Source organism: Typha latifolia, chromosome 3, assembly GCF_019914945.1.
Source record: "Typha latifolia isolate L0001 chromosome 3, TyphaL0001v2, whole genome shotgun sequence".
Lineage (NCBI taxonomy): Eukaryota > Viridiplantae > Streptophyta > Magnoliopsida > Poales > Typhaceae > Typha > Typha latifolia.
Window position 1 is genome coordinate 12,909,183 of NC_133088.1, and position 143,703 is coordinate 13,052,885.

Here is a 143,703-nt window from a genome sequence, read left to right on the forward strand (position 1 = left end):
ATTGATATTTAGTTCATTAAAATATTATAGAATTATTTATTATGTAAGTTGACTTAGTTGTCTAATGTATATATTAAGAAGATCTAATTTCTTTGTCAAGTTAGTCTATAATAAGCCGATGAGCTTATTATCTATATAAAAAAAATATTTTTATTACTATATTGCAAGTGAATTTAATTAAATTTTAACAGTGTCAGAGACCAAATATCTTCTTAGTTTTTGATATAAATAGAATCACTTTGGAGTTTGGATAGACTTTTTGGCTCCCATTCCTTCCATTAATTGCATTAATTCCATTCTGCAGAAGGTTATTCTCTGGTTTTGCTCATCGTAAATAAAGAGGTAAAAAGCCAGCTAATGATGTTGGAAAATATAGCAAAAGACTTCATATAAAATATAGAGGTTTCATTTGATTCCTTATTAGAAATAAAGAAACATTTATTTGACCTTCTAATTCTTAGTATCATTTTATCTTATAAAATTTTATAAATCATACTTTGTTTTTTAGGATTTTGTAATCCGATCTCTTATATATTTTAATATAAACTCTCTAATAATTTAGACTTTTTTGGCTCTCTGGTTTTGTTCATCGTAAAGACGTTGGAAAATGTAGCAAAAGACTTCATATAAAATATCTAAATTACTCATATTTTCTTCATTATCCTAATCTCCTCAGCATCCGTCCATATGCTCAACTCACTTTATCTTAGTAATTTAATTAATATTATTTAGTTAAAATAATATTAAAATATTAAATGAAATTATAGAAAAAAAAGAGAGATTAAATTATAAAATTCTCAAAAACGAGATGCAAATCATAAAATATATAAAATATAGGGTATGATTTATAAAATTATTTTTATTATTTGTATAGTAACTAATACACCTAAAATTAATCACACAATTATTTTAATAGAAAAATTAAAACGGATAACTACCTACTTGAAGGTTCTACGTAGTTCATAGATTTATAGATGCATTAATTGTCTCATAGAAGATATTTTAAGCAGCTATAGGCTATAGCAGTGGCCAGTGGGTGATCCTCGTGGGTTTCTAGAACTTTATCTATCTCAATGAACGTTACGCAATCCTTCGTCCTTTTTCAACTCTTCTCCAATTACCTTTTGCGATTCCAACCAACAAAATCAAAACCAGTGGATGAGTTAGTCGGCTGTGGGGTTAGAAGTCGGCGACGAATGGGCCAAACCGATGCTGAAGTCGCTGTCCAGCACTGGCGGGTTTTTGTCGCGGTGTCCTTCGCGGAACCACATGATTGATAGCTTTTCGGGCAACTAGTCGTTGCGGACATCGTGATGCGTGGAAGGGAATGCCGACCCCACGTGCACCGCACGTTCCATCTCCATATGGTAATTATGTACCATGCTCCCTGGGGCCCCAACTCGAGATGAGGTCAACATGCCTTCAAAAATACCTGCACCTCTCTGTCTCAGTGGGCCATTAAATTAATGAAGGATTAATTACAGCTTAGAAAAAAATAATTAGAACACGAATACATATGGGAAGTGTACATATAAGCAACACTAATCAAAAGAAATGGTTCTTAGTCCTACGATGATGTGCAGTATCCATTAAGTTGGGAATTCTAGAAAATGTTTGCATGGAAAAGTTTTTTTTTTTTCTTAAAAGAAAAAAACTAACTGGTTTAAGATAGTTTAACTCCCATGGTTACTATAAATCTCACTATATTAGAGGCCGGAAACTAAAGAAATAAAGAGGAAAAATTCTCCAATCCAAGTTCACTAATAATCCTGATTTCTACTAAGGTTAGCTAGCCAATCAGCAAGTTTATTGGCTTCACAGTAGTCATCTAGACTAAGTTTGCTTTTATAAGGTACATGAATGGGCAAAAGGGTCTTCGTATATATAAATTAAACTTGATCATTTATTTAGTGTCACCTTTCTGGAAGTCACACATCCTTAGTTAGATGCACTAATAAACTACATCCTTAGAAAGGCACTTGATTCAAATAATTGAGATGGTGGACATGACCTTCTTTGGAATGATGCTCCATTATGCAGTTAAAGAGATAGTCCTTTTGATGCTTGAGAGTTTCTTAGACTTATAATTAACTACAATGCCACTATCCAAAGCAGCATGCATATATACTTGAGATGTCACTGGATGCTAAAGCCTCTCAAGATCATTGCATGGACTAACTTGATGGTCCTCAGGTTGATGTCATCCACTTTTGCTCTCCCACGATGTTCACCAGCTTAATCATCACCGTAGAGTGAGGAGAAAAAAGATAAGAGAAAGAGAGAGGGAGGGAGGAGAGAGAGAGAGAGAGAGAGAGAGAGAGAGAGAGAGAGAGAGAGAGAGAGAGAGAGAGAGAGAGAGAGAGAGGTGAGAGAAAAGCTCACTACTATATAATCATCAGTTCCATTAGCCCATGTACCCATATCCCTTTGTGCAACTTCCCTCAAAGAGAGGGATCCTTTGTAAAGCTCCCTTTCTAAAGCCTGAGCCAATAAACTTTTATGTTGACTTGCTCTATAAAGCCTGCCAAGCTCTCAAAGGCCAAGGGAAAAAGAGGAGAACTTTGTGGGCTCCTCCCTTTTGGCAAATGGTTCTCCACCAAAGCAGTCATGAGCTCCCTCTATGATCTCCTTCCTTTCACTTACCTCTCTCACACAAACACACAAACACATAAATGCCAGGCAGGATATTGAGCATATTGTGCTCTCAAAAGGAGGGTGAAAGGGAGCGCTGTCCTTGGTGCCTTATCTATGTTCCCTTGTGGAGAGGAGAATATCACTTTCCCACCAAAAAAAAGTGGGTCTTTTCCTTTTAAAAGGAAGTCTTTTTTTTATATTTTTAATCTCTCTCTTTTGTGGAGATAAATTCTTATGGAGTGGGCATAGTAGACTCCACTCTGGTGTCAGGATATGTGCTTCCTATTGGTTGCTCACTGGAGATGTTGGAGATAGAGAGAGACCCAACATCCCTAGCCAAGGAAAAGAGGAGACAGTCAGGAAGAAAATATATGTTTTTTTTAATAGATTATGAATTTTTTTCAGCTAATTATAAGTTAGACCGATATATAGATCAAATAACTTGAACCTGCATGCACAATAAAAAAATAGAATATTCACTATTAGGTCAGATTTCAAGTTATGATCTTTGTTCTTGGTAAGGTTCCTCTACTTGTGTGAGAATATGACTGATCTATATTGATATGAAATTAAAGTGTAGCAATATTCCATGATGTAAGGAAGGTCTTCTCTTATTTGGTTGTCTGTTTTTAGAAAGCAGTCCTGCCTGGTTACATCTCAGGCTCAAGTAGGTCAAGATCAGCCAACAAGAGCATGAGAGCTTTCTTGGCTGTTAGTCACTAGTAAATATTCCATAGTTCTTGTCTATAGATACGCTCAGATTGAGAAACTTTTGAGCATGACATAGACATAGTGCATCAAGTTATCTATACAATGTTTCTTTTTTTTCCCCCCCCAACATTGATATATTTATTTATTTAGCATTTGGTCGAGTCAGCCCTTTTAATTCCTTAGGCTTTTCAAACACACTATGTTGAGATTCGATGTGAGCCAACCTTCTGTAAGTCAGTCTAGATGAACTGTTGGATATATTCAAATGACTGTGTTGCGGAAACATTTAGGCTTAGATTGGAAAAAAAGAACAAAAAAAAAAAAAAATCCAAGCTACATTGGTGGCCGTAGGCTTGTGAAAAGTTACCATGTTAATAACAAATATTCCCCTTTCTCAAATTTGGCCTTAGTAAAGTAGAATTCTGGTCCTCTATCACTATGTAAATCCATTGGATGAATCTTTTAAAGACTGTTCAGGTCCTCAACCAAATACCAGTAATTGTGATTCAGAATGTGGGAAGTCAACCACATAGGCCCGTAAAAGAATGCCACAGAATACTTCTTTCCTAACTCCATGAGGCCCATCAGTAATTAAGCATTTACCTTTTAATCTCTTTGGCCATATTTTATTCTAGAATAACTGCTAAACATTATTAATATATTTAAAAACATAAATACTATTTATTAAAATTACATCTTATATCACCTACTAAACTCAACTATTTATTTACCTTAATGTCTATTCCATGATATCAAATCAAAAACTATTTATTCTAATTTCATCAAAAACAATTTTTTTTAAAACTATATCTTTTACTTTATATCACATTAAAAGTAATTATTACACTCTTATTTTAAAATACTTATAAAAATAATTATTTAAAAATAAATATTTCATTTTGATAATAACGAATGAGAATTGTTATTCCTATTTTAACTCTATTCTTAATAATTTCATTGAAACAGCCGCTCCGGAATATGGCTTCATAGATCTTGACATCAGCATGGCGAGAAAAAACTCGTTTTTACGAGGAATTTTCATTAACAACCCTGACAAAGAAGTCACTTAAAAAGGAGTCATTGATTCTGGATGTCCTGCTACTGATCATGAGATATCTGTGTTACCCAGGATAGATTTTTTTTTTGCCTGTGTTTTAATGTACACAATAAGATCAAAGAAAGAAGGAAAGAAAAATCACAAAACCGTGTTGCTCGGTCGTGCAAGTTCTTCCACTGGATAAATAGCAAGCTTGAGCACATCGACCATTGTTAAATAATAATTTACTTGGCATTTCTACTGGCTTCTTTCTGACCGAGTAGCTAGGCGAAGTGGCGAACCAACGGTGAGCCGCAAACAAAGAAAACATTCCTCAAGCTACGTACTAACTGATGGTTGAAATGGCAAGTGCATCTCTTATGTTGTCAATCTACAATGGCTCTCACAACCAGGACAATTGTGTAGGCTCTCATGAATGTAGATATCACAGTCAAGACAGAAGTGTTGGTTGCATTTTGGGCAGGAAACATGGAGATTGGATTTGCTCCCTGCAAGGATTACAGTTAGAAAAAACTTAAAAAGCATGCAATTTATTTAATATTTTTTGTTATAAGGCAGTATCATAAGCGCAGTTGAAAGAGGAAATTTGAATAAATAATAAAAAATGTTAGATTTTGCTGCATGGAACATCATATCTTGACACAATCAGAACTACCCAGAAATTTGTTTTACCAGGTGAGCAAAGGGATACTGTTGGAAAACATCAAGCCTACATAAAACTGAGGAAAGACGTTACGTTGCAAAAGTTCACATTATTGAGATCATCAATCAAACTATTTGAGGTCGAAATATTCAATATTCAGTGCATAATAGAGAGCTAGTTTAGTAGATTGTACAAGCTTCTAACATTGAGAGCTAATATTGATCTTGTCACATCATTTGATGTACACTAGAAATCTTGGTCTTGATCCCTACTCTGTAGCAAGTTTGCTAAAGAGTTTAAAAATTGTAGAATGCCACAGAATTCATGGGATGTGGCAGGCAGATGCTCATTTGGGCCATGAATTTGGGTAGGGTCGGCCTTATACAGTTCTGCCCACATATAGTCTCCAGTCAATCAAAGAAAAGGAAAAAAAAAAGATATCCTTTTTACTTATCACATTGACTAGCTAGAAAGACTCTTGCATAGGCATTACATTAGCATAATATGTGCTGACCGAAGCTAATTGAAAAGATAGATGCAGATAATCCACATTCACATTACAATATTCGTTCTATTACACAAAACCGATAACATTTTTTGCACTTCCTTCAGGAAGATCCAGTAATCAACTTATCATTTTATGCACATGAAAACATAGACTGTTCATCTTACACCCACAATGCTCTAAATAAGAATATATGTAACTACACAAAAATCAATTAATGTTAACTACACAACATGCCCAAATATAGTCTCTCTATGGGAGCAATCTACACTTTTACAGAGGGTCGAAGAATCTAAGCTTCAAGCATCGATCAGAGAAAGGTCAATGGCAGCCACAATGGCCAACTCAGTGACAGTTCTAGACCCTCATTTGCCAATCTGACAAGAAATGTGATTTAGTCATCTTGAATGATGTCCAAGTTTATGGCAGGTGCCACCTCAAACAAGTCAACTGTTACTCAAGTAGGTGAGACTAAGGGCACCTGCTTTCTACATGATACCTAAGGTCTATGAATCTTATTCTATAGGTTGGTGTTGCTTCCCTTATTTTCTGTACATGATATTATTTTTCTAAATGACGTTCTTCCTTAAATTGTTAACATCCGTTTTCTTATGGTATTCCTTATTCCTTAAATTCTTGTATAGCCACCACAATAATATGGTTGCCTGGTTGGGATATTTGGTGTTTAATTAAATTTTGTCTAATGAGTTGTTAGTTATGAAATTTCCACAAAAGATTATGTGTAATTAATCAAAAAAAGTTTTCCAACTTTTAAAGGACTTCCTAGGCTCAAGTAACTGCTATGGCGGTCGCCTTCCACTAAGTGTCTTAAACCTTTTTGGCAAGATTCTTATTATTGGGATCGGGATCAGCCACCTAAAATAATAATACGTATCATAAAAGTAAATAATAAATATATAAATATAAGTTCCTCATATATAAAGTCTAAAAACTAAGAAAACTATCATTTTCTCAATCTCTATCTCTCTCCCTGTCTCCCACCCACTCTCCCCCCCTATCACACAAATAAAAAATCATTCTTACCATCGTCTTTCTCCGTCGCACTCTCCTTCTACTCCCTCTCTCTCTCTCACAGTGCCTCTCTCCCTTTCTCTCCCTCTCCCACTCCCTCTCTCCCACGCCCCAAGCAAACCGATGCTTCTCTGGCATAAATCTAGCCTCTATTAATGTTTGGCGAACTCCTCCATCACAAATCTAGCTTCGTCAACCTTTGGCATCATCGGCTATGACATTTCTCCCCACTCCGCGATGAGTTCCCACTATCTCTCTCAGCCCCCCCTCTCTGTCTCTCAGTCTCTCTTCTCATTCTCCCTTTCTCTCTCTCCTGATTTCAGTTAATTTCAGACAAAACTAGCCCGATCCAGATTGCGTATCGATTGATTTGGCTAATATTGCACTAAAATTAGTCAATATGGGATTATGATTGGTCGAAACTAGAAACCTTACTTTCTGGTCCCATGTATCCGCCAAATGCTTTTAGAAAACATTAGGTTCAACTGAACCATATGTTGTAAGTTAGCATTTTAGGCCAAGCCAAGCAAGCATACGCAAACAATGTATGCCTATGCTAAAAGTAGTTCTTCAATCTATAGTCTAAACATTTAGGTCAAATAGGTCCTTTTGATAGACCAATTGCTGTGTGTTCAATTTACATACTAGAAGCATCTACTTTAGTTATTTGATAATTAGGAATAGATAAAGTGCTTGTTAAATTTATTTACTCAAATAGTTTGTTAACAATGGCTTGAAGTCATTCATTTCTTATTTTAGATATAGCGATCTTGTGCATTTAAAGATTCTTAAATAACTTTTGAAGCCATTATGCATTTTGATATAACTAACTAATGCTTGTTTGTAAGTAGAGCTCACCTTCATAATTTTCTAATCTTATACATATGTCATGAATTGACAGAACACACATGTGCTTTGTGACTATTAGATTTCTCATCAAGAATTAGACAACAGACATCACAAAATGCATCTTCTCTTATTGGAACAAACATATATCTACGGATGTAAAACAAGAAGGTAACATATGAACTATGTAGATATGTGCTTACCATGGATAACAAGGCTCTGCTGGCAACCATAGCAAGTTTGCGGTATTTTCTGATTCAATTTACTTGGAAAAATGGATACCTCATCAAATGGTGCTACGGGAAAAAGATGGTGATAAGACCTTGCTAGATGAGGAGAAGAAACTAGTGTTAATCCACAAATCTGACACTCAGTCGGCAGTTCACATACACGTGCTTTGCATCTTGGACAAGTATAGCCTCCACCAACCTTTACTTCTTTGTGACACGAACAAATAGAGACTACACCCTCTGCTCCTCTCTGAGGAAAACCCATCTTGATCAGATTAGCAACTGCATATTCAGCTATTGCAGGGGGTGGAGGAGCGTGCTCCAGCAACAATTCCTTGAAATGAGACTGCCAAAAGAGCAATACAGTGATACACCATTTCATTTATATACATCAAGATCATACTTATTGTAATTACCTCATCCAACGCCACAGTATAGGAGCCACCAGTCTCCTCACATAAATGCTTACAAATGAAAATTTCTGCTGATAGGCCAATAACAGAGCACCTAATTTTGGCTTTCTTGCATTTCTGAATTGTCTCCATTATATCCCCAGGATCACAGGTATTGAGAGCAGAGTACAGGATTAGGACCTCCCGGTGGCCATAAGAAGGGATTTGGCTCAGATACTCGTGGACCAGTTCTAGCGCATTCTGCATGGAAGCATCACCTGAACATTCAAGCTTTCCCATTAATGCCTTAATCTGCGCCTCTGGACTACCTCCTATATCAGTTAGTCGCTGAGCAACACCATCTTTTATGGTTACCAGACCAACATGACTCAATGGATTCTGATCAAAGAACTCCCTAATAAATGCCTCAGCACATTTTGCAACTACAACCATTCGACTAGGGCGATAATCTGTTTCTGAGGCTGCCTACATGATTATATCAAAGTGCATTAAAATTCTGAGCTGAATAACAGCACATCAAAGTCTTGAGAAGAATATAGCTACCCATAAATAAACACTATACATTTCCATGATTATATCAATGATGCCATGCATGAATTATATGGTTCTAAGTTCTAACAACTTGGGATCCTTTGCAAACACATGGACAGTTGCCAAAATGTTTCTCATGAAATTTTAGTTGATTTTCAGTGACTAAAATCAACATAAATGGAAGGAAAAAAATGACAACAAGACTTACATTGTCTAAAATGGACCAAAGCTCAAACATATTCTTCCACTCTTCTCTCCTCTCTTCTCACTCTACCCATGAAATTCTCTAGAATGATAACTGAAACCACCCTCTCATTATCCTCAGAAAAAAGGAGGAATAATAGTGAGTGGAAAGGCATAAAAACCTTTTCCAGAAACAAGCACCTAGCCAGTCAGGCCTGCTTGTCTACTTCCATAACTATGTACATTCCTACAAAAAATTTCCTAAGAGATGGGGGAAAACATTAGCTTTCTCAAACAACCTTCAAACTAAAACGAGAATGGAACACATCGCATTGATCAGGAAGAAGTACTTCATGGTAAGAAACCCACCAAAAATCCTGTATTTCTTCTTCCAAAAAACTCAATATTTTTTCCCTTTCAGCATTCAAAATCGTTCCTTCCAACGCTTCCCAACACGGGAGCTCCGAAAAAAAAAGAAAAAAAAGGAAAAAAAAAAATCCTTACAGCAATCTTAAAACCCAAGAAGTGTCCATGGTCCAAACCAAAATTTCCACCCTTTCCTTCGCTGCTACCTCAATTAACAACAAGCATAACACAGCAAACACTACAATCACGCTAGGAAGTGCAAAGAAGACAATAAAACGAACCCGAGAGAGGTCGATCACGACATAGAGGTAGCGTATCAATCCCTTCTGGATCCTAGCGGATGCAAGAGACGAGGTCGAGGACCTTTGCAGGAGTCGCCTCCGGTACTGGGCGTGGACTAGTGTTTTAGTATCGATTGGCCGAAGGAGACCTGACTCGTCCTCTTGGAGCGCTTCCCACGACCTCTCGTCGGCGTAAGCCCTCTCCCACGCTTCCATGACATTGCCATCGTTGTCCTCTTCCTCGTCATCGTCATCGTCTTCGCCTCGCTTCCTCCTCTCGCTTTCTCGCATCGTGATGTCGAGGCCGCTGTGGGTTGCCACGCTACCGCTCGTGAGGAGAGAGAGAGGGGGGAGAGGGGGGAGAAGGGGGTAGCTTCTCTCTTTTATGGGGTTTTGCCGTTTTGGTCGAATGGATGCTGAACCGGTCCGGTTGTCGAACCGGATTGGTGGCGAGTTTTGGACCGGGTAAGTCTTCAAATAAACACCTCGAGTTTGACCGCTTCGAATTACCTAAATCCTTCTCGATACGTTTATACGCTCTTCTTCGGATTTCAAATTGCCAAAATTCTAGTCTTCCCTTGTTTCCCGCTTCCATTTCTCCTTCTCGCATCATCAATTACATCAAGCGCCCCCATCTATGGAGGGAAGCGAGAGCGAGGCAGCATTCGACGCCTTGGGCCTCAATCCCCAACTCTTCTTAAACGAAGTCCTCAACACCGTCGACGACATGGTCGACGGCGCCTTCGGCTTCTGCCTTCAGTTTTACTCCCGACCCACCTCCTCCCCTTTTCCTCGATTTCTTGCTCGTTTACGTCTTAACTTTTCATCACGCTCCTCATGGTTTTGTTTAGGCAAGCGCCGGAGATAGCCGGTGGCGGCTGCAGTGATAAGGCCGAGGAATTGGCTAAGGTAAAAGATTTTTTTTCCTTAAGATCGTCTTATTTCTCTCTTTTTTACTGCTTCCTAGTCAAGATACTTAGATTTGAAGTTATATATCTCGTGCTGACATTTTCACAAATATAAGTGGTGCATTCTCTTGTTGGTAGTTCCAAATGGTATAAATTTGAAGGGATCTAATCAATTGTCCCTATTTATGAAACAAAAAGCTCAAATTAGAGAGCTTGAGGATAAAGTGGTGATCTTGCCTTTGTATCGGTAAATTGATGCAGTGATGACATCCTTACACTTGGATATTTGCGGCATTGTGACATTCATGCTCCCCTGCAATTTAAAAATTAACTGCGATAAAAGAATTCGTTGTCATAGTTTTGACAGCCATTCTTAATGTCGCCCATCCAATACTAGTAATAAGCTAGACTTTATAACTTTCGAATCTTACTTGGCCTGTCTGTTACACTACAATTAGTTTGATGAATCACTAGCTAATCACTGGGTTTCATTTAGATTATTCCCCTTTATTGAGTATTTTTATTTGTTCTTGCACAACATGATGATGATTGTTTGCTGAGATGTTGAGATTCATTTGTTCTGTTTCAGTCTTTCATAATGTTTATATAGTATGCAGAAGTGTGATGGCATATAACTCTTGTGGATAACTTTTATGCTAGTCTTTTCTCGTTTTCCTTTTATCTTTTCTTTTTCCTCTCTGTAGGGTGTTCATTCCCTTCGTCACCTGGTAAAAGCTGTTCTGGATAGGCGAATGGACAGCTGGGAGAAATATTGCCTTCGCCATTGTTTTACTGTTCCTGAGGGGTTTGTTTTACCTAAAGCTGTAGGTATTTTTTCAAGAAGGAACTAGTTGATTAGGTTATTTTGTTTTGAGCTTTTATATCTGTATAGACAATTCACAGTTATAACATAGTTATGGTTTGACTATACTTGCGTAACTAAACTTCATTTAACATGAGGTTCAGAACTCTCGCACTCTTCTAGACTCTAGAGTTAGGTAGCTTTTAAGTTTCAAAATCAAAGTCTGGTGCTATAATTTTTTAAGGTCTTTAGTGCCACATATATTCTTATGGTTTTTTAACTTTCAACTTGTTCACTTATTCCCTCAAGACAAATAGGACATTTTCTTTGCTATTCAGAGGCTAAAATAGTTTGCTGGATCTTGTCTTCAGGATGATTCTTCTGCTGAAAATTTATTGGTTGAAGGAGGGCTCTCTGATGGGGAGCTTGATTCTCAATTAGACTCCTTGAGGGATAAGCTTGCAGCTGTGAGCAGCATGATGCCTATCTAAATGTTTTGATTCAATATTCCTTCAAATCTGTCTCTAACTGATGACTCCACTTATCTCCTCAGCTTGGAAAGGAATCTGCAGAACTTCAGAGAGAGATCACTTTATTAGAAAAACAATCTAAATTTAGCAGCAGCTATGACACATCTGTGGCTGAGACCCTACAGCTCTTTGATGAGAACTCTGTGCAAGAGATGTTTCAAGGTAATGGCTATTTTGGAGTTTGTTATAGGAATCCTGCTGATTACTGAATTTGATTATTGACCTCACCTATCTCAGATTATTTGTCAACAATGGAAAGCCCAGTTACTTTCTTCCTATAGAATATATATTTTCTGTTCCTTTGATTGTGTGATTAGAGGGTGTAGCTGGATACCAGAAAGATGGAATACACCAAATATATGTGAATTGGCATATCCAGTTGAATTCATCTGCCTACACTATCTTACCTTTTTACCAACTAATGCCCATCTCTATCAGTCTTGCTGCCTTGTTTCTTAGACAGGGAATACAATTTAATTACAGAACAACCAACTTTCTTAGACTATTTTTTGTTAAGTGTATCAATTTGGAGTTTTCTGATGATACTCTACCTGATGTACAAGAAAGAAAGTTGATGCCATTAATATATGTTGCTTTCAGTTCCCATACAAGTCCTTGACCCCTATCAGAAAATTAAAGAAAAGAAAAGAAAAGAAAATGTATGCTTTCTGATTGATATGAGACAAATGCCAAAAAATATCAAGTTGGCCCATCAGTCTTTTTTTATGTTCATCCTTATAGGCCTTGAGTAAACAATGATGTTTTTTCTTATTTCTCATTAGATAAAGTACTTAAGCAACCGTCATGTTACTTACATAATGTTGAATTGAGGATGATTCCGTCATGATTCCGATATTATAAGTGTTTCAAGAGAAGGCATTTGTTCAGTAACCACATAATCCATCATCTTTCACTTCTATTATTATCTCAAGTACAATACTTAACAATCATCCTTAATATTTACAAGATCATTCTTGCCAGTAAATATATTGTAAATTTGCATCGATCTGTTACATTCTTCTTGTTAGTTCTTGTTTTATATAGACTAAGATAATTCCTGGCATACTTTCTGGCAGATATAGGCAAGACAATGTCTAAGCTGCATCAGAAAATGTCAGAGATGGAGAACAAGAGGAGGCAAAACATGGATCATCACAGGGTGCAAAACATATATGATTCAAGTAAAGAACGACATGACAAGGGTAATAACACCAACTGCCTACTCTACCTGCTGGACAATCAGAGATAAATAGTTAGGGGTTTTGTTATGCCACATGCTCATCACTTTTAGACATAAATTTGCAGGCTTTTCTTCAAAGCTGGAAGACGTTGAAGACATCTTAAACATTATGAGAAAGATGTAACCATAGCCATTTGCAATACCAAAATGTACTAGTATGAAGCTATCTTTTTGTGTTTAATTTGGTTAGAACAATCTCAGCAATTCAACCAGTTTGTACTTTAAGCAAGTGTGTGTGTTCTTCTCACTCAGATCCGCAATTCAGCAAATTACCCACTGATGCGTTTGATTTAGCTCTTGGACTGCCGACCAGGCAACCAGAGCTTACTGTGTGTACTTCATGGTGATTTAGTGTTTGTCTTTAGTTATACTTTGTGGTGGTTTACCTCTACCTATGAACTGATAGTAGAAGTTGCAAAACTTGTAACTTTATGTTTCCTGCCCTAAACCAGTGACCTTGATTTCTGGAAGCTTTTTCCAGACCTTTTTTAATTTAATATTTCAATAGAATTTTTTTTAATAATGAATTTAAAGTATTTATAAATTTAGGTTTCTATCTTACTGTGTTAGAGATCATAACCAATGTGGTCCTTGTATGACAGTCTTGATTAAAAAAGTTGAAAGTTTTATTTAGCATTTTTTAGTTCATTTTCATCAAAGTAAGTATAAATTTCAGCATTTTTATGTAGGTACATGCACAAAAGAAAACATTGAAACTTTTTCAACATTTTTAGTTAGGGCTATCTCTTATGTGAGACAGAAATTTAAATTTCTAATAGCTTAAACCTGCTATTATATATATATATATAACATTAATCCAAAAAAAAATAAAAATATGGCATATCTATTTTGCTAATGACAATTCTAAGGTTTTTTTTTAATATAATCTTATCAAAACTCAATGATTCCATCTGGATTTGCTCAAGGTTAAGTTTGGCTCCACTACTAAATGGAATCTCACCACCTAGTCATGAGCAATATCTTCTCAGCCAAACAACTGTCGCTCTCTATGGAGCTGCTGCTTGAGTGCTTGTCATCAGAATAGCCACATTAAGCTCTTGCAATCTTGCATTCTATAACTACACAATCTGCAGCAATTTGGTGAGAATCGAGATGCCAAATTCCCACCAGAAGCTTCGCATGTCCCACTTCTGGGGCCCCTTTGGATGGGTGGAGAAGATAATTATACATGTAATCGTCTAACACCGTTAGTTTTAATATTAAAAAAACAAAACAAAACCAAACATACTCCTTTTAATTTATAATAATCAATTGCAAAGATATTTTTTTCTCTTGTGTGAAAAACTATGAGATTTACACTTCTTTTAAGACTTCATTTGAGGCTAAAATATGTGACAAATAACACAAATTATTTAAGGGAGTAAAGAATAATTCTTTTATTTTATTTTTTTTCCTTCTCCAATAGTTAAGTCTTCATTTGATAACACTTTATCTAATCTGGGGTACATAGCCCACCAATCTTCGCTCACATCCTCTAGAGTAGTGGTCTCTTATTTCCTTTGTAGACTGGGGAACAACATTCAATGATACAATGAACATGGCAAAGGATATGCTGAAGCCAAAGAAAACGATGATTGCGAGTGTCAATGGCAATGTCTTCCTAACTTTCCTGTCTTTAATTTTGTTGGCAAGAAAGTCCTCCAAACTTTTTAAATTTTCCGTTGTCTCAATACGGTTTTAGACGTTTGCAAGAAAGCTGTGGGTTCTACTAGTTAATGATTCTAGAAATATATTCTACAAGCAAACATAAAAATAAAAATCTATTATACAAGCCGATGCAATTAACACCGTCAGGAATAAACTGGTCCAAATCTGAGGACTAAATATAATCAAATAAACTATCCTTTTTGGATTAAGCTTTGGCTGGTAATGGAAAAAGGTGAGTGGGAAAGGAAGAGAAGGGGCAAAGTCGCCACTTCAATCTTCTTCCTTTTATTTTATTTTAATTTTCTATTGGAGGATTGATCTTGGATAAACGTCATTGGTAAGTTATAAGGATCACATGATATTTTAGTGATGCTAAAATAATTTAAGCCATTTCTATGGCGTGATTTCTAAGGCACTTCCATTGTTTTTTTTTTCTTCGTAGCATTCCTACGTTTACATTGGGACACCACTCACTTGTTTGAATCTAAATATGAACAAAGCCCGTATATTACTCAAGACATTGAGGAATTCTCACTGTTTCTTAGTTACAGTAGCAGTTCTTATATCTCGTATTAATACTTAAAAGATAGTCGAAGGAAAAAAATTTCTATTTGATGGGTTTTCTTTCTATATGAGTTCCATTAGACTTACAGAAGCATTAGAAGAGTATTTTTTTTTTCTGGGAGTTGTTTGATATATACACGAGATTACTTGGGTTGTATCAATAAATAAAGAGTATAATATGAAGAGTTTACGGTGGTGGAGGAAACAGATCAGATAGGATAGGATAGGATAGGAATAGGAGATGCTTCGTGTGCTTGGGAATAGATTGGATAATATTATCAATACATGATTTTTTTTTTAAATATGTTACTCATAATAGAAGTCAGGAATTTGTATAGATATATATATATATATATATATATATATATATATATATATATATATATATGTAATGATTTGTTTATCAGAATGCTATATTTACATTATTTTGACACCATCTTTTTCATATATTATGCTTTATTGCTGGCAGAAAAGAAAGGGTAACATTTACCTTTTCTGCATCTCCTTAAATTGCAACAAAATGAAAGTAGAAAAAACCAACTTAGATATAAGTATATATTTAAATCTTAGGTAATGATATCAACTATTTATTTAAATAAATATAGAATAAATATTAAAGAGTAAAGCAGAGATGAATACTAAAATTTTTACATCGAAAAACCCAAACTAGAAAAAAAAATAATGGATCTAAACTTGGATTAAAACCGATCACTAAACTTGTAGCACTTACAAGACTGACTTACAAAATAACTCGTCGATCCCCACGACTTTATTTCTCTCAATCTTGGTCACTAGAACTAGAGATTCACCGCTTCCCGTGATTGATCTCTAATCTTAATAGCCCTTAAGATTGATCCTTCATTTAGATGACCTTTAAGACGAAAGCTTGGTGCGTTGTAGAAGAGAAGGACATTGTTGGTGGAAGAACATTGTAGCTTCAAGAAATTATTTTCAAAAGTAATCACCCACCTCTCTAGAGTTAGGGCATCCTAACCCTTATATAGGTTAACAAAATAATACCAAATTCAAATTAAAACAGAACTCTTGAAAGTCTAAAAACATTCATGTTACGTGGGTGCATTCAAACGCGGCCAGAGTGCGTTTGAACAGCCAAAACATGTTCTCTGTATGTGTAAACGCCTGATTTCACGTTCGAATTCGGTGTGAACGGCTACATGGTGCGTTCGAACGTCCTATTCAAACAGCATACTAGATAGTTAAATGCAGAATATATGTTTCTATGTCTTTAGGTAAAATTTCATACTTCTTCAACCATCATGACACCGTTTAATCACTTCAATCACGATTCTAAAATCGTTTTAAATAGTTTGACTTCAAAATTAATCTTCCACTTTAATATTCTTCATCAAATATTTTATAACTTATGCATATCTTATACATAAAATTTAGATATATTACATAAATAAAATTATATTTTAAAATATAATTTGTCAATTATATTAGTACAAATAAAACCTAACACAAGTGAGTTGTGATAAAAGAACTATGATAACTCAACTTTCTTATGATGTTTTTGTCCCACTTTTGAGATGAGATAAGAGATAAACATCTATTTTTATATAAAATGAAAATTCATTAATCTCTAAGAAATGTTGTAAACAACGTAAGGTATGTAAGACAACACCAGGTGTATCTCTATACAAAATTTTGTAGAGACTAAAAGGGGCAGTAAGGCCTAAACAAGGACGAGATCCTAAGTTTGACCCTAGCTTAGACAGTTAGTGATTGTCAGCTCTAGAGGAGTGAGCAAACAAGATATTATAAAATGTAAGAGAAAGATTGTGGATGTCTATACAGTAGTGTTTGTATTTTCATGGGACTCCAATAGTATAGTTGATAATATTGATTAGGGTACTAGAGTCAGATTTAATGATTAGAGAATCTAAATTATGTTCGTGAGTTTTAGTGAGTGCAAACAATATTGCCTTTAGTAAAGAGTAGATCTTCAGTATGCGTTTGAGCATATACATAGTCAAAAGAAGCTTCCCATTTTAGCGTAAGCAATGAGCCCTTAACACGCTATACAGGAGCTAGTCAAGCAAACACTATCACAATTTAGTTTGACAATGCTTTCATATGGCCTAGTCTAAATATCAAACTAATTAACCTACCTATACGAAGCCAAAAATTTTAGTAATATTTAAGGAGTTCAAGAGTAAGTTGTCATTTTAGAAAGCAGCCGATTGCTGGTTGCCTTCATCACATCGAATATAAACTCGCTGTGAGCTTTCCATAAGTGCCATAATCCGTGGGCAATAACACAATGAAAACTAAAGCTATGTTCTTTTTAAGAGATATTTTTTCTAGCAACTAGTCACTTTGACACCACTGGTTATTATGCTTGAAAGAGATATCCATATGCCATTCTAAACTCAGCTGAGAGTTTTGTTGTTGCCTCATATTGAGTAGCACGCAAAGGAGAGGCAATAGGCTAGGCTAGAGAGGCGTTGTGAAAATAGCCATTGGTGGGCAATCTTTCACACAATATCTTTTATAAGAACATTTTAATCTTTGAAACAATCGACAACTTCCAAAGAATTAATTAGTCAACTTTGGTAGTCAAGCTACTCTCCTTAGAATCATCAATAAACTTGTAAGTGGAGGCAAACGAGACCTATTCAACTCAATTGAGGGTCCAGATCCACTCATCATTATCAGGGATATGAGATAACTGGATAGAAATGATATCGAACAATAAAACTCTTGTCAAAGCTAGCCTTGACCCTAATCGTACGTCAAGTCTGGTGGTAAATAAACCAATCAACCTCCAAATGTGGCACAATTTTTCCAACCTTGACAAAGGTCAACTTAAACGCCACAAGAGTATAAAAGATCCAACAAATAATTACATATTATCTTTGTTTTTTTTAGGACAAAGTACTAAAATTAAAATTAGGATAGCACCAAGGCTATCTTTATCCAATCATATATATTTTTTAATTACGATAAAATGAGTTATTATTGCAGTTTCTAATCACAGTCATATTATCCACCGTTTGATTGCAATTTGAAAAAATAAAAATAAAAATCTTTTCCCTCAATTAGGTCTGAATACGAAGTCCCGATTCCCGCCTGTTCCCGGTGACCTACTATATATAGGTCAAATTGCTGCCCCAACAAGCGTGCCATATTACTGACCTTTCCGGTCACCCATCCAATCAAGCAACCTTTTTTCTTATTAAATGCAAATTAATACCTCATCAAACTTATTCTAGTAGTACCAACGCCCACCTTCTTCTCTCCGTAGTAGAGTCTAGAGTTATCGATCTCCTAAAGCTTCAATTTTCCCCTTTTCCGATCCTTCTTTATCTCTCTCGTGGTTAAAGACCGCAACGAGCAATTCTTATAGAAATCGATTGGTGTAATCTCTATGTTCGGTTATCTTTTCTCTCCTTGGGCTTTATAGATGGTTCTCAATCAGGAGGTGGACACACCGGAGTGCCGGAAGTAAATCTTTTGCTTTTTAGATTTATATCTATTTGTTTTGAGAGTTATCAGAATTAGCAGTTGCTTGTTATTGATATGGATAGAAAATTTTCTTAATTTTTTTGGGTTTCTTCTACTGTTTGCTATTGGAAGTCCTGTGGTTCGATTGCTAAATTAGCTTCGTGATTTTGATTATAATTGGAATTTGAAATGGGCGCTGCTATCAGTATTAAAGAATTTGATGATTGTGAGATTGAGATTGGAGTTCGTCGGTATCTCCTGTTCTTAATAATAAAACGACGGATGTGTAAGATTGGAATTATAAGATCTGTTCTTGGTTTTCTTCTTATTAGGTTTCATTACTGATGGTAAATTTTTTTGCGGCATCCGGGTGTTTTAAAGAAAAGCCTGGTAGCAAGTCTGTGAGGAAATCACACTTTTCGTAGCCGCTTTCTTGGAGTGCCTTCGAAGATGATCAACTTTCAATAAATCCTTCGTATCGGATAAATACTGAAACCTATGAATCTTACCTTTGTATCCTTGCTCCAATTGATTAGTTTACCGACCTTTGACTTGTGGCCTACTAGTGCATGACTTGTGGTAAGTATGAACAACTAAGAGAAGTACTTCTCTCTTGCCGGTTCAATCTGACAATATCTCTGTGAAAGCAATACATCAACATTCTTGATTAACACATGGTCTGAGGAAAACCTTGATGTATTGATGAAATAGTGTCTATTGTCTAATATGGCATCCCACTCTTTTCTCATCATTGCATGATGGCACTGGAGATGCTACATAACAATAATTTGAATGCATCCCAGGGCCATTTGCACATTTTTGAAAGTCGAATAACCAACTTTTACACGAATTTTCAAGTGGATGAGATCGGTCACCTCAAAAATAGATTTTCATTAGTTGTCTACCCACCTAACGCGACCCTCCTCCTTAGAGTTTGTTACTTGGTATTTATTATTACTTAGTAAACCTATAAATGGGAGGATTACTTCCTGCTAAACTTTACTAATTGGAAACTATCCTTTAACTCTTCTAATATCATCCAACAGAACTGATTAGATAACCTTGCTACTCTCTTTTGCAGTGTAATCTTCTTCTAGCAAGCCTTGATTGTTGATTGGCTCTACACTTGCTTCGTAGAATTATGTCAGGCAGCTACTTCTGTTTTCGCTGGATGATTATGATGATTTCTTCTTACAGTCCAATGGCAATTTCTCAAAGTTATGACAACAGATAATTCTCAAGATTTATGACCCTCTTTTAAGAAAGATGAGTTTTGGTCTTCATCAACACTGTCTGATGGAGCTGCATTTATCTGGATTGGGGTGGTCTCCTTTTGTTGACTAAATTTCTGATATGAAAGTAAACAAACAATAAAGTTTGACTGTTTGACAAGTGACTGAAAAATTTTAATAGTCACAAAAATTCAATGGAAAATAGAAAAGATGCAGTTGGTCCTGCAGGCCAAAGGTTTACACAAGGTTCATCAAGTTCCACAAATGCCAGTTCTAGGCTGCCGGATTTTGGTGCTTTAGGTGGTGTTAGGCCTGTTCTAAATTACTCAATTCAGACAGGTGAGGAATTTGCTCTTGAATTCATGAGAGAACGGGTGATGCCGAAGAAGCACTTCGTCCCAAGTACATCTGGAGAGCAGAACTTTGTCACTGGTTACATGGACTTAAGAGGCATGCGTGGCATTTCAAATACACTATCTGAAAGTGGATCAGAAGTTTCAACGCTAACGATGGTTGAAAACCCTCCATCCAAAGAGATCCAAAAGAAGAGTTTCACTGAGATTGAAAGTACAGATCGCTTTGCATCAGCAAGGTCAGTACCCCGAGGCACCTCGGGTGATGGAAGTAGTCGAGGAGTTTCGCACGGTTATTCTTCTTCTGAGGCTTCTGATATCTCATCAAAAAAGATGAAATTTCTCTGTAGTTTTGGGGGTAAAATTTTACCTCGGCCAATTGATAGAAAGCTTAGATATGTTGGTGGTGATACACACATTATCCGAGTAAGTATGGACATTTCCTGGCAGGAGCTCATGCAAAGGACTATGGCCATCTATAACCAACCTCATACAATCAAATATCAGCTTCCAGATGAAGATCTTGATGCTTTGATCTCAGTGACCTGCGATGAGGATTTGCAAATTATGTTAGAGGAATGTGGTGTTCTTGAAGGTGGTGAGGGTTCACAGAAAATTAGGCTGTTTCTGTTTCCTTCAGCTGATTCTGATGATACAAGCTTCAACTTGGGCAGTGCTGAGGAAGGTTCTGAAGTTCAATATGTTGTTGCTGTCAATGGGTTGGATGTTGTAGCGAGAAAAACTTCAAGTGGAAATGCCTTACAAGGCACATCAGCAAGTGACTTGGATCAGTTGGTTAATCTTGATTTTAACACTGACCAGGAAAATACAAGTCGAGATGCTATTGGCTTATCTGGGATTCACGCATCACCATTGGTGCTTGCTACCACTATGTCCTCACAAATTCAGGGAAATTTATCCACTGACCATGATACACATTTGCCTTCTTATCAGGGCCGTAGTAACCAATATACGGATGGTGTTCATCATGCATACTCAGGGATTCACCATCCTGACAGCTTATACAACGTTGATAGCAGGAGTTCAATCCCTCTATCTATGCCTTCTGATTATGGATATAATTCCCAGTATGCATCGGATATAGGGAATTCTGTTGCAATGCCATCCCATGGTGAAAAATCTTTTAATCAAGATGTGACAGAGGGGCCATCTGGCAGCACAAGAATGCACAAGCAAGAAGTTTTAATTGCTGAAGCTTTGCATGAGCTCAAAAATGGAGTCGAGCATGTCCAATCTCTTCAGAATGATTTTAATGCTTATTATAATGCTTCAGTTCTAAACACTATGGAGACACAAGCACCTTTTGCCGCTTCTGTACCAGAGGATTTATCATCTCTGCCTCTGCCAAAAGATAATGGTAAGCACCTAGAGGTTGCAACAGTCCCAACAATAGCTAATATTGTGGCTGCTGGTCAGGGTTGTGAGTTCAATGAAGATGATTGCTACTCATCCAGTGGACCTTTTACATCTAGAGTTTCTGACTTTGAAGCTGATATGACTGATCATAGTTACAATGATCTATCTCCACTCCCTGAAAGAGTCTATCATTCTGAAAGGATCCCAAGAGATCAGGCAGAGTCCCTAAATAGATTGTCAAAATCTGATGATTCATTTGGTTCCCAATATCTGATACTCCATTCGCATGCTGATGTTGCTAAGGTATCTACTGCAGAAGCCATCACTCCTGCACCTGATGGAATTGTGTTTTCTCCAATTGAAAACTCTTCTGTAGCGACAAAACTGCCAATCCTTAGCCCTCCATCTGTTGTGGATCGTCAAATGAAGTTGGTAAAATATAAAGAGTTGGGTGAAAAGCAAAATAAGCAACCTGAAACCATCTCTGCTCCTGCAGGCTCAGGGATTTCTAAATTTCCTGAACATCCTGTAGTTGGTAATGAACGAGCTGACACCATTACTGATGAACAAGGGAATAAAGCAGGGTGGAAGATACAAAAACCTAAAACAAGCAATGTATCATTGACCTCCAGTGATGATAGGTCCATTTATAATGAGGGTAAGATCTCACATGAAGCGAGTATGAGTAGTAAATATGTGGAGAAACTTACAATTGCAGATGAAACAGGTGTGACCAATTCTAATTTGAAAGTTCTAACTGCTAAGGAAGGAGAGGAAGCTCCTGCAGTTAAGCAACAGGAAACTGCTTCCACAATGCTGGAAGAGTTACCTAGGAAGGCTACATGTTTATCTGATGTTGAACATGAATCAGCTTTGCCCTGTTTAGCAATATCTACTATGCCTGCTTCTGCAGAGGAATCTATGGTTCCTAACAAAGAGAAGAGAGTTCTTATCGATATCAATGACCGTTTTCCTCTTGATATACTTTCTGATTTCTTCTCTAATGCTAGAATTGCTGCGGAATCTTCAAGTTTAAGTCCCTTGCATAAAGATGACGCTGGTCTCAGCTTGAACGTGCAGAATCATGAACCTAAGAGGTGGTCTTTCTTCAGAAATCTTGCCCAAGATGAGTTTGCACGAAAAGGTGTTTCTCTTATGGATCAGGACAGCATTGATTATTCTTCTATTCTTGCAAAGACTGAAGAAGCAGTTCATAGGTCCTATCAGCTGGCAAGTACAGAGAATGAGGGAGTTGATTTAGGAAACTTAGGTTCCCAAGTTGATTTAAACGATGAACTTCTACTAGAACCATCTAGCACCATTTTGGAGGATTCTAGAAGTTTAAACACAGCATACATATCATCACCAATTGGCCATCTACATTTAGCGGAAAAGAGTGGTGGTTTGAGAGTCAAGAATCCGTTTTCAAATGTGGCAGAGAACCTAAGGGTTCCTATCTCTGAGCATGAGGTATAATACTATTTACTATAAATCATATTCTGATTCTAAACCAAATAAATACCTAGAAGTAAGGCACTGTTGCATGACTTCAGGAATCTAAATTGGAAGATGCTGAAGCTGCTGGACCTCTTATGGATGCTTCTTTGGATGATATTGATTTTACTAACTTACAGGTATGCTAATTTGAGCAAACTGCAGATTTAGCTGAGCACATTTTGTATTAATTAAGTCCTTGATCTGTACCTGAGAAAGCTCCAACATGAGTAATTATACATTCCACTTTACAGAATTGAGAAAATATTTGCCTTTTATGACAATCACCTTTGATAATTGAAACAAGGTTGGCTCTAAATTGAATATTTTACTATTGATGCTTCTGTTGGAAGTTAATATCTAAAGCATATCAACCACTATATGCACATATCATGTTGGTATGTGACATGATTTTTTGGATTCATGTCATCCAACCATTGATTGCTCTGATCGCTTAAATTTTGCTATCCGATTACCTTAGATTTTGCTATCTGAACTTGAATAGCGAAAGCTCTTAGGCCTTGTTTGTACAACATTAGAGGCTCTCAACCGAATCTATGGTTGGTGACAGCTAATGGAAATTCTTAGTCTGAAGGATAGAGTTTGAGAGTGGCAACTTTTACAACCATATGCTGTCGTTTTTGCCGCTAAAAGACATCTCTTACATGTGATTTGGCTGGTTCAGGAAAGTTGCTAGTGTGTCTCTCTAACTCTTTTACTCTTCGAATATTTCCAATAGCCACAACTCATACATGTGAGATGTCCAGCAAGTAGTCTTTTTGTGCACCCAAAAGAGTTTTAATTGGTCTCAGCTGCTCACAGCTACATGTTCGTATAGTTGTGAATCATAGCCAGTTTCACATTGGGAGATCTGTTCGAGCAACCACCATACTTTGGGGCTTTATGGATTTTTTGCTCTTGAACAAGGTCTACATGCATGGAAGACATGTATTTATTATCCAAGGCCTTATTTGATTTGAGGTTAAGCTTTGAACTTGATTAACTAGCCTTGTTTCTTAGTCTTGATTTAAGTACTTTGAATTAAGCTAAGAAAATATGATGTTTGGTTATAAATTAAGCTAAAATATAATTATTACTTTTGATATTATGTGAAAAAGTGAAAAATATATTGATTTTGGAGGAAAGTAAAAAATTAATGGACCAAAATATCCTTTTGACTTTGATAATAAAATTTAAAATACTATTATTTTATCAATAATTTTTTTTTAAATTATTGATTTGAGGGCTTGTAAGTCCGGTTTGCAAGTTTATGCATGTCAGCTCGCAAATGAACTTAGTACGCATGTAAGTCTCGTTTGTGGGCTTATGCATGTAAGCCCGCAAATGGGCTTACAAGCATGCATATACCTAAATATATATGCTTTTTTAATTTTTAATTGTTTCTAAAATAACATAATGTTAATATTGTTTTTTAAATAATAACATAATGTTACTGTTTTTATTTTTCATTTTTTTACAAAGCTCACGTGTAAGGCTGTATTATTTTTTTAATATTTTAAAAAATATTTTTTTAAGTTTTTAATATTGAAAACTTTATTGATAAAAAAGAATATAAGTTATTGCAAACTTTAATATAAATGTAATCAGCCAGTTTAAAATCATATTTAACTTATCAATAAATTACATTTATTTAAAATTTTAATTCTTTTACCAGTGTGTACAAACATTTTCTTTCGGAGTTATGTTTTTTAGTGAGCCATAGTGGAAGATGCGCTCGCTTATAATAAAAAAAAAAAATTTTGAAAGAGAGGAGAAAAAGGAGAAGAAAGGGGAGAGAGAACAAGACATGAAATTGATAAATTTTAGTTATGTCAAGGGTAAAATTAGAATCAAGTTGAATTTATACTAGAATTTATATATTAATTATTTACTTATTTATGGGGATTGAACTTGGTTAAGAAAAAAAGTTAAAAATGTGTTTGGTTACTGCCCCCCCTCTCGAATTCAAAACAAACACCCCCCCTCTCGAATTCAAAACAAACAGGTCCTGGACTTGGTCTAGGCATAAAAATTAGAACTCTGATTTGTGCTTGTCTGATGATCTCACTGATAACTAGGAAGACCAAATAACTGAATGAGTGTCATATTGAGATGTCCTTGTAATCACAAGTTGTGCAACTCTCTTGAATAAATTAAAGCATCTGTCATTGATTTAGAATTAAATTACTATTGTCCTGAGTATAGACATGTATACGAAGGTACAAATTAAGTATTGTCACCTACATATGTCTCCATACATTTTACAATTTGTTCAACTGGAGCTTGTTTGCTGTTTACTTTAACCTAAGCCTGGAAAGGCAATTAAATCCAGTGATGTGCATATTTAACCACATGTGGGAAAGATGTTAGAGAAGTCTTCCATTAAAATTCTGGTCACCAATTATTGATACATCTTATGTTTAAGATTTTTAAATTTTACAAGTGATACATCAGCAGATCATAAAGAACGAGGATCTTGAAGAGCTTAGAGAACTGGGTTCAGGAACATTTGGAACTGTATATCATGGAAAATGGAGGGGTACAGATGTGGCTATAAAAAGAATAAAGAAAAGCTGTTTTACAGGTCGATCATCTGAGCAAGAAAGATTAGTAAGCTCTCCAGCCTTATTCATGCTTGCTTCCTCTATCACACTGTTAACTTTTATCTGAAAATTGTGTCTCCAATTAAGGTTGAAGTATCAAATTTATTTTTATTAGTTTTTTGAGATCTGTGCATTATAAAGCGCATGGTTTTCAGACGCACGAGTTCTGGCGTGAAGCTGAGATTCTCTCAAAGCTTCATCATCCGAATGTGGTGGCCTTCTATGGTGTCGTGCAGGATGGGCCTGGTGGTACCTTAGCTACTGTAACCGAATTCATGGTTAATGGTTCTCTTCGGCATGTCTTGCTGCGCAAGGACAAGTAAATGTTTAATTGTCTGTCTTTGAGCTTATTCAATTGCTCTATGCCTAATAACACTAACTTTGAATGGAAAGGTATCTTGATCGTCGTAAACGACTTATAATAGCGATGGATGCAGCTTTTGGAATGGAATATCTGCATTCCAAAAATATTGTACATTTTGATTTGAAATGTGATAACTTGCTTGTGAACCTTAAAGATCAAACACGTCCTATTTGTAAGGTGAGTTTTGTGCAGAATTGCACGTCAGCCAATCATTTCATTTTGCTACTTGCTGCATGCATTATGTCCTAAAGCTGGCCATCCTTGCATAAATGCCAGTAAAACTATCATATTAATTTATTCCAATTAAAATGTACACTAAGCGAATTTATTGTTTTATCCAGGTTGGTGATTTTGGCTTATCAAAGATCAAAAGAAATACTTTGGTTTCCGGTGGTGTGAGAGGGACGCTGCCATGGATGGCTCCTGAATTATTAAATGGAGGCAGTAACAAGGTGTCTGAAAAGGTAATAAAAAAGGAAAGAGGTTATTATATATGCTGATTGGCTTGGTTCTTGTACACTTGGAGACTGTTTAGAGACTTTAGACATAGACTCTCTTTCACTTTTACAGAAATGTCAAATGTTTCTCCGATGGTTCAAAGTATTAGTCGATACTGATACATATTATTCAGCCCTTATTGATCTGAAACAGAGGTTGGAGCTAGTTTTTCATTTGTTTCAACCCAATATTGGTCTATACATATCCAGCTGTAAACACAAACTTTTTTGTTTGTTTGTGAATTATATGCGGAATGCATCATAAATTGCATCTAACTTAAATACAACTCAAGACATTAATTTTTGACCCCTTGATGTCTCAAGCACCACGTTTTACATTTCCTTTCTTTTTGTTGGTTTTTCTTTCTTCCTTCACTCCACCCCTAGTTTTTCCTTTAATACCCATACACTCACTTCTATTGCAAAGGTGGTTGTAAAGGAGCTGATGACAATGAGCATATGTATTTGTTAAATCCATCCGGAATTCGATACTCTTCTTAGTATTTTGATTGCAAATCGATCCAGACTTTACCTTTTCTGGTACCCCACTATACCATTTAGAGGGAAGGATACCTGTGAGGGCAGTTTTACCCGACTAATTTTTTGACATGGAATTAAAGATTCACCTTATAAAAAGTAGTGAACAAATGCGACATTTGGGAATTGAATTCTAGGCACGTGTTAAAAAAGAAGAGCTTTAACCGGCTGTGCTGTAGATATATATATATAATATTACATTATATATATATATATAATATTGAGCTAATTTGAGTCAAGCTTGAGCAAGCTAGATCTGGTGTTGTGGCTCGTGAGCCGTTGAGCCATTTTGACAGCCCTAGATACAACTTAGTGAAATAGTTGAGCCCATCCGAGCTGGTTCGATCTTTAGGCTAAGCCAATCCCTACATTATTGAGCTCGTCTCAAGGTTGTTACTATCTTAGCTAGTAATTTAAATTTTCATGTCTTTGTTTTTCTCAATTACTATTATTTTTCTATGTTTTATATTATCTTTTATAATTTAAGTAATTAAAATTTAGTCCAAAATTGAAACGGCCGATACAGTAGTTGAAATGGTCAATATTGCCAGTACGCTTCATTTCTCTTACAACTGATACTGATATTGATACCGATAGTTATATTCCTAGTTTCTCCTTTAGTAACTGAATAATGCAACTTCTCAAAATTATTTAAATGCATTTGTAGAATTAGTCATTAATGATGCTAGTTCTGTGTTCTCCAATTTCAGTTATCACATTGTTACAATGGTGCAGGTTGACGTATTCTCCTTTGGCATTGTCATGTGGGAGATTCTTACCGGGGAGGAACCTTATGCCAATATGCATTATGGTGCAATTATAGGTATGGTTATTATGCTAAATCCTTTCTTTCTAGAATTCTCTTCTGAATAGTGGGCATTAAAGTTTTTATTGGCGATCCAAATAATGGGTTCTGCTTCAGATGGCACTTAGGTCAAATGGGTTCTCTCTCTTTAGAGCAGGAAATTTTTCATACACCGGGTTATTTCTTCTATTTCTTTGTGGTTTCTGATACAGTGATTCAAATTTAGACTCCGGTGTATAATGAGCCCTGGATTTAAGCCCTCCAGTTGCTTCAGAAAATTTAGTGGTAAGCATGAGTGGGCACATATGCGGATTCTAAACAGTAGTGGTAATACTATTTATTCTTCCAAGAATGAGATTGATTGACACATGGCAAGAGTACGATAAACTCTCCTAGACTCTGGCAACATTTTGTCCGTCACCCTAATGAAAACCTTAAAATTGGTGGCAAATTCAGAGTTTTCCCCTAAATAAGTTGTACCTCAATATGCAGCCTTGTAAAGTTAATATCAGTCTACATGCTATTTTGCTTTGTGAGTAGGTCAGACACTTTATGCTGAATGCTTCAGCGATTAAAGAAACTGCTAAACATTTCGGTGTTTCCGTGTGCATCTCAAAGCTAGTGCAATGCTAACGGGAGCTAAGATAAACTACGAGTCAGTGGCTGCTTTAGCGTGTCTGGTGGTAACACACTGCAGCATCTTTAGGCACCAAAAGTCTGGTCATTGACCCACATAGACAGTAAAATACTTTGACTCACCTACTCAGGCGTAACTCTTTCACCAAGAAACTTATTAAAGGAGAAACTCACAAATTCATGGTTGGGGCAAAATGAGATGTAGAGTTGCCATTAGACCAATAAATTTAATCTTGCATGGAACGCTCTACAATTCTTCTAGAAGTTAGATAATCTACCTAAAGGAAGGACGATAACTTGGTTTGGATTTGTCTTCAAATTCCGAGTCAAAAGTAAGATAAAAAAACCAAATGAAACAAAATAGCACGGTAAAACTACTGGTTTCACCAAGAAGAACGTGTTTCTTATTCTTTCCTTTTAATAATCTTCTTCCTGACAGTCAACCATGTGAATGATTTTCCTTGTTTTAGAATGTGCAATGCTATATTTTTCCCTTTCATCTAGTAAGTTTCATTCCTATGCAGGAGGTATTGTAAACAATACACTAAGGCCACCTGTGCCGTCGTCATGTGATCTGGAATGGAGAAGGCTAATGGAGCAATGCTGGGCACCTGATCCAGTGCGACGGCCATCCTTCACAGAAGTAGCTGGCAGGTTGCGCGCCATGTCAATAGCAAGTCAAACCAGAGCAACCAGATGAGAGTTACTCTTTTGAAGATTCGGCTACATCTAGTCATAGCCTGATTAAAGTCGTATGAGTGTAATATAGAAATGTAAGCATGTGATATGTATATGCATATATATATATATACAAACATATAGTTTGGATGATATATTGGATGCTCACCTTCCGTTTGGATGTAAGATTAGATCCTTGGAACGATAATAATCTTTTAGAGGAGCTGCATGTTGCTTCAGATGTAAATGTCATTATTGTATTTGTATCTTGTAAAGAACTCAGACAATTTATTTATGATCACAATGCTATAGGCTCATCCTTTTGTTCCTCTTTTTTCATTGCCGACCACCACTCTCGTTTCCTCCAGGCAAAGGGTAAGGATGACTTCATTCTCAGGTACCGAAGAACTTCTACAATCGGACTCAAAAGAACTTTTATGATCACATGAGATTAGCCAGAGAAATCGGACAAAAAAACTTTTACAACCCTTAATTCTGACCTTTTCAAGATTCTTTGTCAAAAGTTTGTATAACCATTGATTAATATGTGTTCATTCTGCTTATCCATTTAAACTCGCATCCTGAATCCTGATATGGAAGTTTTGCAGAACGGTCCACTTCATTAAATTTATTTGCATGAAAGAAAAGAACTTTAATTAAATGTAACTCTTTAGCTTCTTGGTTTCCTTTTAGACGAGACTCGAGAGTATCCGATTGTATCACTCCGCTCGCTGGGCAGGCATTTCATACAACGGAACAATTTTCTTTTAACATTCTATATTGTTAGAGAATAATATACAAGGGAAATTTTGAGTTTGTTTTTTGGGACTAAATTAGGCCGCCTTATATAGATATTTATTTACCCAACTATCACACCACCCAAACTTAATATTAAAATAGGTTCATATCAATTAGGGTCTAAGGATTCGAGTCGTAGCACAGGCTATGGTCAGTAAGGCTCATATATATATATATATATATATATATATATATATATATATATATATATATATATATATCCATTAAATCAAGATATATTAGTTTATATCCATCACTAACTTGATCCAATCTTATTTTTAATTAAACCTTATTTAATCTAAACTTTATTCAAGCCTTATTTAATACAATACACCCTCTCTCAGATTCCTTCACTACTACCACTAGACCCTCCCCTTCCCCGGGATGGAGTAAATGCCTCCTCTATTGAAGGAGTTAATACTTACAAACTCCTAAAGATAAGGACTTGGCGGAAAAAAAAACTGCCTCTCTCTCTTTCTTGGGCTTAGCTTTTTAAAGGCTCCCATTCTTCTGCTGATATCCAATGAGGAAGAGGACATGATGAAGGCCCTCACCGGAGGCCCATGGATGGTTCGAGGTATGGTGTTAAGTCTATTTCCTGTGTTCGAGATGTGGCCAAACTTTTCTAGCTTTTATTCCTATGATCCTCTTATGGACTATCACCTGATCACCTTTATAATGTTTTTTATAGGATATTAGTTAGTTAAGCTCCTGGCCAATCGACTTATGTGCTTTTTATCAAGCACTATTAGTTCTGAGCAATTCGTTGACAGGGAGATATATCTATATTAATATTATTGATCAAATTTCTTTTTTTTTTAAATAAAAAAAAAGAGAGCTCATCATAAATAAATAAAAGTAATAACTTTATAACTCCCATTATAAATATACTTATAAGTATGCCAAATTTAACGTACAACTATATACGATACAACAACATCAATTATTAAGAAGAAGGTGGATTTTCTTTTCTCATCCATTCCTCACCCGTTCATGAGCGCGACCGCCGCCTCCTGGACGAACGGGCCGGTCGCATGGACGAACCTCTCCGCTTCCCTCTCCACTTGCTCCTTACACCTATCCGCCTTTGCCTCCCTCATGCACCTCACGAACCCCACGAAGCCCCTCCAGTTCTCCGGCTTAAACAACTCTGGCCCCATGCGTAGGTACGTGAACGCCGCCATCTCCTCCTCCGATGCGGCGCCCACGATCTTATTGTGCGCCGTCTCGTCGTACCTCGGCAGCGCGTTCTCCCCGGCTAATTCGACTCCCGCCTCCTTCGCGGCCAAGGCGACTTGGCGGACTAGTCCTTCGGGGCGGCATTGGGCGTCTTCAGGTTGCTCCCAGTCGCGCATCTCGATGCACGTGAAGTTGAACACGGCGCCGTGGCGGGCGAGCATCCGGGCGATGGGGAGGTAGCCGTCGCGGAAGCGGGTGTTGTAGTAGCCGGCGGTGAGCTCCGGGGCGTGGGAGCGGGTGCCGTAGTGCCAATGGATGCCGGCAACCTTGACGGAGATCTTCACGGGGCCGGTAGCGACGGAGGATGGGGATGAGAAGATGGAGGATGCGGCGGAGAGGATGCGATCGCCGTGGTCGAGGAGGAGCTGGGAATACCAGGAGAGGAAGAATTCGCCGTAGGCTCCATTCCAGCCGCCCTCGCGGCGGAAGAAGGCCGTGTCCTCCGGCCAGTTGTTGTAGCTACCGGCGTCTGTTGGGCCGCCGTGGCCCCACTCCAGTTTACCTGCCGCCTCTGCGGCTGCCCTTAGGCTACTCAGCATGTACTGCAATCCAAATAATTTGTAAATTTTAGTTGGCCTAAAACAAAGGGATTTCATTTAAAAATTCTTTTTTAATGGAATCTAGCGGATAATAAATTAAATAACCTCTAAATCCACCAATCACAAGATGTATACCTTGTCGTAACACTGGAAAGCACCGATACCCGGGAACTTCCACGTGCCATTTAGCTCCGGATACGAGGGGTACCTCAGCTCGCCGGCAGGGCCCATGCCCACCTGGATCTCCTGCAATTAGATGGCGAAAATATAGCATTAGACGAGTAATCAAAATATAGCACGGAATGAAACTAACCCAGGTGCATCAGTGACGGTAGCTTACAACGATGGTGGAGCCGAGGAAGGGGGCGAAGTGGTCGCGGAAGGCGCGCATGAAGTCGGAGTAGCACTGGACCGGCGTGCGGCCCTTGAGGACGGGAAGGGTGTCGCAGCCCAAGGACACGTACTCGTAATTCCGGCGGCCCCACTGGTCCGTGTAAGCAAGGTCCGGATCCTTCTCCATCTCCTCCCCCACCCATCGCGGTAGCGGTATCCTGTACCCATATGTTGCTAATTTAATGCTCAATAATAATAATAATAATAATGATGATATAAAAGCCTTGCACGTGAAGGAGGAGGTTTGAAACATTTGACGACCTGAATCATGTGACGACGAATCACATGCTAACTGTGATATGAGGACGCGGCGTGGGATTCTTTTAACGTCTAAGTAGTTAACTAAATCACATTTTTCTCCTAATAAAGCTACTAAAAGGTGATGTCATTACTTTGACCCTTTTGTAAACACCCAAAACACCGGACAAACTAGGGCATAACATTCTTGTCAAAAAAATTAATAAATATCACTAATAATAATAACAAAGAGGCAAACATGGATTTCCCTACGGCAGAAAAGGATAGGGAAGCAAAAAGGAAAGCAATAAAATATCTAGCTAAGAATATCCGCACCCAATTAATCCCCACAAATCTCAAGAACTAAGCACATTAGGACTTGATCGACGAGAGCTTCTTCGTAAAGCAATCAACCGCCGCCCCCCAAATTCTAATAGAGAAAGATAAAAAGACGAGGAAAGAAAACGAGAGAAAAAAAATGTATCTATAACTATAACTAATCATCAGGTATCTAACGAGAAGAAAGGGGAAACGGAGAAGTAAAAGAAATAGAAGCGGAAAAAGGAAGGGATACATACGTAACGGAGTCGCCGACATTTCCGCCACACTTGTGGAACGACATAACGGCCTGCACCTTGAGCCCGATCCGCCGGGCCATCTCCATCAGTTCCGTGTACCCGCCCCAATCGTACACCCCTTGCCCCTCCCTCTCCACGATCCCCCACCACACGTCCACCATCACCCCTTCCGCCCCGGCGTTCTTTAGCGCCATCAGGCTCGCCACCATCGCCTTCCGCCTATTCAACCCTCCTCCCCCGGCCTTAACCGTATCCAACGGCAGCATCACGTAGACCGGCACCCCTTTCCCATTTCCCCCCCTCTCACCTAAGCCGTACTCCCTCTCTTCTACATCCGGATCCGTTTCCGTTTCTACCCGATCCGCAGCCAAGAGAGCCTGGCACGCCACCGAGCGGGGCGATCGCATCGCCGACAGGACCGGCGATCGACACGGGCTAATCGGCGGCGACATTTGGTCGAGATCGCCTTGCCCTCCCCCTTTCATGATCCGGCACCGCAGGTTCGCGCCAATGGGAGCCGTCGCGATAGTCGACGCCGTCTTCCAGACCGCTGACGGCTGCTCGCCGGCCGCCTCTCCCGTGACCGGAGTCCCGCATAGGGTTCCGATCTGGTGTGTCAAGTTTAACGCCATCTCCTTTCTCTCTCACACACAGTCCTCGCTCGTTTGCTTGCCTGCTTTCTCGTTCTCGCTCTCTTTCTCTATCTGGATTCGGATGCGATTTGGGAAATGAGGGGTGGAGGAGGGCGGGGATTAAATAGAGGAGAAGGATCCCGACGAATCCAGTACCCCAACAACGCGTATATCTGGGGTTACGTGGCTGAATTCTAACGGATCTACTCACCTACGGCTCAGATTGGAACAAAGAGGTCGGTCGAATTTTGTCTGCACGCGAGTGCCTCGATTTTGACTTTCCTGGAACGAGGGGAAGATGGTGTTGAAAGGGACACGTGTCACGTCGAGATAGAGGACCTCGTAAGAGCTGGATGCTTCGATAGGTGTAGAATACCAGACCGACACGTGTAGCCCGGTGGCTGCCATCTGTGTGTATGTGGTAGATGCGCGTGAACTTGGGCAGTCCGAATTTGAGTATAGTGAGATTTAAATTGGATTTTAATTTGTGTGGATAAATATAGTGTGGTCTCTGGATAAACGAGGATAAACATAGGCTATATGCTTATCCGTTAATTCGTTATTCCAGCGTTCAATTTAATTAATTTATTCAATACCCACACTATATTTGGGATAACGCCCAAAATTGGTTTAGATAATTAGATAAATTAGTTTTCACCTTGTGTAAGATATTCTAGGCCTAACCAGGTATATGCCGATCCGTTATCCGCTGTCCCAGCATTTAATTAATTAGTTTATCCTAAAACCACACCATATTTCGCCTTATTTCCAAACTTGGGTTAGTTTAGTTAGTTTTCTTCTTGCATAAGGCAAACACTAATTATAGGCCTTACAGGTATAGTTATCTGGACTTATATCGGATATTTACTCGGTTAAAGGTTTAATTAGTTGGCCACTCCATTGAATTATTCAATTTATTTAGAATTATTTTTTAAATACTTAAATCATATTTTTATATTTTAAGCTGTTTTTAACTTATATTTAGGTTTATGCGTATCAAGTCATATGATTCGTACTAAATTATATATTAATTACACTTTTAATTTAAAAAATATAATTATTTTAGCTTTAGGGCTGAATTATTCTAAGGTAAATAATACAATAGTTGAATGTTAAGAATAACTAGGTAATTTAGAAAAAAAAAACAAATGCCATTAGAGGTACGATTCTAATATACAATCAAATATTTTAATTTTCTAAATTAAATTAGAGGTACAATTTTAAGAGTAAAAAAATAAGAATAATAAAACTATATATATATATATATATATATATATTTTTAAAAATAATAAAATTATTATAATAAAACTATATAATAACTCTATAAACTATCAGAAATATCTCACTTGATCTCTTCTATTAGAAATTTATTATATACTAAAAACAAAAATTTAGAAGTCATTATATAAAAAAAATTTAGGGGTAGGAAATAAAAAGAGTTTAGAAATAAAAAGAGAATTATTCCAAAATAAAAGCTCATAGTGTGAAGTCTCCAACAGTGAGATATTTGTTTTCTTTTGTCTTCTTAGTATATTCATTCTTTTTCCCAACGATTGGAGTCTGGAAAAGGGATCCCTCTTTATGTGGGGATTCATGGGATTGACCAATTAAAATCGATATGAAGCTTATTTAACAACCTTATGCACTAAAAAAGAAATACGTGGAGATCCTTCAAAGGAATGTAGTCAGCAATGCTATGTATCAACGACTTCTATCTCCTCTCAGGGCCTTCAACCTCAGTTATTAATTAAATATTAAAAAAAAAAAAGTAGTTCTCAATCAAACAGGGAGGGAACCTTCTTCTACCTTTGGACAACTTTAAAAAGAAAAATAGAATCCAGGAGAAAAGATAAATCTAAGTGTTTTAAGATTTACAATCTCTTAGGCAGCCCATCTTCTAAGTGTTTAAGATGGTATCTCTTGCTCGTAGTATGTTGCAGTTAACTATGCTATGAATAAATTTATCTTTGCATACGTTATCTTGTATGTCTGTGGTTCAAGTCCTCGGGTGCTTTAGATCATCCGATGTAGTAGACTAAGTACTCGGACATATACGGTAACAGCTCTCCTTATTATAAATAAAACATATACGTTGAGAGAACCTAAAATTTATAGACTAATAACTTAAAGCTCCTTTGAGTTGCAACGAGTTCGATCAAGTTCATTTGCCTCTATAGGCTTTGGGAATATCTCCGGAGTGGACTTAATTCCATTTATTTTGTTATATTAGTCATAAGTGATACAAAATAAAAGAGTTAATTGATATCAAATTAAGTTGCTGTACGTTTCTTATGGCTAGGTTGTCCTGCAAGTCATCAGTAGCGTAACAGGGATTACTTGAACCAGGGACCGTTGACTGATACGCATCAAACCAAATGCCAAAGGTGACAGTATAACAACTAGCATTGACTCTCCTTTCACACGCCTTCTGCAACTTAAATGGTGGCATATACTTTAGAATACAGTCGGTAATAAAGGAGTGCATCAACTGTGACAGGAGGCAATTAAAGCCTTTAATTAATTTTCGACTTGAGAGAGGGGGAACTGAACCTCCTTTAAATTGGGCCCCCCCCTTTCTTCTCTTCCGAGCTTACTCTATTTATATAATCTTTTAATGCAAGATATTTTTAATAGTTCAGAGAGTCATTATATACTAAAAACTTTTGATCAGAATCCCAATTCCAATATTTATCCAGTAATCCATCTTTAGCCTATCATATATTACCGGCAAGGACCACATGCTCATCCCTTAGTCATATGTATATATACTTACGAATTGGAAGGCCTAATATTTTTTAGGATAACGACGGGAGTGTGAAGATAAGGAGATATTATGTTACAATTGAAACAAATCCAAGTGGATTTGCTTTTATGAAATGAGATATTGAATAATTGACAGCAAAAGTTTTTCATAGAAGAGTGGGGAATTAATGATGAGTCCCTTTAGGAAGATTATTAATATCTTAATTTATGTATATAACTTTTGTTATTAGGATAAATAAAGAGACTTATGATGTAGAAGTATACTTGCGTTTGAATTCCAGCGATATCAACTCTATTTTTCCTACAATAAATATTATAATCAGATAACTTTTAACTTGGTAAATAATAGGAATCATAACACTAAAAATGGGGAAAAAAGCACAGACAAAAATAGTATCATGAGAGAGAGAGAGAGAGAGAGAGAGAGAGAGAGAGAGAGAGAGAGAGAGAGAGAGAGAGAGAGAGAGAGAGAGTATACTACGTTTTCTTTTGAGAGAATACTACGCTACTAGTTACAACTACCCCACTCTGACTACAGTCCCAAAGTTTGTTAGTAGTTATTAAAGAAGCGTGCCTTTAATTCGCTTCCCTCCCTCGAGATCTCTTCTCTCTCCTCTCTCCTCTCTCCTCTCTCCTCTCTCCCTACTGGAGATCTCCTTGAAGACCATGGATCAAGCTAGGGCTTCAGATCCTTCTGTCGCCCTATTCGTCAGGTAGCGGAGAGATGTAGGCACTGTTCTGTTCGCGGTTTCCCCTTTTTGATGGTTTCTATTGCGATTCTCCTCCTGGTGTGGTGAAGAATAGGAGATGTCTGCTCTTCTGATGCTTCTGTTGTTCTTTCTTTCTTCTGCACTGTCCACTTCTGGTACTTTCTCTTCCTCTCCTTGTTCCGTTCCTGCTAAATTTTCAGCAAAATTGGTTCTTTCCTCTGTTTCTTTGCAATTTTTATTTATTAGTCAGTGGATGGTGCAAAATTGTAGTAGGTTATTCCTAAATTGTAAGCCTGTGCGATCATGTGCGTCGGAGAACTGAGGATTGGGAAATAATGTTTCGCAAATTTGGTGCGTTTCTTCCTCTTGCTTGGTTTCCCAGACATTTTTCTGAAGGAGGGTTTTTGTGACAGTTTCCACAGTGCTCTATCGTGGGTTTCCCCTTTTATGGTGGCAAATTCTAAAGGAGATAGATTTGGAAATTGGATCCTGCACCTAACTAATGGAATTGTTATTTCATATTGGAAATAGAGAATTTCTGATTCTTTTAAATGACTTATACTGGGCATTGCCCAAAATATGAGTCAGAAACTAGCAGTGAGTCAATTGTTCCACTTCTCGCTGCTGCTGCTTTTTTTTAAGCTTTAATACATTTAATTTTGATAAATTTAGCTTAAGTTGCATGCTTAGCATACCACTTAATGGCAGCATGGTGAAACACCAGACTTCCCATCTCGACTCTTCAGTTTGTTGCTAAATCCTCTTTCTCGTTGCATCATTGTTTCCTAAGCGGATAAAAGAGTTGGGGAGAGGGAGGGAGGGAAGTCCTAGCATTAGTGTTGTATAGCTTGTTCAGAATTTTAAAAGTTTTCAAGAACTAGTTGAGATGTGCTAAAGCTAGTATTTTTACTTGACATGCCAAAGAAAGGGGGAAAAAACCTTCCCCATGATGTTCATCAGATCTGAACCAATCTTTGCTGGGTTTAAGCTTGAAGCTTTTGAAAGAAGTGTAATGCCTTTGAACTGTGGATTTGCTTAAATCTGGTATGGTTTTAACTTGTAACGATTATACATTAGAAGGGTGTCCCTTTAAGACAGGTCCTTCGCCAGCTTCTTTATTTGAAAACACAAACATGATATCCTTCTTTCCCTATGTTCCCTTGTTCTTTTGACATTCTGACACAAGCACTTTCCTAGTTCTTTATATATGGAAATAGTACCAATGAAATGTTTGACTTGCTGATATTTGATATATATAGATCATAGACATCCCTAGCATGATTTCTTCACGTATGATGGTTTATGTCCTTTAAGAAATCTTAACTAGTAATTCATAGAATATCTAGGGTTATTTTAGTAATGTGACTAGATTCAATTTCTTCTGTAGAATCTTTGTGCCAGCAACAGTTCCACTGCTCAAGTTCCTAGTAGTGTTTTTATATAAATGCAAAAACCTATGGATAAGTGTTGTCAATCATTAATCTTTAATTTCTAAAGGTTGCAGGATACTTTGTTCAGCTAGGTTGAGAGTGGGAACTTTGGCATTGACTCGATCAACCTCACCAGTAATGGGGAGTAGAATCCATATGGCACCTACACCTGCCCCAGCTCATTCTCCTAAATCTCACGGTAACTAACAATTTTCATGGACAATTTCTTTCCTGTTATGAAAATTATGACATAGTTGACTGATGTTTGAGGTTTCATTGCAGGTCATCATGTGAGAAAACATCATACAAAGACACCTCATAACATCTCACCATCTCCAACTTCACCATCAGAAACACAGGGTTCAATTTCCTTTTCTTCGTTGACTTTGTCTTCAATCTTCATCTTCTTTGCTTGCTATGACATTTTTTGTCATGTTGTTTAGAAACCCAATATCGAGGGATGATGTATTATTGTTGAAAACTTGAAATCCTTAACAGGTTGTAGTGAAATATCCTGTTCTGATCCACTCACTTCAACTCCAATTGGTTCACCTTGTGGCTGTGTGTACCCAATGCAAGTCGAAATTGACCTAGGGGTAGCACCATATCAGTTATTTTCCAGGATTGAGGAGCTAGAAGTTGAAGTTGCAGTAGGCACTTACCTAAAACAAAGTCAAGTGAGAATAATGGGTGCTAATGGCAGTCTCCGAGATGCAGATAAGACAACAGTTGCTGTTGACTTGGTGCCACTAGGAGAGAAGTTTGACAAGATGACAGCATTACTGACATATGAGAGATTTTGGCAAAAGAAGATTCTAATAAACATGTCCCTTTTTGGTGAATATGATGTGATATATGTTCATTATCCAGGTAAACCATATTCCTCTATGGTGATACATGTTTCTTCTCTATACTCACTGGAATTATACACATCTGTTTTATTGAGCATTCTGGAATATCATTGCAGGACTGCCTGCTTCACCCCCTATATCTGAAGAAACCTTGGGGCCAAGTGGAAGTTGGAATCATGAAAACCCTTTCACTGCAAATGTGCACTCCAGAAGCACACAGAAGATGAACTTAAAAATCATTATCATAATTGCATTATGTTCGATCGCACTTATCTCAGTATGCCTTGGGGTATTTTGTATCCTATGGAGATGGCATGGAATTGGAAGGCCTCCTCCCACTGTGGGACCTTCATTTAGGCCCTCGCTGGGCAGAAAAACTGGTAATTCATGTTTAAAGCTTCATGGATGCCTTGCTGATAATCTCCAATTTTTCTCCTTTCCCATTGAAGTCTCTCTAAAAGACAAAAATACAGTTACCTTTATTTAGCTTGCATCTGTCTTATGTATTAAAGAAAAGAAAACACAATGGATACCTAAAAGAAGAAATAAAATACAGTGAACAATGGTGTCTGCTTACTGAAGTCATCATCAATTAGCAATGATAGGAATTATAGATATACAAAACATGAAATACAGCATTGTAAAGAGGGACCTCATCATTTATTTTCATCGTTTGTGCATTCCTTTCTGTGTTTGCCTTCTTGTCTACTCTTTCTTGACTAACCTATACATTATAGCCAAATTCCTCTGCAAGAGACAGCAGATTACTATTTCATGCTTCAACCTTACATCCTTCCCAGATTTCTTGCCAACTTTCATTTTCTTACCAGTTTGTTTGCATCAATGACCTTCTAGGCCCAAACTGCAAGGGTAAGAGCAAAAATAATAGTGTCAGGCCATACCAAATTTTCTTGTCTTATTTTCTCTGTGGGCATTTCACTTTTACCTAATTTTCTTTTGATCTTCTATATATGCACATTTATCTTGTTCTCCATATAATTCTAGGTCACTATGCTATAGCTAAGAAACCTTCTTTAATTCTATGTGTATGTTATTACATTTTCTACAGTTTATATAACATATCTTTTTCTTGCTTTATATCAGGATTCAGGTCGATATTGTCAAGTAGGATGGCCAGCTCAACATCAATTTCCTTTGTTTCAACCATGGCTACTTGCCTACCACCGGTAAAAACTTTTTCGCTGGCGGAGATTGAGAAAGCAACAAATAACTTCAGATTTAATAAAATACTAGGTGAAGGTGGATTTGGACGTGTATACCATGGTGTCATTGAAGATGGAAGTGAAGTTGCTGTTAAATTGCTTACAAGGGCGGATCATAGTGGAGATCGTGAGTTCATTGCAGAGGTAGAGATGCTCAGCCGGCTGCATCACCGTAATCTTGTCAAGCTGATTGGTATATGCGTTGAAAAGAATATGCGATGTTTGGTATATGAGTTTGTTCGGAATGGAAGTGTGGAGTCTCATCTGCATGGTACATTCCCAAAAAATTTAAATTTTCTATACTGAAGTTCTGTACTACCCTACTTTCTACAAACCAATAGTTGTGAAAATGATCTGACTCTGTAAGAACATGAAATTGTCTATTGTATTCTTTTATTAAGTACTTCTGATTGATTTTCTCTTTATGGCTTCCAATGCTTCAGGTTGTGATAAATTAAAAGGGCCTCTTGACTGGGATGCGCGGCTGAAAATCGCCCTTGGTGCAGCGAGGGCACTGGCATACTTGCATGAAGATTCCAATCCTCATGTTATACATCGTGATTTTAAGGCTAGTAATGTCCTTTTGGAAGAAGATTTCACCCCAAAGGTTTCAGATTTTGGGTTAGCGAGGGAGGCATTAGAAGGAATTCATCATATTTCTACTCAGGTTATGGGAACTTTTGGGTAATATTCATATTCCTCTCCCATCACTTTATTTGAGTTTTAAATTAAAAAGATCATACTGGATGACATGAAATGGCAACAAGATGTCTTGAAATGATAGTGATCCACAGATATTACTACCATGATGGTGTTAGCATCAACAGAACTAGGAATCTTGGAGATTGTGTTTTCATCACTTCTACACCCTAAAGCGGATCATCTTTTTTGTTTTTGTGCCTGGGTGCCTCATAGCAGTTCCCTTTTGTTGAGTTTGGTTCACTTGAGTCTGCGTTCCATTCCGTGTTGAGTGCTGAACAAATTTCTAGATCTATTTTGATTTTATTGATAACCTAGCATTAGCTGACTTTCAGTAATTAGAATATTTAGGTTACTTTTGGAAAAAAAAGTTTATATCTCTACTCTAATATCATCTTGATCATCCTTACTTAACTACATCTGTAAGGTAATTTTTGGCCTTAAATTTCCTATCTCCTATGGCCTTAAATTTCAATTTCAATTGTTAAAACTGTAAGGTAATTTTATGCTTTAGACCAACCCTTAGGTCATACTATGACATTAGATTAATGTATTTTTGCTTTGGTATATGGTTTATGACTATATGCCCCTTCATTCAAGATTGTTGTAGATTTGGCCACTAAGCATTTGAGTGACAAGAGTAAAAGCACTTGTGCCATCTTAAGTAAGCTAAAATTCAATATTAGTGGGCTACATTAGTTATTTACTTCAAAAAAGAACTTTTAATCACTAGTCCAGTAGGAAGTCATCACTTTGAAGCTGCTTTGTTTGGTTTAGTCAAGTAGGAGGAAAATAAAAATTATGACCATTCTTACTGTGAATTTGTAGGTATGTTGCCCCTGAATATGCAATGACAGGGCATCTTCTTGTCAAGAGTGACGTTTACAGCTATGGGGTTGTGTTGCTAGAGCTTTTATCCGGTAGGAAACCTGTAGATATGTCTCAGCCGCAGGGAGCAGAGAACCTTGTGACTTGGGCCCGTCCTCTTCTTACAAATAGAGAAGGGCTAGAACAACTGATCGACCAATCTTTAAAAGAAATCTATCATTTTGACAAGATGGCAAAAGTTGCAGCCATAGCTTCCATGTGCGTCCACATAGAGGCATCTCAAAGACCATTCATGGGAGAAGTTGTACAGGCACTAAAATTGATATACAATGACAAAGATGAAAATTGTGACGGTTCTTTTAGTTGTACAGAGGATTCAGCGGGAACAGATTATGAATTTAAGGGTGAGTTTGGTACCGAAAAGAGCTGGTGGAATGAGGCTACGCCGCGTTTGACATACGGATGTGCCTCTTCCTTTGTAACTATGGATTACAGCTCAGGTCCCATGGAAGAAATGCAGAGGCCACATTCAACCTCTAACATTGCCAGAAAGGTAGCTAGAGATAATAGATCAGGCCCTTTGAGAACCAAAGAGCAGAGGGCAGCATTTTATAGATTAAGAGGGAGCATGAGCGAACATGGGCATCCTTCACAGCGCTATGGCATGAATGATGATTGGTTTTGAGTTTGTTAAAGGAAATGCCCTTTCTTTTCGCCTTTCTTCGTTACAGATTTGCAATTGTAAAAGAGAGTCCTTATGTTGATCTTTTGCAAGGGAGGCCTGTCCTGAGGCTTTTCCTTTTGAATTTATCAACCAATTTGTTGTAAAATTGTATCAAACAATGTACTGTCCAAATAGGGGGCTTAGATCACTTCATTGTAAGGTTACTGCTGATATCATCAATGCATTGACCATTGTGTCCAACTTGTTTTTTCATGACAACCTCTTCATAAGCAGCAGACAACTTCTTATTTTTTTTAAATCTTTTTGTGGGTAATACATTTGTTAGTTGTTACTAGTACTTTCCTGCAGTGTGCCACAGAAAATTTCAGGCTTTTATTAATTATAAGTAAACAAAAGAAGCGAATGGAAGTTGCATCTTTCTAGCATTTGATCGAATTCTTGCCTATTGCATGCATAAGGACTGGACTAATATAACTCCAAATCCAACAAGAGTAAAAGCTGGTTGTTTTAGTATAATTGCCAACTTCTTCAGCTCTCTCTCTCTCTCTCTCTCTCTCTCTCGAAGATCCTACACTCATCCGGTCTAACTTGGTGGGACCGGATCACAGTACTGGAGTAGTGGAGTGTAACTTGCACACCTGGGTGCTTTTGCTCCGCATCTCTCTCTCTCTCTCTCTCTCTCTCTCTCTCGCGCGCGCGCGCGCGCGCCCTCTCTCTCCCTCTCGAAGCCTCGCCTACGAGGAGTTTACTCGAGAAACAACCGTCGAAAAAAGAACCCTCTGTTCCGCTCCTCTTCAAAGTTCAAGCCCAGACATGGCTTCCATCAAGAATCCCCAAACCCCTCTCCGTTCGTTCTCCTTCCAATCGATTTCCTTGCATCGGAGCTTCCCTCACCTCAAGAAACCCGGCTCTGTTCCGTTCTCCGGTGCGTTCTTCTTGGCGAATCCCAAGAGATTTAAGATTTTGAGGTCCATTGGAAGAGGCAGCGCAAACCAAAACGTCGTCCAATCCGACTCGGAGAATGGGACCGGATCATGTGGGGGAGACGAGAGGCCTCCCTTCGATCTCAACCTCGCTGTTGTTCTCGCGGGGTTCGCCTTTGAAGCCTATAACAGTCCCCCGGTTATCCCTCTGCTCTTCTTGTATTTGGATTGGTTTGGTAGGCTGACTGGTAAATTGATTTCGGTTTCTTTTAATTTTCTCTATTTTATAGGAAAATGTTGGCTGGCTTGAGGTCGATGCGGTTGATTGCCAGACGGTGTTTCTGTCCGAGTGAGTTTGGAAATTTTGTACTTCTGAATGGTTTCTAAACTTTTTGAGGAGAGTTTCTTTTAGCAGTTATCAAGATATGTGAGCCGTTTGTATCACCTTTTTTTTTATTTACCAATCTATAGACTGCTTATTTCTAGTAAATGATCACGTAATTAACCTTTCATACTTTCCAATATTTATGTTATATCTGAGAATTTTATTGAATCTGTTCTATTACTTCTACACACGATTACATTTAATGACTTTAGAAGGCGTGTCCATCTGGTTAGCATCAACTGAGACATATTACACTTACAGGTCATTTCTTCGAGAAGTTTATGACGGTCAACTGTTCATAAAGTTAAAGAAGGGTGTAGATCTTCCTGCAATGGATCCATGGGTATTATTTTCTGTGAATTATACCCCTTCTTGATAGATGTTTACTTTTTGTATTTTGATGATCTTCATTACTTCTTATTATATGAATTTTCCATTTTCTTTCATTCTTTTCCTGGAAGTGTCTGAATAATGAAATGAGGATCAATTAATTGGATTTAATATGATCATTCATAAATTAAATTTGTCTTGTGTCAATACTTGATGTACTTCATCGTCATCATTCAACTTTTTATAGAACATGATGGGATTGAGTAGAGCACGATTCAAAGATTTGCAAATATTACCTTTTTTCTTATATTATCACTATGATCTCTCAAGAACTTTATCAGTTTTCAGGGCACAAGTGATCCTTACGTAGTTCTACAATTGGAGGGTCAGGTTGCGAAGAGCAAGATTAAATGGGCGTAAGTATCTTTTTTCATGTAAATGCTAGACTGCATTGTCATATGCTTGTAGGTTATCTTCATTATTGTCATCTTCTGGATTTTTATTGAAGTCTTCGTCCATAGATGCAAGGAAAATAAAATCTATCTTATTGAATAGGCCCAGTATGATATTCTCAATCTTTTATGTTATGATTGCTGCAGTTATTCACAATTTCCCACAACTTACTTGATTCATTTAGGACAAAGGAGCCAATATGGAATGAGGATTTTACCTTCAATATCAAAACAAATCGAACAAAATTTATGCAGGTATAGATTCATGAGTAACACAAATTCTGCTGCTATCTATTATAAAACTGGATGGTGCATAGAACTTTATATCATACCTGCATCCTTTCATTTTCCCTCTACATCATGGTATCAGACTCTTCACTTATCTTGACAAGATTTAGGGTTGGGATATTTTCTTAAAGCTACTCAGACTTGTATTGGTTTTTATTGCAAAGAGCCACATACAACGAATTTTAAACATCATCATTCCATTATATATATATATAATCTTCTTTTGTGTCCAAACTTGACATGTTCGCATACTTACTAGTGTTATGTCTTTGCAGTGTTAGATTCTTGTCATCTGGGAAACAAAAGTGTTGGTTCAATTCACATTTCTATTACAAGAGAAAAGATTTAGTTTATTGAGGAGGATAAATAATATACCATTTTATCAAACTGTCATGGATATTTTTGTGATACAGGAAAAGATAATAAATTTATCATAAAAAAATCTGGATTCAAGGGATTGGTGACTTGTTTAATCTGTATCTGTCAAGTTCACATCATGCAATTAGTTTGATTATGATGATCATATTACTCATGGAATGTATCCAGGAGTTCCAAAAGATCAATAGTTTCAAAGGACTGCTGCTTGCTAGGTAGAAGACTCGGCCTTCATTTATTCTTCCAATGGATTATGTACCAACAGAATAGACTTGTCTCCATCGAGCTCATGGCCCCGATAGAAAAATGTTGAACTTATTAACGTTTTAAGTAAGTTGTAGTGAATGCGTAGTGAATGAAAGGATTATTCCTTGATATATATTATCTATTAAATCGGATAAATTAGAGATAAACTAGAGAAGTTTATCATGTTACAATTATGTTACAATCAAATAAATTAGAGAAATATATTGGATGAAAATTTGGGTAGGATAAACACAAATAAAAAATTTCCACCCTCCTCACTTTACTCACATATTTTGTATTTGTATGCAATTCTCATGTAAAACACTAATGAGATAATTATTTTATATTTGAGATCGGGTGTTGATAAGATTAATGTTTGACATCTTACATCAAACACTGATAAGTTCAATGCTTTTCTGTTGGGCCCATGTGGTGGCAACTGACGTATTCACTAGACCCCTTTGGATAATAAGTTTGGGAGGTGAACCATTTGGGTAATTAAATTTGTGAGGACAGAGTGGGCCTAGTTTGGTCAAATATTCCGAATTCATGTAGCAAATGCACTTTGAGACAAGCGGTCAAACGGTTGACCCGGTTGTTCCTTTTACAGTTAGACAATAGTTGATCATTTGTTACATGTTTGTTGTCATTTGATGTACAAAGGCATAAGCTTATGTTAAAAAGTAAAATGAACTATAATTAATAATTTTATAGAGAAAGAAAATCCAGTTAGGCGGAAGTAATTTTGACATAATGCCTCCAACAAGTTACTTATAGGTTCTGCAATAATATGCTCATGTATGAGACCAGAAGAACTAATATATGTATCCTCTAATAGGTACATCTTAAGACGTTGATCTCACCCGTATTATAGTACAGGTTGAAATTATTTTAATTAAATTCCAATCCTAACACTGGATTACAAGCAATTTGATGTTTTCTTTAAGAAGTTATTTCTCTCAGTGTCTAACCAGAATGTCTGCAGTTTGGTTAGCACCACAGGGAAGTTTAGTGTCACAACTTAACTAACAGGGGGCACAGATTTAGGCTTAACCCTCAAGGGGGTAAAATGTATTTTCACTTATTTTATATTCATCTACCATATTTCATTTGTATAATTTGAATCATTTGATTATCTTCTCCAAAATAACACAGCATTGCTGCTGATACCTTTAGATTGCAGTTTGGGATGCAAATCTTGTAACTCCACACAAACGTATGGGAAATGCTGGAGTGAACCTAGAATCAATTTGTGATGGTGAGTCTATTACTGGAGAAAATTTATAATAGTAACTATCTGTAGTTCTTCTATCACTCATGTCTTTTAGTGGTTACAACATTAAGTCTTGCCCACTTACAGCTTAAAACAACCTTCTATAGGCCAATGTAAACAAGACCATATTGATTTGCTCATTTACTATATTAAGTTTACTAAAGTAATTGCTTTTAAACAACTTTCACATGTATTATTCAAACCATCATACACTTAGATAAACAAGATATTTCCTCTATTCATCTGAAAGAGCATATCATTCAAAGAATAGCCACATTTTTGCATGCCTTCTGTAATTTAAAAGAACTTAGATGCTACAGGCCCTCGAATTGACCACATCTTTTTTCCTAGGGAACTTGCATGAGCTGGTGGTGGAACTGGAAGGCATTGGAGGTGGTGGAAAAATTCATTTAGAGGTTAAATTCCTTTCACTCAAATCGAGTAGCTTCTAAGATTTCTCCATTCAGTCAAATTTCATTTTAAGTATTTTCCTGGGCTTTTACGATCTATTACCTATTAGTACTTTATTCATACAAAGTAAAGTTGGAAAGATGCATACTAATTAAGAAAGAGAACTAGAGAAAAAGACGTCTTCTTTCTATGCACCTGGTGTGGAGAATCTCCTCTTAGGATAATAGGATTCCCTTATGTCCTCTTTTATATTATTCTGACCATTTTAATTTATGATACATATAATCATGGTCATTATTCATCATGTACTCAATTGAGTTACAACTTACAAGTATAGTAAATCAAATTTGTTATGGAATAAGCTTATTTCATGTTGGTTTATGAGGCAATAAGGTTACTTCATTTTAGTTTATGGAGTTTAATTGAATTTCCAAATTGCATTTTTGCCAATGCAGCGACAGGTGCATAGGGGTGGAAAGTATCAATTAATAGTGGATTTTTATATAAAATGCATGTACTTCCTCATTTTATAATGTAAAATAAGGTGTTAACCTACCAACCGATCTATAAGCCTAATCTTTTAGAGTAATTAGTGAATTAATATGGTTTCAGCGCCATAAGTTTTTAGTTCAAATCTTGTCATACTCATATTTTGCTAAAATTATAAAACTTCCACTCATTTAAATTAAGTCCACTTCTTGAGTCCAAAATGCCTTGGCTACAAAGTGAGCGACACTATTAAATAATAACTTAAGTTTTTAGAATAGTTAGTGTGTTAACATAGTATCAAAGCAAATGACCTGAGTTCAAACCTTGCTATGCTTATCTAGCATTTAAAATATAAAAACTTTACCTATTTAAATTAAATCTACTTTTTGGGCTTATCAACATATTTTAGCCCGAAAGTGAAAGGGAGTATTAGAATATAAATATAAAAACTATTGTTTTATAACAGTAAGTTTTTAGAATAATGAGTGAATTAATATGGTATCATAGTAGAGATCTTGGGTTTGAATCTTGCTAGACACATTTATTGTTTTAAATATAAAACTTCCATTCAATTAATTCAAGTCCATTTTCTTGGCCCTATCAAAATGTCTCAAGCTTAGAAGTGAAAAAAATATGTTAAATATAAAATATAAAGACCATAATTCTCTAATGGCCAAAATGGGTTAAGATTTTAGATTAGTTTGTGAATTAATATAGTATTAGAAAAGAGGTCCCGAGTTCGAATTGATAGGCACATCTTTTGATTAAAGAATATAAAACATCCACCTATATTTTATATTTACATCTTTGATGGAGGTCACTTTGGAATGTTCCAGGAGCTTGTCTCCCCTAACCTTGTATCTGGCTGATTGAAGGAGAAATTTCCTATATATTTATACATTCATCTTACTTAAATTTTCATGTTTCTTACTTGGCATAGTACTTTCAATGGCATGATAATTCTGCTCTCCTTGATACCTTTCTCTTTTCTTGCAATTTATATATCCTTTTCTACTTATTATCTTTATATCTGATAGATATCTTCATTGATTTTGTAAGTATCCACGAGAGGCATCAATTCCACCATTATATAGAAGAAAAGATTAGGCAATTTTCGTAATTTTACTGTACTCAATTTTCTTCTTGTCGGCTGTCCATGTGTTGGGCTAATTCCTTTGGAAGAGCAGATTTATTGTGCAAAGAGAGGATATCTGGTGTTGATATCTCATGTTTTTCTTTGAAATCAGATATCCATCTGCCGGGAATTTTGCAAGGCTAAGTAATTACAAAGACTATTTTTAATTTGGTCCTTCCAGGTAAAGTATAGGAGCTATGAGCAAATTGAAAGAGATAGGCAGTGGTGGAGAATACCTTTTGTTTCGGATTTTCTCACAAAAAGCAGTTTAGGATCTGTTCTTAAGATGGTTATCGGATCTGAAAGTGTAAATGCTAGTGAATTTGTGAAGTCTGCATTTGGGCAATTAAGTTCCTTCACCTATACTTACCTTCAAATACCGTCCTCTTCTGACAGTGATATTGATGAATCAAAAGAATCTGAAAAATCTTTTAGTACATTGGTTGAATCAGAGGAAGTTTCAAAACAGATAAGCAATTTAGAAAGCTCTGTACATAGTCCAAGACATGACAGATCACCACCTTTTGAAATTGATGGTGATGAGAGTACCCTATTGGAAAGAAAAGTTGATTCATCTTCACCATCAGAAGAATACTTTTGGAAAGCTTTTGGTGAAATAATCAACAAAACAGTCCTTCAGAGGTTTGGGTTTTCTCTTCCTGAGATCAAAATGTGGGATGAATTCGACTTACTTAATACATTGAGTTTGCAATCACGTAAAATTGCAGAAAAGGAGTATGTAGAATCTGGACTTGCAACCATGGAAACTACAGATAATAAAACTAAGAATGACCTCTCATCCACAACAGATGAGAATTCATCTTCCCTTTTGGACATTAAAAAAGTCTCCTGGGATGTGTTGCGTCAAACAGAAACTATTTTTGGAGCATTGATGGTGCTCTCTGCACCCCTGTCTCAACAAAAAAATGACTCACCTGTGGTGTTGGAAGAGAACAAAAAGGATTCTTGCTTAACAAAGGAACAAATTGCCGGACATTCCATGAATATGGCAGGACTCCCTGCCATAGAAGAATCATTAGTAGATACACGAAAAGCAGAGGAGATGAGGCAATTGTTCTCAAGTGCTGAGAGTGCTATGGAGGCCTGGGCTATGCTTGCTACTTCTTTGGGCCGTAAAAGTTTTATCAAATCTGACTTTGAGAAGATATGTTTTCTTGATAATGTTTCTACAGACACACAGGTACATTATATTAGACTGTGTACTGATAGAAGTCACCTGCTCTTCATTCTCACAACCTTGAGGTTACAAATGAATTTAAGGCATTATCTTTTCATTTGATACATGAGATATGATAATGAAAGAGCTGCAGGTAGCTATCTGGCGTGATCCTTTGCGTAGAAGACTGGTTATTGCTTTCAGAGGCACTGAACAAGTATGTATAAACTTGTAAGCTTTTCCATTTGTTCTATAATAAAAAGATGGGTGAAGTTTAGATTCTCTAATAGCTCACTTTTCCTTGAACAGACAAAATGGAAGGATTTGCAAACTGATCTGATGCTTGCTCCTTCTGGGTAAAGCTCATCATATAACAGAATCACTTTTCCTTTAACACTCAATTGAGCGCAAAATGGAATTGTCTCTCATCACACCCTCTTTCTGTCTTTATTTTGGTTTACACTTTGTCTTTCACTATTTTTTGTTCAACCCCTATATTTTATCATTAAATTACAAAACACCTTGAGATCCTCACAGTTGTCATTAAATTTCCTAAAAAGCACTGACTAGTGTGTTTTCGGTGATTTAGTGATAAAGAAAAATGCACTGACTAGTGTGTTTTCGGTGATTTAGTGATAACGAAAAATGCAGGGGTCGACCAAATATTGCAAAAGATGGTGAGACTGCGATAAACACACAAGGCAGCATGTGGAATGGAAAATTTCCTAAATTTAATCTCCTTTTCCATTAATTGACAATATAGATATATGGAAAGAATGATATACAATCCATATAGGGTAGTAAGGCATAATACATATAATCAACTAGAAAGCACAATTAGTGCTTTACATCATGAAATGAGTAAGCTTGTCTCCTAACCTTCATGATGTAAAGCTTGTTTCCTAACCTTTCGATGCCAATTCATAATTTTGGTTGTCTGATGTTTTCCGGAAATAATCATAGAATCCGATCTGAATTGCTATGGTTAAATGATGCAGGCTAAACCCTGAGAGACTAGGTGGTGACTTTAAACAGGAAGTTCAAGTAAGTTGTGGATTCATCCCTAGTTTTTTTTTTTTTTTTTTTTTTTTTTGAGTAGGTTTGTTTGAGCATCCGTTGAGTTATTGCCATGTTTTATCAAGATCTTATTTTTTTGGATTTACCAGGTTCACAGTGGATTCTTAAATGCTTATGACTCCATCAGGAATAGGATCATGACACTTGTTAAATTTTCAGTAGGATATATGTAAGTGATACTCTACAAAACTCAGTCAAAAGGTGTAGTGTATATCATAATAATTGGCAATTAAGTTTTAACATCAACTCAGTAAAGGTGATTTACTGATAGCATAATTGTTCTATGATTTTCTTGATGGAATTTTCTTCCAAATTATTATGCTCAGCCTTATGTTCACCAGTTCAAAGTTCAAACAGATGTCTTTGCTTCCTATTTGTGTAGAAGAGTCTTTCTTTGTGAACTTGACTGTTGCTGCCTGAAGCTAGATTTCAATTTTGTTAGTAGGCATTCACTCTGCTAGGTTTCGTCAATAGTAGTTAATTTTCTTATCTTTAAGTGTAAAGATAGGAAAGAGCTTACTGCTCAGAAAGCAAAAAGTAGATTTCGAATATAATCCTGTAGATTGGTCTTGTTCATTTTTAAATCCTCCTTCAAAGCTTTATCCTACTTTGCACTCCTCTATTTTTTTTTAAATTTTTTTGTTACTCTTTATTTGCATATCCCCTCTCTCTCTCTCTCTCTCTCTCTCTCTCTCTCTCTCTCTCTCGGAATGGAATGGAAGAGAAAGATGCAATTATTCCTTTTGCTTCCAAACATTTCCTACTTGTAGGCATTGATATCCAATATTGTGACGGAGTTTTGGGAAGAGTAAATAGTTTATTGTTACTTTGCTTGGAATAAACCTTGAATCCCCTTTACGGCACAATACTGTATTATTGTGCATTGAAAGCGTCTTCCTTTACTTGTTCTAATGTAGGACATATGTTGCATGGAACATTCGAATTCTCATGTAATAAATGTAACAAATCAATCAATACTCAAACTGTATCTTTCTGTTTCAGTAGTGCATTATCTGTGCACATATAAGATGGTATAGTACTTGATAATTTCAGGTGAAACCTCATTTGTAAGATCTATAGGCTGCAAAATATATGCAGAAGAAAGAACTAAAACAATAACATGCTTAACATGTAAGATAACAGAAACTTCGCACCGAGAAATATGAAATTGTATACATAGATTCACTGTTTCATTCTCCTTACAAATATTTCATGTATAATTGTCATTAGCCTTGTTTATTTCTAAATGGCTGATGAAATATGTTTCCATGACAGTGTTGATGACGACATAGAAATCTTACCGAAGTGGCATGTCTATGTCACTGGACATAGTTTAGGTGGAGCACTAGCCACTCTTATGGCCCTTGAACTTTCATCAAGCCGAATGGCCAAGTGAGTCAAAATTCCTTCTTATTTGAACTTCTGAAACCCTTATTTTGTTTTATGTTATTACTGAGAACGAATTAGCTGTTATAAAGCTACTACTACATACTGAATCACTATGTTCTGGAGCTGATAGTTTGTTGAATAAGCACACATGGAAAAACAGGTCTATTTAAGTTTAAACATGTAATATGCAACCAATTTGGAGTCCTATTGAAGCCTCGATTCCTGGTTCTTTTTAATTTAGTCCTTAGACCAGATCTAAATTGCATCTCTGTTCTCTCGGCCTTATCCTACTAACCAGGTCTTAAATTATGATTCTTATCATGCTCAAGATATTTTTAACTGCATTTGAGGTAAGAAAGTTATTCAACATTTACGTTTTTCTGGTTTGCACTTCATCACTGATATGAAAAGAGGTTACCAGTGGTTTTTATTTTTCCATACCTCAATTGGTGTCATTTGCATACCATCATATTCTGCCCACTTGGGTGTCTAACTTTAGCTCTATGCTCATTTATATTCATTGCAGTCCTTATTATGGCACACTGGGAAAAGATTTCTATAGTATCACATCTAACCTCTCAAACCTTTTGAATCATATTTTTGCTTTTTTTTCTTCTAACTGGCATTCCTGCTAGGAGCTCACCAAGACATCAACTACTCTAAAAGTTTAAACTATTTTTATATTTTATATTTAAAAACTCCTCACTTCTAGGCATGAGACGTTATGACGGACTCAAGAAGTGAACTTTGACTTAAATGGGTAGAGGTTTATTTCAAAAGAATAATTGACAATGTAGGTATGGTGGGATTCGAAGTCAAACACCTCATGCTGTGATACTATATTAACTTTTGATGGGCTCAAGAAATAAACTTGATTTAAATGGGTAGAGGTTTATTTAAAAATTATAATAAATTGACAACATATGTTTCATGGGATTTGAAGTTAAATACCTCATGCTCTGAGATCATGTTGACTCACTAACTACTTTATAAGCTTAAACTATTAGAGACAGTGATTTTTATATTCCCACACCTATAAATTTGGGACTGCATCCACATTGTTTTGTTCAAAATAATATTCAAATATTATTCTTTTGTACTTCTAAGATCTCAATAAATATTAAAGGACAAATTTCTTTCTTCTAAACTTAATGCGTTCCAATTGTGTTTAGATTACCAAAACAACTTCCAAGTAATGATTGCCTTATTTTATGCTAAACCAACGCAGAGTGGATCAGCAGATAGAATGTTGCACTATGCCACCATGCGAGTTTTTGGTCAATTGATAATCAAGTAGCCAAACTTGCCCATTCAGTGGAACACTTTGTTTTACCATGTATTAGTTTTTTGATGCCTTTGATAGTACACTGCCTGCCGTCTAAACAGTAGCATGTTGAATACATCAAGGAAATCCCTAAAGCTTCAAAGTTCTAACATAGATGAGTCCAATGGTTATCAAGAACTTGTCTTTGGTGGAATGTGTAAATAAGGACCACAAGGACATATTGGTCCAGATCTTATTCCACATGACTTTCTCATGCCAAGTTGCTGATATCAAAAGATTGTAATATATAACTCATGGTTTTCCTCTTAATTCTTAAGTCGAATCAAGTTTGTTTAAGATGAATTACCTAATGATGCCAAGAAAGTCAATCAGTTGTATTATGTATGAGAATAGTTATAGTTTATGATGCAATGCATTGAAAAGAATAATGCATTTTCAATCAATGTAGTTAGATTGACAATCAAAACTAGGAATCCAATATAAATTACATATAACTTTCTTCTAAAAATGCATTTTCAATTAAACTTGTGTTAAGTTATTATTTGAATATTTCATATGCTTCAAGCAAATTACTATTGGACATTATATTTCATTGGTTATAGAGGCTGAGGCATATTTTGACCCAAAATGTCTTCTTTGCCTTCAGCAAATTACTAGAAGTTCCCTGAAGGAAATGAGTCTCTTCTTGATTGGACTTTATATTTTATTAATTATAGAGGCTGAGGCATATTTTGACCCAAAAAATTGTCTTTTTCGCTCTTCTTCTTTCCCTATTTGGTCATTCAACTGGTTCAAGTTGTCATGCTTTTGTACAGAACAAATAGGTTGTAAAGTGCTATGTCACACAATAAGTATTGTGCTAATAAACAAGCATCAGAAAAATATGCCAGTTTTAGAAAATTTCTTTTTATGTTAAGAGCGATTCTCTAATTAATTTTTTGTTAAGAAAAATAAATCATTTACATACAGAAAGCACAAATAATGACAGTTTGTTAGAGATCTGCAAGTTGCAGGCAGTAGCTGTTCCTTTTCGCTGTCACATAGCATGTCTTTCTGATATTCTGAATTTCTAATGCATCTGCGATGTCCATGGTATGTGGATATGCTTAACAATGATGTAATTCCCACAGTAAGCGATATCAGATTATTTTCACTTTCTAGTTTCCTCGTATAATTATGTATAGCTTAAGAAGTCATGTAAGATACATGATCCTTCCACGTAGCCTAACATGATCATAGCAAATAAATTTTTATATCTGACTTGATATCACGTCTTAAAAAACTGATGAACGGGCATAGCTATTTTTGTATAGCTGGTATATTTGTTTTGGGATAAGATTTTTATATGCATCTTAATGATGATGTATAGGCATGGTGCAATTTCTGTGACAATGTATAACTTTGGCTCTCCTAGAGTTGGAAATAGAAGATTTGCTGAAGTTTACAATGCGGTAATGTGAAAATTATCTGCACTATATTAAAGGATACATAGCATACGTACTTTGGATTCCAGTGCCTTGATGTCCAGTATATACAATGAAATGTTTTATTTTTTCATTACATGCTTAAATGAGTTCCCTTATTTAAGTTTTTCTGATATAGTGAATAGTGAGTTGCAATTCTCTCACCTGGGTTATATATGACCGTAATACTATGTTTAAGTCAAATTTGGACCTTTGACTTACTTGCATGCACAAGGTATTTTTGCTTAGGTCAACCTTACCTCCGTAGTCCATACTAACAGTTTCATAAGTTGAATAATGGATATGATATTACAATTATGTCTTCTACAATCAAATAAAAGTGTGTAAGAAAGATTAACTAAATTATTGTAATTAGACTTAATCATTTTGAGTCATATTTACATAAAGGACATCCTAGTGACCAAGGCTTTTGGAGATGCGGGTTTGTGGAGGAAATGATGATGCAGCTTGCATCTAATACTGGAGATGATTGTGTCAAATTACATGTATATATGAACATATACATAAAATACATATAAAGATATAGGTAAGTCATAAAACCAATAATGGTTGTGCCTGTGGTGGGATAACAACTAACATGAGAGGTGTGGCACCCCATTGCCAAGTTGTGCTGACTCGTGCCGATGTAAAGTCTATTTTTTTAACTTTTTATTTTTATTTTCATCAATCATCATCAATCAATGTTATTCTTGTGCTAGGAAATAAAGTCATCATCAATATGATTGAAGATTATCGACATAAGATAGTATTTAACGCAACATTAACGTATTATTTTTGTGCTATCAAATGAATACTTTGATCCTCCCCGTTATTTTATGTTCAACTAAATATTATTTTTAATTATTAAACTATTATCAATTAATATTATATTATATTATATTATGAAGTATTCAATCATATTATGTGTTGAATAATATTTATATTTGATTATTATTATATTTTTAATTAAAAAAAGGTTATTTACAAAAGTAATCTAAAGATAAAGCTGTAATATAAGTTTTAATACATATATTCAAACCAAAAACCAAAGATTGACATGCTGAAAATTTAAAAACATTTTTTAAATATCATAATTTTTTTATTAAAACTATATTAAATGCATGCCAGTAGTATATAGGGGCATGCTACTAGCCTGCAAGGACATGTAAGGTCGTGTCGATGGTGGCACGGCACACAGCCATCATTGCATAAAATAATATTTAAATATTATTTTTATATTCAGTTTTTCTTCTTTTGGTAAAAAAGTTCATTGTATAAAGAGTAGTAACAAGAGTATATTTCTCCAGTAGCTTTAGTACTTAGAAAAGTAGCAGCTAAATGGCCAGCTTCAGTTAAACAAGAGATTCCAATAATTTGCATTGGTATTCTTAAGCTAAATGGTTGTCGTTTGAGAATTTAATAACATGTTGGAGTTTGGATACAGTTATTTCCTACTAAATTTATTAGAAGACTATAAGGCAGTTTAGTATTTTACTATCATGCTTGGGATCATCTAATGGATTTTGCTAGTCTGTGAGCATCCAACTCTTGAACAAGATATTACTTTTCACTTGATAATGTATGCAGAAAGTTAAAGATAGCTGGAGAATTGTGAATCACAGAGATATTATTCCAACAGTGCCCCGTCTTATGGGGTATTGTCATGTCGCTGAACCTGTTTATCTTTCAATTGGAGATCTAAAGGACGCATCAGTAAGTAGGCTATTCAGCATTATGTAGTTGTTACTTTAAGAACATCTGTTAGATCTGTTGATTGCACTGTCTCATTGGATGTAGTCTTGCTTTATTTTTACTTGTTCTGTAAGTGTATACTCATGCTTGAAGATTGTCTCCAAGTTCCACGATAAGTTTTGAGAGCTTTCTATGGGTGATTGATTATATCTTGTGCTACAGATAATCGGGAATGTCTTAGATGGTGGGAAGCAAGGTGATGTCATTGGAGAATCCACTCCTGATGTTCTTGTTAGTGAGTTTGTAAGTCTCATACATTATCTTTTTCCTGCACTTATCCACCCACATTCTTGAGCTCACATGGACCGATCAATATAATGTTATAAAGTAGCAGTTTATAATTTTAATATCGTACTGAAGATTCTTGTTGCACTTAGCTGTTTATACAATTGGACACTACTCAAAATAAATAATAGAATTTACACAATCTGTGAACTTCAATGACTTGTAATCTGCAAAGCAAGTCCAAAAGTCTACACAATGAGAAGCACCATCTAATATGCTTGTATGCCTTTCTGTGTTATCTTATAAATACTAGCCCCAATCTTCACGTATTAAGCTCTATCGTCATTGATTGTTGATAGTTTCAATCTGATAAATTTTCTATTTTCTCTGAGGGATCAAAAAGTTTGCTTTGTTGTCGGCCTTCTCTCTTAATAGTATGCTCTCCTTTGGACAGATATGTAACATACCTTAAGTAGCATGTTTCACTTTTTAATATATGTCTTACTAAAAGAAAAACAAGTGACAGGTTACAGGGAAATCTTAAGATCAGAATTTCTAACAACCGTTTTATGCAGATGAAAGGGGAGAAGCGGCTTGTAGAAAAAATACTACAGACAGAGATAAATCTCCTCCACTCAATCAGAGATGGAACTGCTCTCATGCAGCATATGGAAGATTTTTATTATGTCACACTTTTAGAGGTTTGTTCCTGAATATTTTCTAAAACTGCTTCTATATCTTGTTTTATTTCGAATTCTGGATTATCAACAAACTTTAGCAGAATGAGAATCAACTTTCTAAGGAGAAAAGGAGATTTGAATGTGTTTTTCGAGTTCTCTCTCAGAGATTCAATCTGTTATATACTTAATTTGTGAGACTGTGTAAAAGGCTGTTATGGGAGAGAGAGATATTAATGTTAAATCTTTTCAGAAAGATTCAACATGTTTGTAACCATTGAGTTCACTTTGGGATCTTAAAAACCCAATTTGAAAGCAATTTCTCTCTCCACCTTCCGATCAGTGTTTTACAATACCAAGCACGACCAATGGCTCAAAAGGTGTTTAACTTTTTCCAAAGGTTTAACATAAGGACTGTATTATTTGTATCTATATATAAGATTTTTTTCATTGTAACCCCCGCACATTTCTTTAACTCTACTTGAACACTTCTAATTGCCTGTCTAACAATTACACTGGTGCAGAGAGTAAGGTCAAATTACCAATTGGTGGACAGCTCTAGTTCAAATGAAGAAGGCATTTCATTGAAAGCATGAGCTCGCCATTACTGCAAGCTTGAATTTCTTGGTATTTACCTCCCATTGAAGGGATTCTGGCCTAAAGGTTCCAGAATAACAGTATGTAAGTTTACTTTCCCTACCTCTAGCTGCGGCCTTCCCACTTCTCTAAGTTTATTTTCCCTACAATCATCAGCATTTGTTTGTATATCTTGCATCTGTGTAATTGGTAGCTCTCTTGATCTCATTGTGATATTATGTTTCTCTTTGTTTCTTTTTCTCACTTTTCTCAGTCCCCTAATTCTTAGCTGTAGACATTTTGTGTACAGGAACTCTGGCCAAACTAAGTGTTTACTCTTGATCATGAGTTGACTCAAAATAACCATTACCCTAATAATTCAACAGAGATGGCTCTATTATGATTAGATACATCAGCCTTTTCACCCTTTTGCAATTCTCCAGCATCAATTTTCCTTTATATATATTATAGAGTAGTGTTCTAAATGAAGCACCTACACTTTTTATCTTCTCATATCTATACCTTCTGTGATTCTATCCTCTCATATCTATAATCTTTCTTTCAGGAATGGTACAAGCTAGGATTCTTGTGTCTAATATTGCTATACCAAGACCTTGCACCTTTTGGTGGCTCTCTCCTGAACTCCCAATTACATTTATCAATGATCAGCTGAGAAATATATGATTTTCAAGTTCATTTCCAATGCAAACTCAGAAGCAGCATAACAATTTGTAGACAGGCATGCAAATTTCATGAGGGCCACATTTCTGCAGTCGCTATTTTGGTCTTGTTTAAGAAACCTAGTGAGCTATGTAAAAAAAAAAAACACTACAATCTGTTCTCTATGAGATAGCTTTGATTCATGGATACCGCTAAAAAGAGATGAAATCATCTCTTTTACAGCATGTACAGATAGGAGTATGGAGACTAGTTCTACACTTTTTCAAATCATCTCTCTGCTATTAAAGATGTGCTGTTTCTTTTACATATGACCACAGTTATTACAAAGATAGGAGATAAACTCGGTTACTTGGAATTGTATGGTTAGCTCGAGATACAATTATAGATTATGTTTTTAATTTTAAAAACCTGATGTGACAAAAGATTTAGACCTGTATATAAACATCATAAGTAATACTATGTCTCATCTGTATTAGTGGTCTTCTGATGCTCTTTATCATTCTAACAATGAATATTTTGTTATCCTGCAATCTAAATTTCATAATTTAACATAACTAGTGAAGGTAGACATGAACTTTCGTGCAAAATAGCAAACTTCTAGCAGTAATGGGATACGTGCTCAAATGATTAAAAGAGCTTACAGATTCCAAATTTGCATATTCCATTAGAAGCAGAGATGAGAACATTTGCATAATCAACTTGGAAAAGCCAACATTAATGAGTTTCAGACAATTAAATTACGAACCAGCAACCCACATACCAAAGTGTCCTATAGCTGGGGGGCAAGACTAGGTTTATGGACTGAGAACAAAATTGGACATACAATGCCTTAGTAACCACCCTTGAGATCATTGACCACATCATAAGGAATAGGAGTAACTGTCTCCAATGTTGTCCCTTCAACCATGAAACCAGGTTTAGGACCCTCCGGTTGTCGCTTTGTGCTGATGACCTCACCGCGTGCCTTTGCCTCTGCCTTAAGTTGGTCATTCTTGATTTTCCTCAGACGGAAATCTTCCGTGCACCTGGAAGGCAGCACATGCTCCACACGGACATGAATCCTCTTCCTGATAATTCGGTTGCCCACCTGCAGATAGATATTCCTTCAGTTAGAGACCGCAATATATTCTATATAACATTTAAGCTACTCGGTGAAATATTGGTACTAAGTCCGCATATTTATTCTTCCTTTTCTTATGTCAATACGTTGCATTTCAAAAATGTAAAGAGAAATCAATCTTCTTGTATTACTAACTATTAATTGTATGCATCATAAGATTATAACAATTGTTGTGTCCAGAGAAAGAAAACCCAACATGCAAATGGCGAAGCTTCAATTTTGAAATGAGGAATATTAATCATAGTAATTTATGAGCTGCAGAACAGAACTATCCGAGATTCAGTTGCAGAATTGATGTTAAGAAAAACATTACAATTATGAACTCTAGCTTCTTCCCATTGAAAATCCACCAACTGTAGAATGATGCTAAGCAACTTGAAAATTTTAAAAATATGAAATCATTTCTAAAATATCACAGTAATGCAACCCTTTTTTTTCTCTTTCATGATTGACTCTCACACAGTTTTTCCAGATAAGTTGGGATATCAGGATCTTTTAATTGGGTTACGGTGAATTCTCTACTTCATCACCAAGATTGAAAATCAATAAGATCTTATAAGAATTGAATAATTTCACGTTAAAGATGCACAATAGACCATCCAATACTGAAAACTAAATTCACAATCAAGACGATTATTATTCCTGCTCTGTTGAATGAATAAACAATGTAGACAGAGGGAAATAAAACAACTTATCAGATCTCATCAAGTGGACACGGTGGTTTCTGTTTCAAAATAAAGTCAAGGAAAACTATTGCTGTAGGTCGCTAAGAAATTAATGAAGTATTGGGCATGATTCTATATTCAAGCTTTCACAAACATACAACCTACCATTCGCATAAGCAATATCCATAAATTGATACTGCTCACAATATGAGAAACTAGAGAATAAATGAAAGCTAATCACTAATATTGAATGATCAAAATGCACTCTGATCTATTTTTTAAGCAAAGACTACGGTGACAGCAAATACTCATATCTGCATACGGATAGAAGCAAATCACTAGCCGTCATCTCATTTCCGAGAAGGTAGACAAGTTGATAAGACAAGTTGAACAGAAGATTTAAAAAAAAAACAATGCAGTTTTAAATCAATCCCAAGACTCAAAATCTCTGTTTCTTAAGATTTTATAGCATTTAAACAAAATAGCTGCAATTAGGATTAAGAAACGAAAGAAAGAAAAAAAGATACCTGCTTGTTGATCTCAACGCCAATGGCGCGCTTGGTGACGTTCCAGACGCGGCCAGTGCGGCCGTGGTAGAACTTGTGCGGCATCCCCTTGTGGACGGCGCCGTTAACCTTGACGTCGACATAGTCCCCGATCTTGAACGTCCTCAGGTACGTCGTCAAGGGGATGTAACCCTTCTTCCGGAACGGCCGGGCAAAGAGGTCGCGGGTTCGCGAACGAAGACCGTGGCCCGCCGGCATCTCGCCTTGTCGCTCTCTGCCGCCGCCGACTTCTTCTTGCTACTAGCGATGGGGGGGGGAGAGAGGTCTTTCTAGGGTTTTGGTTTTCCGGTATTAATAAGCACGGGTATTCCGCTTGGGCTAAGGGCCGACGGCCCATTTGGTTTTCATTGGTTCGGAATTTCGGATGATTCCGATGTAGGATATTCTTATTTTGCACTCAAGTTATAGAGATCAAAAGATAAAAGAGGGTTAAAAGTAAAAATTAAAAAAAATATCACCTAATAGTTGAGCAAAGTGTAATAACAAACCCTTTCCTTTTAATAGATTATAAATCAGTAAGCTAATTATACGCTAAACAAAGGAGCTAGCCTTCCACATATAATGAGTTGAATAAACTTTCTATCCTTCATGGTCTTTTCTTCATGGCCAACGAACCTTCCTTCCCCCTCCTCCTCTCTTCCTTTACTCTTTTTCTTGTCTCTTTTCTCTGTGTTTAGTCCCTACTTCATGATGTTCCCACTCTCTGGCGCGAACAGTCGTATTGCTTAGGTTGTTCAAGTCTCAACCCACCTCCTCAACTTCGGTTCCATACCCTCCATCTGGATCTTGGCATAGCTTGGTCCCTATTGCAACTGCTCTCTCTCCTCTGTGGTCCATCGGCCATCGCCTCTCTTTTCGTAGTTACTTTAGTGTTGCTACTAGAGAGTCGTCGATGCCTTTATTTTTGTCAAAGTTTTGTTTTATTGGCTGAGATTTTGTAGTTCTGTGAAATGTTATATTTGAAGTACATCCTTTTGCCTTTGCTTATGTTTCTCAAACTTTCTTATGCTACTATTTTATGGTGCAGTCATGACTGACCGAGCGAGAGATTTGCCTCCAAAGTAGGGGTGAGATTAACTCAGATCCAACTCGCTATCCGATCCGATTCGGATTGGACTCGATAGAAAATTTCTATCTGATTCGGATACAGATTCAGATACCGATAGAGTTTTAAAAAAAAAATTTGAATACGGATATCGGATATCCGTTTACCCGCATATTATTTTGAATAATTTACAGTTTTTAGTTTGCTTATTTAAATATTAAATATTAATATTATTACTAATAATATATTATATATTATTTATAGAGATTAATTTCTCTAATTTTACATATTTGACATACAAAAAATTTATTTGTCGTAAAACTCTTAATATTTTTGTGTTATATCTAAATAAAATATTATAATATTTTTAAATTTAATTAATATCCGTTTAAAATCTAATTCTTTATTCGAAAATTATCCATATCCGTTTAGTTTGAATATAATTTTAAATTTTACTATCCGTCTAATATTCGTATCTGAATCCGTATCCGTAACTAAAAATATGAATCCGGATATAGGTTAAACCGATCCGTATCCCAGTTTTCACCCCTACTACTCGAGGTGTTAGTTTTTTCCCCCGATTTCTTTGCTCAAATGCTTGAGATTCCTACTGCTCTTGCTACATAAGTATCTGCTGGTCGGTCTATATGAACCATCAGTCTACAACACTTTCATATTTTTATAAAAAGAAACTGACCACGATTACCTTAGACTACAGCAGATATCTAACTCTAATTTCTACTGACAAAAATCGAACTATAAATCTGCAACCTTTTTGTCTTGAATTGATAGGAGCAGTGGTACGACGTGGCCTACACAAAGCATGCAAGAATACATTCCAATTCTCCGACCGGTAAGCGGCTTTCCTGTATCAAAAGCACTCTCCCTCTTTCCCGGTGCTCGTAACCCCCTCGTTAAGATCATCTTCCCTAATCTCCCTCCAGTAATCCTTCATTTTTTTATAGCACGAATTCCATGGCGAAGGCGGCCACCGCGCTCTCCCCTTTGCCCGAGAAACGAATTGGTACCTTTCTTCCCCAGCTCCTCTTGCTCTCTGTTCAAAATACATATGCAAAATCGCGCATCAATGCTGTTTATTTTATTTCAATGAGTTTGATTTTTCACTTTGAATCGAATGAGCGGATGATCTTTCACACGGAATTGCCTACATCGTCGTTATGCAGGTGGGATGCGGATTGGTAACACTGGATCACCTGGCTATTGTGGATGCTTTCCCCAATAAGATCTGGAGCAAAAGCTCGCAGGTAGTATAATCGGAAGTAATAAGGTTTGGATATGAGGCGATTTTTTAGATCAATGGGCATGCTATTCAGGTTATGTTACTATGTATTAACCGGAAAGACCGATCTTTTCTAAGAGTGATCGTTGAAGTGGAAACGGTGGGTAGTAGATGATGATGGTGATGAAGATGGTGATAGAGCCTTGAATGGTTTCGAACCTGCTAACCCATGATGGTGAATTTTATCAAAAAAAACACACTGCATTTTTCTTTTATTACCATTTACAGTATTTATCGTTCAACATCTGTAATTTTGCTTTAAATGCCTAAAAACACCTCGGATTAATTTTATCATAACAACAGTAAACAGAATAGAGAATATTCTGTTACTTTTAACGATAAAATTTATAAATACTTAAAATACCCCTTATTGACTTTAAACTCTGATTCTCAATTTATTTTTACCTTAACATAAAATGTTTATTTAAGGATATTATTATCATTTTGCATCTATAGTTATCTTAACTCATCTATATGGTAATTGACTGTTAACAAAATTAATGACACGATGTTTTTTTATGTATTTTAATTTTTATTTAGGGGTCGAATGATAAATATCTATATGGTAAAGACAAAAAAGGGAAATGTTGGTTATAGATTTCCCAAAAACCATTAACTATACAAGAAGACACAAATGTTTACATAAAAAAGCCTCCGACCAAGGAAAACCAGGGGTCGCAACAGACTGACCGTGCAAGAAAACATATAGCAACAACTTTAGTGTCCTTTTTGGCAGATCAACATTACTCAAGGCTCACTCATCTTGTGAAAACCACATACTAAAGATTGCACTGCCATGTACAATTCACAGTACTACATAGACTTCTCCAAATGTTTCCTTTACAATCTGGTTTTGAAATACTTTCTCAACCAACAGTCAATTCTCCACCACCTCATAAACTGTTTCATTGAGATGGATAGTTGCACCTATATGTTGCTTCATTGTTTCCATATCTTAGCTTCACATATCTTTTCTCTGGAGCCTCCTTGTTTCCATTTTGTCATACTTAGGTTTTTCATATGTCCAACATCTCCTGCAACCCTGGAAATTAATATTTATCTAAAATGCAAAGCAAGACCTATGGCGGACAACCTGCAATCCTGGTGCACAAGAAGAAGTGTAAAACTATTAACTGAGGTTATTCAATTTCAATCACTTGAAATGACAGAAAATTGACAATACAGTTAAAGTAAGCAGGTACAACAATGAAGATCTGTTAAACTTAAAATTGACAGGGTTTGCTTTCTCCTGTAATCTGCAATATGAATGAATTTAGCTTTATAATTAACAGCAGCTCAAGCCTATTAGGAACTTTCTTCATGTTGTTTTTACAGGTTGGAGGTGGTGGGAATGCGGGAAATGCATTAACATGTGCTGCTCATCTGGGTCTAATAGCCAGGCTAATCTCCAAAGTATCTTATATTTGTTTATGCTATTTCCTTTTGAATATATTAACTCTTTTTTGATGAAAAGGAATTAGAATCTTTCTGTTATTTTTCTGTTGTTAGTTGTATGACTATTCAAGTTGAGCTACTTCTTCTACAAATATATTTATCTAGCAGCTGCTGATTACTAATTTGTCATTTTTATTTATACATCTGTGTCTGTGATCAGGTTGCTGAAGATGATCATGGTACTGTTATTCTTTCAGAGCTTAAAATAGCTGGATTCGATATCTCTAATGTAATGGTACTCTTAATAAGTCAATCTCGTAACTGGTTTCTTAGTGTCGCATATATTAACCAAAGAAAATTTTGGCAGTCACACATATTAAGAAAATAATATATATGACAATTACATATTTTGACTGAAATGAATATTATAAACTGCTTTGCATCTGAGTCCACATTCTTTTTCAGGTTTCAAATGGTGGGGCTTCATCATTTACGTATGTGATTGTTGATAGGTAGACGTAAGAATATAGTTTAATTTACCTATTTCATATTCATGCAAAAGATATATTATTAGACATCTGCATGTTGAATGAAGTTTAGTTACTGTATCAAAGAAAATAGAGAATAACTAATAAAATGTAATAATAGCTTCTGATCAGCAATAAGATTTATGTCTGTTTGCTATTAGTTATAAGTAGCAAAGTTGGTTATTACTTTAGTTTTTTGGTAACTTCTGTAAGAGAACTCATACATGCATAAATACACCTGGCTTTCCTGCAATGGTTCCTGATGAGCTTCCCCAATCAAGCTTGCTCTCTGCCCTGGAGGGAGCAAGCTTGGTATACTTTGATGGATTATTGCATAAGATGGCTTTGGTTGTTGCACATCAGGTACCCTTTAGGCAAATATCCTTATATTTTGGTTTGGCTACTTTTGTAGTACATGATCTTTGCTAGCAATCTTACTACTCTTGTGGAGGGTAAGGCTTTGTATCGTAACATGACTTTTCTATTTTCAATCCTTTAGTTTTGGGTGTAAATGGTGATTCAATTGTTATTACTATTTCACCTTGTTCATAATTTATTTTATAGTTATCCATTCTCTAGTTTCTACATAGACTTTTAGCAGCTTAATGAAGAAAATTTATGTTTGATGCATTTATACAAGTGAATTAATTATTTTAAATTGTGTTGTTTAGATTTATTTTCTTTTTATTGGCTGGAGGATTTTGAACCAGCAATGTGCTTTGTGAAGAGCTGTTTCCACCAATCAGTGTTCACTACAAATGTATAAAATGAGATACAAACTTGTGGAATTAATAAAAGTATCAAGCAACTTTAGGCACATTCCAAAACTAGCTCTGATGAAATGATGAGCAATATACAAGGATTGACTTGAAAGCTGCAAGGTCTTATTTCAAGTATTCAAAAGAATGGTAAGGTGTTCATATTGACTGCCAAAAGAAAATAGGACACACTGATTCAATTCCCATTTTTGAGGATTTTATTATGACTTGAAGAGATGTTATGAATGTAGGTGGGCATATTTCAATTACTTGCCAAAATTATCACTCAAGTTGGTTTGATTCAAGCAGTGCCTTGCCGTTAGCACAAGGAGTCAATCTCCATATAGGACTGGTTGACTACTTTAGGTTCTAAGATGATAAATATTGACCAAGGATGTATTTCTACTTTGCTGGCTGATCAGATGAATATACCAATTCTAGTTGATGCTGAACCAGAAAGGAAGTAATCAAAATTGAATTTTTTACTCAATTTAGCAAGTTATGTAGTTTGTTCTGAAAATTTTCCTCAGGTACACAATGTTACAAACTATTATACAGTGATTTTATGGTACTTCTTTTTGTAGCTTTTGGAAACACCACAAGATTTTGACTTGTTTTTATCATGTGTTATGTTTTTTTAAACACTATTGAAGAATTAAACTCCATACTTATAATATGATTTGCTTTCTGAAGTCTTCGATGGATAAGCTTTGAATCTTGCTGGAATGCAGAGTGCAACAGTCACCTTAATACTGGTCATATACTTGGCTGATGGAGATTCTTACTGCTACATGGTGTTGATGCACAAACAATCTCAAGCCTTTAGATTGGTCTCTTTGCAGACCAATGCAATGGTTTACAATCTTCTTTAAAAATAAGGCTACTATAACTCTATAAAGCTGCTATAGGGCTTTGAAAATAAATTTCAAATGCCACAATTCCAGATCCTCCCTATGATTTGGCTAAATAATATAACCTTTTTCCATCTATATAACCTTTGAAGTATTTTTATTTGCTCCAAGCCTTTTTGTCAACAAGGTGGGGTTAGCTAAAGTTGGACTTAAAATGAGTGGGCTCTAAAGAACTGACCAACTTCTAGGAACAGATAGTATACTGGCATTTACCCTCCATAAGCTGTTTTACTTTCATCATTTGCTTTGTCTTGAAATTGATCAGACTTTGTCTAGGGCAAACTTTAGATTATGATCATTGTGCATATGGTGGCACAGCATGTCCATCTGTTTTGGCATCTTACTCAGATATCTGAGGTCCCTGAGAGATGCTTGCCCTACACTAGTTATTGCACAAGTTGTGTCAGAGGAGTGCCTGATGGCACATATTTTCTTATCTTTTTATGGTTTCATATTTTTTATAAGTTCATTTATGCTTCTTTTTTGGTCACTTGATCCATACAATGTTGTGCTAGAAAAATATGTACTTGGTTCGCCTCAACGATGTGAGTAATTATTAATTATCTATATTATGTGATATGAAGATAAGTGCACATACACATAATATATTTACATATATACATGTACACGTAATACTTCAAAATTCAAATCGTGCTCACCTATGCAAGAACAAGGTAACCGATTAACTATAAATACTAAATACACATTACAGCAGTGCTAACCGCTCTATAGTTGCCATGTCTTGCTGGCAAGGCAGTAGTACTGTTGTACCATCTATATCTTGTTGGAATAGAGGACATGATCAGGAGATGGATTCCTTGGTTAAAACTACTGAAATCAAAGTATTTCTCTTTGAAACCTCATCATATATACCACATTCAAAAATGGATGGTGTCTTTGAAGATCTCTTGTTCTAAGGAAAAGTATTATTTCAAGAAATTATATTCCAATGTACATGATCTTGAAAAAATCTCTACCATATCATTTTCAAGCATCTAAGCACTTTCTTTTTGTATATACTAACAATTGAAGTTAACATTGGCAGGTGTGGACCACAGTCCCTTCCATTCCATGTGCATTATTGTTCCCCTTGTCAAATTTTTAGTTGTGACCCTTGGAGAGAATGGTTGCATGATGATTGAGAGAAGAATATTAGATGGTGTGTTTGACTTGCTTTCTTTGTGCACATGTCCAAGGATCAAAATGTTATTTATTCTTTTCTTATATATGTAACTTTTATGAATGCGCTAATAATTAAAAAATATCATCATAGGTGAAGGTATTGAGGCAAGTGAAACAGATTTAGAGCTTGTGACTGAATCATTAAAGCTGAAAGTTGACAAAAATAATGTACTCCCAACATGTGTATCATCAAAGGTCTGTTATAGACAAGCAATAGTTTAAATTTTACTATTTTGTTCATCCCTTCATTTTGCCTATATTCAGACATTCTCTCAGGTAATCACATTCTTACCAGGACTGCAGTAAGACAATGAACTTAATAAAGAGTACCTTAATCGTGTTTCACTTTTCAGATGACTAATATGTGAAAGGTCTGTAATAGATTTAAAACTTTTTAGCACTTTTTATTAGCAGAGTGTTTCTTTGCCTACTTCCATTCTTCCAAGGATATCCTCTGATGCGCTGTGCTGGTTTTATGCAATCATCAATTTCTTAATTTTCATCTTCTCTTTTTCTTGTTTAAAAATTTACTGAATATATAGTTTTCTTTTCATCTGAATTCATAAGTACAGATACTTGATTGCTTCTATCTTTGTAGAGTATGAGGCTTTCTGCAACTGGTGTTGGAACACTTGGTGGAAGATTGTTCTTAGGAATAGCAGAGACCATACCTTCTTCAGAACTTGTTGATACCACAGGTGCTGGAGATGCATTTATAGGGGCAATACTTTACGATGTGTGAGACCTGTTAAATACTAAAGACAAGTATCCTTCCCGTTGAACAGAATTGAATCAATAGATTAATGGTTTTATCATTGCAAGAAATGCATACACAGATCCATATATAGATAGATATACCTGTGATACATTGGGAATGATTATGTTCCTTGGCACTAAGTTAATCGGTCCTATGTTAAGTTTCTTAATGGGCTTTCTAAACAAAATAATAAACATGGTTCATATTGAAACCCATGCAAAAATAATTGATGTCATTTTGTAAACCACACAACATGAAAAACAATTTTTTTGTCCAATTGTGATACTGTAGTCTGTTAGTGCTCAAACGAACATTTCCTCAAAAAAACGAAGTTGGATCTTCAGGAGCTTTGGCTGTGAATAGATTGGATTATTAATTTTGGACTTCCTGAAGGATTTTTAGGATGATGCATGATAAAGCCTTTTCTTTCTTCTTATATAACATACTTCTCTAATAATAAATGTTTTGTGACTAGCGTTAGTCTCAAATTCTTCTTGCATATCAGCGGAAATCTCTCTTGGATTCAGACGAAGCAATGAAAGGTCTCCTTCAGGAAATTTAATGTTATGAAAGTTCAATCAACAGGCAATACTACAGCTTGTTATGTCTGATTGTTCCTTTACTATTGGTGCTCACTGAGTAGCAATCTCCTTGAGTCACTGTTTCTCACTTGCTTTCATATAAATGTCTACTTATCAAACTTTGACAGAAACTCACCCTTGCTTTTGTTAATTTTTCATAGCACTATGCGCACACATGCCTCCGGAGAAGATGTTGCCCTTTGCATGTCAAGTGGTAAAACTGATTCTTCTTTATAATTATTCATTATCTGACTAATTATCTCTTAAGCTGATAAAACTATCTTCTGTAGTATCCTATTTATAATTGTAACAGTAGGTTTGGAGAGAAGAGAGGATTTTGGTCACTGTATTTTATAAAATGATAAAGAGGGCCTTAGCCCTATTTATACAAAGTTATCATATGTCTAAATAAATAAATAAAATATAACTAAATAACCCTTATACTCTCCTCAAACTCAAGGTGGATTATAAATTGAGAGTTTGCTAATTAGATACTTAAAACGCAGAAGAGGAAGAGACTTTGTGAAGAAGTCATCAATCTGGTCAATGCTAATGCAACGGAGAGAAATGATGCCGGTTCGGTACTTCTAGCGAGTGTAGTGTATATCGACTTTAATGTGCTTCGTCATTTTATAAAAAATAGGATTTTCAGCGAGCTTCTTAGCATTATTATTATCGATACAAAGAGGAGTTGAGAGGGGCAATGCAACACCCATATTACTAAGGAGGCGATGAAGCCAAACAATCATCTTACTTATTATACGCATAGTATGATACTCTGACTTAGTACTAGAGATAGACACTAGTGCTTCTTGCTGTGCTAGGAAATTAGGGAGTTTCCTAAAAAAATATAGAACCTAGTAGTAAACTTTCGACTAGACTTGTTACTAGCATAGTTGACATCGAAATAAGTCTGCAAAGCTAAGATGAAAATCAATTGCATAAAAAGAGAGCGAGTGATGGTGCCACGAAAATATCGAAGAATACGCATAAGAGTAATTATAGTGGCAAGTTTGAGAAGGCTGCATGAACTGAGTGGCAAGACCAACTGTATGAGAGTATCATGATAGGTAATGGTCAGATACACGAGTGCCTCAACTAGCTAACGATGTCTATTAGAAGAAGCTTATTGTCATTAGGCTGAAGCTTCACAAAAAGTTCGCTTGGGGTAGCAGCGGAGCCTTAAATGTCAAAGTGCACAAGATTGAAAGATGTACCAGAGATACTCTCACTTAGAGGAAAATAAAGACCCCGGCCAACTTACAATTAGTATAATGAGACAAACAAGAAAAATGACAACTGCCTAAGGATCTAGTGCTGGAAGAAAAAGAGGGTTGTGGACACTCTAACTTTCATTGAATAGTTGGTGAGCGCTTGTTGAAAACAGTGCTGAAAGAGACTACAACTGTGGCGATGCTAAGGAGAGGAGCTCGCGCTGAGGGAGAAGAAGCACAGTTGGGGTTGCCACTGACTGCGACAGTGGCGGTGGTTGTTGTAGACAAGATGGCAGAGCGAGAGGGGGAAGCTGCTACGATAATTATCGAGCTCGAAGGGAGTGAAGTAAAGAAAAAGAAAAATCCAAAGATTTTGAGTAGTGAGATAGGGAGAGATTGTTAGAGAAGGAGAGATCCAACTTAAGAAATGTCCCTAGTGATCAAAAGGCTTACATATGTAATAATAGAAGATTCAAACCTAAAGTAGGTTTAGAGAAAAGAGAGAAAGAGGAGAGGATTTTGGTGAATGTATTTCATGAAATGATAAAGGAGTTTTTTTCCCTATTTATACAAAGTCACTATATATCTAAATAAAAAAATATATATATATATATAATCAAATAACTCTAATAATAATGTCCATTTTTCTAGATGCTGTTAGCCTCTTTGTGAGATTGAGAACTCAATTAATCTATTTGATTACACGTAGCCGTAGGCTGTAGGGCACTCGGTGCTCGTACCAGTGTACTCCACGAACCGATCCAAGATTGGCTCTTGGTTAGATGAAATAAGGCCTCTATTTCGGAACAAATCATTTTTATTCGAGAATAAACATGTTAAACATCGGATAGATTAGAATAAAAATATTAAATAAGACCTTGCCGACTTATTCCAAAACTCAATGCCCCTTTAGTAATATATTAAAATATGGTGATATATTATGGTTTAGATTCATTGAATAATGTAATGAGACTATAATTTTGGCATCTGTTAACTAGAGTTTGAATGGTTTTTTAACTTCTACACGTTTCGATCCATTGACAAGAAGGTACAGGAAAATTCTTTCCTTTTCTTTTGTTAGAATTTTCTTTCAAAATCTCTGGCCATTGATAAGTCTTTTTTTAGTTCGTTTGAAGCTGGGCTTGATTCCTTTCAGAAAGTAGAAAGTCGCACCGACCTTACGATGCCGATGTAATGGTTTTCTTTTTTTCTTTTCTTTTCCCAAGATGAAATAGAAGGCTTTTAACATGTGAGGGGTTTCAAAGACAGCTCCAGTATTGATAGTTGTAGAATGCTGACTGATTAAGATGTTGGGGCAGGGAATATCTTTAGAACATCCATGTCAAGATCATGAGATCGACACATTGTCGACTCTGGAATTGATTTAGTATATATAGAGATCATCTGAATTATGGGTAACTATGGAAGTATTCATTCAGGAGCTCAATTATGTACAATTTCTTGTTGCTATGATACTTGACAAAGTTAAAATACTTAGCCCTTAAAACTCTCAAAGAATCTATTGCTCACAAAATGCCATTGGTTTGGGGGCAAGCAAGCAGTGCATGACTACTTTGTTCCAGGATCACAATTTTCCCATAAATTTGACTTTCTTGTGTATCTCAATGTTACCAAACGTTCTTCATTTGCATGCCCTGGACAATATGGCAAACTGGAACTTGCTGGAGATGTCACAGGATTGAGAAGCTGGATGGATGCATGTGACACTTTTATCACTTTTAAAAAGAGAACTGTGTGCCATTTTATAGATTAAGTCATCACCTATATAATGTACAATTTGCACTTCATTATTAAAATGAAATGGTCATGTTAGACTGAGATAGATGCTTTCATTGCTAAGGTGGTGTGCATAAGAATTTCTTATTCTTTTAAGAGGATCTACAAAGAGTCAAAGAAATGAGGTGGCGTTTGGACATCTAGTAACTTTTTTAAATTAGTATAGTTATACTCAATTTTTATATTTGAATAAGAAAATTTAAATCAGTTTAGACTAGTATGATATTTTGTTATAACTAGGATAGTAGTATAATTATTATACTTGATGTGATATAAATAAATAATTATTTAGGATATATTTTATTAAAGTGATATTTTTTAATATTAAATCAGTAATCGATAAACTAGTACTGAAATAAGTTATTATTTGTTTACTATACCAGTAAACGAGGCCTAAAGATTTGTTCAGTTGAATCATAATTGCATTTGTATCTGGTTAAAGTTTTACACAGTGAGGATACTATCTATCTATATATATATATATATATATATATATAACTATTATGAAACAGTAACAATTTCTTGTCCCATGCTAGCTAGGCTCCTCTGATCAAACTGTTATTGATTGTTTTCATTTTCCTTTGTCTCTTATGGTTGGACTGGACATGAATAGAGAACTAACCAACCTGTTTAGGGTTGGATTGGATCGGATTGAGATTTCTCGTGAGATGAGTGTACTCCTGTCTTAGATTCAGACGACACTAACATCATCTCGCTCGTAACTAGATGCACTCATATTCGAAGTAGTAGATGTAGATCTAATGCGCACATTTTATAAATTTATTGCAATTTTTTCAATTGGGTGGTGCTTTATGATCTCATTGAGGATATTTTTTTTATAAATATTTTGTTAAGTAAAAAAATGTTATTTTTAAAATAACTAAAATTACTATAATATATAAAATATTAAAATGTCATTATTATGACTTGATTGAGGTACTTTTTTAATTTTTTTAGTATAGTTAATTTAATCTAGATGTTTGGTTAAATTTAACTAACAGTTCTAATAACAAAATATTTTCTGCACATATTCACTAAATTATAGAGATCAATTTATGAATAATAAAAATATAAGGTGTAAATTATAATTTTATTAAAAGATAGGGTGCTGTAGTCAATGATATTTTTTTGTTTAACCTCCTGTTCAGTCAAAATATATGCTTTTTTCCGTTGCAACCACCGCAAAGACACGTATCCGCCAAGCACCAAATTCATGTTGCCCGCATTGTGGCACCGTGATGCACGTGGCAAGCAGCTAATGGCGGACAGCAGTGGAACTTGCGTACGACCAAGGAGTATTAGGGCTTACGGCCATCATGGGCCGTCGATTATTCCCGCCCGCTACCGTCCAAGTGGGATGGCCCCACGCCTGCCGTCCGATCTCTGCTCCCGTCCGCGCACGTGTCCTATAAGCAGTTGTGCACGTGACCCTGGCGCGAGGGCGATCCCTATCCTTCCGCCTCCCGATAAGATCTCGTCAAACGGTCAAACCATCTGCCGATTGGTCTATCTATGTGCCACGTCATTGATACCTCGGTCAACTCTTTGACCAGATGGGGACAAACCGCGTGATCGCCGCCCATCCCCGGTATCTAGGGGTTCTTTCTTGCGATCATCTCGCGCTGTAGTCTGCGGTATCTCGCGTTCTGATCTAAAAATAAGCATTAATTTGCTTCTTTTTTTCTTTTCGACAGAAGAGAAGTATCTCGAGCAACTCTATCTCAAAAGCTCATGAAATATAAAGAAACCCATCTACACCTTCCCATCTGTGTAATCCATGTAAGGATAGATAAGAGATTCTCTCCTCACTACAGAATCGAACCACCCCCACAATACTGCGTTCCTAAATCTTCTTCTCTCTTCCTACTTAAGTACTCAAATCTCTCTCTCCCTCTCTGTCTATTCCTACTTAAGTACTCACATCTCTCTCTCTCTCTCTCTCTCTCTCTCTCTCTCTCTCTCTTCCCACTAGTAATGGCGTCGAGCTCAAACCCAGATGCCATGGAGACTGATGCCCCCACCCTTTCCATCACCATCGAGAGGAGCCCACCTGAATCACGCTTGTTACAACTCGGCATCAAATCATGGCCCAAGTGAGTCCACTAAGCATAACCCTTTATTACCTCTTTATAGCTCTTTGGTAGATGGACCAAGAATGTGGGTGTTATCTGCTAGGTTTTTTGTTTCTTCTTCCTCTTTTGTATGTGTGTGTGTGTGTGTGTGTGTGTGAGTGAACTTGCACCGTATCTCTCTTGCTTGTGTTAAAATTGTATCTTTGTGTAGGTGGGGTTGCCCTCCAGGGAAGTTCCCTCTCAAGTTTGATGCACAAGAGACATGTTACCTTCTCCGAGGAAAGGTGAAGGTCTACACGAAAGGGTCTTCCGATTCCGTGGAGTTTGGCGCCGGAGATCTCGTAGTCTTCCCCAAGGGACTCAGTTGCACTTGGGATGTCACTGTGGCTGTAGATAAGCACTACCAATTTGATTCATCTTAGTATTCTTTATCTTCTCTTCTTCTTCTTCTTCTTCCTATCTATCTCTCTTTCTTCAATTCTAAATGTAATATTTCTTAGTTTATAATTCATGTATTGTTAGTTAATATTAGCTTAGGAGTTGTTTACGGTGGTGATTCCAGTCAAAGAACCCATGCCATCAGTCAATGCAGGTCCCATTCAAAGTAATCTTATTTATTCCTATGAATGAGCTTTGAATGCGGCTTTGACCATATCCACCCACTTATGCGTGTGATGGGGCAGTTTTATCTACTGCCCCATCTACTTTTAACATGTAAAGAGTCCAAAATGAATGATGGGTTCTTTTGTTTATGTATTCATATATTTACTCTACAGCTGCCCGCATTTCTAGGGTTAAGCTCATCAATGGCATTGAATGAGGACCCTTGGATAATGGCATGGGGAGAGTTGATCAATGGAATCAGAAGTGGGGTTGGTTATTACCTTGGAGAGAAGCAGGGAAAGTTATAGGGAAAGTTATAAAGGAGAATATGCCAAGGTAATTAATATAGTAACACTAGCTAGGGTTTTCTAGTTCTAGTAAAGAGATTCGAGTTGATGGTCCTTGCTTTAGTGCCTTTTGGCATGGCACTGCAAGGCATCTTTCAATATCATGGCTTTTATATTTCCTTGGAATGTTGGAAGGAGACCACACTGTTTTGGCTATATATCTTTGATCAGTTATGTATATATATATAACCCCTCTATCAACAACAATTTGCTTGATTGGCCTTGTGAAAATGATATACTTAGTCTATCTTCATTTCAAGCTTGCAATTATTGTTCACTTTGGATGATGATCTACCAAGTTCTCTTACCATGAGAGCTAATCATTTGTTAACCATTTTTATGATCATATGCACTACATTTTCTTTAGATTAACCACAGGAGTCTAAAAGGACAATAGTATTATAAGATACTTGGGCTTAATTTGCCTGATACATTCAGTTGAGAAGGTTTTTAGGCTCAGGCTATTAGAACAAATAGTGCAAAAATATCTCAAGGAAAGTTGAAATATAACTGTAGCAAAACAAAACAAGGATGGACCAATGAAGGCGTGATACTCATATTGTACGTCTTATTGATAGCATTGTTTTCTGAGAGAGGGAATGGGTACTTAATAGTGTCTTGGGATTTGAACCTGGGTACATTTATTCATGAGCCCTTTAAAAATTTGAGTACTATCCCATTGGTATTTGATAGTATAGTGTTAGTGGAGTGGCTAATATTTCTGTGAAAATGACATAAATATGCCCAAAGTTTGTCGTACATAATTATGCATTCATGTCTGTTATCCATGCTGAATTGCTGATCAACAGGATCTAAAATATAACTTTGTGTCATTTTTCTTTGATCTATAGGGTTCCTCAAGAACATTAAACTAATTCGAGGACTCTTCAACCCTGGAACAGGATCAAAGTATCAATATCAATTTATTTTCTTTTTTTCCTTCTTTACTATTGTTGGTCATTATAGCACTATTCGTCAATCTGCAAGACTGACGAAGCATAGCAGATCCTTTTGGCTGTTATTGGTTCAATAGACGAAGACCAACGTCTATGTAATGTTCAGTTATATCTGACCCCTATAGACTGCAACTTGCTAACTTAACCACTCAAAAAAAAAAGAAAAAAAGAAGAAGAAAAGAAACAACCAATGAGATCATATTTACCGCATGCTATCAGTAATAAGATATGAAAACTAAAGCCTGAAAAAGGCAATCATAGACATACAAAATTTTACTTGGAAATACTCTATAAACTGAGGGGAAAATTATTATGGATAATTTGCAGGACTGAATCAATCACTAAATACCTATAGCGGTTATAAGATGGGCTTCTAAATTGTTTTCAATGCTCATAACTATATCCGTAAGGTTTTACTCGCTCGAACCTACAATATATATTTTTTTGTGATTAACTTTTCAATTACCCTTGAGGTCAATATTTCCTTCTCAATGATCAGTGGAGTTCTCAAAATCTAAAGAAGATAAGATAGAAATTTATTAAGTATATTCGATCATGAGTAATCTTGAAGCTGTGATAATGATCTCTAATAGCCTCCAAAATAAAAGACGAGATGATCTAGAATTAGATTAAAACCCTCTTATATATCACTGCTGCATAGATCCCAACAGCCATAAAACATTGTCCACAAAGTCAGCAGATTATTTTAAAACATAATGCCAATTATATTGAAACCTTACGATCTCTCCATTTGACTATTTATAATAAAATAATTTTTACTTAAAATACAATGTCTATCCACATTTATTTCAATCTCGTACAAGAACATATCACAAATATTATGTGATTCAATAAACTTGTGGAACTCAAAAACATATATACCAAGTGAAAAGAAAGTGCGGCAAACAAATAATTATGCATGTTTTATAAATAAATGCACATATAGCATCCTACTTATTGTCAAAATAACACTGAGATAGGTACATGCATATCCAACATAATGAACCAAACTAAGGATACTACCCATACTAGGGATACCATAGTGAAATTTCTTTTAAGTAGTTACTGATCAGAAACTGAATCCCCGCAAAATCTTTCATTTTTGTCATAAATTGACAAAAAGTACAAACTAAGATAGAGAAAATCACAAATAAGCATGTAATGATCCATACTCCCCCTCAGTATCTTAATCAACGTCTATACATATTTTTTAGACCAATACATTTTAGAAAATGCATAAAAACTTTCCCAATTCCAGGAATGCAATGATATGAGATAATGCTCACCTAACTCATGTGTAGTGTGAAAGCACCTGGAAAGTGTTCCTGGATAATGCTAACATTTTCGAGATGCTTTCACACTATACATGTGGTAGCTCTTTTCATTAATATTTTAACATGGAGAAAGATATTTAGAGAATATCATATGAGATAATGAACCAAACTAAGGATACTATCCATTCTAGAGATACCATAGTGGAATTTCTTTCAAGTAGTTATTGAACAAAAACTGAATCCCCGCAAAATCTTTCATTTTTGTCATAAATTGACGAAAAGTACAAACAAGATAGAGAAAATCACAAGTAAGCCTGTAATGATCCATACTCCCCATCAGTATCGTAGTCAATTTTTAAACCAATACATTTTAGAAAATGCACAAAAACTTTCCAAATTCCAGGAATGCAATCATATGAGATAATGCTCACCTAACTCGTGTAGTGTGAAAGCATCACGAAAGTGTTCTCGGATAATGCTAAAATTTTTGAGATGCTTTCACCCTATACATGTGATAGCTCTTTTCATTAATATTTTAACATCGAGAAAGATATTTAGAGAATACCATATGAGATAATGCTTACATAAAAAATTATATTACAATAACTATAAGGAATATACAAAGAATGTAATAAAGAATATTCAAGTGTGATTAAGACATTTACTTAAAAATAATATACTAAATGACACAAGTGACTAACACTTTGACATGAACTCTATAATTATGCAACTTACTAGGGGTGTTAAAATAAATGAGCGGCTCGAGCTTGGCTCGACCAAAGCTCAAGTTCGACTCAACTCGATTTGAGTTGAGCTGAGTCGAGCCGAGCCTGAGCCTTAACTTTAGGTTCAATTTGAATTTCGAGTTGAGCTTAAGTCAGAGCTGGCTCACTCAGGCTCGGTTAAATAGGCTTAATATAAATTATTTGTTAAAATTCAAACCCTAAACATTCACAAAACCCATCTCCAAACCAAACTCTTTCTCCTCTTAAAGCTGCCAGCCCACCTTTTCTCCTCCTCCTCCGTCGGTAAGTTGGCGTCACCCCCTCTTGGTGTTGCCTCCTATCCTCCTCTATCGGTAAGTCGGCATCGCCTCATCCTCTTCCTCCTCTTCCGTCACTAAGTTGGCATCGCCTCCTCCTCCATCGGCAAGCTGTCACTACCGCTTCCACCACCTCCTCCTCATCTTTCTCCTCAAACCGTCGCCTCCTCTGTCGGCAAGCCTCCTCCTCCACCTCATTGTGGTTGACTGGTTTAAAGCTTATGCTTGACATTGGCTTGGTTAGACAAGGTTAGTGTATGGCTTGATATCAAGCTTTATTCAAGCTCGAGCTTGGCTCCGGCTCGATCTAGCTCGACTCAAGTTGAGTTGAGCCTGATTCTCAAAATAGGCTCGAAATTATTTTCGAGCCGAGCCTAAGCTGGAGCCAGCTCGCTCAGGCTCAACTTATTTACACCCCTACAACTTACTACCAAAATAATTATTTTAATTCAAGAAGTTCATCAATTTTAAATTTATTTTGTAATATTTATAAATAAAAACAAAATGAGAAACATTAAGCAACCAATCCAAAATTTTATTTGGTGTATATCTCTAAAACACCACTAAAAATTCATAAAATAAGACAAAACTTGATGAGTAAAGAGAATATACAATGATATATTTTTAGGGCATAGAAATAATCAAGTAAGCTCTCTCTCTCTCTCTCTCGCCTAAAAGCTCACTAAGAGATTACTTAATAATATCACCCTGAAGAGATGCTACAAACCCAAACCTATGGTAAAAAAAACTGTGAATCCTTTTCAAAATCGAACTATAACAGTAACAGGATGCACTTATAAACCATTCTCAATACCCACGATTATAACTATAAGGCCATATAATGGAATAAGTGATGTACAGTCATGATCAGTTATCAATCTCAATGCCTCTTGGTTGATGCTTTCATCTCGATAACCTTTTTAGCACCTTCCATTAATTGCAAATACTTTAAAATTTATGATGGTGATCCCCGATAGCCTCCAAAGATAATTGATTAGATACAATACGGTTAAATTAATACCTTTCTGGATAGTTGGAACTACTTTTAGGAAATATGTATTTATCTCGAAATTCTTCACGAACCTATATAGGACTTCGCGTACATATTCATACAAAAATTCTTGACATTTTAAAATAATTATAATATTTTAAAACATATTGCAATTACATTAAAACCATACAATCACTTACTTCCTTGTTCCATACAAACAATTTGCAAAAGTTCTTACAGCTCTTTGAACCAATTTGTCTGAGTATTTTACCTAGGATTCCTAACCACACAGACAATTTGATTAGTCACATAAGATATTTCCACATTCTTGAATTAAATAAGTATTATGCAAGTTCCAGAATTTCCGATGCATGTTTGCCCATTAATGTGTACAATTTCAATTTTATAGGGATATATAATTTGTATATGTACTCATGCAAAAAGGAACTTCTAGAATTCATAAGCTCTAAGTAGAGTATGATTAGCGCTAAACTAACCTTTTATCTATTCTTCACAGCAATGTGTCCTCTTACTAATGGAAGGAATATGTTTCCACACCTAATACAACGTCGTTCTAAAAGCAATCGGACACAAGGAATGTGACGGAGGAGGAAAGAAGATAATTTTGGTCTACTCAAAAGATTCAAGATTAAAATCTAATCTACTATTCTATTCAAGAGTCATCGATTAGAAGTAAACTTATGAAGATATCCATATGCGAAAAGGAAATGAATTCTACTCCAAACAGTAAAAGAAGGTATGAATGAGATTTGCTTTTCCAAGAAAATATGGGATTCTAATCAAAACTAATCACAACTAAAGATTGTTATGATCCAATGGATTTCTGAAAAAAAAAATGTTTTTGCTAATTTTCGAGAGTTTCTTTTCCTTATATCTTTTTAGTGTAAAAACTCTGAATTTGATTTTCTTTATTTCAGTATTCTTAACTTAACTTAAGCTATGACTTTATGAGTGATTCAAAAAATTTCCTACATAGATGTACGTCTTTTTGTCGGATTAGGTCTTTAAGTCTTTTGTTATTCGATAAATAGTCTTGTAGCTTGTGACCAAAATGAACAATTCAGTTCAGTTTATTTTCTTAATGAAAATTTGAGATTTTTTTTCCCCAATCTTTCAACTTTTGTGTTCTTCAAAAGTTGATGCACTTTATCTAGTATTCATAAGAATCAACGGATTAAAGAACTTCGCTTTGGTATTCGTGCGTGAATCAACGGACTGACTTTCGATCTCCTTCCTACACTTCCCTGTATCAGAAATTAATGTCCATTGTGAAGAATTTATAGAGGCTACGAAGAAAGCATAGCAGTTGTCACAGGTAAAACATGCGTAGGAATCACCAAGGGCCTGACTCTTAATCGTCTAAATTTGGAGTAGCTCATCCAGTTGCAAGTAGTAGTTCGAGAAAAGAAGGAAAATTAACTGGAAGCACTTGAGAAGGAAGTGGTCTTCCGGAATATCTAGAGGCTCAATAGATGGACTTTTCCAGATACTATACCATGACATCTTGCATTGTTTAGGAGCAGGTTATTCTATACTAAAAGCTTTTGTATTGGAGATTGAAGAGCAATTTCAATACATAACACATGTTCATATATCATTGTATTCAGCTACCACATCGATGATGATTTTTAAATGATAAAAAAAAACATTGTATTTTAGAATCTGTTTTGACCTAAAACGTAAATATTTAGATGATAGCTAAGTCTCACATATAACAATATAACATAGCCATATATCAATACTTTGGGCCTGGGAACCAAATTTGAAGTGTGACAGAGACAAAATCCCATACATTTGGACTATTTAGTATCGGATCGATAGAGTTCTATAAACAATCAGGATCAGACCAAAATGAATCAACTTCAAGCTCTATAACCAGTTAGTCACAATAAGTCCTTGCCATGTTTTCTTTCTTGAGAAGTATATTTCATGGCCTTCTCAAAGTAAAGAGCAAGAAAAGACTCCAATGGCGTGTTGTCTATTTGATCCAATGCCTCCGATTTACTAAAACATCAAGCAATCTGAAAGGTGATGCTTCCTTCAGCTAAATTGAAAACAAGGCCTAGTGGTTGCATGTTTCAAGATTTTAAAGATTGCAAGTCGCATTGCTTGCATGCCGCTGCACCAGTTAAACTAGCAGTGAGTAAACATTCATGCATATAAAAAGGTACCAATAAGGTACTTCACATACGGGCTAATTGGAGTTGAGCTTGATTGAGCTTAACGTAAGCTCAAATCCCTCTCTTTTATTAAACGAGCTCAGATTCTGGGTTTGAGCTGTTCTTTATCTTTTTAACTGGCAGGCTCATATTAATTTATCATTTGAACTCAACAACATACAAAATGTCTAGTCTAAATATGGACCGGACAGACAAATGGCTAACTCACCATAAATATAGAGACACTTAGGTCACACCAAAGTTTAGTCAATAAAGTGAGCTATCTAGTCTAGATTTCAAGTTGTGTGCATTACTAAACTATTGCTCTCAACTAAATACCGTTGAAACCTACTCTAAGTTGTTGCTGAACTGCTCCTCTAAACCAATTATACAGTTAAGCCATCAATCGAGCTGAGCCATTAAGCAAAGCCACTAAATTACTAAATAATTTTCTTCACAATAATTATTAGAGTTGGAACCGATCTCGTCATATCCTTGATTATAGGGAATAGTACCTACTAATGTATTTGTCTAAAATAAATGCAAAGAAAGCCATAGAGTTCAAATGTGAACCGGCTCCCTGCAAGGTTGCCGTAGAATTTTCCTACTTGCAGTTCATGATTCACTAAACTTAACAACAATATATATATATATATATATATATATATATATAACTGAAGTTACTGAACCCTGATGCAAGACTATTCCTGCAGCTGAAGCTGCAGTAAGAAACGGATCAACGTTAGATGTAGCCAAACTATAGTGCTGAGATAATGTAAACGACTCTAACCAAGTTCCTTCTACTTGGACTGTTAACTGTTTGGTTCTGTTTCGTGGGTAACTGCGGGCACCCCTTTATTCACAAATAAGGAACACTTATCCACCAACAAAACGGATAGGTTTGAACAGATACTTTTTAATATATTTTTTTCTGTAATAAAAAGAAAGAAATAGTTAGATCCTAGTACCCATAGCCTAAGTAACAAGTATGGTTTAGGCTTGGCATTAGCACCGTTATTTTATTTCGTTTCTCGTACTATTGGTAACTTCACGTATAAAGGTCAACTAAACTCAAGTTTATAGTAAAGATTTATTATATTAGTCACCAAAACAGCAATTTCTATAAAGGTCGTACAACAAATGATCAGAAGACACATGATCTGTATCCTAAAATCACTAACATGTATGCTATTATATTAAAACTTCTCTTTTCTCAATGCATAATCTCGTATTACCCTTTTGTAATTCTTTCGGCCTCAGTTTATTTTTGGAATAATTTTTTTTAATCAAGAGTAAAAACTATTTCAAAATAACAGCTAAACATTATAATAATTTTATTTTAGAGTACAAATATTATTTATTAAAAGTATATTTTATACTACCACTAATTCAATTAATAATGTGATAAATAAACCTAATTTATATCAAATCAAAAAGTATTTATAGTAATCTTGTAAAAAAAAGTTCTCACTTTATATCACATTAAAAAAATTATTACACTCTTTTTTTAAAAAACTTTATTTTAAAAAAAATCAATTCTAAAATTGATCTAAAGTAAACAAGATATTTACAGTCTTATAAAAATAAAAACGTAAAAAAGAAACTTTAAAGTCTCCTAATTAATTCAACATGCATGACATCACGAAAGCAATTAGTTATAACACTATTTCCATCCCTCCACGGTAACATAACCATCTTCTAATGGAGAAAAAAAGACCATCTTCTAATGTGGGAAGCCTACGACTTCTCTTCTTTTTTTTTCTTTTTCTTTTAAAATTTTTATGTTTATAACAAAACAGGTCAAAAAAAGTTAGTCAGTTACAGTTGTGTATCACAAACTTCTAGACTTTATAGTTCTCAAATATTTTTTTTCATAATAGACGGCGAGATGCTTCTCCACATATTAATGTCATGATTATTATTATCAATATATATACCACTTTGAAACTCATATATATCTCCTATTTACTACAACAATTTTGGTTTAAACAAAAACAATAAAATATATTTTGTTGCTTTCAACAGCATGCAAATTTCGTAAATAAGGAATACATACCGACTATTTAAACGGAGAGGGGGCTGCTAATTTTTCTGAAGATAGATTGAAGTTGAACAGAACTTTTAATTGCTTTTTTCTGAAACAAAACAGTATGGTTAGATCCTAACACTAATATCCCGGGTAACAAGCATGGTTTAGGTTTGGCATTAGCATTGTTAATTCAGTCTGTTTCTTGTACTATTGGTAACCTTTACGTATAAGGTCTACTAAACTCAAGCTTATAGTAAAGACTAATTACTCACCATAACGTCTATGAACATAAGGTTCGTACACAACAAATGATCAGAAGACATGATCTTGGTCATAAAATCACCGACGTGTAAGTTGTTACATTAATCTTTGATCACTCTTATCTTCTCTCAACGCAGTAGTCTTCTTTTACCACCGTATCTTTTTAATGTTTCCTAATTCAACATGCATGACATCACCAAAGCAATTAATTAAATACAAGTTTCCATCTCCACGCTATCGTAACCATCTTTGATGTGGGAATCCTACTATTTTTTTCTTTTCTTTTCTTTTTCTTGATAACAAAGTAGCTGGAGCCCGGCTGATTAAGTACAGTTGTGTCAGATACTTCTAGATTTTATAGTTCTCAAATATATTTTTTTATAATAGACGGCAAGATGCTTCTCCACATATATATTTAATGTTATTATTAGCATTATTATTATTTTGAAGGTCATATCTCCTATCGACCACAAACAACAGTTTAGGTTTAAGAAGAAACCAAAAAAAGATACGTCTTGCTGCTTTCAGCTGCCCACAAGTTGGAGATCCATGCATGTTATGAACAGGTGGACATCATTTGAATGCATTACTTGTCTAGCTTTTGACCTAACTACATTTTGTGTGCTAAGATAATATAATCCTTCAATTTGCATTAAGTTATCTGAGAAGTAAATATATTAATTTCCTATTAGAATATAGTTTTATTTTTTTGGGTTTTTCTTATCATCCTTCTTTTTTGTGTAAATGGAGATGGAAAAGAAGGGGCTAATCTGGCTATTTTGGAGCTTGCATAGAATTATATCTTGTTTTTCTCTTTAACTTGTAAATATACGCAATATTGCATCTTAAACAAGTACTTTTCGGCTTTATTTGCGTGAGCTTTAAGAACTTTGTGTTGAAAGTTACATCAAATCATGTTCGTTGGAATCTTTAAGGGTAGAAGCTTGTTGAGGTTGTATGTTGCAATAGGAACTAGTTAATTCTCTATTTGCAACTAAGACGAAGTCTAGACATAATTAAAGAAACTTGTGTCAGTTCACTTTGCATTAAAATGTTGAATCACAAAACAATGTCTTCTTTCTCTTCAATCGCCATTGCTGTCATTCTCACTAGGATTCCTTAATTGACTTTGCATCTAATAAATTACTAATTTTCCTATTTGAGCCAAACCTTATTAATATTACGTGAGATGACATCACATATAATAAACTAAGTCGTATGAATCTTATTAAAAAAAATAGTTGCGTGTTAAGGGGTACCACTTCTACCTTCGATTTCGAGATCTCAGATTTATTAAATTGAGAGTGTAAAAGAACATCGAGTTCAATGAATATTACAAATTAAAAAGTCGTCCGTATGGTATATAAGAGGTAAATTTTCACCGTTAAATAATGATGGTGATGTTTCCTCTGATAAGTAACAACTCTATAATAAATTAATTAGTTGTTCTATTGATGTATATAGCAGATTTAAACGTCTTTAAACCTAGATAGCTTCATACGAGACGTTATACGAACGCTGCAAGATGGAGAGTGGACTTTGTGATCGATAAATATATGGACGTTGAGCTCCGTGACGACAACGTCGAGCCTCTCCACTTTGCAGATTGGTTATCGGAATTAAATACGTAATATTAAAACAAGTGGTTGGTCAAAGTTAAGAGTTTATTCATGAATAAGAGATTAATGACGAATAAAAACTAAAGTACTCCGTACCTCCTCAATGGAAACACAAGTTGCCATTAATGGGGGACTTATCTATACCTTCTATTTTCTTTTCTTGATAATGACACTTATAGTATTTGACACCAAAGAGTAAGTTATTCAATAAGATAAAGTAAACCTGTTTATCCTCAAGTTTAATGGATAAATCCTCTCTTATACTTTTTTTCCATATACATATGCTATATTTCTACTCCTACTAATAATCGCTACCATTCTATACATGATACTCTCGTCTCTGCCATAGAACTACTCTTTATCGATTCCTTATTTATTTTCCCTAGAAGGCAGAATAATTAACTAAAGGCGATAAATAATTGTTGCTAAACATGGTTATATTAATACGATCTAGATCCAAGCCCAATGAACTGACAGAAGTTATATAACTTGGACTAGAATTTATTGATCTTCTAAGTTAGCTTACTGAGTATTATTAATTATCTCAAACATGTGGTGTAACTTTACCTCCGTCTGCCTTAATTTAATCCTCATTTGATAAAGAATCCTGGGAGTTATTTCAATCATATTAGAGGTTGTTATATTTAAATTAAGATTCCATTCCCTTCCACCTATGGGATTGATGAACTGTAAATATATTAATTAATTAGCTCCCTTGAAGTATTGAATACATATCTCGAGGAAGAACAGTGAACTTGGTAGATGAAATTTTCCTGTTTAAAAAGTGACAGTGAAAATATAATATGAGTAGGATACGTCATTATACATAAGATAATGAGACAGAAGAAGGTACTTGTCTCTAGGTCTAACAACGTGACGATGCCAAAACTACCAAGTTTTTCTTTGACTACTCCTCCTTGGAAGATAGTAACAAATTAATAACTACGTATGATTAGCTCGCGAGGAATTTCTTAAGTATATTTTTATGAAAATATTCTTTTCCTTTCTCACTTTTCTCATCTTGCAAATGAATCTCCTAAAGACAGGCACTTTTATAACATACCCTTTAAAAATCTCTAATTTATTGTATATCTTTCTAAAACTGATAGTTACATGTATCAAAATATAAGGGTTTTATATGTACACTATATAAAATGCCATTTTTTATATGAATACCCTTGGAGTTAATTAACTATTAAAATTTAAACTATTTAAACACAAGAAAACGAAAATATTCTTATTCTTATCTATCGGGAATTCACATCAAAATTCAGCTACCTTCATCAACATTCTTCAATACAAGTGTAAATGCTCCTCCTTGGCGGTGGAGATCACATACCCTTCTTAAAAATCATTTAGTGTGCTAATAAGTTAGCCAAACTAACTAAAGAATTCTCTTTGCTTTTCCACTGTTTGGATAAAATTCTATGTCCTCTCCCTTGCTGGATTTATTCTAGAGCAAATTCTCTTTGCTTTTCTACTGTTTCCATTGCTCAGGTTTTTGAGGCAATATAACTTTATCAAAAAATATTAATCTAAATATTTTTGAAATATTAAAATTGAAATAGAACGGTCAAAAGAACACACACACACAAAAAAAAAATCTATAGATATCTCCTTTTTTTTTTCAAAGAAAGAACTTGCAAAGTAAAAAGATTGGACTTTTTCAGATGGTGACCTGATGCTGCGTCGAGGCTCTGCAACACTGACATTGGATTGGAGTTGTTTTAAGGAATTAATTGGAGATCATCGGTGACAGCCTCTGACTTCTGCGCACAAAGTTTACAATTGATGGAAAAAAATAGTTTACCAGCTGCTTAGATAATTAGTTTTTGGATTGCAGTACGTCCATTGACCAAACTGTCCCTTAAATTGATTCAATGTTTATCTGAAGATTCTTGTCTACAGCTAATCGTTGTAATATTTTGGTATCAAATGTTCTTCACGCATGCATTGTCTATTGCTATCCTGAATCTTCTGCAATTTTAAATAAGTTTTTAAAGTCTTAGGCACTTGCATCAGCAAATGGAATCTGAAAGCTGTACCTCCTTTAATGCTTGGATTTCCTTTTCTTCAAGTCAAAATCACCAATTTGATGCTCATTTAAAGGTCAGATCCAAATTAATTGTTGGAAAACCCTACTTCCCTAGCTCCAGCCAACAAGACCATATTTTTTCTAAATTCTAAGCAATCGATTTTCTTCTTCTTCTTCTTCTTCTTTTTGAGATACTGAACCTGAAATGAATAAAATTTTGCAAACTGGTCAATTATGCCTTCAATTTAAGCAAAAATTGATATAAAAATAATAATTAAAAAATAGTCTCCGCAACTTAAGTTGGATTGTACTTTTTTCCTATTCCTTTTTCAAAGTGAGGTACGGCATCGTATTCATGAATACTTATTTTTAGATTTTTATTATTAAAGATCTGTACTCAAAAACCGGTTTGCATCAATTAGTGGTGCTCCATAATGCAAAAATAAAAAATAAAAATAAAAATTGTTCTTTTAAAGCTACAAAATTATTATGCATTCACATGATATCTACTAAAAAGGTCAACTCTCATGTAACTAAGGTAGGTAGTAAAGGGTCGAAGGAACTAAGAGGTATTCATGCCTTCATTTTCCTAATATTTGAAACAATACTAAGCATTTTCGATCCTTTATTCTCTCTTTCACCAGAAAAAAAAAAAAAAAACTTCTAGTTAGAAAATAAATTCCATTCCAAATGAAGAGTTGCTTTAAACTTTTTCTTATCTAGCTTGCCATTGCTAATAAACATATATACTTCTACATTCCCTAAAACCGTATACTTTTACATTTCTCCGTGACAAGATCAGATTAATGATGCATTTATAATCTAAGATCTAGGAAAAAAAGAAGCAATTTAAAATGACTCTCTATTAATTATGTGCATGCATCTAGTTCATTATATAACTATGTGGTTCTCTATTACAGCTCAAAGATAAATTATTATCAGATCGACAATTAAACATTAATTCCATGCCATCTAAAGGCTTTTTTATTTGTATGGATTCTTATTTAATAGCATTAGCTCGTCATTAATGTTCCCCTATTAAAACGAAGAACAACAACAAGAAGAAGAAGGATGAGATCTTACTGCTTGAAGAGCGTGGCTTTTGCGTGTGGCAATAAGAAGCCTACAACTTATCACAAGACCTTTTCAAATAAACCTCTGAAAATATATATAAATGAATCCATCTTGTGGCCCCCAATGTGGAACGAATCCAAAACATTTTATTTTATCTAATGTGGCACCCCAGTATCAGGATGGTGGATGGATTTGACTTTCTTTCGTTGTTGTTTTTAACTTAATATTTGGGTTTTGTCTTGCTTTTCCATCGACCAAAATATATGACAGAGACATAGGGAGTTTATATATATATATATATATATATATATATATATGAAACGCAATATTTTTTAAGTGATAATTTTGAGTTTTAATATACTAATCAAGATGTTACATCTAAAACTTAAAAAAAAAATAATTTAGACATGAGAATTTAATGGCCTAATTAAACTCGTGATGATGTGATTTGAGCCTGAAAATACTTATAAGACCCTTATAACAACCTGCGCATAATCTCATTGCACTTTTTAGATTGAAAAAAGTTAATATATGAGATGCACAATTAATTCATGCTTATTTTCCTAACATGGTGGGAAAAAAAAACGAGAAAATATATAAATCAAATATGTTAATATTTCATTTTGATTAAAGAAGGAGAAGAACCAAAATAGGCCATTTTAATTGCAAATAACACAACTTGTACATGATCAATAAAGCAAATCGCTAAGCATAATATAAGTTGCAGTGTCAAAATTATTTGTTGTTAGTGGAAGTTAAATGGTTGGTTGCAAGAAAATAATAAACCAAAATGATGAATACGAACAACTACAAGGGTTTACTTGTGGAATAAACTAGATACTAGTTTAGTTATGCTTATTTTTTAGATTTATAAGAGCAATTATACCGATTTAGACTATTATGATGTTTGCTCGTAAACTAATATAACGATGTAATTATTATATTTGACATAATATAAAAAATAATAATATTTTAGTAAATGATCAAAATAAATTTTAGAGAAGAGAAAAAGATAAATAATTTAAAAGAGTAATGCACACGTTAGTTGCCACCTCATATTTGTAAAAGAGATATATTTTCATTCTAAACGTAAAACACTAATATCTTTGGAATTATATTCTTATAAAATATAATTATAAAATGTGATTTATATTTATCCGTTAATTAGATAAATTAGAGAGGTTCATTATACTATAATAAAAAAAATATTAAATTCAGATTTAGATAAGATAAATACAAATTAAATTGCTTCATTGCCTAACCTTTTTTTTTTGTCCTTTAGCTTTTAGGCTTAAAAAACACTTTTTATATAAATTCTAATCTAATATTTTGGCTAACATAATATAATAAAAAGAAAAAGCCGGCATTTTAATGGTAACTTTCAGGGGCCTTTTGAACCAAAAACAAAAAAAGCACGGGGTGTTTATGAAAAAATTACCGAACATGTGCAATAAAATAACTTCTGTTAAATTTTCCGCTGGCGTATGGCGACCTTTACCTGAATATTATATATATATTTTAAATAAAAGAAAAGGCTTCCATCAAATATTCAACGTGAAATATAATTTAAAAAATAATAATATCTTGTGTCTCTCGTTGATACACTGATCTAGGTAAACTGATTCTATCTGTGGAACCCTACCGTTGAACGAATCAAACTCTCCTGGGTACCGGATTCCGCCCGATTTTACTAAATAGCCCTCTATTCTCCAGAAAATGATAAAAATGCCATTCTATATGAACCCTGATAATTGAATTTGTAGAAAAGCACAAAAGCTTTCTTTATATATTGTTCGTCTAAGGCCCGAAGTGCAATTAGTCAACAGAGAGGGTTGGAACCGTATTCTTTTTATTATTATTATTATTATAATATAGGGTGTTATAAGTAAATTGACAGATTATTCATATATTCTAATCCGATAACCTGCAACTGTAGATTCCCTTATCACCAGCTAAAAGATGACAAGTGGTTCGTCAAAACAGATTCCGGCGGTACAGTGTACCGTATTCGTCCCGATCTCTCCCAACGGAGTAGGAGACCACTCCTCCCATCTTTATTGTCGTCTTCCCCCCTACTCGCTTCGCCTATAAATCCGAACCCATCTAACCATTTTCTCTACCCCATCACACCTCGTTCCTCCGAGTCCAAGCCAAAAATGTCGACGTGCTCGTTGGACTTGGCTCCCCTCCTCGGCGGCGCCCCAGGGAATGGCACCACCGCGGCGGATTATATCTGCTCCCAGTTCGACAACGTCTCCAACCAGTTCTTGGACGCCGGCTACGCCATCGACTCGACCTACCTCCTCTTCTCTGCCTACCTCGTCTTCGCGATGCAGCTCGGCTTCGCGATGCTCTGCGCCGGGTCCGTCCGCGCCAAGAACACCATGAACATCATGCTTACTAACGTCCTCGACGCTGCCGCCGGCGCCCTCTTCTACTACCTCTTCGGCTTCGCCTTCGCCTTCGGCGCCCCCTCAAACGGCTTCATTGGCAAGCACTTCTTCGGCCTCAAGGAAATCCCTGGGAACGGCTTCGACTACCCCTTCTTCCTCTACCAATGGGCGTTCGCCATTGCCGCCGCCGGCATCACCTCCGGGTCCATCGCTGAGCGCACCCAGTTTGTTGCCTACCTCATCTACTCTGCTTTCCTCACCGGCTTCGTATATCCCGTCGTCTCCCACTGGTTCTGGTCCGCCGATGGCTGGGCAGCCGCCGCACGAGATCCGACCAAGTCCCTCCTCTTCCGCACCGGCGTCATCGACTTCGCCGGATCAGGTGTCGTCCACATGGTCGGAGGGATTGCCGGGTTCTGGGGCGCCCTGATTGAAGGCCCCCGGATCGGGCGATTCGACCACGCGGGCCGATCGGTGGCGCTCCGCGGCCACAGCGCCTCCCTCGTCGTCCTTGGCACCTTCCTCCTCTGGTTCGGCTGGTTCGGGTTCAACCCGGGATCCTTCCTCACCATCTTCAAATCCTACGGCCCATCCGGGTCCATGAACGGCCAGTGGTCCGCAGTCGGCCGGACCGCCGTCACCACCACTCTGGCCGGCAGCGTCGCCGGCCTCACCACCCTCTTCGGCAAGCGCCTCCAGACCGGGCACTGGAACGTCGTCGACGTCTGCAACGGCCTTCTCGGCGGCTTCGCCGCCATCACCTCCGGCTGCGCCGTGGTCGACCCCTGGGCCGCCATCATCTGCGGCTTCGTCTCCGCCTGGGTCCTCATCGGCCTCAACGTGCTGGCCGCCAAGCTGAAGTACGACGACCCGCTAGAAGCCGCCCAGCTCCACGGCGGATGTGGCGCCTGGGGAATCATCTTCACGGCCCTCTTCGCACGTGAGAAGTACGTGAACGAGGTCTACCCAGGGAGGCCCGGGAGGCCCTATGGGCTCTTCATGGGAGGAGGCGGACGGCTATTAGGCGCCCACGTGGTCCAAATCCTGGTGATCATTGGATGGGTAACTTGCACCATGGGTCCCCTGTTCCTTCTCCTGCGCAAGCTCGGGTTGCTGAGGATCTCGGCGGAGGACGAGATGGCCGGGATGGATCTCACCCGCCACGGTGGCTTCGCCTACGCTTACACCGACGACGACGCGAGTAAGCATGACGGGGGCGAGGGGTTCATGCTCAAGTCCGCGCAGACACGGGTCGAGCCTTCCGCTGCCAATCAGGCTTAGCCACGTCATCCCAGTTAGCCCCAATCATTTTATTGTGTTTTCTATGCAAAGGTGTATAAATATTAATTTGTTTTTAATTTCCCCCGTGTTTCTTTTTTTTTTTTTCCTTTTTTATTTTCCTTTTTTATTTTGTGGTGGATGGTGTGGTAATAAGGGTGTGGTGGTTAAACGAATATGTATAGAGAGGTCAGGGGATAGATAAGTGGGGAGTGATGGAGTTCGTCATTGCTTTTTTGTTGGTTACTCAATTTAATGGTTTGTGGTCTCTTCTCTTCTCTCCTTGGTTTCTTTTCGTTTTCGGGATTTTGTCTTATCTAATGGTTGCTTAGGATCGGTTTGTTTTCTGCACCACTCCTTTTTTATTTTTTTTCTTATAAAGTATGTGATATATTATATATTTATTCTAAAATGAACAAGAGTTTTATATCGTATCACATCTTTTTTATCCAGCAACCAAAACTAATTAAGCAGTAGGTGATCTAAGAAGAAGAAGAAGAAGAAGAAAAGAAGGGTTAAAGTCTTTCCCCTTGGATATGTGGATATGTTAGCTATAATGTCTCTCTCGCAACTTGAGTGTGAGGGTTGGTGGGAGATAGCAGGAGGAGGGAGGAGGCGGCTCCACCCATCAATTCACTCGCCATGCTTTCAGAGACTTTGACTTCCTGAAAGCAGGGCTGGCGGTCAATTACCGTGTACATAGCAACAGAGAGTGACGAGTCGTGAAAAATAAAATTTATTACATTAAATTACCATAGTTATGTAGCAATAATATGTTAGTAAATATACCCTCATATTAATAAATAAAAAAGTTTAATTTGAAAGGACTTGAGAGGAAAAGTAAGTAAAACAAAATTGGAGAGAAGGGCACATGAGAGAGGCATGCATGCATCCAGGCAGCTCCGTGAGAGTCATGAGAGTCTCAAGCTCAGCCTCAGGCTCAGCTGCAGTACAAAAGTGTGACAACCTTGCAGTTGAGGATTAAATAAATTCTAGGGTTTTCATCCCAATGGGTTATTAAACTAAGAAGATAGAGTAGGTACAGGACGAGGGACAAATTCCAAAGGGTTTGAAGAATCTAACAACAGTTGTATAATGTTATGACCATGTGCAAGAAAACACTCTTGGAATATGTAACTCCTGTAGGTCTGGTGGATGGCCTTCTTTTATTATCAGCCGCACACTCACCAACGAATAGCTAGCAACTACACTCTTTAGAAACTCTTATATGTATATATATGTATGTATAGAAAAGGCAAAAGATATAACGCATTACCTCAAACGAATGGCGTAAGAAACCTCAGGAATGAAGGATGTGATACTGGGTATCACAGTATAGTAAATTACGTAAAAGTGCATAGATAGACCCAAGCTGCTCTGCCAAGAAGACTTAGTTAACTAGTCAGTAGGATTATTAACTTGTTTGAAGCAATGGGACACGGAAGCAAATTGAAAGTAAGATGAGATAAAATATATTAGATAATATATGCTTATTAAGCTGACACAAAATATATAATCTTACCCAGAAAATTATTATCTAAATAGTCCCATCCCCAAACTTAGTGTTTTGATTTTATGAGCACTTTACTTGGCATGTGAAAACATCTTGTTAGTCTAGTTTTTTCTCGCCTGCATAAGGAGACAGTTGATGTATCCAAAATATATCCCTTTTAAGTACTCTAATTGTCGATAATATTTTTGGGTAAATATATTTGTGAGAGATTAGAAACAAAATAGATAGTGTGTGTGAGAGAGAGAGAGAGAGAGAGAGAGAGAGGAAGAAGACTTCGGTCCTCATTATTTACTCAACAATACTTCTCTAGCTCTCTCACCGGCTGTACGTACCCAAAGATATGTCGATTACTAAGAGTTGCTTTCGTAAACAAAACGTACAAAAGAACGAAGTACGGGACTTTACAAAACCATTCATCTCTGGTAGATGGTCGATGGATCTTTTAAGGTTTGACCATCAAAAGGATTTAAATGCTATCTAAAATAATTATTAGTAGATCTCCCTCCCCCTATTGAGTGATGAGTATTGACCCCAAAAGGAGAAGGGGAGAGACGTCAATGTCGTAATATGGCCCATTTGAGCTTTAAAATCTAGCTAAGATCTACAAAAAAAGTCTTCAAAACAAACATAGTGGGCTATGTTTCTGAGAAGATCGATGAGGACTTTAGGCTTATTCATTTGTCATAAAGAAAATGGAAGGCAGTCAAACAATGCATGCGGAAACAAATAAATGGTATTTTGGTAGGGCTATAAATTGACTAGTTTGGTGAGATCAAGCATGTTTGATTTATTGTATACGCCCCTCTTTTTGTAGACAACCTGGAAGAAGATATCTTTTCTTCATTAACTTTGATCACATTTCGCAAATTTTGCTTTCCCATGGTGCTAGAGGGGTTGGATCTTTAACGGATACGGGTCAGATCCATATAGGATCAAACTGCATATATCGATAAAATCTAAGAAATAAGAGTCAAGCCTACTATTTTAGTCCAGTGGTTACTAGCCTATAACAAAGGTCGTGGATTTGATCCCCATATGAATGGGGAGATTGATATTAAGTGTTATTTTCACCGTTGTATTATATACTTATGATTTGAGTTTGCTTCTTTTAAAAGTTGGTTTAATTGTCCATTATATATATATATATGTATGCTTAGGCTGGACTATCTAGAGAAAGTTTAGGAAAGTAGTAGTAAGACAATAACTTTGGATGTTGCCAGTGACCTTCGTATTTGATTCCTTAACTTAGTGAGGGAAGAAAAAGAGGGAGGTGGTCAACAAATGCACGCGGAGTAATTAATAATGGTGTGCAGGTGATGCTGCTTCCCTTTCCATAAATTATAGGGACATTTTTTTAAAAGTACCACACATTTTATCTTTATTGTTATTAACATCTCACTGTATGACTATTTACATTTATTTTGTATTGGCTTAAAAATATCCCGGATTGAATTTAATTTAGTAGTTGAGTTAGATTTAAAAATATCCCATATAACTTGTTTAATAAACAGATTGTGTTACTATTTAAAAATTCTAACATGTTTAATAAATAAGTTATGTTTGTGTTTACATTAATACGATGTTATCCAAACCCAATAAGACCCAAACCTGGTTAACAAGACACAATTGTTACCCCTATATCTAAGAAGCAATAATACTACAACAATACAAGTATGCCATATTAATTTATAAAAAGTTGTCACAGTTATTACGCATATAGTTAATTTTACTCATCTATATAATAAGTATCGATTAAACATACCAATAAAATGGTGCTTTTAATAAAATAAAAATAAAATACAGATGTAGAATAATAAATACTCCAATTATAAGATGGTAATGATAATAAAAGCAAAAAATTATTGTGTTTTTTAAATAAATTTGTCTAAATTCTATTTTGGTAAGACCATGCATGCATGATTGATTGCATACGCCCCTTTTTTAATAGGCAAGTTGGAAGATATCTTTTCCATTCACGTTATTGGTCACAAGTGGGTTGGAGTGGAGGCTGACCATAATTCCGAGGATGGCTTTTGGAGTCTTGCTCTTCCCCTTTGTCCTTAGAGGACTGGATCTTGCTCAGGTCCACGAACGCAAGCCGGATCCACGCAAGATCCGAAACAAAACATAGATAGAAAGATCGGGTGCACATTTTGAGTCCGAGTCAGGAAATAGGATAGAGTATCAAAGGTCTTATTATTTCATATGCTCTAAATTCTTGGCCCTCTTTGGTCAGATGGAATAAGAATTTTATTTGGGAATAAATTCTCTTTATTTCGTAATCGAACACGGGATAAGATTTTAGGATAGAAAATTGGAATAAAATTTCTCATCTCAAATATCTCTATTCTATGTTTTTGCTTGGGATAATTTTTTTTGGTGTAACTTATCCACTTATTCCAAAACCCAAATGACCCATTTACCATCTTGGTATATATTAAAATATGGTCATATATTATGATTTAAATTCGGTCGAACGATATAATGTAAGTATAATAAATTCGATAATATATGTGGTGAAAGATATTTTAATATGGAATGTCCAATTATAATTCTATTTATATGTATATTGTATAAATTATGATGTATTAAATTAAATTATTTTTATCCGAGAATTGTAAAAATAAAATTATACTTATAAAATAAAATTATAATTTATATTTAGTTTTAAATATGCTCCTATCTTTCTCAACAAGAAAATAAATGTATATTGACATTCAACTAAGAAAAGAAAATCAAAGATCAATTTGATAATTTGTATCCCTTTTTCTAACTTATCACAAAAAAAACTATCTTAGCCCTATATTTTTGTTCCATCACTTATTCATTTTTTCACAACTAAACACTAAATTAGAATTAAAATATTTTTTATTTCAAAATAAATTCTTATTTATTCCAATTTCAATTTTTTTAATTCTACAAAAAGAACAGGCGCCCTCAAGTCCAAACTCGTAGCTCAAGCTCGACTCAAATCGGCTCGATCTTAGCTTGCTCGAACTCAGCTTGAATGACACTTATAGATAGATTTGTAGATCTTATAAACCTTTTACATCCCCAAGCAAGTAGTGTTGGTCCGAGCTCTTCGCCTCTTCTTTTACGCTGCAGAGTCCACCGTTGCATCTAAAAATTTATGGACGTAGAAATTAATGTTCATAATTGACAGACAAATTAAAAAGAAGAGTCGGAGGATTGCATTTTGTAGTTTCGGCTCAAGAAACACGAGCACCTCTCCAGAGATTTTCCCTAGATATTCAAGAAGTCTAGGAAATAAGTAAATACGAGTGGTCTTCATCTTTGAAGAATAGATAACAACTACCACCGAGTACTTTGGACAAAGCAAGTAGATCTTTTCACATTAAATTAATATTCATTTAGAGACCAGAAAAGGGGTATAGCAATCTAGATGATAATATGAACATTTCAAATTACCGCAAAGTATTGGCAATAGACTATAGGAAAATTCACTAGACATCTTCTCAAAAGAATGAAGATTCCATAGACATGTAGAATAATAATGAGTAAATAACACTATATGAGGCTGGCTTACTTATAAATAATGTTATAAAATAACAATTAGTTGACATTTTGATGGTGTTCAAAGTTTAGACAGTAAATAAAATTGTGACGGAATTGTCATTGAATGCATCTGCTACAATATCTTCTAGGATGAACAATTTATCGAACACTAATTTACAGTAGCATTGACTAATCTAGCCTTGAACTCTCAAACAGGATATAACCAGTAAGAATAATAGGAATACCTAACATAGGCAATTCCAAATGGAAAAGTCCTTGCAATAGGTTATTGAGGCTTATGAATCAGTAAACAACAATTCTAAGGATAAGATGGAAGGTTTTAGGAACTAAATCAACAAGGGTATTTCTCAAATAGATCAAGAATACAGGCATGCAGTTGGAATTCTTATGCATTAGATGCTTCAATCAAGAGTATGATAGTTTCACCACTATCGACAAAGAGCGGATCTACCTACTCTGGCAGAACTTTTTGTTGTAGTAAATACTTTTGACCTCTGCTTACAATCAGAAGAATATCCATGAGCATATATCGCCAAATTTGCTCTTTCTTCTTCTTGATGAACAAAATATTGTAAGTGGAAAAACTACCTATACAGATGTAGACGTGTAATTATGTTTGCATCAGCAATATTACTGGTAAGTGTGAAAAAAACATTAGTATGTGGCCTGAGAGTTTACCATTTTCACCAAATCTGAAAGTACACCAGCTCATCAATGAAGGTAAAGAATTAGGACCTGCCAAGAGAATTAGAAATTGAGTGGCGTAAAATATTAATGGGGGCAAATCTGAGATCTTTTAATTGATTTATCAGTTAGAATTATGATATTCTAGAACAATCAATTGGCCAACATAGACGTAGACCAGTCAACAGTAGCTATTGGAAGGAGAACAATGTATATATATATATTCCTCAGGACAGACATATCTGTGGTTGCACTGATAGATAGAGCAGCATCTCCAGCAGTGTTCGATATTCTTCAGCTAACTCTGTAATCAAGATCTAGATGAAATCACTTGAAGCATATCATGCCAAATTATAGCTTGAAATCAAGACCAAGCACATTAACCTAGTTCAACATTCTCTATCGTATGGACATAAAAAAGATATATGTAAGCTTGTTTAGTTTCACCTCTGTCAAGCATCCACCAATCCAGCCAACAAGTACAACCCAACAGATCTTGTCTATGATATCTGCTCATGCTTCCATTGTCCAGCTAACTCTTCCAGGACCTTATAAATCTCGTCTGATACTGGGTGGAGTTTATTACCAGAATAAAACTGGTGAGTCTTGTTATCCACCTCAATCCAACTGCAACCAGGTAATTTCTTCCCTCCCATCTTCTTCATAGCCTTTCTCACCTTTCCCATCTCTTCCCACATGCCACATTCACTATACAGGTTTGCCAACATTACACCATAATCAGTATTATTTGGATTAATCTCCAACAACTTTCTAACAGCGAATTCTGCTAGCTCTGTTACCCGATAAATCCTACAACCATTGAGCAAAGATCCCCACACGACCTCATCAGGTTCTATTCTCATATTCTTGACAATCTTCATTGCATCTTCAAAGCGTCCAGCCCGACCAAGAAGGTCTATGACACAGCCATAATGCTCAATCTCTGGCTCAATCTGGTAGTCACGACTCATTGACTCAAAATAACTGAGACCTTCATCAATGAATCCTCCATGGGTGCATGCATTTAGTAGTCCCACAAAAGTAACTTCGTCGGGTTTAACCCCTTGAAGCTTCATCTCATGGAAGGATACTATTGCACTCTCGCTGTGCCCATGGAGCGCAAGACAATTGATCATAGAATTCCAGGTTGTCAGGCTCCTGTCAGACAAAACATTGAATATCCATCTTGCTTCCTTCAAGTTACCACATTTTCCATACATATCAATCAACCCATTCAAAACGAATGAATTAAAACCAATACGGTTCCTGTAGATGTAACCATGTACTAATTTCCCCAGCCGAAGCATTCCAAGGTGCCCGCAAGCTGAGAGCACGCAAGAGACCGTAGTCTGATTAGGCCTTGCTCCCTCAACAACCATCCTCTGGAAAAGTGAAACCACATCAGAAAACAGCCCATTCTGTGCGCAACCTGCGACCACCGCATTCCACGAAGGCACATCCCGCTCATGCATTTCCTCAAATAAAGACATCGCATTTGCCATCTTACCGACCCGTGCATAACCAGAAATCATCGCCGTCCGAGACACCACATTTCTCTCACTCAATCCATCAAACAGCAAACGTGCAGTATGAAGATCAGCAAACCTTGCGTACACATCAAGAAGTGACGTCTGCACCACATTATACCCCTCAAATCCACTTTTGACAACATGGGTATGGACCAATTTCATCAAGTTTAGACCCGCGTCATGGGAGGGGAACAAAGCTCTCAGAACAAGAGGATAAATGAACTCATTAGGCCGAGGGTGGCCGCGTCGCAGCATGCGATTGAAGAGATCGAGAACGGAGCCGGCGTCGCAAATTGACGAATAGGCGGTGATCATGGCGGTGTAGAGGAAGACATTGGGCGCCGCGAGGCTGTCAAAGATGGAGCGGGCGCAGCGGAGGTCGGCGAGGACGAGGGAGCAGAAGCGGACGAGTTTGAAAGAGACGAATTGGGACTGGCCGTGGCCGGAGGTGATGAGGCGGGACTGGAGCTGCTTGAGATGGGCGAGGTGAGTGCATCTCCCAAGGAGGGAAAGGACTTGATCTTTGGAGTTGGTGTGAAGGATAGGGTTGGGAAGCATCTTAGAGTTAGTTTGAGACTCTGGTACCTGGAGGGAGCCCATCTGTCACAATCCAACGACTATCCGAGTTCCAACATCCATATCTACCAATAAAAAGGTGACATTTTATTTTATGCCTAACTGGACAAAAGACGAGTTAAAATGATCATTTTGTCAACAAGGAACAGAAAATTGTGACAGAGAAATAAAGCTGGGATTGGATAGCTACTATTTGGACAACTAAAGAACTAGTTATCATTGTAGAAAGTTGGATACGAGGATGCTTACCTGAAGATAAGCAGAATGACAACAACTACAACATATCTGATTTTCCTACTGGTATGAATAAATAACAGAAGCAGTAGACAGTAGCTGGACCAAATTCTCAGCTTCATCCCCTCTTCTGTTTTTCTACTCTCCTTTCTCTTACTCCGTCGCACATTGCAAATCTGAAAAGGAGCACAAGAAATAAGAGGAGCATACGTCTAGCGCAATAGAACCATTAAAGTATACAAGAGGAAAAAAAAAAGAGGAAATGGAAACAATATTTGCCTTCCAATAATATAGAACTTAATTCATGCTACTTAAAAGGTCAGCTATCCAAAAACAATTTAACAGTTGGCTATTGTGCCGAAAGATTGCTCCATTCATAATATTGTTCTCCTTTTTCACGTCATGTTATCAAGCAACACTATATAATTCTGCAATGTATATCCTTAGAGAATACATTGACTAACTGGACATACGGTGTAATCGAATTAGTAAAGCCATGAGGTTCAAGGAACTATGCTTGAAAACTCAAAAGGAACAGGGATATATCATATTATACCAGTCATTATTGTTCATACTAGATTTTAGATCACACAAAACACGATAAGATCCTTGCTCATGTAGATCACATCCATAACAGCATAAACAACTTCACGGTGTCATAGCATCCTGAAGAGGAAAAACCACATGAAGTAAAATGAAAATACGAGAGATACGTAGTATAGAGAGCATTCAACATAAAACCTTCCCATATAAAGGACTAAATGGAAATAATAACAAGTGTCTGATACTTTGGTACTAATAACCGATGAAATAAATCAATCGTCCTGAAAGATGAACTGCAAAAGATAACCAAGTTCAATTCAGTACAGCTGAACTGCTGGAATCTTATTCTCCTGAAAACCATCAGTTAGTTTCTATGGATTATCAGTTCAATCACATAATAACAAAACGAGGGAGTAATTCAAAATCAGAAACGAGTAATAGATCTTAACATCAGGATCAGGAGCTCGGCTCTGCATGGCTACAGAAAGGCCTATTTCTTAAAAAGTAGAATTTGTGTTTTCTTAGGAGGGGAAAACCAGCTTAGTATTACCCAGTTGAAAGTACATCTCAAGCAAGTAAAACTTTAAAAGTTGATTTTCTGGAGAGGCCAGAAAATTTAACACGCAGTTTATGATTTCGCAGTTGTTCAGACAAACAAACATTTATGAAAAGAGATAAGCTTACCACACAACAAGACATTGTGATTAATTAGCTTAGACAACAGAGTAATTTTTTTTAGGCCAATTAAGATCCAAGAATGAAGCAATAGTGTTTGGCAGCTCAAAAGAAGCTTCTATGCACAAGGAGATCATTGCTGTAAAATGAACAGAAAGCAAGAAAACAGAGAATTGGAAAAAAAAACATGATCTGACAAAAAAAAAAAGGTAGAATTTTAACAGAAAAAAATGACATCTAAATAAAATTTAAGTTCAAATATCAGGAAAAGCTTGCCGCAACCAACAATGTTTGATAGATAAAGGACATAAATAGTACTGAGAAAAATAAGAAAGCTGAATGGAGTCCCTCTAACCTGTAATAGTAAAAATGGATAATTGCATTTTACCCCAAAAGTTTTATTAAGTGCAGATAAGACTTTGCATCTTATTGTCCTAAAACCTCATCAGTTATATTATGTATTTAAGTATTTCAATCATAATATTACACTTGACCAAAATTAGTGAAGATGCATTATCTGTAGCAGCTACATAATCAGAAACAAGTAAGAAACTGATACCATTAGAATCAGGAGCATCAAGGTTAGCATTGCATTTATACAAATATCATGCTATGGATTGACGAACAGAACATGCATTTATTAGGAGGTCAGCAAAACCAACAGTTCTTCTCCTGTGAGTACTATTATATAGATGCTTTTCTCGATAAGTCAGCAATACCAACAGTCAGCTTATGATTATGTAAGGCTGGCCAAATTAATGAATGAATCTCCAGAGGAATTTCTCCTAGCTTTTCAGTTTATGAGCTTCATTTTAAAGAATCTAGCATGTATGGGAAAAGTTATAGTCGCAAGAATTAGCAAGATGTCATGATATACTGGCTCTGACGAAAGGAAAAAAAAAAAAAAAGGTGCTATGCCTTGCAAGAATCTAGGAGGAAGCAATATTTTTTCACCTTGGGGAGATGATATATAATCCAATAAGAGTGCTGCAGCATCTTTAAATGACGAGAAGTTGCTGTCCTCTGTTTGTAGTTCTTTATTCTTTCTTTTTCACTGTCAAAGACCACCAATGACTATTGTAAAATTTGAGCTCAGATCAGTTCTTTATTATCCTGCATAAGTAATAACAGGGAAAGACTAAGAAATTCAAATCGATTCGAATGAAAACTTTCTGAAGATAACAATCCCTGTTTCCACAGGGAGAACTAGAATTGAAAGATTACAGCAGGACAACAAAGATGCCACATAGCCTAGGAGAAAAATTCCTGATGGGACAGAACAGGATTATAAATAGAGATCATTTACTAGTGAATACAACAATGTTTCTTAACCCAATCCTAATAGCAAATACCTTCGTATGCAAGAACATCATGAATTCATATTCTTTCCCTCTATGAATCCTTCAATTTTGTTAATTTTAATATCTTCCAAGTTCAAAGCAGAGCAAAATGTTCCGAAGAATAGGCAGATAATTTTTGAAGCATAATACACCGAAATAATGCCTGTCCGGCAAGATGTTATTTATCGATATCTAGTAGAATTACAAGTTTCACAGCAAATTGTACTAATTATTAACTTCACAGACAAGTATTGGGTAACACTGAACACTAACACTACGAGTAAATCCCGAGAAAAGAAAATGTAATCACCCTACTCCTCGGAAGGATCTGTAACAAGAAATCGATACGACTTGGAACAACACTCGTGCGTCGATAGTAGAACCAGTGAACTTACACAATGTCAAATTCTGTCTCCTTAACGGGAAAGAAGCGCCGAATTAGAAGTTGGTAGATGGAGACCAGACTGTGTGAGAGCCAACGGCACAGTAGTTTGCCTGGCTTGTGCAACAGGGGAAGCATGGCGAGAAGGCCGGACGTGTATGCGACCCAAGTGTGGCGAGGAAGGACGACGATGGAGACGAGGGAGGAGAGAAAGAAACCGACGGATAGGACGCCGATGAGCTCATAGCATCGGGCTATCACGGGATGGTTGGAGAGGAAGGTCGGAGCGGCCCGAGAGGTGCAGAAGCAGAAGATGCCGATGATGGAGAAAACCAAGATGTGGATTGGGATGTCCTCCTCGGCACCGTTAGTCGAGAGGCGGGGAGAGGCGAGAGCTACGATGGCGCCAACCGCTGTAGCAGCTAATGGGTTGGAAGAAAGTTGAAGTAGAGGTGATGGCGTAGGCTCTACTTCCTCAAGTCCAGCTCCCGCTGTAAGGGGAATAGAAGACCCCTCCATCAAGGTGGAAGCTAATTGGGAATTAAAGTGTAGCAAGCGTAGATAAGAAAAGAGAGAGAGGGGAAGGGGAGAGGAGGGAAGGAGGGGGAGAGATGGTTTTGGAGTGGGGAGGACCGATCATTTTATAGATGTGCGGGGGAAAGAGAGTCGACTTTGTTGAGCGTCTTTGTTTTTTTATCGTATGAACATCACTCTATTGCATATTTTATGATTCTTACCCCTATTTAGAATTTTAAAGATACTTATTTTTTCTATAATATTTATTTAACACCCTGAGTTAATTTAATCTAACTATAATCAAATTGAATGATATCACAAAGAGAATATTCTATTATAATCCACTATATAATTTATAACATCATAAATTATCCTTGTACTTATCTGTAATTTTATTCATAACTTGAACATTCATACTTATTGTTTTTTCTCAAATTTTAGAGAACATTACCTAAATGTCAAGCCAATTTTAGAGCTTTCAAACTCTGGAGATCTTAGAGCTCCCCAAAAGTAAAGCAGATTTTATTACTTGAGAACTCAAAGATGGGAAGAGAGATGAAAAAAATTTAAAAAAAGATGGAGAAAAAAAAATTTTGAGCTAAAGAGATAGAGAAAATTAGATAAAGTTGAGGGAAGCTTTTAAGACCTTGGGGAATTTTTTTTGTCGGTTGTGGGTTTTGATATATTTGTGAGGTAGAGTTTAGTTATAGGTAAAAGAATTTAGATTTTGTGAGGTTAGGGTTTAATTTGGAAAAAAAATAATTTTATGGGAATTTAGGTTAGGTTAGAAACTTTTAAGAATATTTTAGTCATGTATGAACTAGAGTCACATCAACTTTTAAGAATATTTATAAAAATCTCCTTTTTTAGAGAGGGAAACTAAATAGTTGAAGTAAAGTTGGTCGAGAGGGGGAGACGAGAAGTACGATGCCGCGGTTGAAGTAGACGTGATCTCTTTGTTATAAGGGAGGGAGGGAGGGAGGGAGGAAGGAACGCGGGAGAGATGCTTTTGGAAAGAGGGGAACGAGTACTTTATAACATGGGGGAGGAGGTTAGTATAACGGGTAGGATTAACTCCAACTCCACCCGCTATCTGACCTGACTCGGATCAGATTTAGATAAAATATTTCTATCCGATTCGGATACGGATTCGGATTCGGATACGAATAGAATTTTTAAAAATTTTCGGATATGGATTCGGATACGGGTCGGATATATTTTTCGGATTCGGATACGGATATCGGATATCCGTTTATCCACATATTTTTTTAAATAATTTAACAGTTTTTAATTTGCTTATTTAAATAGTAAATATTAATATTATTACTAATAATACGTTATATATTATTTATAGAGATTAATTTCTCTAATTTTATATATTTGGCATACAAAAAAATTATTTGTTGTAAAACTCTTAATAATTTTATGTTAATTATATTTAAATAAAATATTATAATTATTTTAAATTCAATCAAGTTTAAGATCTGATCATTTATCCGAAAATTATTCGTATCCGTTTAGTTAGGATATAGTTTTAAATTTTGCTATCCGTCCAATATCCGTATTCAAATTCGTATCAAAACTAAAAATACGAATCGAGATATGGGTTAAGCACTATCTGATCCGTTTTTACCCCTAGAGAGAAGAGGAGTTTGGTGAATGGGAGAGGGGATTTAGAAACCCTCAATGTAACCAACTCTCTGGTTAACATATTCCCGTTAACATAGTAGATTCTAAGTTGCGCGTCTATGCGAGTCGGCTACCCAGAGATGCTTTGGAAAAAACGAGATACTGAGTATTTTATAAAGTGGGGAAGGAGGTTAATTTGTGGAATGGAGGGGGAGAGATATAGATGGGAGAGGGGAATTTATAAAAGAGGGGAACCCCTCTCGTTAACAGGTAACCAACATATTCCCGTCCAACTATCCCTCTAGTTAACAAGTGTAAACTCACCAACAAATTCCAGTCCAAGCATATCACCCCTATCCCTCTAGTTAACAAGTTGGCCAACATGTCATATCACCTATATTGTTATAAAATACGGGGTGCGAATCATAAAATAAGTAAAATAGAGGGTGTGATTTATAAAAATTTCTTTTTTTAAAATCCACTTCGTAAAATTATAATTTAATAAATTTACATATAACACCCTATCTTTTAATAAAATTATAATTTATAATTTACAAGTTATATTTTTACTATTTTTAAATTTATTTTTGTTATTTGTTAAATCCTTTTCACCACCTCTTATTTGACTTTTTCAATTAAAATATAATTTCTATTTTGAGTATAATTTAAGTAAACATCTTAATTAAGTTATAAATATCCAAATTAAAAAGTTGAAGTATACGTGGAAGTAGACGTGGAAGAAATATACGTTGGTCGAGAGGAGGAGGCAAAAGTTACGATTACGAAGAAAGTTTGGAGGGGGAGGCGAAAGGTACGATGACGAAGAAAGTTTGAAGTAACTCCAGCTAGGAATAGCAGACCCCATTGGGAATTTGAAGTAGACTCCAGCTAGGAATAGCAGACCCCATTGGGAGGGGGGAGAGATGCGAAGTTAACATAGTAGATTCTAAGTTGAGCGTCTATGTTTTTTTTTATTTTTGCCAACAATTCCGCCCCTGCGAGTCGGCGAGCCAGAGAGATGCTTTTGGAAAGAGGGAGGTGACTGAATATTTTATAACGTGGGGAAAGAGGTTAATTTGTGGAATGGAGGGGGACTAGAGGGAGAGATGGAGGGGGACTGGAGAGATGGAGGGGACTAGAGAGAGATATGGATGGGAGAGGGGAATTTATAAAATAGGGTAACCCAGGTAAACCAAACTATCACCAACAAATTCCCGTCCAAGCATGTCACCCCACCCCTATCCACTCCCATATCACCTATATTGTATGAAACATTATGTTTTATAATTACAATTATATTTTATAAATTAAATAACAATATATTAGTATTATTTGTATGACACATATAAATCTATTTATTATTCCTGTCAAAATAAATACATTTTCCTCTAATATTATTTTCTAAATTTAGTAAGTCTACAATAAATTGTAGAGTAGTTACAAGTGACCTTTTAAGTCATCAATAACTCAATTTTTTAAATAAAAATTTAGAATATAACAACTTCTTAAAAAATATTAGAAAATAATATCTAAAAATTAAAAATTTAAATTTAAATTAATAATTTAATTTAAAAATTAAATTAATAATTTTTAAATTATGAATTTAATTTTTATATGCGGTCAGATCAGATTCTATATGCGATCAGATTCTCATCAAGACTTTGATCTTTATGAAGAAAAGTTGTACTACTGTAAAACTTTTAGCCTTTGGCATATGTTGTGGGACGTTACTATAAAAGTTGCAAACACTTTTAAAGTTCTATTGCACTATGACTCATTATTTTCATACTTCTGTGTGCTCCTCTTATTTCTTGTGCTCCTTTTCAGATTTGCAATGTGCGACGGAGTAAGAGAAAGGAGAGTAGAAGAACAGAAGAGGGGATGAAGCTGAGAATTTGGTCTAGCCACTGTCTACTGCTTCTGTTATTTATTCATTCCAGTAGGAATATCAGATATGTTTTAGTTGTTGTCATTCTGCCTATTTCCTTGGCATTTCTAGGATTATGTATCTTCTCCCCAAGGTGAATCTATTGCTTCCTCCTCCTAGATTTTTTAAAGGCTTAGCACTTTTCTTCCCTTTCATGGGAGCCAATATATCATGACCTCTTGCTCATTCTTGCGACCATTACTTTTCTCATACATGCTTGATTGTGTTGATTCTTTAAAACGAAGCTCATAAACTGAAAAGATACAAAGAAATTCCTCTGGAGATTCATTAATTTAGCTGTCAATCCATAGCATGATATTTGAATAAATGCAATGCTCGCTCAACCTGATCCTCCTGGTCCTAATGTTTCGGTTTATTACTTGTTTCTGTTTTTGTAACCCCTGCTACAGATAAAGCAACTTCACTAATTTTGGTCAGTGTAATAATATGATTGAAGTACTTAAATTATATAATATAACTGAAGAGGTTTTAGGACAATAAGATGCAAAGCCTTATCTGCACTTTATATAAAACTTTTGGGTTAGAATGCGACTCCATTCAGCTTGCTTATTTTGCTCAGTATTATTCGTCTTCTTTTATCAATCAAACATTGTTGGTTGCAGCAAGCTTCTACTGATATGGATGTTGGATATATGTTTATCCGGATATTTTCTTTTAAAATAGTTTATAATTTTTAGCTTGCTTATCTAAATAGTGAATGCTAATATTGTTATTAATAATGTGTTCTATATTATTTATAGAGATTAATTTTGCTAACTTTTTATATATTTATACATAGATTATTTTACTTTATTTCTAGAACAGTTAGTATTTTGAGTTAATTATGTCTAAGAGAAATGTAATAGTTTATTTAGAATTTGATATCCCTTTAAGATCTGATTTTCTATTAAAAAATTATTCAATTTATATTAGAAAATTATTCGTACCCATTTAGTTGAAATATAATTATATTTGACTATAACAAAAATAAATAAGGAGAAGGTTGAAGATAGAAGGGAAAGGAGTTTAAACCACAAATATTAAATAATATTTGACAAGTTTTGATATTTTAATTATTGATTTGATATTTTCTATTAATTGAGCAAACTTAGCTTTGAACCTTACATGTTCCTTTTTTTAATCTATATATTTATTTTTGTCTACTATTTATTTAATAAAATCTAAATTAACTGTACATGTCATCTATTTATAATGTGTTGAAAGTCATATACATGTATGACTTTCAAAACTATCCACACATTTTCTCTGTCGCTTCCTTATGTTCTCTAAATGTTCTTTGTTTTCTTTGTCACTTCCTCATTTGCAGGTAAAGTTCAAAACAATATACTTAATGACTTAATGACTTATAATTAACTATGTCGGTATTGTTTAAGATAATTAACATTATATAAGATAATAAACAATATTATTAATTTTTTATCGAGACTAATAATATTATTTTCCTTAATTATCTCATCAATAGTTTTGTATAAATTAAATATTGTACTAAAATTAGAAGATAGGTTAGTGGTGTCAAGGGATATATGAGATATATAATTTTGTGATAAATCTAGGAATGACTTATCTCCTTTTATCTTATTCTACAATTGCATTTGGTGCTTTCACAATTTAATTATATTTAAAATTTAAATTTAACATATAAAAAATATATATAATTTATATATGTGATGTACATTAAAAGCTCATTATTGTAAATTATATTTAATTTTTAAATTTAACATATAAAATTTCACTGTGCGCAACCTGCGACCAGTGATTAGGCCTTGCTCCCTCAACAACCATCCTCTGGAAAAGTGAAACCACATCAGAAAACAGCCCATTCTGTGCGCAACCTGCGACCACCGCATTCCACGAAGGCACATCCCGCTCATGCATTTCCTCAAATAAAGACATCGCATTTGCCATCTTACCCACCCGTGCATAACCAGAAATCATCGCCGTCCGAGACACCACATTTCTCTCACTCAATCCATCAAACAGCAAACGTGCAGTATGAAGATCAGCAAACCTTGCGTACACATCAAGAAGTGACGTCTGCACCACATTATACCCCTCAAATCCACTTTTGACAACATGGGTATGGACCAATTTCATCAAGTTTAGACCCGCGTCATGGGAGGGGAACAAAGCTCTCAGAACAAGAGGATAAATGAACTCATTAGGCCGAGGGTGGCCGCGTCGCAGCATGCGATTGAAGAGATCGAGAACGGAGCCGGCGTCGCAAATTGACGAATAGGCGGTGAGCATGGCGGTGTAGAGGAAGACATTGGGCGCCGCGAGGCTGTCAAAGATGGAGCGGGCATAGCGGAGGTCGGCGAGGACGAGGGAGCAGAAGCGGACGAGTTTGAAAGAGACGAATTGGGACTGGCCGTGGCCGGAGGTGATGAGGCGGGACTGGAGCTGCTTGAGATGGGCGAGGTGAGTGCATCTCCCAAGGAGGGAAAGGACTTGATCTTTGGAGTTGGTGTGAGGCATGGGGTTGGGAAGCATCTTAGAGTGAGTTTGAGACTCCAGTACTTAGAGGGAGCCCATCTGTCACAATCCAACGACTATCCGAGTTCCAACATCCATATCTACCGATAAAAAGGTAACATTTTATTTTATGCCTAACTGGACAAAAGACCAGTTAAAATGATCATTTTGTCAACAAGGAACAGCAAATTGTGACACAGAAATAAAGCTGGGATTGGATAGCTACTATTTGGACAACTGCTGCTCTTATTTGAAGAACTAGTTATCATTGTACAAAGTTGGATACGAGGATGCTCACCTGGAGATAAATTCTCTCCTAGAAATGCCAAGGAAATAGGCAGAATGACAACAACTACAACATATCTGATTTTCCTACTCGAATGAATAAATAACAGAAGCAGTAGACAGTAGCTAGACCAAATTCTCAGCTTCATCCCCTCTTCTGTTCTTCTACTCTCCTTTCTCTTACTCCGTCGCACGTTGCAAATCTGAAAAGGAGCACAAGAAATAAGAGGAGCACACGGAAGAATGAAAATAATGAGTCTAGCGCAATAGAATTCAAAAGGAACAGGGATGTATCATATTATACCAGTCATTATTGTTCATACTAGATTTTAGATCACGCAAAACACGATAAGATCCTTGCTCATGTAGATCACATCCATAACAGCATAAACAACTGAAATCCCTACGTAACTTCACGGTGTCATAGCATCCTGAAGAGGAAAAACCACATGAAGTAAAATGAAAATACAAGAGATACGTAGTATAGAGAGCATTCAACACAAGACCTTCCCATATAAAGGACTAAATGGAACTAATAACAAGTGTCTGATACTTAGGTACTAATAACCGATGAAATAAATCAATCGTCCTGAAAGATAAACTGCAAAAGGTAACCAAGTTCAATTAAGTACAGCTGAACTGCTGGAATCTTATTCTCCTGAAAACCGTCAGTTAGTTTCTATGGATTATCACTTCAATCACATAATAACAAAACGAGGGAGTAATTCAAAATCAGAAACGAGTAATAGATCTTAACATCAGGATCAGGAACTTGGCTCTGCATGACTACAGAAAGGCCTATTTCTTAAAAAGTAGAATTTGTGCTTTCTTAGGAGGGGAAAACCAGCTTAGTATTACCCAGTTAAAAGTACATCTCAAGTAAAACTTTAAAAGTTGATTTTCTGGAGAGGCCAGAAAATTTAACACGCAGTTTATGATTTCGCAGTTGTTTAGACAGACAAACATTTATGAAAAGAGATAAGCTTACCACACAACAAGATATTGTGATTAATTAGCTTAGACAACAGAGTAATTTTTTTAGGTCAATTAAGATCCAAGAAAGAAGCAATAGTGTTCGGCAGCTCAAAAAAAGCTTCTATGCACAAGGAGATCATTGCTGTAAAATGAACAGAAAGCAAGAAAACAGAGAATTGGAAAAAAAAAACATGATCCGACAAAAAAAAAGGTAGAATTTTAACAAAAAAAGTGGCATCTAAATAAAATTTATGTTCAAATATCAGGAAAAGCTTGCCGCAACCAACAATGTTTGATAGATAAAGGAGATAAATAATACTGAGAAAAATAAGCAAGCTGAATGGAGTCCCTCTAACCTGTAATAGTAAAAATGGATAATTGCATTTTACCCCAAAAGTTTTGTTAAGTGCAGATAAAACTTTGCATCTTATTGTCCTAAAACCTCATCAGTTATATTATGTATTTAAGAATTTCAATCATAATATTACACTTGACCAAAATTAGTGAAGATGCATTATCTGTAGCAGCTACAAAATCAGAAACAAGTAAAAAACTGATACCATTATACAAATATCATGCTATGGATTGACGAACAGAACATGCATTTATTAGGAGGTCAGCAAAACCAACAGTTCTTCTCCTGTGAGTACTATTATATAGATGCTTTTCTGGATAAGTCAGCAATACCAACAGTCAGCTTATGATTATGTAAGGCTGGCCAAATTAATGAATGAATCTCCAGAGGAATTTCTCCTAGCTTTTCAGTTTATGAGCTTCATTTTAAAGAATCTAGCATGCATGAGAAAAGTTATAGTCGCAAGAATTAGCAAGATGTCATGATATACTGGCTCTGACGAAAGGAAAAAAAAAAAAAAAGGTGCTATGCCTTGCAAGAATCTAGGAGGAAGCAATATATTTTCACCTTGGAGAGATGATATATAATCCATAAGAGTGCTGCAGCATCTTTAAATGATGAGAAGTTGCTGTCCTCTGTTTGTGCTTCTTTATTCTTTCTTTTTCACTGTCAAAGACCACCAATGACTATTGCAAAATTTGAGCTCAGATCAGCTCTTTATTATCCTGCATAAGTAATAACAGGGAAAGACTACGAAAATTCAAATCGATTCTAATGAAAATTTTCTGAAGATAACAATCCCTGTTTCCACAGGGGGAACTAGAATTGAAAGATTACAGCAGGACAACAAAGATGCCACCAAGCCTAGTTGAAAAATTCCTGATGGGACAGAACAGGATTATAAATAGAGATCATTTACTAGTGAATACAACAATGTTTCTTAACCCAATCCTAACAGCAAATACATCCGTATGCAAGAACATAATGAATTCCTATTCTTTTCCTCTATGAATCCCTCAATTTTGTTAATTTTAATATCTACAAATTCAAAGCAGAGCAAAATGTTCCGAAGAAAATATCCATAGGCAGATAATTTGTGAAGCATAATACACCGAAATAATGCCTGTCCGGCAAGATGTTCTTTATCGATATCGAGTAGAATTACAAGTTTCACACCACATTATACTATTTATTAACTTCACAGACAAGTATTGGGTAACACTGCACACTAACACTACGAGTAAATCCCGAGAAAAGAAAATGTAATCACCCTACTCCTCGGAAGGATCTGTAACAAGAAATCGATACGACTTGGAACAACACTCGTGCGTCGATCGTAGAACCAGTAAACTTACACAATGTCAAATTCTGTCTCCTTGGCAGGAAAGAAGCGCCGCATTAGAAGTTGGTAGATGGAGACCAGGCTCCGTGAGAATCAATGGTACAGTAGTTGGCCTGGCTTGTGCAAGAGGGGAAGCATGGCGAGAAGGCAGGACGTGTATGCGACCCAAGTGTGGCGAGGAAGGACGACGATGGAGACGAGGGAGGAGAGAAAGAAACCCACGGATAGGATGCCGATGAGCTCATAGCATCGGGCTATCGCGGGATGGTTGGAGAGGAAGGTCGGAGCAGCCCGAGAGGTGCAGAAGCAGAAGATGCCGATGATGGAGAAGACTAAGATGTGGATTGGGATGTCCTCCTCGGCACCCTTGGTCGAGAGGCGAGGGGAGGCGAGAGCTACGATGGCGCCGACCGCTGTAGCGGCTAATGGGTTGGAAGAAAGTTGAAGCAGAGGTGATGGCGTAGGCTCTGCTTCCTCAAGTCCAGCTCCCGCCATTTGGTTACTCGTTGGGGGGGGTGTGTGGTGTGAGGTCGAGTTAGACAGAATATATAATTAATCATATTCTCATCAAGACTTTGAGCTTTAGCTTTATAAAACTTTATTAAAGTTGCAAACACTGAGACTCATTATTTTCGTTCTTTCTTGTGCTCCTCTTATTTCTTGTGCTCCTTTTCGATTTGCAAGGTGACGGAGTAAGAAAAAGGATAGTAGAAAAACAGAAGAGGGGATGATGCTGAGAATTTGGTCTAGCCACAGTTCAGATTTGCACTGCTCCTTTTCAGATTCTGTTATTTATTCATTCCAGTAGGATAGTAGTTGTTGTCATTCTGCCTATTTCCTTGGCATTTCTAGAAGAGAATTTATCCGTTGGAAAGAAATATTGAAAACATATTTGATTCCAACTTAAGAAGGGTATTTATTAGAAAGAAATATTGAAATCAGATTTGGTTCCAACTTGAAAGGGAGTATTGGAAAGAAAAATATCAAAATCAGGAAAGAAATTTCAAAATCAGAATTTATTACTATTATTATTGATTTGGTTAATCTGTTTGTTATTTACTTTCTATCATAATATGTTGGATAGACAAGCTTAATTATAGGAGAGATTATTGTAATCTCCTCCTATTTATGTACTTGATTCATCTTAGTGAAACATACAATTCTCTCATTCTAATCCTTTACATGGTATCAGAGCCTAGCAACCAAGTCCTTTACATGGATACGAGAAAGATGATTGGTTTGGGTGAAATGCGTGACGGACTCTATTATCTGGTGGCATTAGGAGCAGGAAAGTCTACCACTAAACAAGCCACATACTCAAACCAACCAACATGCAATCTCACCACCTCACCTACCAACCTTTGGCACAACCGCTTAGGGCATGTATCATCTTCCCGTTTGAATTTTATTGCCCAAAATTTCTTAAATTTTTCTGCTAATTCCAATAAATCTTCTCTATTTGTCCACTTGCCAAACAAAGTCGTTTACCTTTTAATGTCAATAATTCTTTCTCTATTAAACCATTTGATGTTATTCATTGTGATATTTGGGGTCGCTATCGACATCCTTCCTTTTCTGGTTCTCATTATTTTCTCACCATTGGCGAGGATTTTTCACATTTTACTTGGATATTTTTGATGCGACATAAAGATGAAACACAACTGCTTTTAAAATGTTTTTTCAGTTATGTTTTTACTCAATTTGAAACTCGCATCAAAACTATTCGAAGTGATAATGGTGGCGAATTTATCTCTCTTCGTTCTTTTTTTCAAGATAACGGTGTTATTTTTCAACATTCTTGCGTATACACACCTCAACAAAATGGGGTTGTGGAACGCAAACACCGTCACATTCTTCAAGTAGCAAGAGCATTAAAATTTCAAGCTAATCTTCCTTCCCAATTTTAGAGAGAATGTGCTCTTACTGCTGTTCATATCGTTAATCGGCTACCTTCCCCAATTTTAGCTGACAAGACACCATTTGAGCTTCTTTACTCAAAACCTCCTACTTTTTCCCATCTACGAGTTTTTGGTTGCTTGGCTTATGCCACAAACATTCATACCTCTCATAAATTTGATTGCCGAGCTACACCTTCCATTTTCATTGGATACCCGATAGGTCAAAAAGGTTACAAACTTTTTGATTTATTAACACAAAATTTTCACAAGTAGAGATGTCCATTTTAAAGAAGATATTTTTCCTTATTCTCCAAATAATACCTATTCTCTACCCTTTCCTTTGATCCAAACAACAAGCCCATCAAAGTGAGATGATACAAGTCCCATAAGCCCATATGACCATTCTTTTGAACCCAACTCAACCACATTACCATCATTTGAACCTAACCCACCCACCTCACCACCCTCCACCGCAACTCTACCACCACCATCACACATACAACTACCTGAAATTTGTTCACCCATGAACCTTCTCCCCTCTACTTCCTCCCCACCACCACCACCTTGCCATACTACCACCATTCCCTCTACCGGAACATCCGATCCACCACCACCAACCAATATTCCTCTCCGCCGCTCCACTCGACAATCTTATCCACCTGTGAGGTTCAACGATTACCTCTGCTTTGCCGTCACGCATCCTCCCTCTGATCTAGTCACCTCCTTCTCTCCAGATTCGCGCAAAGGGACAAGGTACCCACTAACCAATTACCTTTTTTATCATCGCTATACACCTGCACACAAATCATTTATTGCTTCTATCAGTCAAGAGCGAGAGCCGGTCTCTTACAATGAAGCTATCACCAACCCTCAATGGCGTGATGCAATGAAGCTTGAGTTAGATGCTCTTGCTGCCAACGGCACATGGAGTCTGACATCTCTTCCGGCTAGCAAGAAACCTATAGGATGTCGATGGGTTTACAAGATCAAACATCGCTCTGATGGCACAATAGAGCGATATAAGGCGCGCTTGGTTGCTCAAGGATTCACCCAAATGGAGGGCATCGACTACCACGAGACTTTCTCTCCCACAGCAAAAATTATTTTTGTTCGCTGTCTTCTTGCCTTAGCTGCTGCCAGGGGCTGGCCACTTCATCAGCTTGATGTCCACAATGCATTCCTCCACGGTGACCTGAGTGAAGAAATTTACATGTCTCCACCACCAGGGCTTCGGAGACAGGGGGAGGAACATCTCGTCTGTCGTCTACACAAATCGCTCTATGGATTGAAGCAAGCCTCCCGCCAGTGGTTTTCAAAGTTTTCTTCTGTCATCACTTCTGCTAGCTTTATACAATCACGAGCCGACTACTCCCTCTTCACCAAAAAGAAAGGCAAGTCCTTTACCATTCTCCTAATTTATGTCGACGACATTTTGATCACTAGAAATGATCCAAACAGTATTGCTACCATCAAGAAGCATTTGCATAAAAATTTCAATCTTAAAGACCTTGGCAAGTTGAAATATTTTCTAGGAATAGAAATCTCTACATCTAGGAATGGGATTTTTATGTCACAGAGAAAATATGCATTAGAAATAATCAAAGATGCAGGTCTATTAAATGCTGCTCCAGTGGACACTCCTATGGAAAGAGGCTTAAAATTGTCAGATAAAGATGAATTGTTTAAAGATCCAAGCAGATATAGAAGATTGGTGGGCCGCTTGATATATTTGACAGTTTCAAGACCTGATATCACTTATTTTGTTCATGTCTTGAGTAGATTCATGCATCAACCTAGAAGACATCATATGAAGGCAGCCTTACGCGTTGTTCGATATCTAAAGGGTGCCCCAGGTCAAGGTCTATTCTTTTCTTCAAAAAATGATTTGAAATTGCGGGCCTACTGTGATTCAGATTGGGGAGGTTGTCCTCTCACTAGACGGTCCACTATAGGATATTATGTGTTCCTTGGGTCCTCACTAATTTCATGAAAATCAAAACGGCAGAAAACTTTATCATTATCTTCAGCCGAAGCGAAATACCGCGCAATGACAGGAGCTTGCTGTGAGTTAACATGGCTTTGGTGCCTATTAGGAGACTTAGGCCTTATTCACCATGGACATGCTTCCTTATATTGTGATAACAAGGCCGCTCTCCATATAGCAGCAAACCTAGTCTTTCATGAACGCACAAGACACATAGAAATGGACTGTCACTATATTCGAGACAAGATTCAAGATGATTCAATAATTACCAAGCATATTGGCTCAGCAAATCAATTGGCAGATTTGTTAACTAAACCTTTGGGAAAGGAAATATTTATACCTAAGGTACGCAAGTTGGGCGTGCAAGATATCCACTCTCCAACTTGAGGGGGAGTGTTGGAAAGAAATATTGAAATCAAAGAAATATCAAAATCAGGAAAAAAATTTCAAAATCAGATTTTATTACTATTATTATTGATTTGGTTAATCTGTTTGTTATTTACTTTCCTTGTATATAGCAACACTATCCTAATATGTTGGATAGACAAGCTTAATTATAAGAAAAATTATTATAATCTCCTTCTATTTATGTACTTGATTCATCTCAGTGAAACATACAATTCACTCGTTCTAATCCTTTTACAATCTCGGGGTGAGCGTCCTCGTATCCAACTTTCTACAATGATAACGAGTTCTTCAAATAAGAGCAGCAGTTGTCCAAATAGTAGCTATCCAATCCCAGCTTTATTTCGCTGTCAGAATTTGCTGTTCCTTGTCCAGTTAGGCATAAAATAAAATGTTACCTTTTTATCGTTAGATATGGATGTTGGAACTCGGATAGTCGTTGGATTGTAACAGATGGCTCCCTCTAAGTACTAGAGTCTCAAACTCACTCTAAGATGCTTCCCAACCCCATCCCTCACACCAACTCCAAAAATCAAGTCCTTTCCCTCCTTGGGAGATGCACTCACCTCGACCATCTCAAGCAGCTCCAGTCCCGCCTCATCACCTCCGGCCACGGCCAGTCCCAATTCGTCTCTTTCAAACTCGTCCGCTTCTGCTCCCTCGTCCTCGCCGACCTCCGCTATGCCCGCTCCATCTTTGACAGCCTCGCGGCGCCCAATGTCTTCCTCTACACCGCCATGCTCACCGCCTATTCGTCAATTTGCGACGCCGGCTCCGTTCTCGATCTCTTCAATCGCATGCTGCGACGCGGCCACCCTCGGCCTAATGAGTTCATTTATCCTCTTGTTCTGAGAGCTTTGTTCCCCTCCCATGACGCGGGTCTAAACTTGATGAAATTGGTCCATACCCATGTTGTCAAAAGTGGATTTGAGGGGTATAATGTGGTGCAGACGTCACTTCTTGATGTGTACGCAAGGTTTGCTGATCTTCACACTGCACGTTTGCTGTTTGATGGATTGAGTGAGAGAAATGTGGTGTCTCGGACGGCGATGATTTCTGGTTATGCACGGGTGGGTAAGATGGCAAATGCGATGTCTTTATTTGAGGAAATGCATGAGAGGGATGTGCCTTCGTGGAATGCGGTGGTCGCAGGTTGCGCACAGAATGGACTGTTTTCTGATGTAGTTTCACTTTTCCAGAGGATGGTTGTTGAGGGAGCAGGGCCTAATCAGACTACAGTCTCTTGCGTGCTCTCAACTTGCGGGCACCTTGGAATGCTTCGGCTGGGGAAATTAGTACACGGTTACATCTACAGGAACCGTATTGGTTTTAATTCATTCGTTTTGAATGGGTTGATTGATATGTATGGAAAATGTGGTAACTTGAAGGAAGCAAGATGGATATTCAATGTTTTGTCTGACAGGAGCCTGACAACCTGGAATTCTATGATCAATTGTCTTGCGCTCCATGGGCACAGCGAGAGTGCAATAGTATCCTTCCATGAGATGAAGCTTCAAGGGGTTAAACCCGACGAAGTTACTTTTGTGGGGCTACTAAATGCATGCACCCATGGAGGATTCATTGATGAAGGCCTCAGTTATTTTGAGTCAATGAGTCGTGACTACCAGATTGAGCCAGAGATTGAGCATTATGGCTGTGTCATAGACCTTCTTGGTCGGGCTGGACGCTTTGAAGATGCAATGAAGATTGTCAAGGATATGAGAATAGAACCTGATGAGGTCGTGTGGGGATCTTTGCTCAATGGTTGTAGGATTTATCGGGTAACAGAGCTAGCAGAATTCGCTGTTAGAAAGTTGTTGGAGATTGATCCAAATAATACTGATTATGGTGTAATGTTGGCAAACCTGTATAGTGAATGTGGCATGTGGGAAGAGATGGGAAAGGTGAGAACGGTTATGAAGAAGATGGGAGGGAAGAAATTACCTGGTTGCAGTTGGATTGAGGTGGATAACAAGACTCACCAGTTTTATTCTGGTAATAAACTCCACCCAGTGTCAGACGAGATTTATAAGGTCCTGGAAGAGTTAGCTGGACAATGGAAGCATGAGCAGATATCATAGACAAGATCTGTTGGGTTGTACTTGTTGGCTGGATTGGTGGATGCTTGACAGAGGTGAAACTAAACAAGCTTACTTATATCTTTTTTATGTCCATACGATAGAGAATGTTGAACTAGGTTAATGTGCTTGGTCTTGATTTCAAGCTATAATTTGGCATGATATGCTTCAAGTGATTTCATCTAGATCTTGATTACAGAGTTAGCTGAAGAATATCGAACACTGCTGGAGATGCTGCTCTATCTATCAGTGCAACCACAGATATGTCTGTCCTGAGCAATATATATATACATTGTTCTCCTTCAAATAGCTACTGTTGAATGGTCTACGTCTATGTTGGCCAATTGATTGTTCTAGAATATCATAATTCTAACTGATAAATCAATTAAAAGATCTCAGATTTGCCCCCATTAATATTTTATGCCACTCAATTTCTAATTCTCTTGGCAGGTCCTAATTCTTTACCTTCATTGATGAGCTGGTGTGCTTTCAGATTTGGTGAAAATGGTAAACTCTCAGGCCACATACTAATGCTTTTTTCACATTTACCAGTAATATTGCTGATGCAAACATAATTACACGTCTACATCTGTATAGGTAGTTTTTCCACTTACAATATTTTGTTCATCAAGAAGAAGAAAGAGCAAATTTGTTGATATGTGCTCATGGATATTCTTCTGATTGTAAGCAGAGGTCAAAAGTATTTACTACAACAAAAAGTTCTGCCAGAGTAGGTAGATCCGCTCTTTGTCAATAGTAGTGAAACTTTCATACTCTTGATTGAAGCATGTAATGCATAAGAATTCCAACTGCGCACCTGTATTCTTGATCTATTTGAGAAATACCCTTGTTGATTTAGTTCCTAAAACCTTCCATCTTATCCTTAGAATTGTTGATTACAGATTCATAAGCCTCAATAACCTATTGCAAGGACTTTTCCATTTGGAGTTGCCTATGTTAGGTATTCCTATTATTCTTACTGGTTATATCCTGTTTGAGAGTTCAAGGCTAGATTAGTCAATGCTACTGTAAATTAGTGTTCGATAAATTGTTCATCCTGGAAGATATTGTAGGAGATGCATTCAATGACAATTCCGTCACAGTTTTATTTACAGTCTAAACTTTGAACATCATCAAAATGTCAACTAATTGTTATTTTATAACATTATTTATAAGTAAGCCAGCCTCATATAGTGTTATTTACTCATTATTATTCTACATGTCTATGGAATCTTCATTCTTTTGAGAAGATGTCTAGTGAATTTTCCTATAGTCTATTGCCAATACTTTGCGGTCATTTGAAATGTTCATATTATCATCTAGATTGCTATACCCCTTTTCTGGTCTCTAAATGAATATGGATTAAATGTGAAAAGATCTACTTGCTTTGTCCAAAGTACTCGGTGGTAGTAGTTATCTATTCTTCAAAGATGAAGACCACTCATATTTACTTATTTCCTAGACTTCTTGAATATCTAGGGAAAATCTCTGGAGAGGTGCTCGTGTTTCTTGAGCCGAAACTACAAAATGCAACCCTCTGACTCTTCCTTTTAATTTGTCTGTCAATTATGAACATTAATTTCTACATCCATAAATTTTTAGATGCAACGGTGGACTCTGCAGCATAAAGGAAGAGGCGAAGAGCTCAGACCAACACTACTTGCTTGCAGATGTAAAAGGTTTGTAAGATCTATAAATCTATCTATATGTGCTCATTTGAGCTGAGTTCGAGCAAGCTAAGGTCAACTTATCTGAATCAAGTTTGAGTTGCTCGCCAGTTGGTGCGCTCTTGAATAGCTATACTAATGAGTTTGGACCCAAGGGGCCTTGTTTTGTTGTAGAATAAAAATATTATAATTGGAATAAAATAAGAATTTATTTTGAAATAAAGAAAAAATTATTTTAATTATAATTTAGTTTAGTTGTAAAAAAAATGAATAAGTACTGGAACAAAAATATAGGGCTAAGATAGTTTTTTTATTGTGATAGTTAGAATAAGGGATAGAAATGATCAAATTGTTCTTTAATTTTCTTTTCTTAGTTGAATGTCAGTGTACATTTATTTTCTTGTTAAGAAAGATAGGAATAAATTTAAAATTAAATATATAAATATAATTTTATTTTATAAATACTATGTTATCTTAAAAAAAAGCTATTTTTACCATTATTAGATAAAAATAATTTAACTTAATACATCATAATTTATACAATATAAATAAAAATAAAATTATAATTATTGGATATTTCATGTCAAAATATTTTTCACTACATATATTATCAAATTTATTTTAGTCAAATTACATTGTTCAACCGAATTTAAATCACAATATATGAGTATTTTAATAATACCAAGAGGGTAAATGGGTTTAAGTGGATGAGTTACACCAAAACTTTTATCCCAAGCAAAACATAGAATTTATTTGAAAGAAGAAATTTTATTCCATTTTTCTATTCCAAAATCTTATCCCTTGTTTGACATATTTATTATTAAGTAAAGAGAATTTATTTTGAAATAAAAGTCTTATTCCATCTGGCCAAACAAGCCCAAGAATTTAGAGCATATGAAACTAGTGTGATACTCTATCCTCTTTCCTAACTCGGACTCAAAATGTGTACCCGATTTTTCTATGTTGTTTGGATCTTGTGTGGATCCAACTTGCGCTCGTGGACCTGAGAAAGATCTTGTCTTCTCTAAGGACAAATAGGAGTAGCAATCGGGTCGGGTTAGTTGGGTTTGGGTTAGGTCAGATTCTGGTTAGGTCAAGATAGTACAAATATGAATATGATCCGTTTATTAAATGAGTAACATGACACGACCCAATTAACCCGGTTAATAAATAATTATCTTCTTTTATACATATATTTAACTCGTTTACACGACACGATTAACCTGTTTACATTTCACACATGACAAGATTAACCACCCATTAACACAACACAGATCACCAATTAATACATCATCGGTTTACAATTTTACTAACCAAGCTAACAAAAAAAAATCACACAATTAACACAAATCCAGATCCTTGGCATCCAGCGGTGAAGGCTTCGCAAGAGTTGTCGAAGCGGTGGTGGAGATCGAGGTATCGGTGGCAGCAAGGTTCCAGGAGCAGACCTCTATGGCGATGGAGTCCCAACTCTGGCTCCTGTAGTGGCGAGCTTTGGATCTACCGAGAAAGACGAGGTGGGAAAGTTGGTCGATGCGGCTAGAGACGGAGACCGAGACTAAGAGGCAAGGAGGGTTAGGATGACGCCGGAGAGGAGGTTGCTCCTCTAATGTCCCATAGATCTCAAATTTGCTAAGGAAGACGAGGCAAAAAAAGATCCGATTGATGCAACCAAAGAGGCGGTCGGAGGAGAGTGAAAGATAGTGGAGGGAGCCTCGAAGGGTGGGGTTTTAGCCGAAGAGGAGGTTCTTTTTTTTTCAATGAATCACCAAAGATGATTGTGAAAGGTAACGGACGGGAGGGAAGAGGGAGAGCGGCTTGCTAGATGTTGCTGGAGAGGGGAGTGAGAGGTAGCCGAGGAGGGGGCTTGCTGGTTGTGGAGAGTGAGAGGTAGACAGTGGAGGGGTGGATTGACGGGGGGCTGGGTGAGAATGAGATGGTGAGAGTGTGAGATCTGAGATGGGGTAGGGTAGGTTAGAAATTTTATTTATATATATTAATGAGTTGCGGGTTAGCGGGTTGACCTGACCCGTTACTTAAAACGAGTCGTTAGTATAAACCTGAACAAGACCCGATTATTAATCGGGTTATAGGCGGGTTGACCCATTTACGATTCGGACCTGATTAGACTAAACTCAAACTCGATTAGAAGTCAAGTTATCGTGTTAGGTTATCAAGTCGGATCAATATTTGCCACCCATAAGGACAAAGGAGAAAATTAAGACTCCAAAAAGCATCCTCAAAATTATGGTCAGTCTCATCTACTCGTGACCTATAAAGTGAATGGAAAAGATATTGGCCAACTTGTCTTTTAATAAAAGGGGCTTATAGTATCAAACCATGCATGCATGATCTTACCAAAATAGTACTTTCAAGACAAATTTATTTAAAAACACCATAATTTTTTTTGCTTTTATTATCATTACCACCTTATAACTAGAGTATTTATTTTTCAACGTCTCTATTTTTCTTTTTGTTTTCTTAAAAGCACAATTTTACTAGTACATTTAATCAATGATTATTATATAGATGAGAAAAATTAACAGTGTCTAAATGACTAGAACAACTTTTTATAAATTAATATCCGTATTCATATTGTGATAGTATCATTACCTCTTTGGATATAGGGTTGAGAATTGGTTAGTATTAGCCAGGTTTGAGTCGAGTGGGGTTTGGATAGGATCATATTAATGTAAACACGAATATAATTCATTTATTAAACGGGATAGAATTTTTAAACAATAACATGATCCATTTATTAAACGGGTTACATTGGTCATAAATGAGTCATTGGGTGTCAAAATATCTAAATTTTTATAAGTTATTTGGGTTAGAAATTTTTTTTTTCAAAATGTAAATGAGTTTATTCAAGTTATAAATAGATTAATCGGGTCAGAAACAGATTATTATGTCACAAACGAGTTGGCAGGTCATTAACGGGTTGGTAGGTCGGGTCGTAAAATGGATTAATCGGGTTGAGATAATAAATATGAACACAACATATTTAATAATCAGGTTAGACGGATTGACCCTTTTATAAATCAAACCCAATTAGACTAAACTCAAATTTGTTTAAAAATTGAGTTATCGTGTCAGGTTATCAGGCCGAGTCAACTTTTGTCACCCATGTTTGGATAGACAACTTTACTTAGAGGTGCTTTAATTATTTAGTTTTCATAAAAGTAACATAGTAATTTTTCAACAACTACTAAGTTAAATCTAACTCAACTACTAAGTTGAATTCAAACCGAGATATTTTTAAGCCAATAAAAAATAAATGTAAGTAGTCATACAGTGAGATGTTAATAATAATAAAGAAGTGTGTCTTTACTGCTTTGCTAGGGTTAGCTGAATCCTGCTTGTTTTTTACTCTAAGTGTTGCCCTTATGGGTGAAGTCGAATCCTTGACTTCACCAAAGCCAGCCCCTCCACAACCACCTGACCCTAAGGGGAAAGGAGTGTTGGAGGATGGGTAGGGTAAGAAACTAAGTGATCTGGTTAATGCTAAGGAGGTAAATGGTACATCAGAGGGGGGAGAGAGAAATTTGAAGAATGGTGAGGCAAAAGAAGCCACCACCCAGCCTGTCCAACAGGGAGGAGTTCCACCTAGAACTTAGGCTCAAGTGGCTAAAGGAAACATCCCGGCGAACCTTAGGATAAGGCCAAGACCGCCGTGCACGATAGCAAATTACATACTGGAGATGATAAGCAAGGAAGAGGAGGAAGACTCGATTGAGATTGATCTTGAGATGATGGAGCAAAGTCATGCAGAATGGAGGTTTGGACTTCATGGTAAGTTTCTTAGTAAGTCTATTCCTATTAAAATCCTTAGGGGAATATTGGTGAAAATCTGGCCAGTGATTGCTCCGTTCCTTGCTTTCGATTTGACGGATGGGTTCTACCTGTTCTGCCTAGCCTCGAAGGAAGACATGATGAGATTTCTTACTGAGGGACCTTGGAATATTAGAGGTTAAGTTTTAAATCTTATCCCGTGGAAGCTTGATTTCAAAGCCTCCGAGGAGGTGGTTAAATTGGCTCTAGTGTGGGTGAGATTCATTGATTTGCCTCAGGAATATTGGCGCCTGAAAATATTTACCAACATAGCCGCCCAGATAGGCCACCTACTCAGGGTAGATGAGATTATGATATCTAGAGCAAGATGTCAATATGCTCGCATGTGTATTGATCTTGATCTATCTAAGCCTTTGCGGCAAGTTCTGTCGGTGGGAATAGGGATGAAGAAGGTTTAGGTGAAGCTCACCTATGAGGACCTACCGATATTTTGCTTTGCTTGTGGGAGGATTGGGCATCGAGCATCTAACCTGTCGGACCCTCCCAAAGAGGAAGACGCCTCGTGTTAGATCGCAGGGGCGGGATCTCTTCCCAAACAGGTGCTACTAACCAGGAACTTTTTAGTGTGCAGGAGGGAAGCAAAGGCGACAATGGGAAGCAGGATGAGCTACGCTTTAGCCCCTAGCTGGGGGTTGAAAGGGCAAGAGGCCGGAACAACTTGCGTGGAACCCATAGAAGTGGATGCAACAGAGGTGGTAGTGGACAAGGGCGGATGACTCGTGAGTCCAACTTAGGCGTGCGAGAAAGGAGTAACTCGGAATCCAGGCTAGGAGAGGCCGAGCCAACTCAGAATGAATTGACTAAAGGAAGTCACATGCCAGGGAGAGGGGCATAAGGTGGTGACGCCGCATGAGAGGATCAAGGGGGGGTTTTCTAACGATTGGCGTGGGGGGAAAGGTGTTGAGGGGCCTAGAGCCTCGCTGACGAAGCCTAGCGCAGGGAGGGCTTAGGGAGTGGTTGACAGCTCCTTGAGCCACAAGCCTTGCACTTCATCAGGGGGATGTTTGTGGAGGAGAAGGAAAAGGAGAGGAGTGGTGCCGCCCTAGTAAAGGATGATGGGATTAAGGTGATCGATATAGAGCCATTAGATGCTCCAGGTTAGCTAGGTGGAGTGTTTGGCTTTAGAGATTCGAGGCAACTTTTAAAAAACGCTAAAGATATGTCGGTTACGGAGATAGGAGAAGTCGAGGAAGTGCCATCTCGGGCAAGTAAAGCCCACCCGACTATGAATGAGCTAGGTGAAGATGATCAGATGGGAGGGAAGGGAGGTGATGCATCCCTAGACCTGAGCACGCTCAGCCTGAGTACATCTAGGGTCAAGGTTGGTAAGTTTAACCTCATCATTGTCCCTTCACGGAGACAGGCTGTCACTAGCCCAGGAAGGGAAAAACCTAGTCAGCACACTTCGGCTGCTAAGGTTGATCTAGGAGGCTGTAAGGCGAGCCTTGAACCCTTGGTAGTAGAAGGGATAGTGACTCAGGAGGATTCCACCCGGGCGAGTGGGAGCACTACAAGGGGTGAGGAGATGGATATGGACAACCATACCATGATCGCAGAAAACGCGAGAGAAGCCCTAATAGGGATGCGGAGCCTTGAACATAGAGGGCAGGAGGTGCAAGTCATGGAGGAGTCTCATGATGAGTGGGCCGAGAAGGAGCAAGAGGAGAATTGAGAAAGCATGGACACTGCAACGGGTGGAAGAAAGCCTATCAGAAGAGCTGGGGAGGCAAGTGGAAGTCTAGAAGTGGCTCGAAAAGTTTTTCGAAAGAAGGTGAAGAAAAGCGGATCCGAACCTTATGCCAAAGGAAATGAGGAGGCAAAGCGAATAATACCTCGGAGGGAGAACCTCTTCTTAATCCATGTTAATAATATTATGGAATTGTCAGGGGGCCTCAAAACAGGACACAATTAACTAGTGTCGCGAGCTAAGTATACTGTATAAATCGTTTATGTTTATTCTATTAGAAACAAAAATAGACTTTACTAAAAGTGGTTTTCTGGCTGGCAAATTAGGGCGAGAATGGAAGACTGAGGCGGTGCCGAGCAGAGGATTCTCTTGGGGTATCATAATGGCTTGGGACCAAGAAATGGTTCAAGTGTCTCCTTTCTGCCCGGATGATCAAGCAATACAAGCGACAATTACATTACTAGGTATCAACACTTGGATAATATTAGAGATTTATGCGAGTAATAATTATTTCATTAGATGTAATCTGGGGGCTAAATTGGAGGTTTTAAACTCAATTAATAAGGCTTGCTGTTTTATTAGTGATTTTAACCTTTTTTTGGATGCGGATGAAAAGAAAAGGGGTAAAAAGTTTTGTCTCAGTCGTAAAGTCTGTCAATTTAGATCTTTTTTTACGCAAAATGCTCTAATTGATGTTGGTTTTGCTGGCCCTCCTCCCTTCACGTGGAGTAATAACTGGGAAAGAAGGGCCAGAGTGTGGGCTAGGCTGGACCTGGCCTTAGCCAATGAGGAGTAGATTAAATCCTTTCCTCATAGTTCTGTTAGACATCGAAAAAATTGGATCTGATCAAGCGCCATTGCTCCTAACGTTTGATCTCCCTCGTGAAAGAATAAAAAAGACTTTTAGTTTTGAGTATTTTTGGTTTGAGTACCCTAATGTTAAGAATATTGTGGCTAATGCTTGGGCTGGTTGGTCTGATAATCCTATGATTGGTATTTCGAGAAAATTAAAGAAAACTAAAGTTAATGTTATGCATTGGAATAAGCATAGTTTGGGGAAAATTGAAAATGTTTTAAAGCTGGTGAGGGATATGATTAATTTCTTGGAGGCTAGGGACAGTGATGGTGCCTTTAACTATAATGAGTCCTTAGAGCTCCAAATTGCCTATAGAAGGCATATTGCTCTTTTGAGGCAAGTGGACCGAAAATGGCGGGCGAAGTCTAGGAACTATTGGGTCCAAAAAGGTGATAGAAATACTAAATTCTTTCATACTGCTACTATTTTTCGTAGAAGGAGAAATCATATTGTCTCGCTGCTTAGTGACGATAATGTTTATATTGATAACTATAATGGTTTTGTGAATTTCTTTGCGAATTGTTATGCTAAAATCTGGTCGCATGCTAATGATGTGATTGCTGATAAGGTGTGGCCTGTGTTACCTATTGTTAATCCTCTTTGCAATAATGAGCTCATCAAACCTGTCTTATATTGAAACCCGTATGACCCTTTGGTCTATGGCGATAGGGTAAAGCCCCTGGGCATGTTGAGTTTTACAAAAATTATTAGGACATTGTGAGGAATAATATTTGTGAGGCTTTGAAAAGATTAATCCTTATTTTATTGTTATTAATTTTATCACAATTATCTGCTGGAGTAGTTGATAGGATTCGAACGACTTCTGTTATGATAGGCTATGTGAAATTTTGTGATCGTTTTGTGGATACTTATAGTTGTCCATGCTCTGTCCTTTTGAGATAGATTTTGTCATGCTTGATCTTTAGTTTCATTACTTGTATTGTTTTGTTTCTGAATAATTGAATGTGATCAGTCTTGCGGGAAAAATTAGAAAAAAAGAAAAGAAAAGAAAGGGGAAATGGAAACAAAAGATCAGCAAGAGCAATGATAATACGAGGGGTTCTGGTTAGTACCTAAAACAAGAGAATTCAGGAAGTATAGGAATATTGTAGAAATTAGGGAACTCTCATCCCTCTTCTTTATTCCTGTCCTTGTTGAAAAAGAATGACTACAATTGTGATTGTATTTCTTCTGATAACAGTAACAACAACTTAGATCTCATTTGGTTTCGTGCATAAGATATTTTTAAAAAATAATTTTATACACACATCTTGAATATAAATTGGATATATCTGTAACTTTATTCATGTTTTATTATTTAGTTGTAATAGATAATAATTACCTTGAATAAGTTTATTTATGAATTTGTATTTGTTTACGAAACTTTGAACAAGTATATGAAATATAATATAAATCTTGTTTAGACAACGTGCATATCCTGTCTGGTTCTATGTAGCAGTTGAGAATTCAAAGTCCATACGCAGTTCTACTAGCTGATAGACTAATATGCTTTTATTTCTTGCAATTCTTCTCATGCTTCTATATATTCTACTAGGTCAAGGGAGATGCTCAAAGGTCTGACGAATATTATTCTCGTGCTATACTGGCAGATCCTAGTGATGGAGATATTTTGTCGCAATATGCTAAATTGGTTTGGGAGTTGCACCATGATGAAGATTGTGCTTCTAGCTACTTTGAACGGGCAGTGCAGGTTGCGCAGCAAAACAGGTATATATCTGGTTTTGTGAAAGAGTCATCATGCAGATGTTGTGACACTGGTATTACATTTGATGAAAAGGGGAAAAACTCATAAATTTCTGAAGTCTGATATTGTCATGAATTCTGCTACTTGTAGCCATGTTCTTGCATCGTATGCGGAGTTGCGGAGTTTCAATGGGACACAGATGATGGTGTTGATCAACCTCAACAATTTTTTCGAATTGCCACTTCATCATGGAGCATTGACGTCTGCAACCACTTGATTATATGAGCTACCCGTGCGTCAGTTTGAGCAAACACTATCTTGCTAAGAAGTTAGCACCTTTAGCTTGTCTAATTTGCATAGAAATATTTGTGGAATAATGTATGTTCCAGCAGGACTGGACGAATGTTTCAATGGGAATCTGAAAGTACTAAATTGTAGCAAGGGTTTGTTACTTCACTTGGAAGAACTTTCAAGCTGCACATTTGTTCCTGTAGAGTTCATCGTGAAACATAATATGATCTTATTATAAGGCAAAAATAAAAGAGGAAATTAAGAGAACTAAAGTTATAGGCATAGGTTTTTCAAGACATACTTCGCCTAGTTTCTGCTGCTGCTTTTCTTTTTCTATTTTTTGAGGTGCTTGTTAGCATCACAGGTAATCTTGCGTAACCAATGTTATCTTCTAGACTTGTATTATTCTTAATGACTCATGGGTATATCAAAAGGGAATTCATGTATCACAAGTGAGCAACGTTGGTTTCTTTCCCAAACTTAAAGTTTCTTTAATCTGCCAAATGTATATCTCTCTTTCTGTATTTTATCTGCAAAAATTTCTAGGTAAAGTTCAAAAAGATCACTTGTATTATCTCCATTTAGATTCATGGTTTTAAAGTTAGCTGTCGTGGGAACTATGATCAATTAGTCAATAAAACAATCAATGACTTTTTAGTTTCCATCATTTAGATTATAACTAAATTCAGATGTTCGGTTAAGTTATACTTAAAATAAAAATCATATTTTTTAATTTTTGGAAAGTCAAATAAGAGGCAATAAAGTCCCCCCTCCCTGCTCCCCTCCTTCCAGAAGCGTCTCTCCCTCCTCCCTCAGATTGTAATGTGCAAATTTTCTAAATTTTTTTTAAAATTGTCGATAAATTAAACCTCCCTTCCCTCCATCTCTATCTCCCCTTTCACAGGATGTTATATACAATTTTTTAATTTTTTTTTAAAATGTCTACAGGTGATCGTGCGTAATGACTCGTGGGTTATATCAAAAGAGAATACACGTACCACAAACTGAGTAACTTTCCGAAACTTAAGTTTGTTGAATATTCGTGGTAACTATGATCAATTAGTCAATAAAAGAATCAATGACTTTTTAGTTTCTATCATTTAGATTATAATTTAATTTCGATATTTATAACTTAATTCAGATGTTTAGTTAAATTATACTCAAAATAGAAATTATATTTTAATTGAAAAAGTCAAGTAAGGAGTGGTGAAAAAGATTTAACAAATAACAAAAATAAATTTAAAAATAGTAAAAATATAAATTATAATTTACTAAAAGGTAGGGTGTTATATGTAAAGTTATTTTTGGTTCGATGACGTAACATTAGACAAACTCAGTAGACCACCAGTGGTTTGTTCTAATTTTACTAAAAGGTAGGGTGTTATATGTAAATCTATTTGTGATTACGTCCACCAGTGGTCTGTTATAATTTTACTAAAAGGTAGGGTGTTATATATAAATTTATTTGTGATTATCAGGTAGGGTGTTATATGTAAATTTATTTGTGATTACGTCAATGTAGACCACCAGTGGTCTGTTATAATTTTACTAAAAGGTAGGGTGTTATATGTAAATTTATTTTTGATTTGGTCTGTCACCAGTGGTTTGCTATAATTTTACTAAAAGGTAGGATGTTATATGTAAATTTATTTGTGATTACGTCAGTGTAGACCAGGTAGGGTGTTATATGTAAATTTATTTGTGATTACGTCAGTGTAGACCAGGTAGGGTGTTATATGTAAATTTATTTTTGATTCCCACAGTCTGCCACCATGGACCACCGACTCACCGTGTGTCACCAGTGGTTTGTTATAATTTTACTAAAAGATAGGGTGTTATATGTAAATTTATTTGTGATTCTATAAAATGGTCAGTCCTCCCGTCCTTCCAAAAGCACCTATCTCTCCTCATCCTCCTCCCCCTCCCCCTACTACACTTTAATTCCCAATTAGCTTCCACCTTGATGGAGGGGTCTTCTATTCCCCTTACAGCGAGAGCTGGACTTGAGGAAGCAGAGCCTACGCCATCACCTCTACTTCAACTTTCTTCCAACCCATTAGCCGCTACAGCGGTTGGCGCCATCGTAGCTCTCGCCTCCCCCCGCCTCTCGACCAATGGTGCCGAGGAGGACATCTTGGTCTTCTCCATCATCGGCATCTTCTGCTTCTGCACCTCTCGGGCCGCTCCGACCTTCCTCTCCAACCATCCCGTGATAGCCCGATGCTATGAGCTCATCGGCGTCCTATCCGTCGGTTTCTTTCTCTCCTCCCTCGTCTCCATCGTCGTCCTTCCTCGCCACACTTGGGTCGCATACACGTCCTGCCTTCTCGCCATGCTTCCCCTCTTGCACAAGCCAGGCCAACTACTGTACCGTTGGTTCTCACGGAGCCTGGTCTCCATCTACCAACTTCTAATGCGGCGCTTCTTTCCTGCCAAGGAGACAGAATTTGACATTGTGTAAGTTTACTGGTTCTACGATCGACGCACGAGTGTTGTTCCAAGTCGTATCGATTTCTTGTTACAGATCCTTCCGAGGAGTAGGGTGATTACATTTTCTTTTCTCGGGATTTACTCGTAGTGTTAGTGTGCAGTGTTACCCAATACTTGTCTGTGAAGTTAATAAATAGTATAATGTGGTGTGAAACTTGTAATTCTACTCGATATCGATAAAGAACATCTTGCCGGACAGGCATTATTTCGGTGTATTATGCTTCACAAATTATCTGCCTATGGATATTTTCTTCGGAACATTTTGCTCTGCTTTGAATTTGTAGATATTAAAATTAACAAAATTGAGGGATTCATAGAGGAAAAGAATAGGAATTCATTATGTTCTTGCATACGGATGTATTTGCTGTTAGGATTGGGTTAAGAAACATTGTTGTATTCACTAGTAAATGATCTCTATTTATAATCCTGTTCTGTCCCATCAGGAATTTTTCAACTAGGCTTGGTGGCATCTTTGTTGTCCTGCTGTAATCTTTCAATTCTAGTTCCCCCTGTGGAAACAGGGATTGTTATCTTCAGAAAATTTTCATTAGAATCGATTTGAATTTTCGTAGTCTTTCCCTGTTATTACTTATGCAGGATAATAAAGAGCTGATCTGAGCTCAAATTTTGCAATAGTCATTGGTGGTCTTTGACAGTGAAAAAGAAAGAATAAAGAAGCACAAACAGAGGACAGCAACTTCTCATCATTTAAAGATGCTGCAGCACTCTTATGGATTATATATCATCTCTCCAAGGTGAAAATATATTGCTTCCTCCTAGATTCTTGCAAGGCATAGCACTTTTTTTTTCCTTTCGTCAGAGCCAGTATATCATGACATCTTGCTAATTCTTGCGACTATAACTTTTCTCATGCATGCTAGATTCTTTAAAATGAAGCTCATAAACTGAAAAGCTAGGAGAAATTCCTCTGGAGATTCATTCATTAATTTGGCCAGCCTTACATAATCATAAGCTGACTGTTGGTATTGCTGACTTATCCAGAAAAGCATCTATATAATAGTACTCACAGGAGAAGAACTGTTGGTTTTGCTGACCTCCTAATAAATGCATGTTCTGTTCGTCAATCCATAGCATGATATTTGTATAATGGTATCAGTTTTTTACTTGTTTCTGATTTTGTAGCTGCTACAGATAATGCATCTTCACTAATTTTGGTCAAGTGTAATATTATGATTGAAATTCTTAAATACATAATATAACTGATGAGGTTTTAGGACAATAAGATGCAAAGTTTTATCTGCACTTAATAAAACTTTTGGGGTAAAATGCAATTATCCATTTTTACTATTACAGGTTAGAGGGACTCCATTCAGCTTGCTTATTTTTCTCAGTACTATTTATCTCCTTTATCTATCAAACACTGTTGGTTGCGGCAAGCTTTTCCTGATATTTGAACTTAAATTTTATTTAGATGCCACTTTTTTTTGTTAAAATTCTACCTTTTTTTTTGTCGGATCATGTTTTTTTTTTTTCCAATTCTCTGTTTTCTTGCTTTCTGTTCATTTTACAGCAATGATATCCTTGTGCATAGAAGCTTTTTTTGAGCTGCCGAACACTATTGCTTCCTTCTTGGATCTTAATTGACCTAAAAAAATTACTCTGTTGTCTAAGCTAATTAATCACAATGTCTTGTTGTGTGGTAAGCTTATCTCTTTTCATATATGTTTGTCTATCTAAATAACTGCGAAATTCATTGTTTTTGGGAGCTTCACAAAATCATAAACTGCGTTTTAAATTTTCTGGCCTCTCCAGAAAATCAACTTTTAAAGTTTTACTTGCTTGAGATGTACTTTCAACTGGGTAATACTAAGCTGGTTTTCCCCTCCTAAGAAAACACAAATTCTACTTTTTAAGATCTATTACTCGTTTCTGATTTGGAATTGGCTATATGGATGCTAGGGTTAGTTTGTGGTATAAAAGGAGAGAAGTTGTTGTGGAAGAGGGAGGTTAGAGGTTGGAAGAAATTGACAAAAAACTTGGGCGGTAGAAGAAGGAAGGTGGGAGAGAGCGCCAATAGCTAGAATCAAGAGAGAAGGAGATAAGGCTAAAATCAATTCCAATCCAGATGATCTTAATTAGGGTTTCCTCCACATATATATAGAGGCTCACCCTAAGAACTCCGTAATTAACATAAAACACTCCAAACAATTGCGTTCAAACATAAAACACGCCCGATTGCGTTCGAACGTGAAATTTCCGTTCTTTGTCGATGCGAACGTGATGCAGGCGTTCGAACGATCGCGCTTCTATATACTCAACTAGATAAATAGGCTCATTCCTATGAACCCAATGTCACGCGTGGAGCCAATATGGATCGAATCGTATCATATTAGTTCATTACTGTTGGATTAAAATAAAATTGAATTCTTTTCCTTCCAATGAGGGCATCTATATCATTTCACATTTGATGTATTCCGACATAACTACCACGTAAGTTGGCTCGCCCAATTTATTTGACTATACACTAATAGAAGGGTGACATATATTAAATGAGAGAGATAATGGAAAAAATTTAAGGGTTATAAAAACTGAGTATTATTCAAGAGTTATAGAGGCTCACCCTAAGAACTCCGTAATTAACATAAAACACTCCAAACAACCCTAACAATCCCTAACATAACCCACACTTTCGCCGCGATGCGTTTGAATGCGCCCGATTACGTTCGAACGCGAAATTTCCGTTCTTTGTCGATGCGAACGTGATGCAGGCGTTCGAATGATCGCGCTTCTATATACTCAACTAAATAAATAGGTTCATTCCTATGAACTCAATGTCTCGCGTGGAGCCAATATGGATCGAATCGTATCATATTAGTTCATTACTGTTGGATTAAAATAAAATTGAATAATTTTCCTTCCAACGAGGGCATGTATATCATTTCACATTTGATGTATTCCGACATAACTACCACGTAAGTTGGCTCGCCCAATTTATTTGACTATACACTAATAGAAGGGTGACATATATTAAATGAGAGAGATAATGGAAAAAATTTAGGGGTTATAAAAACTGAGTATTATTCAAGAGTTATAGACATAATTAGCTCTTTTATATATTCATGTTTGGCCCTTATTGAAAGGCTCTGGCTCAATAGAAGTGATCATCGAGAGGGTCGGATTGAGTTCGAGCTTGGCTTTTCAGGTCAACCGAGATTAAATATTTGTTCATGATCTGAGTCACCAATTACTATGGTCGGGCTAGAATATTATAGCATGTTACCGCCCACTAGCCCACTATATATTGAGCTTGGGTCGAGTGTACTAGGCCTAGCGTAACGGACCTCTAAAAAGATATTTTAGTTATCTTTCATAGAAACATACTTATATATTGATATCTAGTTTATTAAATATTCGATATGAGATTAAAAATCATAGGAATAGATATACATAATCCGCCAGGCCATGGATAGACGTAGCAAGTTAGGTTTTCGTGCTTGGCCTGATGGGCAAAGTCTTAGCCCATGCTATCCACTATCATCTCACTAGCTCAGGTTAGGCGAGGCTAATATCAGGCTCGGGTCGGGCTTGGCTCAATTAAAATCGGGAGAAGCTAGGGCCGAGCTTGGGTGGATCAGATCCAATGATCAAGAACACAGGTTACAAGTAATCTGAATACATAACAACATCAGACTTCAGAAATTGTGAGTTCCTTTTTAATCAGGCCGGAAGTGACGGTGGGATTACAGCTGCTTGAGATGGGCGAGGTGAGTGCATCTCTCGAGGAGGGAAAGGACTTGGTTTTGAAATGGGTGTTTCTGAGGGATGGGGTTGAGAAGCAAATCAGCGTAGTTTTGAGAATTTGGTAGCTAGAGAGAACCAATTTATCTGTATTGAAGTATTTTACTTTTTCACACCATATAATTCTGCAATGAATATCCTTAGAGAATAAATTGCCTAACAGGACATACGCTACAATCAAATTAGTAAAGCCATGAGGTTCAAAGAACTATTCTTGAAACTCAAAAGCACAGGGATGTTCTTAAGAGCCATCAATACATAGATGATTAGCCCTCACAAACAGAAAATGTCATATCGTCTTGACACTTCTTATAGTTTGTGATGAATGTAATCAAGTTTTTTGCATGATAGTTGTCCAAAACTAGCAAAGCAACTGCCTAATCGAATGTATCATATTATGATGGTCATTATAGTCCATACTAGATTTTAGATCAAGCAAACTGCAGCAAGATATTTGCTTGTGTAGGTCACATCCATAACAGGATAAACAGCTGAAATCCCTGCATACCACTGGGTGTAAACGCGCAGCTTGAGAGCCGCGCCTAGGCTGGCTTAAAATTAATTGAAAGTTAGCTCAGGTTGGCATGATCTTGAGATGAGTATAACAATATGGGCTCAACGCAGCCCGCCAAGATTATCAAACTAGTTTGACTTAGCTTGAAGTTGCTCAATTTAAAAAAAATTATTATTTCAAATTTATTTTATAGTTATAAAGTTAAAAAAATTAACCTTTTAGATGCAAAATCTCGGATTCAACGTGCTTTGCCAAGTGTGATACTAACACATTATTATAAAAATTTAAACCAAACAATATATATTATATTATATCAAAAAATATATATATGAAACTAATTCAAGCATAACTCTGGGCGAGCCCGAGTCTAGTTTGGCTCAGCTCAATTAATTTTTTAAGCTAAAAAGTTCAGATCAACTTGACTCATTTAAAACTTGAGCCGAGTTCACGAGGCTGTGAGCGGGGCAAACTTTTTTGACAGCACTATGCATACCTCTTTCCCAGAGTATCATAGGTCCTGAAGGAACAAAATACTGGCTAAATAAACGAAGATCCAGATCTTTAACTTACTAAAACTCACCTTTCGGACCTTAATTTCTTTTAGCAACTCTTCTGAAGCAGGAGATATTATACTAGAAAAAGGGAAAAAAAACACAAAAAGTCAAATGTAAATCCAAAGCATATGAAGTAAGAGAGCATTAACACAAAACCTTCCCAAATAAAGGACTACATGGAACTAGCCATGAATTTCTACATGAACAAATATCTGATGCTTTGGTAATGAATCAATAGATTCGGAAAGATGAACTGCAAAAGGTAACCAAGTGCAATTTAGTACAGCTGAAATGCTGGCATCTTATTGTCTTGAAAATTGTCAGTAAATTTCTATGAATTAGCGGTTCAATCACATAACAACAAAACCAGGGAGTACTTCAAAATCAGAAACGAGTAATAGATCTTAACATCAGGATCAGGAGCTCAGATTTGCATCGCTACAGAAAGCACTGTTATTTCCAAAGAAGTAAAATTTGTGTTTTATTAGGAGGGGGATAATAGCTTAATTATTACCAGTTGAAAGTACTTCTCATGCAAGTAAGAGTTTAAAAGTTGCTTTTCTGGAGAAGCCAGAAAATTTAACACGCAGTTTATGATTTTGTGAAGCTCTCCAAAATAATGAATTTTGCAGTTGTTTAGACAGACAAACATTTATGAGAAAAGATAAGCTTACCACACAACAAGACATCGTGATTAATTAGCTTAGATAACGGAACAAATATTTCTAGGTCTTTTAAAATCCAAGAAGGAAGCAATAGTATTTGGCAGTTCAAAAGCTTCTATGCACGAGGGCACAGTGCAATTTCTCTGGAATAAAAAAGATCCAGCCAAAATTTGGTGAGTAGAAATTGAAAGAATATGCTGAACTCGAAAACACTCAACATGAAATCCTGTTAAACAAAGGATCAAAGTATATTAGTGAAGATGCATTATCCTGTAGCAGGGGCCACAAAATCAGGAACAAGTAAGAAACCGATACCATTAGAATCAGGAGCATCAAGGTTAGCATTGCATTTATACAAATATCAATTGACTAAGGGAACATGTTTTTATTAGGAGGTCAGCTCTTTTAATGCCCTTTTGGAACTTCTTCTCATGTGTGCACTATTTTATAGTTATTTTTCACATCACATCAAAAATAATAATTACACTTTAGCGTTGCTCACAGCTAAACACTATATTTTTTGAACTAGTTTCGGGGTACTAATTTTAAGACTAAGAATTGAGACTAGTTAATCTAGTTTGGAGCTTAGCTTCAAACCAAACAAGTCTAAAAGACCTAGAAAATTTATTCTGTTGTCTAAGCTAATTAATCATGATGTCTTGTTGTGCGGTGAGCTTCTCTTTTTATGAAAACTATGTTAAATTTAACTCGATAGTTGTTGACTGTTGATAAAAATTATTATGTTACTTTTATGAAAACTAAATACTTAAGAACCTCTAAGTAAAGTTGTCTATCTAGATAGAGATGACAAAAGTTGATCCGACCAAATAAAATAACCCGATACGATAACCTAGCTTTTAAACGAGTTTGAGTTTAGTCTAATTGGGTTCGGATTATAAATGGGTCAACCCATCTAACCCAATTATTAAATAAGTCATATTCATGTTTATTAACTCCAACTCAATTAACATTTATAACCCAATCCATCGACCTATTTATGATTCATTAACTAGTATATAATACGATAACCTGATCAAACCAACTTGTTTATGACTCGATTAATCCATTTATGATCTGAATAAACTCGTTTACAATAAAAAAATCTATCTATAATCCGAATAACTTACAAAAAATTAAATATTTTGTGCCACCCATTAACCCGTTTAAGTGTTAGTGTTAGAAATTCGAACTCATTTAACAAATAGATCGTATTCGTGTTTAAACCCAATCTGTACCCAACATGACCCGAATTCGATTAACAAGATCTGATTGTCACCCCTATATCTAAAGAGCTAATGATACTATATTACTATTACAATGTGAGTATGGCACATTGATTTATAAAGAATTGTTAGTCATTAAGCATATAGTTAATTTTACTGATCTATATAATAATTATTGATTAAACATACCAATAAAATGGTGCTTTTAAATAAATAAAAGCAAAATACAGATATCTAATAATAAATACACCAATTATAAGGTGGTAACGATAATAAAAGGAAAAGAAAAAGTTATGGGGTTCAAAATAAATTTGTCTAAATTCTATTTTGGTAAGATCATGCATGCATGATTGATTCTATACGCCCCTCTTTTAATAGACAAGTTGGAAGATATCTTTTCCATCCACTTTATTGGTTACAAGTAGGTAGGAGACTTGGAGGGGAGGCTGACCATAATTCCGAGGATGCCTTTTGGTCTTTTGGAGTCTTGCTTTTCCCCTTTGTCCTTCGAGACTGGATCTTTCTCAGGTCCACGAACGCAGGTCGGATCCACGCAAGATCCGAACCACATAGATAGAAAAATCGGGTGCACATTTGGTGTCCGAATCAAGAAATAGGATAGAGTGTCAAAGGTCTTATTAGTTTCATATGCACTAAATTCTTGGGCCTGTTTGATCAGACGGGACTTTTATTTTGGAATAAATTCTCTTTATTTCGGAATATATATGTCAAACACGGGATAATATTTTGGAATAAAAAGTAATAGAATAAGCCTTTTTATTTCGAATATCTCTATTTTATTTGGGATAAAAATTTTGGTATTCTTATTCACTTATTCCAAAACCCAAATAACCCATTAACCCTCCTAGTAATATATTAAAATATCATGATATATTGTGGTTTAGATTGGGTTGAACAATATAATATGCCTAAAAGGTAATATATTTGGTAATATTTGTAGTGAAAAATATTTTGATATAGAATGTCTAATTATAATTCTATTTGTATTTATATTGTATAAATTATGATAAATTAAGTTATTGGATATGGGATGTCCAAATGGAAACGTCATGATTATTTTTGTTTTAGTAAATACTTTTGACGGCTGCTTACAATCAGAAGAATATCCATGTGCAAATAATGACATCAAGAGGAATGCCGAGCTTGTGAAGGAAACGTCGTGATTATTTCTCCATTGAATTAGCTAACTCCGCAACTACGGTCAAGTATTAAAAGGAAACAAACGAAATTGATGTAATTAGAAAAAAGGTTAATTACATCTAACTGAACTATATTAGGAATTCACAGAGATCCTGTGAACCTTTTAAGGTTACAATGTCTCAACGGTGGCAACCGAAAAATGCTTAATAATAATCAATAATCATACTCTAAATAAGTTAATAAGTTAATGAGCTCATTAATTTACACAGCAAATTAAATTAAATTATTAAATTACCTAAATAGCCTCATTAATTCTCCTCGTCACTCTTGGTTCATGCCAACCGTCACGGCCAACCCACACTGGCGTCGATGGTGGCCATCACCACCATCGTGGTCGCCGTTGCTGCAGTGATCCTACGTTGGATCACCATCGAGGTCGCCTGCAAGCCATTCTCGACAAGGGCCGCGCTAAATAGCTCCCGTCACCCCTGGATCCACGTCCACCTTCACGGCGAGCTCGCATTGGTGTTGATGGGGGCCATCACCAACGCCGTCGTCGCCATCGCCGCGGCGATCCTAGGCTGGATCACCATCAAGGTCGCCCGCAAGCCGTGCCTCAACAAGGGCCGTGAGGCCATCGATCGCTTTCTTGACCCCAACTACGATCCCAACTCCTCCCTCGCCGCCTCGCCGCTCTCTTCCTCAAGAGGCGTTGATCCCCCACTAGCGACGACGCCTCCCTCTCCCTCCATCGCAAGGTCGTGGCCAGGGCCGGTGCAATCGGCGCAGCAATCGACAACCCAGCCGACGCCACCATGGTGCCGATACAGACCGACAGCCGCCTACCCGCCCGCAATTATCGCAGCGTCCCAAGGGAGGAAGACTATTTAAGGGGTTTTTATATTAATATATAAGGAAGATTAAATTATATTAATATATATCTTTTTATTCTAATTTAATTAAAGCATTATATATGGGTTATGAGTAAGGTTGAAAATGGATCGAATCGGATAGTTCTCAACCCACATTCGGATTCATATTTTTTATTTGAATATAAATATTTGATAGATAGTAAAAATTTAAACTATATTCTAACTAAATGGATACAAATAATTTTCAGATATAGTTCGGATAATTTTCATACACAGTTTGAATAATTTTCGAATGAGGATTGAATAGTTTCGAATACGGATCGAATCTTAAACGGATTATAGCATTTTTTTTAGACACAATTAATATAAAAAATAATAAATCACTTCAATTGACCATTAATACAAAGAGACTCTTCTTTTAATTTCACAAACTTCAATTGATTTCAACATACAATCACTTCATTTGTATTAACTTCAAGAAAATTACATTAACACAAATTCAAATACAAAGTCCAGAAAAAGTTCACATTAACTTTAAGAAAATTAAATTAACACAGTTGCAAACATGATCTAACAAACCGATAGATTAATAAAGAAGAATGTAAACATACAATTTTACTTTCAAAACAAAAATTAGATGTTCAGTGAAAAATGAATCATAATCATATAACTAACTTAAGATCAGATAATTGCCAAAATAAGAATCAGATGTAAACTTATAATTTTACTTTCAAAATAAGAATTAGAATTAGATAATTGCATTGAATCCAAAATAATGATAATAAACCAATTGCTTATTTAGGAAGTAAAAAAGAAGACTAAAATAAATCAATTGCTCACTAACCAGCATAAATAGATAATTTAACTCTGAGCTATAAATCAAAGTACCTATAAATAGATAATTTAATTTAAATTACCTATAAATTGGTGAAGTGATGGAACTTGGTGACTGCCATGGAGTGGTGATGGCCGCGGAGCTTGGTGATGGCGACGGCGTAGTGATGGCGGCGAAGCTTAGAGATAACGAGCTCTAGGAGGGAGGAGGCGGAACTCGGTGACGACAGCCGAGTGGTGATGGCAGTGGAGCTTGGTCACAGTGAGCTCGAGGAGAGAGGAAGCGGAGCTCGGTGAAGCGACCGAGCTTGCTGACGGCAACGGAGTGGTGATGGAGGTGGAGCTTGGTCACGGCGAGCTCGATTAAATATAACTGTCTTTTGTCTTTCTATTTCTTGATGCGGCAGGCTTGCTTTTGTTGCACTTGAATGCAATTGTTCCTTTGAGAGAAGACAAGTGCCTCAGTTATTGAAATATTCAGTGCAACAGGAGGTGGGAGCTAGATGAATAGGAGTCTACCACTGGGTAACCCAGCTTTGACTTCACATGCTGGTATTGCTATTCCTCAATGGATGTCATAAAGAATAACTCTGATTAACCGGACAGACGCTATAATGGTAGTAAAGCCTTGAAAAACCACTCTTGAAACTCAATACATAAATAATTTGCTCATACAACGGCAAAAAATCTTATATCATCTGACGCTTAGAATTTGTGATGCCTGTAATCAAGTTACTTTCATGATAATTGTCCAAGATTAGCAAAGCAAGTGCTTGTCTAATGTATCATATTATACCAATCATCATAGTCCATACTAGATTTTATATCAAGCAAAATGCAACAAGATGTTTGCCTACGTAGATCACATCCGTAACAGGATAAACAACCGAAATCCCTACATACCTCATTCCCATGGTACTATAGGTCCTGAAGGGACACATAACTGGCCAAATAGAAAAAAGATCCAGGTCTTTAATGCTTATTCAAACTCGCCGTGATGATCTAAATTTCTTTTCGACCGCTCTTCTACTGGCTATTAAAACAGGAGACATGATACTGGAAAAAGGTTTAAAAAAAGAGAGTAAAATGTAAACCCCAAAGGACATGTAGCATAAAAGAGCATTTAACACAACCTTCCCAAATAAAGGACTATATGGATCTAACAGTATATTCCTACATCAATGGATATTTGATGCTTTGGATAACAATCAATGAAATAAATCGATCAGCCGGAAAGATGAACTGCAAGAGGTAACCAAGTTCAATTCAGTACAGATGAAATGCTGTCCGGAAAATCAT

At 36.4% G+C, this 143,703-nt stretch overlaps 11 protein-coding genes, 1 long non-coding RNA gene and 1 pseudogene across 28 annotated transcripts; 8 read left to right on the forward strand and 5 right to left on the reverse strand.

The window, feature by feature from the left end:
- Positions 1-4,350: 4,350 nt before the first annotated feature.
- Positions 4,351-9,854, reverse strand: LOC140785135 (general transcription factor IIH subunit 2). The gene is made up of 4 exons (XM_073132889.1): positions 9,433-9,854; positions 8,075-8,536; positions 7,632-8,004; positions 4,351-4,890 (listed from the first exon to the last, which is right to left on the reverse strand). The coding sequence occupies exons 1-4, from the start codon at positions 9,721-9,723 to the stop codon at positions 4,760-4,762; spliced, it is 1,257 nt and encodes a 418-aa protein (XP_072988990.1). The 5' UTR covers positions 9,724-9,854; the 3' UTR covers positions 4,351-4,759.
- Positions 9,855-9,940: 86 nt separating this feature from the next.
- On the forward strand, positions 9,941-13,307 carry LOC140785136 (protein MIS12 homolog). Its single transcript, XM_073132890.1, has 7 exons — positions 9,941-10,191; positions 10,284-10,341; positions 11,045-11,164; positions 11,514-11,609; positions 11,696-11,834; positions 12,749-12,874; positions 12,978-13,307. The coding sequence occupies exons 1-7, from the start codon at positions 10,070-10,072 to the stop codon at positions 13,034-13,036; spliced, it is 720 nt and encodes a 239-aa protein (XP_072988991.1). The 5' UTR covers positions 9,941-10,069; the 3' UTR covers positions 13,037-13,307.
- A 5,066-nt stretch (positions 13,308-18,373) lies between these two features.
- LOC140785290 (uncharacterized) lies at positions 18,374-29,505 on the forward strand. Of its 3 annotated transcripts, none has more exons than XM_073133107.1 (9): positions 18,374-18,542; positions 19,694-23,044; positions 23,128-23,208; positions 25,523-25,678; positions 25,827-25,990; positions 26,065-26,212; positions 26,377-26,499; positions 27,805-27,892; positions 29,035-29,505. In XM_073133107.1, exons 2-9 carry the CDS (start codon positions 20,039-20,041, stop codon positions 29,208-29,210), a joined length of 3,942 nt encoding a protein of 1,313 aa, XP_072989208.1. In that variant the 5' UTR covers positions 18,374-18,542; positions 19,694-20,038; the 3' UTR covers positions 29,211-29,505. The 3 variants fall into 3 exon arrangements, with proteins under 3 accessions (XP_072989208.1, XP_072989207.1, XP_072989210.1); XM_073133106.1 differs by having other exon boundaries at positions 18,380-18,612; XM_073133109.1 differs by having other exon boundaries at positions 18,380-18,612; positions 25,526-25,678.
- A 1,330-nt stretch (positions 29,506-30,835) lies between these two features.
- On the reverse strand, positions 30,836-33,847 carry LOC140783823 (beta-amylase 1, chloroplastic). The gene is made up of 4 exons (XM_073130894.1): positions 32,973-33,847; positions 32,105-32,315; positions 31,900-32,010; positions 30,836-31,767 (listed from the first exon to the last, which is right to left on the reverse strand). The coding sequence occupies exons 1-4, from the start codon at positions 33,602-33,604 to the stop codon at positions 30,970-30,972; spliced, it is 1,752 nt and encodes a 583-aa protein (XP_072986995.1). The 5' UTR covers positions 33,605-33,847; the 3' UTR covers positions 30,836-30,969.
- A 3,116-nt stretch (positions 33,848-36,963) lies between these two features.
- LOC140783822 (receptor-like serine/threonine-protein kinase ALE2) lies at positions 36,964-43,045 on the forward strand. 2 transcript variants are annotated; one of them, XM_073130892.1, is made up of 8 exons: positions 36,964-37,232; positions 38,575-38,706; positions 38,790-38,867; positions 39,006-39,377; positions 39,475-39,738; positions 40,463-40,852; positions 41,025-41,265; positions 42,109-43,045. In XM_073130892.1, exons 1-8 carry the CDS (start codon positions 37,175-37,177, stop codon positions 42,791-42,793), a joined length of 2,220 nt encoding a protein of 739 aa, XP_072986993.1. In that variant the 5' UTR covers positions 36,964-37,174; the 3' UTR covers positions 42,794-43,045. The 2 variants fall into 2 exon arrangements, with proteins under 2 accessions (XP_072986993.1, XP_072986994.1); XM_073130893.1 differs by having other exon boundaries at positions 37,097-37,232; positions 38,582-38,706.
- A 419-nt stretch (positions 43,046-43,464) lies between these two features.
- Positions 43,465-59,706, forward strand: LOC140783780 (uncharacterized). Of its 4 annotated transcripts, XM_073130819.1 has the most exons (19): positions 43,465-43,915; positions 44,007-44,065; positions 44,363-44,444; positions 44,780-44,847; positions 45,069-45,138; positions 46,969-47,050; positions 47,417-47,481; positions 49,282-50,301; positions 50,432-50,494; positions 50,587-50,633; positions 51,276-51,321; positions 51,444-51,523; positions 52,630-52,746; positions 55,398-55,479; positions 57,079-57,204; positions 57,406-57,486; positions 58,044-58,169; positions 58,670-58,826; positions 59,287-59,706. In XM_073130819.1, exons 1-18 carry the CDS (start codon positions 43,607-43,609, stop codon positions 58,739-58,741), a joined length of 2,595 nt encoding a protein of 864 aa, XP_072986920.1. In that variant the 5' UTR covers positions 43,465-43,606; the 3' UTR covers positions 58,742-58,826; positions 59,287-59,706. The 4 variants fall into 4 exon arrangements, with proteins under 4 accessions (XP_072986920.1, XP_072986922.1, XP_072986924.1 ...); XM_073130821.1 differs by lacking the exon at positions 55,398-55,479 and having other exon boundaries at positions 43,481-43,915; XM_073130823.1 differs by lacking the exons at positions 43,465-43,915; positions 44,007-44,065 and having other exon boundaries at positions 44,773-44,847; positions 45,031-45,138.
- A 338-nt stretch (positions 59,707-60,044) lies between these two features.
- On the reverse strand, positions 60,045-62,130 carry LOC140783781 (large ribosomal subunit protein eL21z/eL21y). The gene is made up of 2 exons (XM_073130824.1): positions 61,715-62,130; positions 60,045-60,489 (listed from the first exon to the last, which is right to left on the reverse strand). The coding sequence occupies exons 1-2, from the start codon at positions 61,949-61,951 to the stop codon at positions 60,232-60,234; spliced, it is 495 nt and encodes a 164-aa protein (XP_072986925.1). The 5' UTR covers positions 61,952-62,130; the 3' UTR covers positions 60,045-60,231.
- A 1,491-nt stretch (positions 62,131-63,621) lies between these two features.
- Positions 63,622-69,696, forward strand: LOC140783998 (uncharacterized; annotated as a pseudogene).
- Positions 69,697-74,841: 5,145 nt separating this feature from the next.
- On the forward strand, positions 74,842-76,398 carry LOC140783428 (uncharacterized). The gene is made up of 2 exons (XM_073130323.1): positions 74,842-75,313; positions 75,504-76,398. Exons 1-2 carry the CDS (start codon positions 74,952-74,954, stop codon positions 75,712-75,714), a joined length of 573 nt encoding a protein of 190 aa, XP_072986424.1. The 5' UTR covers positions 74,842-74,951; the 3' UTR covers positions 75,715-76,398.
- A 15,139-nt stretch (positions 76,399-91,537) lies between these two features.
- Positions 91,538-93,652, forward strand: LOC140785024 (ammonium transporter 1 member 1). Its single transcript, XM_073132714.1, has one exon. The coding sequence runs from the start codon at positions 91,860-91,862 to the stop codon at positions 93,375-93,377; it is 1,518 nt and encodes a 505-aa protein (XP_072988815.1). The 5' UTR covers positions 91,538-91,859; the 3' UTR covers positions 93,378-93,652.
- Positions 93,653-97,737: 4,085 nt separating this feature from the next.
- LOC140784869 (pentatricopeptide repeat-containing protein At1g33350-like) lies at positions 97,738-101,282 on the reverse strand. Of its 6 annotated transcripts, none has more exons than XM_073132466.1 (4): positions 99,556-101,274; positions 99,347-99,412; positions 99,103-99,159; positions 97,738-98,007 (listed from the first exon to the last, which is right to left on the reverse strand). In XM_073132466.1, the coding sequence occupies exon 1, from the start codon at positions 101,235-101,237 to the stop codon at positions 99,609-99,611; it is 1,629 nt and encodes a 542-aa protein (XP_072988567.1). In that variant the 5' UTR covers positions 101,238-101,274; the 3' UTR covers positions 97,738-98,007; positions 99,103-99,159; positions 99,347-99,412; positions 99,556-99,608. The 6 variants fall into 6 exon arrangements, with proteins under 6 accessions (XP_072988567.1, XP_072988569.1, XP_072988566.1 ...); XM_073132465.1 differs by lacking the exon at positions 97,738-98,007 and adding an exon at positions 98,669-98,918; XM_073132464.1 differs by lacking the exon at positions 97,738-98,007 and adding an exon at positions 98,669-99,012.
- Positions 101,283-101,489: 207 nt separating this feature from the next.
- Positions 101,490-105,000, reverse strand: LOC140784871 (uncharacterized). The gene is made up of 3 exons (XR_012108327.1): positions 104,401-105,000; positions 103,620-103,778; positions 101,490-101,623 (listed from the first exon to the last, which is right to left on the reverse strand). It is a non-coding gene; the product is annotated as an uncharacterized lncRNA (long non-coding RNA).
- A 13,634-nt stretch (positions 105,001-118,634) lies between these two features.
- LOC140784821 (pentatricopeptide repeat-containing protein At1g33350-like) lies at positions 118,635-130,497 on the forward strand. 6 transcript variants are annotated; one of them, XM_073132403.1, is made up of 8 exons: positions 120,311-120,330; positions 120,474-120,539; positions 120,725-120,781; positions 120,966-121,008; positions 121,877-121,953; positions 127,807-127,944; positions 129,947-130,064; positions 130,192-130,497. In XM_073132403.1, the coding sequence occupies exons 1-8, from the start codon at positions 120,318-120,320 to the stop codon at positions 130,316-130,318; spliced, it is 639 nt and encodes a 212-aa protein (XP_072988504.1). In that variant the 5' UTR covers positions 120,311-120,317; the 3' UTR covers positions 130,319-130,497. The 6 variants fall into 6 exon arrangements, with proteins under 6 accessions (XP_072988500.1, XP_072988499.1, XP_072988501.1 ...); XM_073132399.1 differs by lacking the exon at positions 127,807-127,944 and having other exon boundaries at positions 118,635-120,330; positions 120,872-121,008; positions 129,892-130,064; XM_073132398.1 differs by lacking the exons at positions 120,966-121,008; positions 127,807-127,944 and having other exon boundaries at positions 118,635-120,330; positions 129,892-130,064.
- Positions 130,498-143,703: the final 13,206 nt, after the last annotated feature.

Coding starts and splice junctions, on each gene's coding strand:
- LOC140785135 (XM_073132889.1), bottom strand. CDS start 9,723: ATGCGAGAAAGCGAGAGGAGGAAGCGAGGCGAAGACGATGACGATGAC. Junction 8,005..8,074: donor ATACTGTGGCGTTGGATGAG/GTAATTACAATA, acceptor CTCTTTTGGCAG/TCTCATTTCAAGGAATTGTT. Junction 4,891..7,631: donor GCAGAGCCTTGTTATCCATG/GTAAGCACATAT, acceptor TAATCCTTGCAG/GGAGCAAATCCAATCTCCAT.
- LOC140785136 (XM_073132890.1), top strand. CDS start 10,070: ATGGAGGGAAGCGAGAGCGAGGCAGCATTCGACGCCTTGGGCCTCAAT. Junction 10,192..10,283: donor GCCTTCGGCTTCTGCCTTCA/GTTTTACTCCCG, acceptor GGTTTTGTTTAG/GCAAGCGCCGGAGATAGCCG. Junction 11,835..12,748: donor TGTGCAAGAGATGTTTCAAG/GTAATGGCTATT, acceptor ACTTTCTGGCAG/ATATAGGCAAGACAATGTCT.
- LOC140784821 (XM_073132399.1), top strand. CDS start 118,691: ATGCTTCCCAACCCCATCCCTCACACCAACTCCAAAAATCAAGTCCTT.
- LOC140783428 (XM_073130323.1), top strand. CDS start 74,952: ATGAAATATAAAGAAACCCATCTACACCTTCCCATCTGTGTAATCCAT. Junction 75,314..75,503: donor GGCATCAAATCATGGCCCAA/GTGAGTCCACTA, acceptor ATCTTTGTGTAG/GTGGGGTTGCCCTCCAGGGA.
- LOC140783822 (XM_073130892.1), top strand. CDS start 37,175: ATGTCTGCTCTTCTGATGCTTCTGTTGTTCTTTCTTTCTTCTGCACTG. Junction 37,233..38,574: donor TTCTGCACTGTCCACTTCTG/GTACTTTCTCTT, acceptor TAATTTCTAAAG/GTTGCAGGATACTTTGTTCA. Junction 39,739..40,462: donor CTCGCTGGGCAGAAAAACTG/GTAATTCATGTT, acceptor GCTTTATATCAG/GATTCAGGTCGATATTGTCA.
- LOC140785290 (XM_073133107.1), top strand. CDS start 20,039: ATGGAAAATAGAAAAGATGCAGTTGGTCCTGCAGGCCAAAGGTTTACA. Junction 25,991..26,064: donor GTCTTGCTGCGCAAGGACAA/GTAAATGTTTAA, acceptor TTGAATGGAAAG/GTATCTTGATCGTCGTAAAC. Junction 26,500..27,804: donor GTAACAAGGTGTCTGAAAAG/GTAATAAAAAAG, acceptor ACAATGGTGCAG/GTTGACGTATTCTCCTTTGG.
- LOC140784869 (XM_073132468.1), bottom strand. CDS start 101,237: ATGGGCTCCCTCCAGGTACCAGAGTCTCAAACTAACTCTAAGATGCTT.
- LOC140783780 (XM_073130819.1), top strand. CDS start 43,607: ATGGCTTCCATCAAGAATCCCCAAACCCCTCTCCGTTCGTTCTCCTTC. Junction 44,848..45,068: donor AAGAGCAAGATTAAATGGGC/GTAAGTATCTTT, acceptor TGATTCATTTAG/GACAAAGGAGCCAATATGGA. Junction 58,170..58,669: donor ATTATGTCACACTTTTAGAG/GTTTGTTCCTGA, acceptor ACACTGGTGCAG/AGAGTAAGGTCAAATTACCA.
- LOC140783823 (XM_073130894.1), bottom strand. CDS start 33,604: ATGGCGTTAAACTTGACACACCAGATCGGAACCCTATGCGGGACTCCG. Junction 32,316..32,972: donor AATGTCGGCGACTCCGTTAC/GTATGTATCCCT, acceptor ATATGGGTACAG/GATACCGCTACCGCGATGGG. Junction 32,011..32,104: donor TCCTCGGCTCCACCATCGTT/GTAAGCTACCGT, acceptor ATCTAATTGCAG/GAGATCCAGGTGGGCATGGG.
- LOC140785024 (XM_073132714.1), top strand. CDS start 91,860: ATGTCGACGTGCTCGTTGGACTTGGCTCCCCTCCTCGGCGGCGCCCCA.
- LOC140783781 (XM_073130824.1), bottom strand. CDS start 61,951: ATGCCGGCGGGCCACGGTCTTCGTTCGCGAACCCGCGACCTCTTTGCC. Junction 60,490..61,714: donor GCGTTGAGATCAACAAGCAG/GTATCTTTTTTT, acceptor ATCTATCTGCAG/GTGGGCAACCGAATTATCAG.